General features: G+C 38.6%; 1 protein-coding gene and 1 long non-coding RNA gene across 39 annotated transcripts; one reads left to right on the top strand and one right to left on the bottom strand.

Moving 5' to 3' along the window:
- Nucleotides 1-29,272: 29,272 nt before the first annotated feature.
- Nucleotides 29,273-134,166, top strand: SATB1 (SATB homeobox 1). Of its 36 annotated transcripts, none has more exons than XM_065583431.1 (13): nt 29,548-29,681; nt 52,546-52,781; nt 56,623-56,799; nt 57,471-57,597; nt 58,339-58,462; nt 80,320-80,431; nt 83,800-84,254; nt 91,942-92,154; nt 101,875-102,030; nt 122,628-122,711; nt 128,152-128,355; nt 130,117-130,212; nt 132,475-134,166. In XM_065583431.1, exons 2-13 carry the CDS (start codon nt 52,571-52,573, stop codon nt 132,952-132,954), a joined length of 2,439 nt encoding a protein of 812 aa, XP_065439503.1. In that variant the 5' UTR covers nt 29,548-29,681; nt 52,546-52,570; the 3' UTR covers nt 132,955-134,166. The 36 variants fall into 36 exon arrangements, with proteins under 36 accessions (XP_065439506.1, XP_065439517.1, XP_065439523.1 ...); XM_065583433.1 differs by lacking the exon at nt 29,548-29,681 and adding an exon at nt 48,540-49,782 and having other exon boundaries at nt 132,481-134,166; XM_008170525.4 differs by lacking the exon at nt 29,548-29,681 and adding an exon at nt 48,540-49,782.
- On the bottom strand, nt 30,982-48,328 carry LOC101944203 (uncharacterized). Of its 3 annotated transcripts, XR_509056.4 has the most exons (8): nt 48,098-48,284; nt 45,615-47,253; nt 41,939-42,059; nt 39,601-39,687; nt 36,416-36,506; nt 34,514-34,594; nt 33,693-33,723; nt 30,982-31,866 (listed from the first exon to the last, which is right to left on the bottom strand). It is a non-coding gene; the product is annotated as an uncharacterized LOC101944203 (long non-coding RNA). The 3 variants fall into 3 exon arrangements; XR_010598334.1 differs by lacking the exons at nt 30,982-31,866; nt 33,693-33,723; nt 34,514-34,594; ... (1 more) ...; nt 39,601-39,687; nt 41,939-42,059 and having other exon boundaries at nt 45,075-47,253; nt 48,189-48,328; XR_010598333.1 differs by lacking the exons at nt 30,982-31,866; nt 33,693-33,723; nt 34,514-34,594; ... (1 more) ...; nt 39,601-39,687; nt 41,939-42,059 and having other exon boundaries at nt 45,075-47,253.
- Nucleotides 134,167-144,179: the final 10,013 nt, after the last annotated feature.

Raw genomic sequence — 144,179 nt, 5'->3', positions numbered from 1 at the left:
TTCAAAGTAAGCCATTATTTCCGGTGTAAGTCCCCATACTATCATTCAAAATTACTGTAAAAAAAAAAGTGTGTGGTTGTTATTACAACACGAGGTGAGAAGTCACTGAGGTGCTTCTGAAAGTTCTGCCTTGGAATATTTGTCCAAACTGGCCCTGCAGCAGCGGGTTATATCTAAATGTCTGTGTTTCTGCATTGCAGTGGCCATGGTGCAGTGGTTGTTGGCTTTAGCTATGGTTAGGGCCCTGCCAAATTCACATAATGAAAAATGCATCACGGACTGTGAAATCTGGTCTCCCCTCATGAAATCTGGATAGTATAGAGTAAAAGCACACAAAAGACCAGATTTCACAGGGGGGAGACCAGCATTTCTCAAATTGGGGGTCCTGAGCCAAAAGGGAATTGTAGGTGGGGCACAAAGTTGTTTTTTGGGGGTGGTCATGGTATTACCACCCTTACTTCTGTGCTGCCTTCTGAGCTGGACAGCCAAAGAGCAGCGGCTGTTGGCTGTGTTCCCAGCTCTGAAGGCAGTGCCCCACCAGCAGCAGCACAGAAGTAAGGGTGGCAATGCCATACCATGCCATCCTTACTTCTGAACTACTGCCTGCAGAGCTGGGCGGACGGAGAGTGGCAGCTGCTGACTGAGGGCCCAGCTCTGCAGGCAGCAGCGCAGAAGTAAGGGTGGCAATACCATATCATGTTGTCCTTACTTCTGCACTGCTGCTGGCAACAGTTCTGCCTTCAGAGCTGGTCTCACGACCAGCAGCAGCCATTCTGCAGCTGCCCAGTTCTGAAGGCAGCACCACCACCAGCAGCAGCACAGAAGTAAGGGTAGCAGTACCACAACCCCCTCTACACAACTTTTTGGGTCAGGACCCCTACAATTACAACACCATGGCATTTCAGATTTAAATAGCTGAAATCACAAAATTAACAATTTTAAAAATCCTATAACTGTGAAATTGACCAAAATGGACGGCGAATTTGGTAGGGCTATAGCTATGGTGAACCCCAATCCTGCAAAAAAATTATACAAATTCTTAACTTTACATGTGTGCAATGTAACTACTCATGTGTGTAAAGTTCAGCACATGAGGAAATGTTTGCAGGACTGGGTCCATTTCTTGTATATTATCTGTAGCATTTGGACATCAACTTCACCAAATGCTATGGGTGAAAAAAACTAGTAGCTAAACTCAAGGAGCTCCAGAAACCACCATGCCCACAACCAAAAAAATAAGCTAAAATCCTATACAAATATTGCCTCACTAAGATCAGATGGAGGAATTATTTGAAGTTCTCTACCCCCTCCTCCCCCAAATCATTTGACTCAGAAAAGAATGACCTACAAAAGTACCAACCCCTACATTATTAGAATCCTACAAGGTGTTAGGCATGTGATTTCACATCAAGTCAGTAGGCATTGTTTGGGTTAACATGTTTCAAAACAGGGTGGAAATGTTTAAAAGAACCCATTTCTAATGCAATTACACTTATGAGGATGTGCCTTTTCTTTAAGTATTTCCAAGATCATTCTTTTGAGAAGTTAGAGTCAATTATAAATATCATGCATTTTCCCCCAAGAATAGAGGAGTATTTCTTTCTTTAAGTTGTTGTAAATATGATTTTAAATCTGCTTTGACAAATCATCAATATATAACCATTTGGAATCAGGCCATTTCCTCCTCACAAATCTATTTTGACCCAAACTTGTTTTTGATTTGTCTGGTCACAGAACAGTATCCAAAAGTGATGTCGTTTATTTCTTCATTTATAGGGTTCAGTCCTACAGACTTTATGCAAGGGAACTTTCCATTATATCAGTTCAGACAATTTTAAGATGGTAAAACTCTTCTTGTATTCTTTTACTACAATTTAGTTTATAAAAGAAAAAAAGCCTCACTTCTTGGCTGAGATCTTTTGTACCAAGATACAGCCACAACACATTTGTATTGCTAGATTACAAACCCCTTAATATTGGGAGCCCTGTTGAAGCAATGTTACTAATAATAACGTGCTCATCAGTTTCAGGTACTGACTTTGTTACTATAGTACAACCTCAGAGTTATGAACACCAGAGTTATAAACTGACCAGTCAACTACACACCTCATTTGGAACTGGAAGTACACAATCAGGCAGCAGCAGAGACAAAAAAGAGACCAAAAAAAAAAAAAGGCAAATACAGTACAGTACTGTGTTAAACGTAAACTAAAAAATTAAGGGAAGCAGCATTTTTCTTCTGCATAGTAAACTTTCAAAGCTGTATTAAGTCAATGTTCAGTTGTAAACTTTTGAAAGAACACCCATAACGTTTTGTTCAGAGTGACAAACATTTCAGAGTTATGAACAACCTCTATACCCAAGGTGTTCATAACTCTAAGATTCTACTGTAGTACTTTTATGGGAAAACCAAATGCTTTCATTATTACATTTGATTTCTCTACCACCTTTCTAACTATTTGTAAACTCCACTTATTGCGGTTTATGTACATGTGTAAACAGAAACTATTTCTTATGAATCATACGAGGATGACAGCACCTTGAGTCTTGCATAAAGTTCACAGACTTTAGAGAAAACTAAACCTTAAGGGACTTTTTGTTGGGGCTGTAAGAACAAAGTGACATTTAAATAGATTCTGTTTATATCTTATGCACAAAGGTGGCTTATTTTTATTCTCTGACACACCTCAGTATCAGAGGTGAAACATCAGGAGTAATTAGGAATAAAAGGAGTTGTGTACATTCCATCACGCGAGATACACTTTTTTGTAAACCACCACCACCAGGCACTATACCACTTTCAGTTCCATGGCTGCTAATCCACAGCAGCTTTATTGACTTACTCCAGATTCAAAACCTGTATAACTGAGTGTAGACTTTGGGCCAGTAGATTTACATAAACATTTTGGATGGGGAAAAAATTCAAAACTAATCAGGCTTTATTAAAACAAAGGGGGTTAGTGGCTCTGAAGAACAGAGATGGCTGTTTCTGTGTGGTCCAGTACAAGATGATATATCACACTTGCCCATTCACATTCCAATGGTTCAGTCTGAAATCCTACCTTAAAAAAATGATATGTCTGGGCTGTCCAAGTAACCTCAATCAATACAGGCAATTAGTTTGGACATGGAAACAGGATTACTACTTTTGATTCTTGATAGCTTCTGTGACCGAAAATCAGAACTCTTCATAGCAGTATACCTCACTTGTGATCCCCTCAAGAGACTATGATCACTCCAGGTGTAAAATCCATAATCAATGCAATGGGAAACCCAGAGATATCAGAGACTGACTTTGCAGCCTACATCTCTGAAAATGTGTTAGAAAAGTGACCGTACTCTGAATAGTGATGCAAAATTGCATCCAGAAACTGAGCCAGACATAGAATTGAAGGGGAGACACCCATGCCAGTTGACACCACATCAGGTTTCTGAGGACTTGAGTTGTGAAACTGTCCAGTCATCTAGGGGATCAAAATGGCTGGCATCCCTTGGCCCATAGCAGAATATAAGTAACAAGCAACAACATAAAAATGATATGCATCCGAAGAAGTGGGTATTCACCCACGAAAGCTCGTGCTCCTATATGTCTGTTAGTCTATAAGGTGCTACAGGACACTTTGCTGCTTTAACATAAAAAAAAGCTCACAGGACATATAGATTTGCAAAGACCCGAGGAGAGAGCATAAAGGGGAAAAAAGTCAAGAAAGACAATAATTTGGACAAGTTTTCACTTGTTCATTTTAAATTCCTCTTTTCATAATCACAATACCAGGTGAGCACAGCTACAGCATAATAAAGTGTGATAATGCAGGTATTACACTGGAGGGAGTGATCCAGTGGATAGAATATGGGACTGGAAGTCTGGAGATCTGAGTTCTGTGCTCATCAATGATTGACGTAAGAACATAAGAACGGCCATACTGGGTCAGACCAAAGGTCCATCTAGCTCAGTATCCTGTCTTCCGACAGTGGCCAATGCCAGGTGCTTCAGAAGGAATGAACAGAACAGGTAATCATCAAGTGATCCATCCCCTGTCGCCCATTCCCAGCTTCTGGCAAACAGAGGCTAGGGACATCATCCCTGCCCATCTGGGCTAATAGCCATTCATGGACAGTGCTGGATTAAGGTATAAGCTAACTAAGCTACAGTTTACAGCCTCGCAATATGAGGGGCCTCTAAAAAAGAAAAAAATGACTCAATTTCAAATTTTATCAAAATCAGTTGATAAATAAAGGAGACATGGGAAAAAGAAGATTCTCCCTAAATATAGACATTTTTGTTCAAATATGACAAAAAAATACACATCTGGCCACACAAATGCCCTTACCCTACCCTTGCCCTTCACTAATTGTTAGGGCTGTCAAGAGATTAAAACAGGTAATCGTGATTAATCTCACAATAAAAAAAATTAATTGCAATTAATCACGTGATAAAAAAATTAATTGTGATTAATTGTACTGTTAAAGAATAATAGAATACCATTTGTTTAAATTTTTTGGGGTGTTTTCTGCATTTTCAAATATATGTATTTCAATTACCACACAGAATACAAGGTGTACAGTGCTCACTTTATATTATTATTTTTATTACAAATATTAGCACAGTAAAAAACAGAATTTTAAAGAAATAGTATTTTTCAATTCACCTCATACAAGTACTGTAGTGCAATCTCTTTCTCATGAAAGTTGAACTTACAAATGTAGAATTATGTACAAAAAAATAACTGCACTCAAAAATAAAACAATGTAAAACTTTAGAGCATACAAGTCCACTTAGTCCTACTTCTTGTTCAGTGAATCGCTCAGACAAACAAGTTTACATTTGCAGGAGATAATGCTGCCCGCTTCTTGTTTATAATGTCACCTGAAAGTGATAACAGGGGTTTGCATGGCACTGCTGTAGCTGGCATTGCAAGATATTTACATGCCAGATGTTCTAAAGAGTCATATGTCCTTTCGTTCTTCAACCACCCTTCCAGAGGACATGTGTCCATGCTGATGATGGGTTCTGCTCAACAACGATTCAAAGCAGTGCAGACCGACGCATATTCATTTTATGAGTCAGATGCCACCAGCAGAAGGTTGATTTTCTTTTTTGGCGGTTCAGTTCTTTAGTTTCCACATTGGAGTGTTGCTCTTTTAAGGCTTCTGAAAGCATGCTCCACACCTCATCCCTCTCAGATTTTGGATGGCTCTTCAGATTCTTATACCTTGGGTCGAGTGCTGTAGCTATCTTTAGAAATCTCACATTGGTACCTTCTTTGCATTTTCTCAAATCTGCAGTGAAAGTGGTCTTAAAACAAACAACGTGCTGGGTCATCATCCGAGACTGCTATAACATGAAATATTTGGCAGAATGCAGGTAAAACAGAGCAGGGGACATACAATTCTTCCCCAAGGAGTTCAGGCACAAATTTAATGAATGCATTTGTTTTTTAATGAGCATCATCAGCATGGAAGCATGTCCTCTGGAATGGTGGCCAAAGCATAAAGGGGCATATGAACATTTAGCATATTTGGCATGTAAATACCTTGCAATGCTGGCTACAAAAGCGCCATGCAAATGCCTGTTCTCAGTTTCAGGGGACATTGTAAATAAGAAATGGGCAGCATTATGTCCTGTAAATGTAAACAAACTTTTTTCTTAGTGATTGGCTGGACAAGAAGTAGGACTGAGTAGACTTGTGGGTGCTAAAGTTTTGTTTAAAGTTTTGTTTTTTGAGTGCAGTTATGTAACACAATAAATCTATATTTGTAGGTTGAACTTTCACGATAAAAAGGTTGCACTACAGTACTTGTATTAGGTGAATTGAAAAATATTGTTTCTTTATTTATCATTTTTACAGTGAAAATATTTGTAATAAAAATAATAATATAAAGTGAGCACTGTACACTTTGTATTCTGTGTTGTAATTGAAATCAACATATTTGAAAATGTAGAAAAAATCCAAAATATTTAATACATTTCAATTGGTATTCTATTGTCTAACAGAATTATTAAAACTGCGATTAATCGCAAATAATTTTTTTAAATCGCGTAAGTTAACTGCAATTAATCAATAGTCCTACTTATTGCTCATTATTGACAGGTGGGAGGCCAGGGCTGAGGAAAAAACAATAATTGCACTTGTAAAATTAGTATTTCTATGAGTAAGTCTACTATCAGCCTCCTAAAACATTGTTTTGTTGGCCAGATGCTACTGGTAAAATTTTGACCATAACTTCATAACGTATTTAAATAAATAAATAATCTCTCTGCCGATAAAATCGGGAAAAATGTGAGGTCGGAGACAGCAGTGTCGTGAAGCAATCCTGCCCAGCTCATATTCGTATGTTAGTGTGTTCTTTCTTCTTTTGATCTGTGCATATGTACAACTGTGTATTTTAGTGTGCATGCCGCTTTCTACTTCATGCACTATCCATGCTTCACATGACTGAGTTTGCAGGTGATTGTCTTATGGACTTGGGTCAAGTGGATGTGGAGGAGGACAAATTTGTGTTGGCTTCCCTCCATCCGTTTCGGGAACATTCTCAGTAAATATCAGAGAGTGTTGATGAAAGGATAAATAGAGGGTTTTGAGAGAAGTGAAGGAAGATATAGCATATTTATCAAAATATTCTGAGTATATGGTGAGCAAGTTATTTCACAGTATGTGCATGTATAATTTATAGGCTATTAAAGCCTATAATATTCATTATATAGGCTAATTTTTCTCACTCTCTCAATGCCTGTCTAGAGATTACCAGTCATTTTTCTGGTAAGTTCTTTCTTTCTCTTTTGCACATATAGCTGGTTGTCACTCTGGGTGTCCGAGGTGTTTACTCAAGATTAATTAGTGGTCCTGGGGGAAAGAGAGGATAGAGATGCGAAAGCAAAGAGAGATGCCTGCCTAGAAAAAAGACTGGGATTTTCTGCTCGGTGGGTTTGGAGCATGCAAGATAATATTTTATTATAGGTAGTATGCTGTGTAAAAATTCTTATATAAACTTCTAAATCATACATCATATGCATAATACATTGTATTTTATAGTATGGCAAAAGAAAAATCCCAACAATTCATTACTTTGTAATGAACATTAAATTGGAATAAACATTTGTAAATATATTTTATATATATAGTCTGGATAAACTTTGTATTTCCCTAACAAAATTAATCAAATGTTTTTTCCTTTAGTCCTATGAAAAGAAGGATAATTTTCCTTATTCATGGTGTAAAAATAATTATATATCCTCTCTTGTTTTCCTGTGAGAACATAGACAAAATAGCACTAACTTTCACAGAAATAGCGTAGTGAAAGAACACAGGTTTTCATCATATATATATTAATAAAAATATTATTTGTTGTTGTATAGATATATAAATCTCAATATTTATAATATAAAATTTAATTTTTTACTGGTTTCAATAAAAACTTTCTGCTACTAATTTTAGTACCAATATTAGATAATTCAGCATAACCTTCTATAAAAACAAAACAAAGCAATTTATTGGAAAAATACAACCCGCATACAATTTTCTGATGATTTTCTTATTACCTGTGTGTAATTCATATCAATATAACTAATAGTTGAGCTTTAAGCTTGTGGGTTACCCGCATCTGATATCCTCCATTGCCATCTTATATCCTCTAAGAGTCTCATTACGTATTCAGACAAGGAATTCCACAATTTAGGTGCCACAACAGAGAAGAAAAATGTCCTGAGAACTCTTCTAGTAAATTGTATTATTTACTGTATTTTTTTATTTTGTATTAGTTATATTCTTGTATTATTTACTTCTACTTTACTTACATATGGAATTAGTTCAAAGAATTTGTCTAAAATGTATTTCTGTCATGATGTCATCATTACAGAGAGGGCTGCTGAAAATAAAATTATTCTATTTTTACAACTTTGCCTTTGTATATATGAATATATAAACACAAAAGCTTTATATTTGCAATGTCCTTTCTGTGAAAATAATAAATTCGTTTTTTTATGGTATGGGGCCTTCTTACACTTGACATAGCTTAGGGCCTCAGAATGTCATAATCTGGCCCTGTTCATGGACCTATCCTTCATGAATTTATCTAGTTCTTATTGGAACCCTGTTATAGTCTTGGCCTTCACAACATCCTCTGTTATGTTGAGGTTGACTGTGTGTTGTGTGAAGAAATACTTCTTTTTGTTTGTTTTAAACTTGCTGCCTATTAATTTCATTGGGTGACTCCTAGTTCTTGTGTTATGAGAAGGAGTAAATAACACTTCCTTATTTACTTTCTCCACACCAGTCACGATTTTATAGACCTATATCATATGCCCCTTAGTCGTCCCTTTTTCAAGCTGAAAAGTCCCAGTCTTATTAATCTCTCCTCATACGAAAGCTGTTTCATACTCCTAATCATGACCAGCTGGTGAAACCAGTTAAAGCAAATACTAGATAAAGGTATAACTGTTTAAAAATATAGGTCTTTTAGAAGTATACATTTACTGTGCCATAGGTTATGCGTTACAAGGTTTCTTCTGTAGTTATGAAATTAGTGTATAATTGTCATATAATTGCTCATTGCCCACCCCAGAAAGGATCAGGTCAGCAGAGGGGATATTACGGGTCTGTTCCTGCACCTCATATATAACTGTTTTGCCATACATATACGTTATTTCTCCTGACTAAAAGTAATTGAGAGCAATAGGAATACCAAGGGAAAGGGTACTGTAGTGCTTCTGAGCTAGCTGAAACCAGCAAGAACCAAAAACAATCCCCAAACCCTGTTTTTGTGAGCTTTCCCAAAGCAAAGCAGATACACTCTGACTTCTAGGGCAAGTACCAGACTCCCACTGTGCTGTCAACCCTGGATTTCTGGCCAGGCAGAAGAGGAGAGGTGACCCCATGCCACTGCTTCTGCCGGGAGTTCCCCTGCCACTGCTTTGCCAACTGAGGGTGTGGGCTGTGCCCCCCGTCCCCAGGTTGTGCTGTGCCTAGGGACCTGGTTGCCTTACTCTAGCCTTGCTCCTGCTCGGTTTCCACAGCAGACTCAACACTGGCACAAAGAGGATACCTTTTACAGGGATGCAGTGTATGCTCTCACCCATGCACTGGCCAGTGCAGTGAGGAACCTGGCCCCTTGTTGCTGTTTAAAGGAGGTTAACTCAACTTGGGTACTAACCTCATGCAGTCCTCATGTTCTCTCCCCATTTAACAATCTGGACCTTCATTCCCCCGACTCCGCTGCCCTTTAACACTTTTAAGAGAAACCTGATTGCAAATATTGTTTCAGACACACATTGTGACTTTTGTACAGATAGTGGTTAATTTGCAGTGGAGACACTTGTGCATTATGAGAACCTTAACTTGTTTAATTTAGCTGACTCCATTAGGAATCAGGTTTATGCGAAGATAAATGGCAAGGTAGAAACTGCGAATGCTACTATTGAATCTGTAAACCAGCATTTTGGGGGATTTTATATTCTATATTATCTTTTATATATTTATCAACTCCATCTGTTGTTTAAACCACACCCCATAAAATGCCAAATAGCAACAGCATTTACCAGGGAAACAGTACAAGGCATAATACTTCAATGAATACGTAAAGCTGAGCATGAAAAAACATTCAAATTGCAAAAGATAAGGCTCTAAATAGTTCTTTTCATTTCTTTTTAAATGCAGCCTCAACATTTTAATTAGTATCATTTACTGTGAATACAGTTTAGATTTGTTTTAACTTGTTCAAAACTTTCAAAAAAAAAAAAAGATAAACCCAGATTCTTATTTCTTTGGTATTATTCTATTCCACTGCAAATTGAGATATGCAACACCAAAATAGCTATTGAAGAAATGAGATTTGCTTTTAATCTGTTAAAATTAAAAAAATGCCATATGAAGACTTCTCTAAGCTTCTCATATTCATTACCAAAAAAAAAAAAAAAGTAAAGTTAATTTGGCAACAGGAAGTCAATGATCAGCAAATAATGAACACAGTCTTGAATGGGTAACAAGCAACAAAACTCTGGAAGGGCCAATCCTAACTCAGAAAAATTCTTCTACTTTGACTTCAGTAGCAGTTTTCAGCCTACATATGCACTAAACACTCATGCCCAGTATAGGGATCTTTATTCTATGGATATTTCAAAGTATCAGTTGAATGAACTAGATGGGTAACAGACTCGTTTTCCTGTCATAGCAGCACACTTCAATCAAACTAATGTTGCTGCCTGGATGTGAGTCTGTGAGAGTGATTATGGTACTTTTCCACCACTGTATGCAGACACAAGAAAATGTCTGAAAAATAAATAAATAATGTAGCCACACCTAGCACTGCTCAGGTTATTCAGCTCTCCCTCTGCGCTTACACTGGCCCCGGCCAGCTATCTTACAGAACTATTTCGAGAGGAGAATCACAGTTTCCATGCCTTGGGCCAGAGGCTCAGATCTTTTCCTTCTCTTCTGATTCTACCTTCTTTATGGTCACAAGGCAGTCAGTTTCCATCTCTGTGGAGCACCCAACGAAAATCACACTCCTGCAGTTTATCTAAAAGTAAACAAAAGTAACATTTAGTTGGTACAAGGGAGAACACACTAATAGGGTTACCATATCTATTAAATAAAAAAAGAGGACCCTCCACGGGCCCTGGCCCTGCCCATTTCCTCACCCCCAGCCCCGCCCCAACTCCGCCCATTCCCTGCCCTAACTCCGCCCCCTCCTCCCTCCCACTCCCAGCCACGCGGAAAGGGCTGCCCCAGCGCTACCGGCTTCACGGTTTGCCGGGCAGCCCCCAGACCCTGCGCCCCCGGCCGGCGCTTCCCCAGCGCAGCTGGAGCCCGGGAGGGGAAGCGCCCAGCCGGGGGCGCAGGGTCTGGAGGCTGCCCGGCAAACCATGAAGCCGGTAGCGCTTGGGCTTTGGGCAGCCCCCTTGCCTCCGGACCCTGCGCCCCCAGCCGAGCACTTCCCCTCCCGGGCTCCAGCAGCGCAGGGTCCGGAGGCATGGGGGCTGCCTGAAGCCCATAGCGCTCGGGCAGCCCGGCTCTTAAACAGAGCCTAAGAGTCGGGGAGGAGCAGAGCCGCCGCAGCTGGAGGCTCTGCTCCTCCCCTGACTCTTCGGCTCTGTTTAAGAGCCGAGCTGCCTCAGCGCTACCGGCTTCGGGCAGCCCCCATGCCTCCGGACCCTGCGCCGCCGGAGCCTGGGAGGGGAAGTGCCCGGCCGGCGGCTGGGGTCCGGAGGCATGGGGGCTGTCTGAAGCCTATAGCGCTCGGGCAGCCCGGCTCTTAAACAGAGCCGAAGAGTCGGGGAGGAGCAGAGCCGCCATTTTCCCGGACATGTTCGGCTTTTTGGCAATTCCCCCGGACGGGGGTTTGAGTGCTGAAAAGCCAGACATGTCCGGGAAAAAGAGGACATATGGTAACCCTACACACTAAGCATGGGATAAAATCCAAACAGAACTAGACTAAAGCATAACGAAGTGTGTAGCAAGGTGGGCTCAAAGCTTACTTAGTCAGAGGCTGCTCTAGCTATAGGCAAACTAAGCAGCTGCCTGAGGTGGCAGTTTGGCCAGGCCAAACTTGAGTGGTGGTGCAACCTGGAGCTTGTGCCCTCCTCACTTCTGTCCACGAACCCTCAGAAGGCTCTCCACACCCCTCCTCCCCCAGAAAGTCCGATATATTCCCCCTACTTGAGAACCTCTGATGTAGTGGGTAGGAGGAGGGCACTGCTCTGAAGTTTTGCTTAGGGCAGCAAATTGTGTTGAGCACCTTCTGAGCTTAGTTATAGAGACTACTGATTAAGCAGAATGGCAGGCCTGTCTCAGCCAGCTGCTGCCAGGTCTGTCTCTTAAAATGTTCCAGCAGCTTCATACCCCCACCCTTCTTTCATGCTCCCCTGTGACTTTTGTTTTAAAGTCTTCAGAACTAGTCCTGTAAATTCAACTTGCCTGAGGGCTGGTCCCCACTTAGTCCGGACTTCGGACTAAGGTACGCAAATTCAGCTACGTTAATAACGTAGCTGAATTCGAAGTACCTTAGTCCGGACTTACCGGGGTCCAGACGCGGCCGGAAGTCTCCCCCCGTCGACGCCGTGTACTCCTCTCGGAGAGCTGGAGTACCGGCGCCGATTGTGGGCACTTCCGGGATCGATCCGGGATCGATTTATCGCGTCTTAACCAGACGCGATAAACCGATCCCAGAACATCGATTGCGTGCCTCCGGACCAGCCGGTAAGTGAAGACTAGCCCTGAGTCAGGCAACGGAGCCTGGTGTAACGGAGAGCAGAATCTGACTCTTGTTGTGTCTGAGCACACATTCTCCTTGGTGCGGTTTCTGGAAGCATGTTCCAGTGACAAAACCAATTCTAATCTCTTTGTGCTGCTCCAGCGGCTGCCCCAAAGGCCTGGCCCAAAACTCACTCACTAACTCAGCAAGCATTCTTCCACTGATCTCAATGGGATTTAGATCAGGCCTCAACTGAGCAATTTAGGACTCTCTGCTACTATGTCCCCTTTCCCAGTTCCCCCAGCATAGGTGAGCCCTACACATCAGGAAAGGGAGGCAACATGGCACTTCAGCAAACCCAGCTGTGGAGGAGTGGGTACTGAAGCTCGGTGAATTACTCCCCAGAGAATTACTCCCCTAAGGATCTGAAAGGAGTGGCAGCGTGGGAAGCTTGCACTGCTGCTGCCAGGACTGTACCCATTTTTGTGGACAGAGGACTTTAGCATCCAGGACTCTCAAGCCAACACCTTCAATGAGAACACATGCAAACCAGACAAGCTGCAAGAACTAAGATGTATGTATAGTCCCATCTCAATGGAATTCCTATCAACTTTACTATTAGTTAGTGTACAGATTCACTGAGGGAAAATTATATCCCTAAGTATTTATGATGTCTTGGTAAAATTACTTATAAAACCTAATTCATAGTGAAAATCTGTTATAACACTCTTGCTCCCAAATTCATTGTAGCTATTTATACTGTTATTGTAAATCTTTCTGATGCCCGGAATGCTTGGCTCCCAAGAACGTTTTTATAATGAGGGTGCGGCAGGCAAAACTTTTCTCCTTCCTAATTCATTACTAAATTGTATTTGCAAGTTCAAATGCCAAGGCGATGAAATCATAATAGTATTCATGGATTTTGTTTGATTATTTTGGTAGTGTTGCAGAGAAGGTATCTATAAAATGGCATGAAAAGCAAAGCAACAGAACTGTTTTAGGGGTTTTCCTAAAATTATCTGCTTCAGCATCACTTTTACTGTATGGCTATCCTGAAAGATTTATGCTCTGTGTGTGGAGGGCCAGGTTTCAAACGTCTTCACAGAATTAAAAAATATATATATTTAAATATAACTTTACAAATGTGTGTTGGACCTTTGTGCCTTTCAAAGAGGTCAAGTTCAAGACATTTATAAAAAGACTATTCCCAGAGAGACTGCATGGGAAAGCCTATTAATATTGCTGCTTTCCCTTTACCTCCTCTTTGATTATAAAACAAGGTTGTGGGTGGTGGAAGCTGCAATGGAAGGAAGATCCTGATTGGGCTAGCATACCTTAGCCTAGCAAAAAACAAAACAAAAAACCATAGGGTGGGGTCAAAAGCAAGATCCAATTTAAGTTTTAATTACGAGGAGCCTTGCAAAAAAAATTAAAAAAAAAAAAATACAAACTGAGGAGGGGACTAAAACGTAAAAAGAAATAGTGTTTTTATTCCGCTATTTCTAATATTTTCATCTAGATTTATTCATAATATAACAGAGTTAGTAGAATCATAAATGTTTATTGAACAGGATCAATATTTAGCATAAGAGATCATTTGAACCAAGTTTTGACTTCAGTCATAACCTATGCAATATGCCAGGGCCTTGTTTCAAAATCTTAGTTTCATAAGGAGTAAATCCAGCCTTCTTTTTCCCTGCTGTGAAGGACACTCTTCAGCAGAGCCAGTGGAGTTTGCTTCTCTGCAGGTGGAGGTGACAAATGCAGGAGTGGCAGCAGGGGGAGGGAGGACATACATTGGGTGCACATTCACTTCTTTACCACACATTATGGAATATGTGGCCTAAAATGCATAATGCTACTTTCAATACAGACTAAGCACCAATTTCTTCTCAGTTACACTAGTGTAAAACAGAACAAGTTCTATGGCCTGATTTTCATTCACACTCAGGCCCCTTTACATCACTCTGGCCATGTAAAGGAGCCTTTGTATACATAAGAATCACAGCCAACGACTTCAGTAGAATTATCCCATATTTACATCAGCATGAATGAGAGCAGAATTTGGGTTCTGAGTGTCTTCATCAGAAATCTGTCTTACGGATGTCTTCTGTAGTTTTTTTTTTAAATTATATTCAAGAGAGGAATGTGGAAATTCAGATAAAACTATAATTTATCTCCTGTGAGCCAGTTGCAGTTAACATAGTCCACATTTGGATTTAGGGCTGAGTAACTTTAGTTGGCTAAATATTTAATTAAAATTGGCATTACTTGAAGATGTCTGAAGCCGCTTTCTGGCTTGCAAGCAAAAGGTCATTAAAGTAAGGTCATTCACTTGCCCTAGACTCTGCCCCCACCTCTCAGCGTTGCTTTCCCAGTGTCATAACTAACACATTGTCACAAGGATATGTGAAACTACGTGGACATGCAAATGCTGATGAGTCATTAATTCTATTTAAATAATTAAGACATTTATATCTTGGGCCTATGCAGAAGTTTGCCTACCAGCCCCTTATCATGTGGCACCTTTCTGTGTCCTCTTTTCAAGAGACATTTCTCTGTGGTTATTAACGAATTGTTGCAAGATACGTACATACAAATCTGGAATCTTCTGTGTAACATCAAGATCAAGATGCCAGGCCATTCATTCATGTCAAATTACATCTCCCAGGCTGTAACACCTTATTGGCCTGTGAAGATATCGAGGTGACCCCTGAGACAGAGTAAGGGCACACTGATCCCTGCAAAAATATCCTAACCATGCAGAAGGAAGTGGGGGGGGGCTCTCTTGCATCAATAATGACACCCAAAGTTGTATCCTGTTCTCTTCCCTGGACTCGCCAGCCAAAGAAGGAGAGGTGAAAGACTAACCACTGGCTAAGCCAAGCCTGAAGTCTACAACTGAGAAAGAAGAGACCAGACCCCCTCCTGCATTTGAGAAGCTTTAAGTCCATCCTATCATTGATAGAAATACCGGTAAATATCAACTTAATTCTAAACTAAGACCAATTATATAACTTAAAGACTTAAAGTGAAAAAGTGAAGATCCTTCTGTAGAGTAATTTGAGGATGCTTAAATTGCTCCAACACCCATTTGTATGTGTCTAACAGTTCCCCAAAGTAGACACTAAATCCCTGAATCTATTATCTAAAAAGTAAGGGTGAGTGTCATCCTAAAGCTGTGCAAGACTGCCAGAAAGATGCAGCCATTGTGTTAAAAAAGGGGGAAACAGATTACATAAGCGAAAGGTAGGCGGCTTCTGTGAACAGTGAAGTGTAATGGGAGAGAGCAGCCAAAGGCGAAAATTACCAAAAAATCATTTTAAGAGCAGTACTTCCTTAAAACCAAGACAAGAACTAGCCTCTATCTTAAACAGACTCTTAGGCTAGGTCTACACTACCCGCCTGAATCGGCGGGTAGAAATCGACCTCTCGGGGATCCCCGAATCGACGCTCTTACTCCACCAGCGGAGGTGGGAGTAAGCGCCGTCGACAGGAAGCCGCAGAGGTCGATTTTGCCGCCGTCCTCACAGCGGGGTAAGTCGGCTGCGATACGTCGAATTCAGCTACGCTATTCACGTAGCTGAATTTGCGTATGTTAAATCGACTCCCCCCTGTAGTGTAGATGTAGCCTGAGTTAAACGGCTTAAATCAAAGGGAACGGCTTCTTCTCTTAACCTTCCTGTAAGACTTAAGAGAATTGTTTTCCTTAACTCATTCATTACCATTTGATTTAATTACTTATTGTAGTAATTGGTGAACTAGATAAACTGAACTGTTGATTTATTGATTATATTTCAATTATAACCTTGATTTGACTATTGCACTGTATTATTGTAAATTAGGTTAGGAAAACTATACATTAAATTAGCTAGTGACATTTTGCTTAAACTCATATTTGTTCTATAAGTGCTTGCTTAATCTTTAAATAAATGTGTAAAGGATGGACCAATGCAGTGTCTCCCTCAAAACTAAGACCAAGTAATCTACATAGAGAAAAAAAGGTGAAATAATTAAAAATCATTCCTGAGCCCATCCTATATTTTAATTACTTCAAAAAACACCCTATTTTCCCTACACAGCCAAGAAGCGAAGATTAGCAGATGCAATCAGAATGGATGTTGCAAGATTTCAGGGAAATCACTGAGCTATTTAGGTTCAACCAGGATGAATCATTTGCATATGCAATCCAACTGGTTTATATTGTTCTCAACTTCAGTATTGTCCTGCCTCATGACATAAAATCTTTTCAGGCAATAAAGAACCAGTGTTTTTTTCATGTATGTAACAATATCACTCATACACATGTGGTTTAGCAAAGATAAATAAAATTAATAACTGTTACAAAGTGTTGTGATATCTTTCTGCATAAAAAGAGAGGGATCTGTAGATTTTCCATTATGATTTAGTTCCATACTCTGTGAGACCCTTGTACAATGGACCAAGTTTATAAATACCACCAGCAGATACTATCATTTTCCTACTATGTTTCTGACAAGATTGATGATATTGAAGATGGTAAACGATGGGGCTGGTGAAACAAAGGCTCCTCGGAGCCCAAGGGAGTTAGCCAGCTTCATAGGCGCTGACTCCATGGGTGCTCCAGGGCTGTGGAGAACCCACAGAAAAAAAAATAGAGAGTGCTCAACAGCCACCTGCCGATCACCTGTTTGACAGGCCCCACCGTTCAGCTCCTCCCCCTCTCCCCCAGCGCCTCCCATCTGCCTCCGATCAGCTGTTTGGTGGCAGGCGGGAGGTGCTGGGAGGGAGGGGGTGGGAAGAGGCAAAGTGAGGGCGGGACGTGCTCAGAGGAGGGAAGGAGCAGGGTTGGGAAAAGGTGGGGTGGGGGCAGAGCCTTGGGGGAGGGGGCGGAGTGGGAGCAGGAAGTGGCAGGGTGGGGGTGGGACCTTGGGAGGAAGGGGCAGAGTAGGGGGCAGAGAGTGGGTGGAGCACCCTCAGGGAAAGCAGAAAGTCAGTGCCTGTGGCCAGCAGAGTTTGCTAGTAGAGGGAGGCAGGGAGGTACGGTTATGTGTTGTTTTTTGTTTCCTTAACTTGCAGATTCTCTACGAGGAAGAACCCACCATGGGAGGAAAATGGCATGTCACTAAAACCACTGCTAGCTCTTCCTCTGCCTGCACGTGTGGGAGCCTCCACCAGATAGGCATCATGATCAGGAGCACCAGCAGTTTCTCAAGGAGACAATAATAAAGGCACAACTGCAAACTCTCCTGATGTGAAGGAAAGATAGGAAGAATAGTAGGAGGCTAATATGGCTCCATCAAGAGCTGTTTAATGACTTGAAAATCAAAAAGGAATCCTACAAAAAGTAGAAACATGGCCAGATTGCAAAGGAGGAGTACAAAAAAACAGCATAATCATATAGGAACAAAATCAGAAAGGCTAAGCACAAAATCAGTTACACTAACAAGGAACATAAAAGGCAATAAGAAGACATTCTTTAAATATATTAGGAGCAAGGGAAAGACAAAGGAATATGTGGGTCCACTACTTAGCAGGGAAGGAGAGCTAACAATGGAGATGACATCAAGAAGGTTGAGGTGCTTAATGCCTCTTTTGCTACAGTCTTCACTAAAAACGTTAATGATGACCAGATACTCAATACAATTAATATTAATAGCAAGTGGGAAGGAATGCAAGCCAAAGCAGGGAAAGAACAGGTTAAAGAATATTTAGATAAGTTAGTCATATTCAAGTCAGCAGGACCTGATGAAATTCATCCTAGGGTATTGAAGGAGCTAGCTGAAGCAATCTTAGAATCCTTAGTGATTATCTCCGAGAATTCCTGTAGGATGGATGAAGTCCCAGAAGACTGGAGAAGGGAAAACATAGTAACTATCTTTAAAAAGGAGAACAAAGAGGACCCAGAGAATTATAAACCAGTCAGCCCAACTTTTCATACCTGGAAAGATATGGGGACAAATTATTAAACAATCAATTTCTAAGCACCTAGAAGATAATAGGATTTTAAGGAATAGCCAGCATGGATTTGTGAAGAACAAATCATGCCAAATCAAGCTAATGTCTTTCGTTGACAGGGTTACCAGCTTAGTGGATGGGGGGGGGAGAGGGGAGGGAAGCAGTAGAAGGGATATATCTTGATTTTAGTAAGTCCCACATGACATTCTCATAAGCGAACTAGGGAAATGTGGTCTAGATTAAATTACTATAAGGTGGGTGCACAACTGGCTGAAAGACTGTACTCAAACAGTAGCCAATGGTTTGATGTAAATCTGGGAGGGCATATCTGGTGGGCTCATGTAGGAATCAGTCCTGAGATCAGTAATATTTTCATTAATGACTTTAATAAGGAAGTGGAGAGCATGCTTATAAAATCTGCAGATGACACTAAGATGGAAGGGTTGCAAACACTTTGGAGGACAGGATTAGAATTCAAAATGACCTTGACAAATTGGAGAATTGGTCTGCATTAAACAAAATAAAATTAAATAAAGATAAGAGCAAAGTAGTTAATTTAGGAAGGAAAAATCAAATGCACAACTACAAAATGAGAAATAACTGGCTAGGTGGTAGTACTGCTGAAAGGGATCTGGGGGTTATAGTGGATCACAAATTGAATATAAGTTAATTTGATGCAGTTGCAGAACAGACTAATATCTTTCTGCACTGTATTAACAGGAATGTTGTTTGTAAGACATGGGAGATATTTGCCCCACTCTACTCAGCACTGATGAGGCCGGAACACCTTGTCCAGTTTTGGACTCCACACTTTAGAAAGATGTGGACAAGTTGGAGAGTCCAGAAGAAAGCAACAAAAATGATACAAGGTTTAGAAAACCTGACCTATGAGGAAAGTTTAATAAAAAACAAAACTGGGCATGTTTAGTCTTGAGAAAAGAAGACTGAGATCAGACCTGATAACAGTCTTCAAATACATTAAGGCCTGTTATAAAGAGGACAGTGATCAATTGTTCTCCATGTCCACTGAAGGTAGGACAGGAACTACTGGCTTAATCTGGACCAAGGGAGATTTAGGTCAGAGATTAAGAAAAAATGTTCTAACTATAAGGACAATTAAACTGGAATAAGCTTCCAAGGGAGGTTGTGGAATCCCCATCACTGGAGTTTTTTAAGAACCCATTGGACAAATATCTGTCAGGGATGGTCTAGGTATACTTGGTCCTGCCTCAGTACAGAGGGCTGGACTTGATGACTTTTCGAGGTCCCTTCTAGGCCTACATTTCTGATTATATGATTACCAGTGCAATGGTTTGATTACCTAGTTTTTAACATTTCTCCCATTGAAAATATTCACATTTGCTACTTCATTTTTTGTTATCAGATACATTGTTGGTATTGGGTTAGTTTAGTCAGCAGTTAGGCTGCCTTCTTTTGGTAACCTAGTACTTTGGAAAGCTAAAGGATCTAAATATGTCAACTCTATAAATCATTCAACTTCTGTTGCCTTTTGATACTCTTGGCTGATAGTCCAAACTAAAGCTAAGGCATTCTGTGGGACTCACAGGGGTAGATAATGGAGTATGGAATATTTCACACTTAAATCACCAGTTCAAATAAGGCAGAAATCATTGGTGATTCGTAGTTATTATTACCATCTGATGACTGTTCACAGGCAGACAAGAAGTGAGTTGATGGTCAGAGTCCAGTTACTACTGGACGAATATTCATATATAAATCCAATACCACTTTTAGAAGCAACTGGGACTCTTGTTCAAGGTCTAGCCAAAGAAGCCAAGGCTTGAATGGGCATAGAGACTGAAAAGTCTAACCACCCAGAGTTGGTTCCTCTATAGTAGGGCTTAAAGGCAAGTCAGTACAGGGAAGTTTGCACTGCTGTTGTCTGTGCAGTACTTTTCCTGGGGATAAATTGAAGACACCAGTCTTCTGTGATAACAACCTGACATTTTCAAAAAAACCTAGATTTAAAAGAAAAAATATTTTTTTAAAAAAATGAAACTCTGTAGAAGATTTTAATTATTTTAGAAATTTATCTGACTGTCTACTGTGTTGAATTGTGAAAGCCCTAGATGCCACTGCAGAACAGTACAAATCAACTATATGCTTTGAGGAGCAGGGACTGCTGAATTCTGGTTCTGAAGTATGAAATAAACCTAGCTATTTAGATCTACAGAACCAGTGAGTATCTGATCAAACTAAAAGATAAATTTGTAGATTTCAGGTTTCAATTACATCATGGTTCACTGTATGGTTTGCTCCTAATTATCTGATGACTTTGATGCAACTCTTACAACAGCCAGTCTCTTTCTAGAGAACTAGGTCAACAATCTAGAATATATAGAAATACTGACAACTGTGTTTACCTCACCAGAGGTGAGATTATATTAAAAATAAGTTCATATCCAGTCAGCTTGCTTCTGCTGAACTTCCAATGACTCTACCCATAAATAACAATGGCCAAAGCTGTGCACCTCATGGCTGGAGAAACAATTATTGAACACCGTTTTTCTTAACATTACTCTTCTAAAGCCTCATTGTTACGTAGTTTAACATATAACATGATCATTGCAAATGCACCTAAGAAAATATATTTTATTTTTTTGTAATAGTACTTTCCTGAGTCAGAGAATTTACTGCAACAAAACAAATATTGCTTAACCTTACTTTTTTAAAGCAAATGAAACCCAGCGTTGTAATTGTACCATTTTTAATGAACATAAAAGTCTGAATGGTACTGACACTGAAACACACAGATGAAGCCTCTGATTACTATAATCATGGCAGTGATTGTAAGACAGAAACTTGAGTTCAAAGTAAGCATTGCAAGAAATGCATCTACTGGAACTTTGTACTCTTGTGCTACTATATTTTTCATCAGAAAAGATTATAGTCTGTGAAGTAGAACAAAGAGCCCAAAAGTTTACATAGATCGCCATTGTTTTAAAACTCATTACATTAAAAAATCTTAAGATCCTGAGAAATCTGAGCTGCAGGTCTTCCCACTTTGCCGGCAAAAATGAGGGATGTCACAGCTGCCACGAACAAGGCTTAGAAAGAGTCTGTTCTAAACCCTTATTTTCATTCCCTTTGTTTAGAGTAGTCGTCTTTAGAGAAACCAGAAAATCTGCAGTTCAGATTTCCCAGAATCATATGGAGTTGTTTGATTAAACTACAGCTGATAATTAGGGACAAAATCTATATTCCAATGCCTGGCCAGAATAATCAGCTAGTTTGCTGGTGAGAGTCCATGGGATTTAGAATGTTCCCTACTGCAGGATGTAGAGCAAAGGGGAATGGCTACACTAATCTCTCCTGTGCTATCACTTGGGGTTGGGGATGGAAGTAAGAGGAGTCCATAATAAACCAGCCCTACCCTTCCCCCAGCTTGCTCTTTTCCTCCCTGATATGGTAGAGAGCTGCTGCAAAGCACTGTAGTCACGCTCCACAGGATCTATGTATTCTGCAGTCCTGCCCCTGTGCAGCAGAACTGACCAGGTGCACTGTGGACAGGACAAATCTGTACCCATAGCATGGGGTAGTTGCATTTTGAAAGAACTGCTGTATTTGGAATCTTACAAATTTTAAATTTCAAGAAAACCTTATGAACTTTGCAGTTTATAGGCTAATATAACTTTATATTTAACTTTATTTTTTATTGAACCATAATTCTAGGCATGCCATCCACCTGAACCCAAATCAAGATGAGGGTCTTGCCTTGCTACCTCATCACAATATAGAATGTCAGCCAATCAAGAATTTCCATTTTAAACATTTCACAGTTTGACCCACTCTCTAGTGCTGTTCTCGGGATACCCCAAATAAAATTAAACAATTAATGGCATAACACAGATAGTCAAAATCAAGTCAATTGTTTTGATTTTCATATATGAAAGGAACACAAAAATCACATGGCATACTTGGGCAGTATACGCTGCTGCCTTTTGACTCTGCAGCCTTATATAAAGTCACATTTAACTTTGTAAAGAACAGTTTGACAATTTTTTAAACAAATATTTATTTTATTCATTTTTTAGCAGGAAAATATGGGAGGTTCTTTGAAGAACTAATATATAAAAAGCCTACAGATAAGTCTCGTTAGTTAAAAAAGTCAAGTTGTTCCACCAGTTCAAACTGCGATAAAGTAAAAAAATAAAATAAAATAAAATAAACACATGACACCCAAAACAGTTACATTGGCCAGGTAAAATATGTTTGTTCTTAACCTAGAGCAGACAGCTTTTTACACACACACACACACACACACACACACACACACACACACACACACTCTCTCTCTCTCTCTCTCTCTCTCTCTCTCTCCATTTTACAGGAAATCTGGAGTGATACCTCCCCCCCCCTTAAGTGATACCTACTGTATTAATGGTCAGTTCAGATACTTCAGGACTCATGGAGCAAGTATTAAATAAACTAGTATGTAACTGTTATATGAATAAACAGATGTTGACTTTCAAGATCTATTGACAGATGTAAATATTGTATAGTAAATATTGACTGAGGCATCTTTGTATTCATCAAAGTTTCCCCTTATTTTATTAATTTAGGAATGTACCCATCATGTAGTCTTTGCATGCTGAACATTTAAAATGTATATACATAACTTGATGTCGAGATTGATGTATTTTATCATTACATTACATACTATACTATAAATATATGCCCAGCTCATTTTATGGGTCAATAAACTCAAGATGTGGTAGACCAATGGCTGGGAAGCAAGTTGTGAAGCTAAGGGCCCCCACACTAAAAATGCTCTGACAATTAATGTATGCCATTATATGAAAAATGGTGTTAAATCCCCTATTATCACTTCACAATATTGCTGAGTAAAATGTTTATGACATTGTGATTAATTTCTTCCCACTGCCTGACTGAAAATCTACAGAAAGGTCTTGCTGACTACATTTTCTAGGCTCAGACATGTTTGCTTAAAAACTTCTAATGGGGAACATATACTTTGCACCGGTTTCTTATGTCTTCTAATGCTCTATCTACTAGAATCCAGGAATGAAGGAAAGTAAATCTTTGTTGATTGAATTTCTGTTTCCAGCTCAAGCTGTCTGTTTTTATTCTCTTCAATAAAGTGTCTTGTATTTCTATATGCAGAGGTTTTATACTTTAAAAAACACCTAAATAATGTAGGTTTATATCCTTTTATTAACCACCATTTTTTTAAATTCATATGAATATTTAAGCTGCCATAATACAGTTAAGATAATGCCATCAATCAGTGATTTATGACTCAATCAGAGGCAGTATGGTCCCCTGGGCAGTTGAGTCTTGGGTTTTAGTCGAGCTCTGCCAGTGATCAGGTGTGTGACCTCATGCAACCCCTAATGAGGGTGCTCTAACCAACTCCCAGCACTATTATAGTGTTTAAGATGTCACCACTTATAGGGTGGAGAGCCATTCATGTGCTCAGGACTTGGCATGTAAGTGAGAGAGAAGCTGATTTTCCAGTATTTCTTCTCCTCTTCCAAACCCAGTTATGAAATTCTAGTGGCACACCTTGTGCCTTCTAGTTACATATTCAGACTAGCCTTATCTATATGAGTTAAGTATCAGGGATCTGGGGCAAAAATCAGTACTTGGTCCTGCTATTGAAGGCAAGGGGCTGGACTCGATGACCTTTCGAGGTCCCTTCCAGTTCTATGAGATAGGTATATCTCCATATATTATTATTATTATAAGGGGAGGATTGTCCCTAGGAAAGTGCCCTCTTATACTGCTTATGATCCTTAATTACTTCTTAATCCATAGCCTTCAAAAAAGATTCAAACTGAGAGCAGACTGAGGAGGCAGTCAGGAAAAATGAATAGGAGTTCAATGCTCTTTGTTTATGCATCTGTAGCAGGTGGATCTATCCTCTTTTCGAAGATTTAGGAGGCAGTCTATAGGATGTGACTGTCTTTCTAAGAGAATCAAAAGCATCTTCTGTAGTGGAGCTGTTGACCAGAAGGAGGTTACTGTTTAGGGCTGTTGAATGGACAAAGGTGATGTAGAGAACAAGGAAAGGAAATGTGGTTTTCTCAGAAAAGAATGATTAGTGGAAACTGAGTCCATTTGGAAGGAGGATAATTGACCTTCTTACTGGAAAATGTTAGAAATCTCACTGAATGTCTTCCAAAAAGACATAATTCCAGCTGATGTTAGCGTCCATCATCCCCACTTCAGAAGATAACAGGTCTAGTGTGATCATTCCAGGAAACTGCAGTATAGTAAAAAGACAACAGTGAAAGCCGTAATCTCATTCAGGAGGAGTCACCTGAAATCCCTTCTACCGATGCACTAGTAGGAAGAAAGAATGCAGAAACTCTAATATTTATTAGATCAGGTAGACCTGTCAAAGAAGATTTGCTAAAATACATAATGGTCCTTTGAACTGTACCTGTAGGGTCAATTCCAGTGTGCTGTGTATTTGTTCAATAGTTTGAGCTACTGGGAATGGTTATGGTCTTACCACTTCATTAAGCTACTAAAACAGCTATGGGGGAGCCTTGGTATTGAATAATACTTTTGCATTATTTCAGCAGCCGTAAAACATGGCCAAAACAACAGGAGCAGCCATTTGTTTTTAGATACCAGGGAAAAAGCTCAAATACATTATTTTCAGTTTTTCGTGTGCTGAGTTTAGATCAAATCACAGTGAAAGCAAGGAATCAAAAAAAGTTAGATATTTTGAGCAAGTATTTCATTGCTATGGCCTTACTCATATGCTAGGAGCTGGGAAAAGAACCATATTTATATTAGGATCAAATTGCCTGGGAATGATTCAAAGAATTCAGCAGATTCAGGATCAGCTTGTACGTTACTGAGAGGTTTTGTCAATGAGAGATATTTGTTTAGCAATACTGTAAGGCAGCACTTGGACCTGAGTTACACTTCGTTGAACAGCTGTATTGCTGGGCACAATTTGGCCTTCTTTATCATCCAGCATTCAGCATGTATCTCGAGTATACTTACAAATTAGTGAAATATTTCTTCTGCTTTTGATTGTCTCATTTCAGTTTCCTGACAGTGAAAAAAATATTTTACTGCTCCTAATGTGGATGTTTATGACCAGATATAACTGTCAGATCAACACTAGTTTTATTTATATGTGCCTTTATGCACCTACCAACAGACTCCTCACTGAGGACCTGGTGGTTTCTCTTACGCAAAAAGACATCTCTGGATTAGTATGTACTCCAGATTTGTCATAGCAGCACCCAAGAAGGGGCATGGTTTGACCAAAAATGGGTGGAGTTGGCAAAAACGGTGCTTTGCATTACACTGTCTGACACAGTAAGATCTAAACACCAGTATTTTTTGTTAAGTTAATGCCAACATTAGCTTTAATAATTTATATCCACAATTCTCTTCAGATGAATGGTCAATAGGAAGCTCTCTGAATATATATATTTTTACACATCTTTCAGACCTATATGAAAAAAATCTAACACTCAGGGGTATCATATGGATTTGTGACACTCCCTGGAAGACTCTGAATCCATAAACTAATGAATGGATTACTATATGATTCATATGCCATTTTAATCTGTGACAGATAATCTTATTCCAGTACCATTCATGTTACTTAAAACAGAACTGCTCCCATTTCCCTCAAATCATCACTCTGACATTTCAAAAGATAAAATGTAGCTCTCAACATTAATAAACTGATAAATATATATGAACACTCATTTGCAGTGTCTTTTGAAACTCCAGATTTCAGGGATGAGCAAGATGAGTAGAACTTCCTATTAGTTCTTGTATCGTAAGACCATGCAAACACAGACTGGACACTGTTCATACATACTGTGAGAGGAAATTCCAGTTTGTCAGTGAAAAGAAAGTTAGTAGATAATGTTTTCACCCCTCAGCTTATTGTATATCTGCTTTTCAGGCATGCCATCTGTGCTCTGTCATACCGTAAGATAGCAGTGTGATGGCACAGTCTCGGCAACATGGCACAGCCAAAAAGCATGCGATATGTTGGTTTCATTGATGTGAATGAAAGCTCTGTGAAACTCACTGCATAATGTTACAAAGCATAACATTCAAATATGTTATAGTGCTGACTTGTATGTTTTTCAGTGTTCTGAAACATCCTAATCATTTGGTGTTGAAAACATTGAAGGAGTACTAACCTATTATATAGTTTAAGTCAGTACATGCCTCTTATGGCCTACAGGTTAGCAACATCATGCTAGCCATAATATTGTACTGCAATCAACAGCCATTATATTGTTTAAAATAATCCAACATGGAGAATCTTTCATTGCATTTCAACCCTTTCTTTCAGAACCAAATCAAGTGTACTTCAGATTTTGTTTTCCACACTTGGGTTTTCTCTTTTCAGGTAACAGTATCACTAGGGAGCCCTTTCTGTATTTTGAACCCATGTTGAATAACCTGTCCAAAAAATATACAGTCTCACACAAACAGCAGCCTGTTTGTTAACCACTGACTACGAACTTCTGAAGTACTAATCTGCAAGCCCTTTTCACATCCACACATGGCCAAACTGAACTTTGAGATCCATGTTCACAAAAGTGGAGGCTCTGGCAGCAATTCTGTTCCCTTTATAGCTCCCATTTCTGTAATTTTGTTGTCAAGCATTTTCTTGTTTCCAGAGAGAATTATCTCGTTATGGATTTTGGGGCCTGTTGCAAAAATCAGATATCACCATGTTTATTGAAAAGCTAGGTAATTATCATATGTGGAATAAAATCCTTTTGTTTTTATGCAAATACCTCTATTTCTAAAACAACAAAAAAGATTATATACGTATAATTCCAGAACTCTCTCTTAGAGCAATGTTTTCCATGAGGCATCTTTGGGTCTTTAGGAGGCAGTGTTGTCTATATACAGGATTAGGAACGACTAACTTCTGTCTCTACATCTGACTCAATGTGTGGCCTCAGGCAAATCACTTAATCTTTCTCTTTTTTTGGTTTTCCCAACAGTAAGCGATATTATCCCCAATTTACAGAAATACTTCACTGGGGAGTTGAGAATTAATTATTTAATCACTACTTTGAAGAAGTGAAACATTGTATTATTATTATTAACCACTGACCACTGAGTCAAAAGTGGTTGATGTACGCAAAGAAGATATTTATTTGACAAGAGGAAATATGCCACACACTGAATGCTAGGAGCTCATCCGGTAGGCAGCTCCAAGAAGTGTTTGAATGGGCATGTGTGAAGTGCTCTTCACTTTGACACTCATTATACTTCCCTGTAATTCCCAAAGATCAGAAAATCAACTGCCACTCCAAGAAATTGTTAGCAGGTCTAAAACTGTTCAGGTAGCATAGTTTCAGGTAGAGAAGTTTGAATTTTTCTAACAAAGCTAGATATTAATCTCAGATGGAAAGGTCAGAACTGGTCAGTGACTTCAGCAGTCTTAGGGAAGGGAAGGACATTACTTCAAGGTTGAAATAATAGGGCAAATTCATCCCTGTGGCAACTCCACTGAAGTCAAATGAAGTTACACCAGGATGAATTTGCCGCACTATGTCTTGTATGAATGGGAGTGTCTGGTAATAACTACATAAAAGAGTTCTCCCTGCTGGCAAGATCAATATTATTAATTATTATATTATTACTATAATGTAACCTTTGGGCTTAATGGATTCTCTGTGGATTAATGATTATTCAAAAATGGTGTTACAAAGTGGCAGCTTTTTATGCCAATAAATACAACAGTATAGCACTGGCTTATTAAAGAAAGGTGTATCATCTTAACAATGTCAAGATCCCTTATTTCAAAAATATATAAAGTTGTCTAGATGATTTTTGTTTATTTGTTCCAGGAGCTGAGACATCACCTCTGCCACAGACTGAAAATACAGAATGTGACTGGACTGACATTCAGAATCCCCAGTGTTCTCTCTTCACAAGCTTCTAGAGGAAAAGAAAATCTCAGCTTTCAGGAAAAACTGAATTCACTGCCAGGTTCACTTTCCAGGAACTTTACTTACAAACTGTGCATCAGCTAAGGAAGGACTGAAGGTCTAAAAAGTCTCTCCAAGCGGCAGTAACACTAATGAAGAAAAATCAGAAATATAATTATTTAAAAGCACTTTGTGCGACATAAAACATCGTATGAAAGGACCACAGAATTAAGGGCAGCTTCTAAAAAACACACACAGAGTAGCTCCAGCGTGCCTAGTTGCAAACTGACACCGTGCAGTTCACGGTATGAGCCTGACAAGTGGAATGCTTGCAAAAAACCAAACACAAACAAAAAAATCCAACACATCCCTGCCCCCCTTATCTAAAGCAAATACGGGCTGCCTGCTGTCATACTCGATCCAGATTTCAGAGCCACTTCCCCATGCACACACTTTCCATTAACTTCATCTGCGCCAGCTTGTTCTCTCCCCACCCCCGGGTCTCAGCGACCGGGCCACAGGCGCGCACACGCGGCCCATCTGGAAAGAGAGACGGAGCCCTGTGTCTGTCCCTCTTCTCCGGTCCCACTTGACGATCTGACCCTTAAAATATTGATCACCTTTGTTAGATCCCTTTCGGAAACCGGCCTGCTCGCTCATCCTTTCACTCGCTGGAAGCGAGCAGCAGCTGACAGCCAAGCATGTGGAGTATAAATATTGAAATAAACGAGCCGGAGGGAGGGAGAAAGTGGAGGTGGGAGGGAGGAAAGAGTGGGGGAGGTTCAAGAGTTGTGTGTGTGTGGGGGGGGTGATCAGCCCGGTGCTCCTGCGAGGGGCGCTGCTCTCCGGGAATGGGTGGGAGGGAGGGAAGAGGGTGGGAGGAAGGCAAGATAATAGCATTAAAAACAACCACCACCACCGCCACCACCAGCCCAACAACAACAGTGATTAGCTCCTACCCATCGCACCGGGGCTGGGAGGGGATTGTGTGTCTCTCACCTGACTTCCTCCTCCACCGCGAGCCGGGGGGGCAGAGACACGCGCGCACACAAACCACTCTCACCAACTCAGCCCCAAAAACAGGGGCAAGCAGAAGGGGGGAAAGAGCGAGTGCCAGACGCACACCCGGCTCCCGCGGCGGCGGCGGCTCCCGGCTCCGCTCTACGCCGGCGCTCAGCCTCCCCCTCCCTAGCCCGGCTCTGCTGCTGCTGCTGCTGCCGCCGCGCACCCGGGGAGGGCAGCAGCCGCGGCGGCTCGGCTCCGGCACAGGCGCGAGCAGCGTCCGCCAGGGGGAGAGAGGCAGCGAGACACGGCGCACGGGTGCAGCTGAGCCAGCCCCGGCCGAGGCTCGCCCGCTGAAGCCTGCGCCCGGCGTCCTTCCCCGCCCAAGGGCTCCGCCACAGAGAAGGAGCCGAGTACACGCCGGCCCCGCGTTGGTACCTTGCTGCCCTGCTGTCAGCCTGGGCTCCCCCTGAGCAGCCTGCTCGGCAGCGGGCGTGCGTGGCTCCCCCCTCCGCGTCTCCTTCCTCTAGACGCCCACTCCCGATGGGTGAACAGACAACTTGAACTTCAGCGCGATTAACTTCGCCGCCGCCGCCTGGGAAACTGAAGGTGTCGCCCGCTGCGCTCTCATGAGTGAGTCGGTCTCTTTTCCTCCTTCGCTACCCCCCCCCCCCGATCTCTAGCGCGCCCCGGTTCTTGTATTAATAGTCACATTGTGGGGTCGGGAAAGCAGGGGGAGGCAAGGAGGGAAACCCCCTTCCCGAGCAGCGCCGGCGCGCCACACACCTGCCGCCTTGGCAGGGCTGCATGCCATGAACCCCGGGGGGTTGTCCCGTCTGGGCTGCGGCTGCTGCTGAACCCCTGCTGAGGGGCAGAGCCGGAGCCACCGGCCTTGCGGCCACCTTCCCTTGCAGCAGCCACTTGAAAAGGGCAAGTTCCCGAAAAGTTTGGGAAACTTCTCCCCCACCGCGTGCTCAGCACGGGAGGGTGCCGGTGTTATACCGGCCAGCCGCCTTGGCGACAGGTTGCCTGGATTGGGAGCGCTGTAAACGATGCGTTTGTTAAACGTGTGTGGGCTGTGGGGGGGATACTTAGCCGCCGTGTTTAACCTGAAACGCAAAGTTGCTGAGGATCGTCTTGCGAGGCTGCATAGGGGGGGAAAGGAAGAGAAACACGAAGGAGATCAACTTTGGCAGTGATCTCTGAGAGGGAAACGTTTCTCGCAGCACGCATCGTGGCAGCTGGCGTGCCTGTGACCTTAGGGGTGAGGAGGCACTGTAAGCACAGGTATGCTATCTCCTCTCCGCTGGAGGTCCCTCCCCTGGCGTCTTCCACTTTAGAACTGGTTGGGTCCTTGAAGCAGCAGCGAAGGCTCCAAAAGGAAACAGAGTATTTATTTCCAACCAGCGATCCAAAGATGCACTTGGAAAATCCTCATAAGTTGATAGTTTTAAGTACATTAACCAAAGCGTCCCACCAAGATAGTGCCACTGTTCAAAAGACACCTGAGCCGCCTTTCAAATGTCATTTTACTATATATACAAGCGCATTTAGTTCAAAGGAAAGTAATTCAAATACAAATGTATGCCTTGAATTTTTTTTTTAGAGACCAACAGAAAATTTCCTCTAATTCTCATAGTTTTGTCGAAATATTTGATTAGTTCCAGTGAGAAGAACTAATGACAGACACCTGCAAGTTTCCAAGTTTTGCTCTGCCAGTCCCAGAAATTTAAAGTGCTTCTGTTACTGACAGAGAAACCCTTATCCCATTGAAAACTTTGCTAAAATATTTTACACCAGCTTTTTACCCAAAATGGGTAAAAAAATTGGCAAACACCAACAATCAGTTTTATTCAGTCAAACCTAGTGTAATTTTCCTATGAAAATAATTCATAATTTCAGATTCAAGAACTCTTAAGGTTAAGGCATGTGATCTAGTAACAGACCTTTATTGGGGATATGATTTAGCAGCAGTCCTTTATTTCTACTTTATATCATTTTGGTATAGTACATTGGGATATCATTTGGTATATATCTGTCAGCTCCAGTCTGCTGGCAAACATTAGCATTCAAGCTTACATTTTTGACAAATGTGCAGACAGGAATAGCATGAATAAGCATCTTAAATATTAACAACCTAAGCATCTGTTGTGAAACAAATTTAATATATTTACTATGTTTTTCTCACATTGTTAGAAAAGGTTACAATAAGTGTAAAATTGCAATGTTAGTTAATACAAGGATTGGATTGGATATTTCCCTATCTCTTCAAGTGTTTAAAGCAGTCACCAGATATAAAGACATTAACTCTGGTGCATTATTTAAAAAAGAAAGTTGAAACTCTGTAAAGGCTGGAATATAGTATAGTATCTGTAATTTGTATCATATTTACTTGCAGTGTTAATATTATTTATACACTTTATACATACACTCATTTCCTGTTTCAGATTTTATTAATATCTCACTGATCAAGTGGAAATAATATTTTATACGCAAAAATGTGTAATCATGTATAGTAAAAAGTGAACATAAAAAGACAGCATATGTATGCATACATGTTTGTGTATATACGTATAAATGGATAGCCCACATACATTATAAAGCTCTATAACAAAAATAAAATCATTGTCTACAGTTGTACCCACTCCTGCATACAAACAACTAATGAAAAAAAAACAACTGACTCCAAGGAATTCCTCTTTCCCCTGGAAAAACAGTAATCTAAGTAAAACAAGAACATAGAGGGAAGTGTCCAAAAAGCCTGTGTCGTTGTTGTTGTTGTTTTTTTCTTCTGGAAGCAGTGCATTCCTCCTTTTCCCTACAAGTGCAAATGTGTAATTAAATAATAGTTCTTTGTATGCAAAATGACTTTACTGGGACAAAAATATTTAAGTGGAATGCTTTTTGTTCATGCATTTTTTAAAAGTTAGTTTCTTTTTAATATTCTTTGTTCTTGAATCATTAAATAGCAAAGTAACTACCAAAACAGTTCCTCCTTCTCTTCTCCTGTTCTTTCAACAAGACTTATCTAAGGATAAGTACTTAAATACTGCTTATTTCTGAGAAAGAAATATAAAGCAGGTAAAGTCAGCCTGAGATTCATTAATGGTACATGTTGATTTGCAGAATAGGAAGAAAGAGAGAAGCTCCCAATTTAGCCAAAGCTTGCAGTAATCATTTTGATCTTAACAAGTTATGGTTTGCAATGTAGGCCCAGAAGGTCAGCTGATAAGCACCTGTCCCTTATTATTATAGAGATCCTTTGGTTATAAATAGTACTAAACTAAATACAATGTACTGTCTTCAAAGTACCATAGTAATTCAGTAATATAAAATCCCAAAGGGATGTAGGCAGGTGTGCCCTTTCAAACCACAGAAGTGTCTCTCTTTCATGTAGTCAAGTCATGGATAACTACAACTTATATTACATTAATATTTTTGTTGGAGAAGGGGTTAAATGCATAGGACTTCAATTTTTGCAATTTTCAACATAGTTCAGCATTATTTAAAAAAAATTAATTTGATATTTTAAATTAGAGGAAAATTTTATTTCAGTCAAGGAATACATTTGTTGAAATACAGCTGTTTGCCAGATTTTTTTTTAACTGAATACCATAAGATTAAATTGAAATCCTTGTTATGCTTTCTAGTTGTATTGGGGGAGGGAGACAAACAGATTAGTAAATTTTATTAATTTAATAGATTGATAAATATATTAACATTTTGCATTTGGATTACAGAGAAATTGTTGTTCAAGATAACACAACATTCCAGGCTACTTAAATATCTCTATTAATAATGGGGGAAATGTTTTTTGTGTTTTTTTTTTTTAATATTTCAGTCATGTTTCTAAGGAATATTCTATTTTAGCATATATACTACTGCAGAGTTTTATAACCCTCTTATGCATACCTGCCATGGCTTTCTCTAGATATATTTATTAAATATCTAATAACACCACAAACTTTCCTTCTAGAACAGTTTTAAACATAAGTGGAACATTTTAGTTTTTTAATTTATGTTAATAGATGTAGGGTGTATATACAATCTCCTTAGAAATCATTGCTTTTTCCAAAGAGGAAACTTTGATTTTCAGTCAGGGAATACAAGGAGAAAAAAACTGAAAGTATAGGCAGTTCCATATATCATTTTATTTTATTTTATTTTGTTTTTGCTATACTGGGATGATGATATGAAGTGGTCATTTAGAGCGGGATGATAAAATTATAGAAGAGCGTTTTTTACTTTTTTAATTATTCAAATTTAGGGCTGCTAAAATAAATGTTTTTGCTAAAGTTGTTTGATTGTATAGCATTTTTCATAGAATTTTGACAAACTGATTTAATAGAAAAGCTACTAATCACTTAGTATGAGAAAACATATTTTTCTGGTAAAATGGAAGTTCTGTTTTTGCCATTATGGGCATCAGGCTTTAGTAATCTGTTCCTCTTGTGGAGTGAACACTTTCTACTTAAAGCTATCATGCACCTACTGTTTATTTACGCTGCATTAAACTGACAGCACAGCAATCAGAGGGAAAATATTACTTATTTTCCTGAAGTAAATACCAGTTTATAGGTTAGTGCATGTATTTATATTCTTGTTGCCACTAAATAATGGTTCTGTCTCCATTTTAATATCTACCTGCGGTGTTATCCATGGCAGCTGACTCTTCCTTGTTTGAAAAAGAAAAGTTTTGTTATCATTCCAGATATGCTTTCTGTGGCATGCAGAAGCCAGTTTTAAAGAAACAGTATTCAGTTTTGCCTAGCATTCTTGAGTTGTGTTTCAAACAGTGAAAACATCATTCCTTAAGAATATATGCCTACCGAGCCACTTAAATTGTATATTCAGACAACTGCAAATAAGGGGAGAAGCATTTTATTAATAACTGAGAACACAGATGTGTGTATGATGAAAAATGTTCTGCAACTCTTTCACTATGCAATCTAATGCATTTTTAAACTTTAGTTGTTACAAAGTTGCTGTACATTATTTAAAAAATCAAAACAACCTATATTCCAGTTTGATTGTTAAATAAGAACTTGTAGTACTTCTACTTAAATTTTGCAACTTCTTAAAAAGTCTGTTTCCTACCTCAGAAAATTCCATTGTTATTTTTAAATTTTGTTTCATTACCTGACTGCTAACCTGTAGATAACATTAGTAAAAACAGCTTACACTTTGAAGAGAATACCATTACATTCACTATCACGGTGTTCTGCATCTAATCTTTGCCGCTGAGGTCCCCTTTGTTCAAAACAAGTTATAAACTTACTACATTTAATATTAAATTAAAGGTATACGTCCTCTTCCATATGTATGGTACTAACAACTCTAATTCTAACCAACAATGTACCACAGTTTGTAATTGTTACAACAAAAAGGATATGCAATGGCCATTTTTAAAAAGTAGGTGTTTACCAACAGTTACTGTGTATCGGATATAAGTAATATCTGTTTACCAGTTGGCAAATGTTGACTTTTTAATGGTTCTACAAGCCCTCCATCAGGGTGTACAGATCTCCGTAACAGTAGATGAAGTTCTGAACAAAGATTAAGGGTAGGTTATGGCCCATATATAGCATACGAATCAGATCAGTTATACAAGTGATTCCCCTTAAAATTAGTCTGGTATGATAACATACCTCTCAAGTGCTGTTCTGAATAGTAAATATATCTTCTTAAACTTGGTGGGTTTAATTCTCCTCTCGTTCATGTTGATGAAAATCAAGAGTAACTCCGTTGAAGGTAATGGTGCTACATTTGTATATAACTGGTGGGAGGTCACTATCAGGTCTAATGTATAGGGTGTGAACAAAGTATTAACACACACTGTTTACCAACTGTATGGCAACTGTATCTTTTACTGTTTATTTTAAAAATACTTCTTCTGAGATCAGTTATTCTGATACAGATTGTGTCTGTCTACATATAAATATTCAGGGTGAGATCTGATAGTGTAACATTTCTTTTTTATATTGGCCTATTTATTCCCTTTCAGTTGTTTAGCAGGAGCTCTGCTTTGATAACACTAGTTCATGAAATAAGCCCTCTTCATCTGTGTCAATGATTCTTTCATGAAAGAATAGGTTGATTAAAATTATGTGGACCACAAAAATTGTTCCTCTCAGACAGACAGCAGTATGTACCATACACCAGCTGAGTTGGACTTTCCCCTTTGCTCATATTTTGACATGACCTGAGGTGTTCAGGGAGGGCCTTTAAACCCAGTGTACATCTGCTTCACTCAGGCGCTTGCTTTGGCAACAAGTAGCTGACCATCAGCAATCATTTGTGTATTGTGTCACTGCAGCAGTGGGGATATATCTGACTATGGAGACCATATATTAAGGATTACCCCTTAATCCTTTCCTGGTAGACAGAGTGGCAGAATGGATATCAAGATTCCTGGGTTCTATTTGCATCTCTGCTACTGACTCAGTGTCTCCTTGGACAAGTCACTTACAGTGCCTAGACAATGGAAGGAGTTAGGTACTTAGGTGCTTTTGAAAATGCCACTATTAGGGCCCGATTTTCACATGAACTAAGCGCTCACAACTTCAGCTGAAATCACTGCAAACTGCAGGTGCTCAGCATCTTTGCAAATAAGGTTCTTACTGTGTATCTGCCTTATTTTCCCTATCTGTCTGTCGAGTGTTGTAAGGCTTAATTAATTACTTTTTTTCTGTTTGCATAGCACTCTGATATATTTGGATGAAAAACACTATACTGTATATGTGCAAAGCAGTGATGTTGTTCTGGGACCCAAACGGAAAGATTTTACTTGCAACGTAGAGTATCTTTCATATGCCCATCAGTACGTAGTGTATGCTAAATTTGTCTGTTCTTGATGGCCAGATAAATGAAACCACTTGCAATGAAAAATAAGTTTTGAACAGAATACATTTCAATGTTTCAAATTCTATATATATAGTATTACATGTAGTAGCAGTGTGTGTATGTGTGTGTATACACATATATATATACACACATACACACACGGATACAGCAAATAGCAACAGCAAACAAAACCAAGTGAAAATTCAACCTGGGTTTAAAAGGTTTGTAATTTAAAGTTTAAACCAATAGATTTTTATATGGGGAACAATAGTGGAAAGTTTATTTTAACTATGAATGTTTTTGTTCATAGGTGAGTTTTCTTGATTGGTATTAAAGGTCCCAAGAACAATAAAAAATATCTTAAAAGTTTTAAAATGACAGTTTTAGTTTCTAAGGATTCATTGTAATATAAATACTGTATGCTTATTAGCATTACTAGTGCACTAGACATTTAATTACAGTCTTTGTGAGACATGTTATCTGTATATTAAGTATCACTTAAAGAGAATGATATATACTCTTACATGCAGGCTCTTGCTTGCCAACCTTCTTTTTAAGATTATAGATTCAGATCTTCAATCCAGAATTTTCATGACTTCAGTCAAAACAACTCAACTTCATTAAAAAAAAATTGAAAAATTTGTGAACACTTTCGTGTATTTAAGTAATACTTAAAAATTGTTTGTTTACCACTTTTATTTTCTTTCCCAGTCTTGTACATGGAAACAATTCACATATGTCTTTGCCCATTCAAATCAAATATCCTTACAGGCATTTTTTAAAACTTTTTAAAAAAAATATTTTCATTGCATATTGAGTAGACAGACTCAATAATAATAATCTAATTGTAGTGTGGTGGGTGGTTTTTTGTTTTGTTTTTATTTTTTTAACGTATCTGACATGACATTTAGAATCTTCTTTTCCAGCATTAGCTCTTAAATACTATTATTGCCTGAAATACATTCTATATAATAAATATTTGTGACCAGTGATTTGGACTACCAGAAGCTATAGAAAATGACCATCATCATAAGCAAAATAATATATTTACCTAGTGCCAGTTTCCCCCCTCCAATGTGTGTCCAGGTTACACTGATTACTGTGATCCCAATAATGTAAGTGTTCCATATGCAGAACTCAGCATAGTTGCCAATGGTTGTTTTGCACTGAGATTACTAGCAGGATCAGGCATAATGGGAACTGCACATGTGTAACTGAGGGCAAAAGTGGGTGCTTAGATCATAGGTATGTTTTCTATGATTAAAAACAAGAACAACGCTACAGCATTTTTCATGAATAGACCCAACCACGGCAGTATTGCTACTGAACCTAATTCAGTACTCTCTGTAAGGAAAATCTCCTATTTAAGTCCCACTGCCGATGTAATATTTAATTTGGCTTACTGAAGACTATAATCCTCACTATAATTACTGCAGAATACTGTAGTACTTTTTTAAAATAAAGGATGTGTTCATTTTATAACAACATTTTCATTTATTGGACTTGTGATTCCATTAAATGCTGTATTTGGGTGATTTATCCTGTGAGAAACAAGATTATTGTTGACTATTCTGAAAAATGCTTTCAGATACCATCTCATAAAGTTATACCTGCAGAGTCGATATTTTTAATATTTGTTGCATAGTTAAACAGCTATTTGTGTGACACAAAGATAGAGATTCCTCAAGCAGCATTTTACTGTTTGACATACTGTATTTCCAAGCAGTATTTTATAGGTTCTGTCTCTTTAAAAATGCAGTCTCCTCTATTTGCCCTATTAATTGTTGATATGTTGCCATCCACGAGACAAAAATTAGAGCTGTAATTAAATAATCATGTGATGCTCCTTAGTGCCAGTGAGAGCAAACTCATTTTTCCAGGCCCTGATGGTCACTGATTATTGTATTACTACTGGCTTGCTTTATTTATTTATTTATTTATTTAATGATTCTGTATTACTAGGTTACTTAACCACTGCCCTTCTTTTCAAAATTAAAGAAAGTGGGGAACATTAAGTCAGTTAATTGGCTAGCCATCCACAGGGACACAAGGTAGACATACCTTTTCTGCTTTTGGTCACCCGATTGGTTCTTTTGGGAAAGCTACATAAGTAGTGTGGTTGTGTGCCATTTAATTTACACTGGTGTTTTGGCTGGGATGGATGCATATGGGGAATGCCAGGAGAATTACAAAAGGAGCAGGGTATTAAAATTCAGAAATGATTAAAATTGAAATAAAAGGATGCTGCTGCTTTGCCAGTACTCTGGCAGTCATAATGACACACAGAGATTAGTTTCCACCTTCATCTTTTCCTTCTTTCTCATTTCCTCTTGTTTATTGTTGACACATTTTCCTTATGTCTCTGCTTCTCATCTTTCTGTATCTTCCCCCCCCCACACACACACACTGTTACATATTCCTACTTTTTCCTCTTTCCTTAAGCATGGAGAAGCTTTTAACCATACTATAACAATAACAGAATAAGTTATTACTATTTAAGATTCACATGATTAAAATTCTCAAACACAGGTCAGCTATATTATTAACTGATACGTAATTTTTCATTTAAAAATTTTTTTATTCTGTCCTTACTGTTTTTCAAAAACTGTTTAGTGGAATGTTAGGCTAGGAAAAGAAGAACTTACCAGTCATGGATAATCAATTATGCATAGATTCAGATTTAACAGATGGAAACTGGTGAGTTAAAGTTTCTCTTTGACTTCATGATTTTTGTTTGTTTGTTTTTGTGACACCTGTCTCTTATGTATAGTTAAACATCTAACATAGCATACTGCATCTTTGTATTTTTTTCTTAGCATAAACTCATTTTTTCCTGTTCTTAACTTATTGTTCTTAATTTGTTTGACTGCAGGGGTTTCTGCACTGACTCTGGGGTTAAATTATCCTGTCATGAAACTAGCATTTTAACTAGTAATGAATTACACAATGCCATTTAATCTTAAAATTGTGTGTCAACATGATCATTAAATTGAATGAGCCAAATTCTGCCTTCAGCTATACCCATGGCCTTCAGCAAGGTGACATAGGTTCAACAGTACAGAATCTGGCCATGTTTGTGTATTTATTTATATATATATACATACAAACACACGCATATTGTTATGATACTTAAATAGGCATACACTTCAGAGGTGTTAATTAAATTTCTTTCACTCATTTGATAGTACAGCAGATTCTTCTTATTCCTTATTTTCAAAAGTCCAATATGGACTGGAGATAACATTCCTTTTGTGCATGGAAAGATTTACACACATCTAAATAAAACAGAAAGGACATAACCCTTTGCTGCATTCTGACAATGGCAACAAAATGGTAGCAATTGAAAGAATGGATAAATATTGTGTGCTTTTCCCCTAAAAGCTATTTTTAACAAAAAATGATATAAAAGGAAACTTAAACTTTGGTGTTGAGTGATGATTGTTTTAAAGCACAATTTACTGATGGTAGTACATTGGTGTGTGCTTGTATATGAAGATGATCTGTATTTCAGAAACAAATATTCTATATTCTACACTGTGTGATGTACTGGGCGACACAGAAGTCGTATTCCTCCCAAATATCCTAATAAATAGCTAGGTAAAACAGGGGTAACTTGGTACTGAAGTTATTTCTCTGTGACTGCAGTAGTTTACACCAATCTTAAATTGTTTGAAAGGTTATGTCCAAATGAAAAAGCATCTTTCCTTACCTGGTTCTACCCAGATTTGAAACTGCACATCCCTCAGGTATGGCACAGGGAAATTCCACATCTATATACCTACAAAATTATAATGAACTGGAAGAGAACACAAAAAGTACCCTCTGTATTTTTCTTGAGTAACATATTTCACAATTTCTCACGAAGGTGCTATCTTTATAAGTGGGGAAAATCATAAAGGAAGATTTAAAAAAACTGAACAGAAAACAAATGCTTGATATCACTCTGTACTACAGAAGGAATTGAACACTGACACTCTGAAAAGAAATAATTAATAAAATGAATATTAATTTTATAACAATGATGGTGAAAGTTCATGCACACACAGCAGTTTGCCCCACATATTTCTTCAAAGAACTGTAAAGATATCAACTAATATATAAAGTCATTTTCCCCAAAATATTATATTACTGTATTGTGTTGTACAGCACTTAGGGGGATATGTTTTATTCATTTCTTTTCTTGTGTTGAGGCCTTAAGTACATATAAACTGTCCCATCTACTACCTGACTTCTAACCAAGGATCCTAAAAATTACCCATTTTTTTGGTGGGATCCCATCTCTAATTACTCACGCAGATGAATTTCCGTTCAGATCAGGTATTCATTACCTGAATTAATTACTCAACAAAGGCTATGCTATAACTGTTACCAGGAACTAGGTAGCACTATATTGGTGAGGTAAAACATTAAAAGTGTTCTAATACCTTGTTTCTTTGATTATTGACCTAGTACACCTCTACCCCGATATAACACGGCCCAATATAACACGAATTCGGATATAACGTGGTAAAGTAGTGCTCCGGGGGGCGGGGGGGGCTGCGCACTCCTGCAGATCAAAGCAAGTTCAATATAACGCTGTTTCGCCTATAACGCGGTAAGATTTTTTGACTCCCGAGGACAGCGTTATATCGGGGTGGAGGTGATTCCATTATTATAGTTATTCTTTCTGGTTTTTAGTCATCTAAGTCAAATATTCCAGTGTGTTCTGGAAGTTTACAGGGACAGAAAGTAACATTTTGAGGTTGTTTGCTTTAGTATTAAGTTGCTTGATTGCTTTTGTATTATGTTCCTGTGTGCTTCTACAAATGACATGTATTATAGTGGCACTGGATATGCCAGAATACGCTTTATTTTAGCACCTCCGTATTGCTAGGTATGGTGTGTGGTCATAGTTTTACAAAGCTCCATTGGCTAACAATTTCATTTTCTGTTAAAAAAAAAAAATTTAAATTTTGTTTTTGTGGGATCTTCTGAGCTCTGGATTGGAGCAAACTCCAAAATTCAAAGCAAATTCAGCACAACCAAGTTTCACTTTGTTTGCATCAAAACCACATATTTTGCATGTTTTTTAGATCCAGCCCAATACTGACTCCTGTCCACATTTGGGTCAAAATTAGGTGCACCATTTCACTTAAGTTTTTTGAACCTTAGAAAAAGTGTGGCAGAACCTGGGCAGAGTTTTGAGTTAATGAAACTTGAAACCAGGACCTGCATGTGGTTTTGGGTTTCATAATGAAAGTTTGACAGTTCAAGTCATCAATCAGTTCTAACCATTTTCTTAGACCTAAACTCTTCCCTGTTTCCAGCCCACAAGAATTATCAGTAGATTTTTGAGGAAGTGAATTATTAGTACTATAAGAGCTGAAAAAAGAATGATTGTTTTGTCCTGTTGATGAAACAGGCTACTGCATAACAAATTTCTGCTGTCGGAACTCATCAGAGCAAGTATCAAAAGTCTTGCTAATAGTACTTGAATGGTCCTTGTGTAGTGATAACTGTAGAGGCAGGGGCTGTTTTGCATTGTAATATGCAGCTTTGCTTGGACTGTGTGAAAATCTTATTCTTACTCAAAAGTGTTGGATTAAACTTCTGTGTTGCTTGGAAGCCTCTTTCTTTATTAGCTCAATGTTTACTTAAGATCAAGAAGAAAATTCAGTAGTTTGTCTGAAAAAACAACACTGGACTGTGTTGCAAAATAGTTTAGAAATATCAATTTAACTCTGACTTTAGTAAATAAAAAGATCTGAGAATTTTTTTGTTTGGTGTTAGTCGTTTACATCTGTGATATTAAGCTCTTCTATAATATTCAGTACAATGTTTTCAGCATCCCAGCAAGCTCCAAAAATGAATACAGGTGCCGCTTGAACTTGTCCCTAAAATAACACTACTTATTAGCCAAGTCCTTTGACATAATTGTTTGCAATTCCAACCCTCCACCCCCATCCCTTGCCTACTAATTATCTAGTGTCTGGGAAAATCAGAGTTTTAACAGAGAGCACCCCTCAACATTAAGTATCTTTCCCACGGATGTATTTTGAAAATGCTACCTTAAACCAGAGCCTTTCAAACTGTGACCTGAGGGCTACTGGTGACCTGTGGAACACTTGCTTGCGAGGTAGAAGATCTGGCAGATCATATGATGCTGGCTTTCCTCTTTGGTTCCAGCTTCTAAATTGCATTAAAAGAATATATTAAATAATGTCTTATTACAAATTTCCATGTAAGCAATTACTGTAGTTGCCACAGGGAAGTTATAAGTGTGAATTGGTGGGAAGGTGGTCTGTACAATCATGAATGAGAGAAGAGATAATCTATGGGGCTGTCTTTTAAAATGTGGTCCACCCTTTGCAAACTCAATGCCATAAAAACATTCTTATATATATTAGTGTTTGTGAAAGTAGCTATACTGACTTACGGAATGAACTCTATTTGTCTACACCACGGGTATGGATTAGGCAGCAGCAAGGTAAGCTTTCCCACACTGCTCCAACAAAGAGCCTCATCTCCTCCTAGTGGCACCACTTTTAAGGTGTTTAGTTTCCATGCCCATTCAGTCCAAGATTTCTCTGCTTGAGATTGCCAACAAGACTGTCAATTAGTATTAATTGTTGTGATGGTTTTTGTGATGTGGACACCTGTCCATTAACATTGCAACTAACTTGGATTTGCATTGGCAACCTAAAGGCGAAAGACTCTATATTATCATTATCAATCTCTTTAGCCATTCAATCCCCACGCTTATTATCATCAAAATGTAGTATTTTTGTTGTACTTATACCATAATTTTCTCCTAGTAATTTGCCTCAATGCGATTTGTAGCAGCTAGAGGCAAACCTAAATGACCAGCCAGGTCACATCAACTAAAGTATATGTTTTCCCCAATCATACAATTATCACAATCAAAACAGAAAAATACCTATATAATGCATATATGGAAAGGGATGTGGTGGTATGACTAAAAGTAGCCTGTTTTAGCCCTACACTGTATTTGGATAATCTTATCCATTTTATCAAAAGAACATTTCTTGATTGAAATATATTACAGAAAACATTTGCAGGAATAAACACCAGCCTCCTTAGATATGTAGTCAATAGTAAGATGTCTGCCTGTATGTGATTTTCTACACTGTAAGCTAACTGAGACATCCAAATGTAAAATACAGCACTGTGGGACATCATGTAGATACCTGATATTTTCTAGGGGATTCTGAGTCCATAAACTAATGAGTGCATCATATGTAGATTTTTCACCTCCGACAGATATGGTAAGGATAATTTACTTCAATTAATAAGCAATTAACTACAGTTTGATACAGACTAAAGTAAGTTAAATATTCATTTTATGTAACTTTCAGACCATCATATTTGAAAGAACACAGATAAAACTGAGACGGGACAGCAGCATTTTGTGATATACTTCTCAATGAAACGAAACCCATAGCACTCTTACTTTTTGACAGACACACTGCCCAGACTGGGACAGATTTTGATCAAAATGCAAGCTTAGTATGCACTTTTCACTTCATTGAGAGAGATGTTACTAAATGCTGCAACTCTAACTCCAAAATGTTGCAATATGTATTGCCCTAGGGTGACCAGATGTCCCGATTTTTATAGGGACAGTCCTGATATTTGGGGCTTTTTCTTATATAGGCTCCTATTACTCCCCCACCCCATTCCGATTTTTCACACTTGCTATCTGGTCATCCTATATTGGCCATACATATGATATGTAATTTCTGCTTGTGGCAGTCAGGTTAGGTAAACTGTTTGGACTGTAGTTTCAGACAATGATTGTTCATTTCTAATATGCAATTCAGGGTTACATCCAGTGGAGAAGTAACTAGAAAGTCAATACTGCATTAAACTGACGGATTTGGGCACATGTTAAATAAAGGTATAAATATGCACGGTCGTAGGTATGAGTTAAACGCCATAGACTTGACTGTTGCCCAGCTCTGCACAGGGGCACAAGAGGCAGTGTGACGGGAAGTGCAAGGACCTTCCCACCCCATGCTCCCTTTACCTCTTAGCAGCATTAAGTACAAGCTCTTGCAAGAGGGGAGCCACTGCTCCCTTCTAGTGACCATGGATGCTAGCTTCCTGAAAGCCAGGACTTAGTATTCTCTCTTACCACACTGAGCAGCAGAACTGGCCAGGCATGGAAGAGTGCACACTTCACCTCTTGAAACAGAGGAGTTGCCATTCTGATATAACACTCTGGGAACCAGCCAGAATTTCCCTATAGGTGTCTGCTGCAGTGCACCACCTCCAGCACAGGCCATTACTTGAGTCACACTAGTAGCCTCATAGTTGTCAGAAATGCAAATGTGGAAAATCCAACTGCAGCCAGATCTGGACAAAAATCTGATGAAACTAAAAGTGCAGCCTCTCGTGCCAGTTTTGTGATGCTTCCAGGTCATGTCCTGTTTGCTTTATACACAAATCATCCTACCAACTTCATGATTTTGACCCACAATGTCCAGAGATATACTAACTTACTTTGAACAAGAGAAGATCAGAATAGAGTCCTTAGAAAGCACTGTGGTAACACTCCACCCTAAAGGCATTCATTCTGTAACCCAGGTACTGACTGATCTGTTGAGTCACCTCATCCCAGAGTTCAAAAACTGGATACAAACTTTTTGTGTCCATATACAGTTTTGGGAAGACACATTCTAATTCAAAATATTTATTTCTGATTACTATAATGAGGCAGCTTTAATATAAGTATTTGGCTTCACTTGACATGCAACTAATTTGAAAAGTGCAGTTATCAGATATTTAAACTACTGACTGTATACATTCCAGGATATTTATCTGTTTCTTCTGTTTCTTTATCTTTGTATCTCTTTCCTTTTTAATAAATAAAAATAACATCTTCCAGTGGGACATTATAATATTAAAAAGTTGATATACTTGAGCATATATTGGCAAAATGGTCAGTCTACAATTACACATTTTTACAAAATGTTAGCATTTTTTGCCTTTCACTACAAAAATCTGATATCAGTATCATAAACCAGTGAAATAAAATTTCAACTGAGTTTGCTATTATTAAGAGAAGTTTAATTATTCATATATGCAAATATAGCAATAACTGTCTCAATTTTTGCTTTCCAGTCTAAGCAAAGTTTTACACTAGTCAATGTTCAGAGCCTGCAATGAGTGTGTTAACAGGGGTAGGTGATATACAGTAATCAAGTTTATTAGTGTGGTATGGAGTTTAAAGGGTATTATGTACATATATTCAATTTCACAGCAGTTATTTTTCATAACCATTTATCTCAAGTCTAAGACACATATGCATGATCATATAATTAACAGAGTATTTGTCAGTGTTTGGTTAGTGTCCATAACAATATCGTTTAGGCCTCTGTGCTCAAATATTATCAGATTTTTATCTCCCCAATCTTTTAGTTTACTCTTGCTGCTTTAAGATTAATCATTTTCTGTTTTTTTAACTTGTGTATTTTAAGTTCTTTTTCACATATGTATTGTAATACTGAGGCAAATGCATTTTTAAAACACAGATTTTGTCTTAATTTTTTTTTTAAATCTTATCTGGTGATCAATTTACAAGGTGTTTATAGCCATAATCCTTGTTCCAAGGATTTTTAATAGCTATTTATTAAACTGCACCTTTCTTTCCCTAAGTTCTGCACTTTCCTTATTCTTGATCATATTGCAAGCAAAGATACATGTGCTGTCACTTGAAGTTACCTCATTTTTCAGCATCTTCCTCTTTTCTTTAGTGTACTCCAGTGGTCAGTCTTTTTTCATCTTCTAAACTTTAGTGCTACAAAGGCCATTCTGAAAAGGTGAGAACTGATCCAGTGTAGTCGTTCTCCACTATTTCCACAAAGTTTAGGTTCAACTATTTAAATCAGATTTTTCAATGTTGGAATGTTTTGGGTAAAGATTCCATCTTTCAATGACTAAATAAAATTCAAACTATCTGGTGGAAAAAGATCAGTTTCTAAATAAACAACCTGCAAGATAGTTATCCCTTGATCATCTGTTATAGAAAGTGTCATCCACATTTTCTTTTTTCTTTGTAAAGAATGATTCTTATTTCCTTTTTTTTTTCCAGTATGCACTTTCAGTAATAATTTTAATAACCTTATGAAACACAATGTGTACAACTGTGTTTCACAAGTATTCCACTTTCACATCTTTGAATATTATATAATATATTCATTTTCAAGCATTGCATTTCTTTGCTTTTGTGATTATAATCTATTTTGTGCATTGCTGAATATGATAAATATTTTATGTATTTCACCCTATTACCATTTTCTTTTCCTGTGTGCCCTGTATGTTGCTTGTGCTTATTTCAGTAGATGTCAGCTTGTGTTTCTTTGCCTACTTTTGATGCTTTGCTTTTGTTATAGTAATGTATATGTGGTGATACCTTTACTCTTCACAGCATTTATTGATTTGTATTTTCTTTGTTCAGAAATTATATTGTTGTAGTTTGCATTTTGTATGTTATGATTAATATTAGCTCCCTGTTGCCTACATTAAAAAAATAACTCTTCTAAGTTTTACAGCTTCTCTGCCTCTTTTAATACAATTTTTTTTTCAAGTTGTTACCCTGAAGTACTGTTTCTCCAATTCGGTACATATTTTCATGCATCAATTAAAACTTTCTTCTGCTTCTAATATAGCTTTTCTTTCATATACAGTATGTCTACGCTTGTGCACTTTATCAGTAAATGAGTTTAATTTTCCTGTTCTCTCATAGCTTGTGCAAACTTGTTGCTTTCAAGTCTATCTAGTTAGTATGGTCTTTCCCCCAATGCATCATGGGGAAAAATATCTATTTATCTTTACATATACCCATTTATTTTGTGAATACTTTACCAGTTTCAGTAGTTTGCTATTCTTTGCATTTCACTGGGTGGGCTTTGGACCCTATTTTATAAACTGTAGATTGCTCCAACTGTATCGCATTGCTTTTTGATCAGGGTTATACTATTTCCAATATATTGTGATTTTATAATATCTGTGATAGGGGGTTGTTTAATTATGTCTGTTTCTTATTTTGTTACACATGTCCATCATCATCATCCTTGCTGTAAAACTTTACAGTAGATCATGCAAGTGACTATGGTTCCATGTACAACTTGAATAGGTACTCTATTTAGTCCCACCTCCTGCCTCTGTATTGTGGTCTTTTAAAGTGTGCCTTGTCCATCTCTTTCATCTAGCATAATATAAAAGAGAGAATCTTTCTTTCCATTTGCATTGTTAGGTCTCTTGGTTAGGTGAGTTCCATTTCTTCTGTGGTATGCTTCCAACTGCAACTACTTCTTGGAGGAGCATATTTCTTGTTCACTTTTCCAGGGGCTGGGAAAACCTTGAGTAAAGTGAAGCAATATTATAAGTCAGAGACAGAGCATTCCCATTTACTCTCCTGGTAACTTGAGTGCACTCATAACTATATAGCCAGTAACTTTAGTTATTATTTACAATTTGTTCCATGGCTCTTTTTAGGAACAAAAGCTCTTTCACTCGAGGTAGCAGGGAAATAAGATTTTTTTCCCTTCTGCCTCTAAGGGTTCACCCACTCTGGATTCCGTGTTGTCCATCCTGATTTGTAATCTGCCTGCTCCTTATGTGCACCGTGCACCTGCTTTCCAGGCTGCAACTCTCCACGCTGCCGCTTTACCGCCCCTTGGTCTGCTCATCGCTCCAGCCCCTACGCACTTTCCTTTGCGAAGCCTCTGCTCACTGGCGGGTGCCCCTGTGGCTGTCAGGCTTGGCAGCCGGAGCAGCGTCACCTGCAATACCCCGTCCCCTCTCCCTGTGGTTCCAGTGCGCAATCCCCTCGGGTCCCGTCCCTCGCCGTGTGTTGGCTACTTGGCACCAGGGCAGCAGAGGGGGAGGGGGTGTTGATTATTACGCACATCTTGGCAGGTTGCCTGGATATTGTTCACCCTCCCCCCCATTCCCCATCTGGTTGGGCCCCCCGCGCCGCGTCCTTCCTGCTGCGTAACGAAGGGGGCTCGCAGGCAGGCGCACCCGCTCCGCTCTGCCTGCGCCGCGCGCGGCCCCCTCTTATTCTGGCTATTGTGTGTAATCAATGCAGAGCCGCCTCACTCTAATCAAGCTGATTACAAATTCCTGCGCGCCCTGTGCCGGAAATCGCAGCCCTCCCCCCCACCCCCATCTTCCCCTCCCCAACCCTCTCCCCCACTCACCTCTTTGGGTCTCTGGTTTCCAACCCCCCTCCATCCCGCTTCTCGCTCCGGTTCCCATTTCCACCCCTGCTCACTGCCCTCCTCCGCTCACCCCCTCCTCTCCTCCTCCTCTACCGCCGCCTCCTCCTCCTCTGCCACTTTCTCTCTCTCTCTCTCCCAGGACGCGTCGGATGATCCGGGGCCGCCGGGGAAAGGCTCCGGGCAGCAGCAGGGAGGCTGCGTCCCTCCTAGTCTCGGGCTGCAAAAAGCCGGCTGGCCTCGGTTGTTGTTGTATTAAAATGAGGAGGAGGAAGAAGAAGCCGCCGCCGCCACCGCGGCGGCAGCAGCAGCAGAAAGCGCTGGAGGAGAGGAGGCTCTGATCAGGGGACGGCGGCGGCAGCAGCAGGAGGAGGAGGAGGAGTGATGAGTCAACTAATAATTTAATGGGGACAGAAGCACAGAGAGGGTGGGGGGAGAGCAAAGCGAAGCAGCTCCGTCCGGGGAGACAGACACACACACACACACACACACACACAAACATATCCATGTAACATCCAGCCACAGCCACCAAACCGGCCTAAATAAATAGCCAGCCAGCCAGGGGGAAACAAGCATCAAAGCCAGGATTTTTTTTTATTATTATTCTTTGCAACCTTTTGTTTTTCCAATTTTTCCTTTGCCATCTGCAGTAACTCTCCGTGGAGTTGTCTGGGGTTGTTTTTGTTTTTTATCACTCTTTTGTTCATTTTTTTAAATTTTGAAATAATCATACACACCTCTTGGTGTGGAGTGAAATCTCTCTACTTTGGTGGTGGTGGTGTCTTGTGTGTGCGTTTCCTTCCTCCTCCTTCTCCTCTCTCTCTCTCTCTCTCTCTCTCTCACAGCCCCGGGTAAATGAGAAGAGACAGGTCCTCTCTCTCTATTTTGTTGTGTGTTTTCTTTTAACGGACCGGGAAGGCGAAATTAAAAGTGGCATTTTGGTGCCTTTTCCTGCTGTTTTCTTTACACTCACCCCACCCCCCTCCCCACCCCTACTACAGATTCATGCAGAAAGTTTGGGGGCTGTTAGTGGTTTTGGGGGAGAGGAGCAGATTGATTTTTTTGTGTGCGCGCTGTTCTTCTGTATGCTTGTTGGAGAATAATAGTGTAAGTGACAGCCTAGAAGTAGACTTTCTGCTCTTCACCCTGGATAGAAAAGCTTCCTCTCCCCCTTCCCGCCCCCCACTTGCTCTTGTCCGCATTGGTGTTATTTTTGAAAGAATAGCTAGACTCAAGTCACCCCCTCCATTTAAATCTACTACTTTCATTTTTTAAATTTATTTTTAGCATTACACTTATCTGTTCAATTTTGAGCTTCACTTCCTTCTTCCCTTTCCAAACCTTGAAAACTGCTTTCCTAAAAGATATTTAATATTTTTGCCCATTGCCGTTTTGCTCATGGCTACTGTGTTTCTCGCCATTTATTTTTGCCCCTCCCCCGCATAGAGGAAAATAACAACAACAACAAAAAGGAAAATAATAGAATTTCAGGGGAAGTAGCCTTCAGGGCTGGTGGCTTTTTGGGGGGGAGGCGGGTGTATAGTGTGTATTTTTTTTTTAAAGGACCTAGCCAACATCAGTCTTGAACTTCTTCCTCTTCAAGAGCTCTGGCTGCAAAGGAAACCTCCTTTGTTTTTGTTATTTATATGCTGTCAAGTTTTGAAGTGGTGAGTTTCGGGTCGGTTTTGCTAATTTCACTCAGAAAACTGCAGTGTTTCTGTTTCTAGATAGTACTTTGCTTCTTTGTCTCTTTAAAAGGTCACAGTGAAAGCTTGGCCTGGATTGTGACAGCCATATGGAATGGATAAGAGCAGAGCCTGTTTTAAATGTGATTATGGGGTTTTATTGGGGAGAGAAAAAGGAGGGCAGATGAAAAGGGGAGGGGGCTAATTCATGAGGAGTTAAAGAAATAAAATGTTACTGATTCCCCTTATTTCAGGACTAGGGACTATTACAATGAATTCATTCAGAAATTAGTTGATGTGTGTCCATGTGTGTGATCTTTTTGAAACTGTATGTTGAAATTGTGACCTTATATAATGTCTAGGATGGAAACTTGTAGCTAGTGTAAAGGAGGTCTAAATATGAAACCTGAATAAACTCTCTGCCTGCCATCTGTAGAGATAATAGTTACTCCATAGTGCCGTCATTCTGGGCAGGCCATGCTGATTGTTGCTCATCACTATTCCAAACTGAGGTTTCGGTGAACTTTAGCCTTGGGCATGGAGTTGAAATGAGTAAATTAGGTGTTTTATGTGCATGTAATTTTGCTTTGTAATGTAAAGCTTTTTACAAGATGACTAAGTGGTTAAAGGATGCCTATGGGTGGGTATTCTGAGGCCAAATTAGAATGACCTATTTGGTGTTTTGGTAGCAGTCAATACACTAACTAAATTATGATCTGTCATTTTTATTCATTGTATATGATGTATTATTCTATTCATGATGGCTGGATACTCTTTGTAGCAAGAAACTTGGAGTTGTAGTGTACTTTTTAAGTTGCCAGAAGTGACAAGGATTTTCTTGTGTAAAGCTTTTTTTTTTTTTTAAGTGAATCCTCTTATTCTCAAGAAAGACTAGTTTCAGAATACTGCTTTATTATAAAGCTGCTATTGTAAGGAAACATTGGTAGATGTCAATGATTTGAGTCTGCAGTTTTTGGTTAGACTGCAGTTAATGTAATGATAGAGTAATCTTGATTTTTTTTTAAAGGTGGTTGAAATAGGCACATTTATTGTTTAATGAGACTCATAACCAAAACCAGATGGGACCATGATCAATGGTAAACCTTCGGTTCTCAGCATGTCACTCTACAGCTTAAGGATAAATAACCATTATTTTCTAAACTTTACAGTAATTCAGTCAGCATTCTTAAGGTTGCTAGTAAACATCCAGATTAACACAGATTCTTTTCTTGGCTATGTAGGACAAAGCAGCCTGTGTTCAAACAGGATAGAATTGTTTACAGAATTATCATTGGAATATATGGTGTCTCCCAAGAAATCCAGACCTAAATAGCTTTGCAATGAAAAATGTACAAAATGCGTTGAATTACTAGGCAACTGAAAGAAAGTAGCAATTATCAGATTCATGCAAGTCTTTCTAAATATGACTCCCCTAGTATTAGTGTTTGTACTCAGTAATGTAAATACTAGTTCATAAAATGAATGTCTAGTCACCTGTTCTTTGTGATTATATTATATACATAATGTAATTGACAGTGTGACTATACCTTTCTCAGTCAGAAAAAGGTAGAAGACCCTTAATATAACTAGGATAGTAATCCAGAATAAAATTACTACCAGATAAGTATCTATTTTCAGTAACTGATTGTTTTATAGTTGATTAAAATAGGTTTCGGGGCGTGTGTGTGTATCTATATAACTAAAGTCACAAACTTACTCTGTGTTTTAGTCTAGGGATTTTAATGATCCAGTCATTTAGCTGGAATGTTTGTTTTTAAAAAACAAGTTTTTAGAAAGGAAATGCAACATGCTAAAATACCCATTTTCTTAATTTGATATTGTTGAAATTACTTCCATTTTTTGACTTCAGGTACCTGTATCAACACACAATTTTACACTAGCAGGGGTGTCTCTGTGTTGGAGGGTTTCTGAAGTTCCACAGGAATTGTAGTTTTTCAACATGAGACCCTTGTGATATTTGAGAGATGTTTCCACCTTCTTTCAGTTTATTTTGGCTTTTAAAAGATCCCATATTTGACCTAACATTTAAAACTTGATTACATCTTAAAATATTCATCTACATATTTGAAGTTTTCAAAAGTTGATAATTCGTAATGTAAAACAGCTTGGAAGAATGCAAAAACAAACACAACCCCATCTGATCAAAAATTACAAGGCAACTGAGGTTGTTCATATTTCTAGGAAAAAGATGTAAATGCACAATATTTCATGTTGCTAATAAATCTGTTGCATGGTTACCTAAAGTTTCAATCTTCTCTTCATTGTTGTACTTGCATTTATTTACTAGCAGAGAGAAAGCACTTTTATAGTGTTGATTTTTATTTTTTATTTATTTATTTATTTATTTAAATAAAAGCATTCATGATTTACAACAAACACTTGTGAGACTTGTAGCAATGGATAGATTGGAGTATGTAATTTAGTAATCCCCTTCACCTATTTAATTCTCATTCTTAAGAATTCAATATAGAATATGACTACCTAGGCTGCACATAGTTGTTTTAGTGTTCTGTAGATGGCATTAAATATTTTTTTTACCAAATCATTCAATCTTTGGAGAATGGGAACATTTTCTGAGGATAAATGTATTATCTTATTTTAAAATATTCATTTACTTCTTAATTGCGAGCTTACAATACATATGTATCTCTGTACATGTGTTAACTGTCTACATACACATACGCACACGTGTACAACATATATATATTTTTTAAATCATGGCAGGTGATCTTTAGAGGCGGGACTGAGTATGGATCATTTGAACGAGGCAACTCAGGGGAAAGAACATTCAGAAATGTCTAACAATGTAAGCGATCCGAAGGGTCCACCAGCCAAAATTGCGCGCTTGGAACAGAATGGGAGCCCATTAGGAAGAGGAAGACTTGGAAGTACAGGAACTAAAATGCAAGGAGTGCCTTTAAAACACTCTGGACACCTGATGAAAACAAATATTAGAAAAGGTAACACTTTTAATCTGCATTGGAGAAATATTAATTATATTAATAGATGCATTGCCATTTAGGTGGGGAAACATACTTTTCACAGACTTCATTTATATTTCAGTACTGAATCACCATTCTAAAAATATTTTATTCCCAGTTCTGATATAAATCACATTTGGGAAATATAAGCTTCATGTTTGGGTGGAGCATCTTGCTTTCCAGGGTGGAGTCTTATTTTTGTTAAGGTAAAGACTGTCTTAAGTTTAGTTGTCCTCATTAGACCAGATTCTTCCACTGAAAGACAGTTAATGTAACAAACTCACTCTCTGGTGAGTTTATTTTGGTAAGCAGCACTGAAATATATAAAAGATACACCAAATCCTAAAAACCTAATTCTTGCCTTTGCTCTTAGTGATAGTCCATGCTTGGAAAAGTCAACAGTATTTCATTAACAGTTGCAAGTTGTTTAAAGAAGAGAGTTTAAATCTTTAGGTAACACACTGGAAAAGTCATTTATGATGTCAATCTTTACAGTTTATTTTCTTAAGTACAATTCATTATTGAACAATGAACATCTTGGGCATCATATTTTTCAGTGTTTGGTTTGCTGTAATTAGACATTCTCACAAGGAAAAGGCACATTTAGAATCATTGATTGGTGTGTGTGTGGCTTTTGTTTGTATTAAAATATTTCAGAATTCACCATAATATATTAATCTTGTATATCAAAATATGTCTTTTTGACTGTATACTATAGACTTGCTAATTTAAATCAAAACATGCTGTATGTGTTTTGGCATTTGTTTTAAAATGACTTCTACTTTTTCTCAGTATAATAGCTATATGTTTATAATTCAGATTTTTCTTGCATTTGCTAAGCAAAGTGTAAAATGCAGCCAAGACCATTAAACACGTAAAGTTAGAAGGCAGTGGGATTTCATTGTGTCTGATGCATAACATTTATCATACAATCATTTATTTTTTCCTTGGTTTGGCGAAAACAAAGAATATATTGATCCTGAAATGAACAGACACAGCAGTCCGTATTGTTAGATCTTTATCTATTAAAAATGGAAAAACAGCACTTCAGCAAATTCTTTGGCCTCTGCTCATGATTACCCTATTTATTGATTGTTTGCCAAGAATGTATGCATCTTAAGAAAGCCAGGGTAAGAGCATTAAAAATATAATTTATTATGGCTTTTCAAACAGAGTGCATTAATATTGTACTGTGAAGCACTGGGGCTATATAAAAAGGACTTTCTGACGCCTGCAAACATATAAGTTCCATAAATTCCTAAATAGGAGATTTCAGCTGTCTCTGGTATTATGTGATATTTGCACAGCAAACTTTAATGCCAGGACAGTTTTAGACAAGGATTCTACAGACTTCACTGCTCCTTATGGCAGACGTGCTGTTTACACAGGCTCATAAACCTTCAGCAAAAGCTCTAACACTGCCTTCAGGTTTAAATCATGTTGTATTTTTAGCACCGAGCACTGACCAGTGCTCTCCCCTTTAATACTAGAAGGTTATGAAGTTGCTGCACTTGAATTTCTTGCCAAATACTAGCAAGAGTGATCAGCCAGCTAAGATTGTGCTCTTCTGCATAATGTTTTTCACATTAGCAGAAGGACACAAGTGACAGTTGCTAGACGGTTTAGCAGCTTGATTTGTAGTCAGATGGTACCTGTGTCACTCTACCAGGATACACCTTTGATATCTACAACTTGCATCAAAATCTGGTCAAGGGGTCCTACTGTTTTGTTTCAAGTAGTACGTTTTTAGGAGTGCTGTAACTTATGGGACATTTGTACATAAAATGAAATATCTGTGTGCGTGTGTTGTAATAGTTTAATTTTTGTAGCCTACTGGAGGCAGGGGAAGAGGAGAAATTAAGAAACCGAATGCAGTATTTCACTCCCTGCCTTTGTAATTTTTGAAAGAGTTATATATTTCACATGAAAATAAAGCTTGATGTAGATTTTTGCCTTCAGATATTTAACAGTGAAACTTTCTGTCAAGTCAAACTTGAACTGTGAGAGCTGGGAAAAACCCACTCCCAAGTGAAGTTTGTGTGGGGTGTTTGTTTTTGGAAATCTAACCATAGCTCAATTAAATCCAGTGAAGAAATTGCCAGTTTACATATGCTGTTTTTGCTCTGGTCTTCCTGTCTTGTCTTATTCTGTGATTTTTAAAAACAAGAACAGAATCCCTTCCCCAACTCTGTGTCCTCTCCCCCAACTACATAAATATTGGCAAGCATTTAGTCTTGTCTTTCATGCTGAGCCTATTGGGCAAACCAGACTGAGTTTGTGAGCTTTTCCAAATGAGCCTGAAGGGATTTGTTTCCCAGAGACTGACTCTCTGGTGTACAGCTTATTGCAGATGGGGTGTGTGTGTGTGTGTGTGTGTGTGTGTATATATATAATATAAAATATGCTTAAAAGGTACCTCTTTATTATAATCTCTTGTTACAGGCAGGAGTACAAATGAACAAAGGGGTTTTAAAGCATATATCAGCAATACATTTATTTTTTTCAACTATAGTATCTTTTCTGCACCTTGCAGGTTAGAAAGCCAGCTGACATGGGCCAGCCGTGGATGTTTAATTGCAGTGTAGACATACCCTATAAGTCTAGAGGGCAGTGCTCACAGAGGCATTAACATTGCAGGACTAATTGGAGATCCTGGGTGCCCTGTTAAAGTAACCCTGGTCATCATTTATACTAAAAATGATACCCCTCTGGCAATCTGCCATAAGCCAGTTCTTGTGCATCTGCTTTTTAACCCTTTTGCTTCCTGTCATTAAGGAGCCTGATTCTGCACGTCTCAAGCCAATGGGAGTTTTGCTATTGACTTCACTAAGAACAGGATTGGGGCTGCAGTTCCAAGGTCTTTTTGTAGTACCCTGCTATTTTGTATAAAATAAATACAGTTTTAAAGAAATCCACAATTCTGACTTCCAGAAGAATGCTTCTTCCCAGCAGTAAGTGTTGCTGGGCTCTCTGTTAATCTTCTGGTCATGGTCTAGTAGATTGCACTGAATTAAGCAAAAGGTGTGGGGAAACATTTTGTCTTCAAATACAAAAATCTATATATGTAACAAAACCAAGAAATTGACTTGGGCATACAAGTAATATCTACAGTAAGACTAGAAATATATGGTGTGAAGTAGCAAAATACATATGCCAAAAATGTGTCAATGGCAGGTAAATTTAAAACTGGATTAAAATTATTACTGTTTCTTAAAGATACAAGTCTTGGAATTGCAGTTTAGTAGTGATCTGGTTACATCCAGACAATGAATGCAGCATCAGTTAGCAGTAAGTTTTGCTTTGTTTCCTTGTACAGTTTGTTAGTATGGAGATTTAACAAAAGACAAAGGTGAAATTTTTAAATCAAAGGTAAATAAATATTTTGGGCACAATTAGGAAAGTTTTAACGTTAATGAACAAAATTATGTAGATGCCATTAAAATGGCTTACTCTGAAGACATCTGCAGTATGTATTTAGGTTCTCACGCTGCATGCTACTCACAACAAATCAGACAGGACAGAGACAACCAACTTATTTCTCTCCTGTCAGCCTTATTATTTATTTCTGCAGGCAGGTAATTCTCTCTTCTGTAGCAGATGTAGTAGTAGTAGGGATATATTTGCATTCATACCTTTTAGGGAAATATTTATTTTAAATAACTCTTTTTGGGGGGGGAGGGAGTGATGTTTTTCACAAACAGGATACCCCTAGATATTCATCTGCAAGTTTATAGGGCTTTTAGCCATGTAATGCTGTAGATTTCTTCCTTATTCCTACAATAACACCAGTTAATACTATATATTTTACTTTTTTTAATAGGAACTATGCTTCCAGTTTTTTGTGTAGTGGAACATTATGAAAATTCCATTGAGTATGACTGTAAGGAGGAGCATGCAGAATTTGTGTTGGTAAGGAAGGACATGCTATTCAACCAACTGATTGAAATGGCATTGCTATCACTTGGATATTCTCATAGCTCTGCTGCCCAAGCAAAAGGTAAATATGATTGCTAAACTGTACTATTTATTTTATGGGGGGAAATGTAGAATTTTTTTCTGGACTGCAGTGCAATTATTATGTTTTACTCCTTGTAGATTTTTCTTTTACATTTTTGCTTAATGTATTTTTATTTAGTTAACATATGCTTTGCTCGTGGAATGTTGAGGTAGATTATAATTTAAAAAAAATGACTTCAACTGAATCATTAGTATGCTTATTGACCTTAATAATCTGCTCCACTGAGGATCCACAAGGAAGTGTAAAGCATATTTGAGCAGATGGACTGTTGAGAGTCAACTTGCGTTTATGACTAAATATCTAGCTCTGTTTCTTTTATTCTGTTACTGATGGGTTTTGTGGATTGTGAAGTATTTTTTCAGTACTGAGATCTTGCATTATAAAATCCCATATAATGTGTATGAATGATTGTCTTATTGAACTCTCAGAAACTTAAGAAAAAGTATATTCGGATGGTATTTTTGATCCTTTACTGTAATGCATTTATATAATTTCATAGCATGGACAGCTAACTTGCAGTTTTTTTGTGCTTGTCTTCAAATAAATGAGCATGGAATCAAGGACAGTGGCACTGCTTAAAATCACAGGTATTTTTCAAAGCCTTGTAAGATACATTTATTAAATAATATAATTTTCTCTGTCTGGCACAGGGCTAATCCAGGTTGGGAAGTGGAATCCAGTTCCACTCTCCTATGTGACAGATGCCCCTGATGCTACAGTAGCAGACATGCTGCAAGATGTGTATCATGTGGTCACACTGAAAATCCAGTTACACAGGTGAGTCACACATACCAGTCCTAGGACATGGACTGCTATTTGTCCACTGTTTAAGATTAGTAATATAGCCTGTATTTGTTTCCCACTGTGCTGTGTGCTTAAAGTTCAGAAGCTTATCTACATTCCTTTTTGGTTATTATAATTTTAAGTTACAACATGCTGTTGCAGAAAACTTTCATGCGTATAGCTCTGATACATAGATTTTTCTCTGTATATCTCATTAAAAATATATTGCATTTTAGTCAATTAAATGATGCATTACAAGAAGGCATTTTACATAAAGTTTACTTAAGAGAAAAATATTTTTGCATATCGTGAACAGTACCATCTGTGTGCATTTTGTAAAAGAATGACTTGCTCACACTTATTGTTGCTGTCTAGGTTCTTAAATTTCACAGTAACAAAAAAAAGAAAAAAATGGTTGGTTAATATATTAATGCTTTTCATGATCAGTGGTGAGAAAGCATTACACCTTAAATTGTTTTACCAAGCGCATCAGAGCAGGAAGGTAGAAGTAACATGAAAAAATAGTCGCCACATGCAGCTGATGTATAATTCATGCATCAATACAGCAGATGTGTTGTATAAAGTAATTAACTAATCGGAACAATCAGGAGACCGAGAGCAATCTCCAGATGCATCTGCTTGATGCGCAAAATGAAATCTGTCTGTCTTAAAGGAATGTTCTGCAGCAGGATGCAATCTTGTAATAATCCCTTTTCTAATCTATGTCTCAAATAGTTGCCCTAAACTAGAAGACTTGCCTCCTGAACAGTGGTCTCACACAACAGTAAGAAATGCTCTCAAGGACTTACTGAAGGATATGAACCAGAGTTCATTGGCCAAGGAATGTCCCCTTTCACAGGTACTTATCATAACATGTAATAAATATTGAAGCACTATAGGCAACACTGATGTGAGATTAGAGATTTCTATAGACTGTAGCAAGTAGTATCTGAAGTGAATCTGCCAAAAATACACTTACATTTGACCAATTTGTAATCTTTTTAAATATGCTTGATTCATTTCAGATATAGTCTTTCAGTATTTTCCCTTGGGGAAAATGTGAAAGGCTGTTTACACTGCACTAGGTGCACTAGAATTGTCTCATACCAAACTGGATTTTTCCTGGCTTTTGTCTTCAGTCTTTGAACTGTTTTGATGTAACTACTTTTTTCAAGCATGTGTTGAAGTTATTAAAAGGCTCTTTACTTACTGCTGTCAAAAATACTACTGAATTTGAATGCTTGTTGCATAACTTACACTAGTTTTAAATGCTAATTCATAAAACTAGACAGTCTATTTACCGTACTGTATGAGTGTAGGGGAAAAAAAGAATAAAGCTCCTTAGATGATGTGTTGTCATTATAAACAACCAAAAGAAAATCAGTCATTTATTAGAACTAATCAAAATACATCTAACAAGGATGAAATCTTATATTACCCATTGCTAAACACTGAACTGCTGCTTACCTTGAGGCTGCTTTACATTGTTCTTTTGTCATTGATTTAAATTGTCTTGAAGGAGAATTTATTTTTCTTTACTGTATCGTGCCCAGTGACGTTGAGGTGGGAACAACAGATGTATTGCTCCCTTTAAATTTTTCAAATGTATTTTGTTGTGCTGCAGTTGAGACTTCAGACAGAAATTCTATTTATAAATCAGTGATACTGGGCATGGTGGGGGGAAAGGAAGTCAGATTATTTTTTTTAAAGTATTTACTTCCCTTCCTCCGAATACTGGAGTCTTTCAGAAGCAGGGCCCTTAGTTCATTTAGACAAGAGATGTATATCTAGTCGATATATAATATTAGCGAAGACTGTTTTCCCATCACTATTTTTCCTATGGTTAGATTGTCTTCAATGATGTGGCTCTGATATAGGAATTTTTGGAGTGGAAATAATCAAAATTATCTTCACTGGTTGCAAACCATTCTAGTAATATGTTTGCAAAGCTATCTTGTACATACCTACTGTACAAACATGCGAGCTCTTGCACTGCTGGCTCATGGAGACTGCAGATAATTTAGGATTCGCTCCACTTTGGTTCACCAGCTTTATTTTTTTTTATTTGATATTGGTAGAAAGCAAGTAAATTGTCTGGAGACAAAATATTTAATTTACATTTTGGCATATTGTCTTGTTGCAACTTGTCCACATATGTGCGTATGATGCAACAATATAATGTAAAGTAAAGCAGACTTAAACAGGAATCTATCTTTATATTCAACATTAACATGTTGGTGGAAAACTGTATATAAATACTTCCTTCAACTAAATAATGTAGCAAATTCAGTGTCCCTGAGTAAAAGGGATAATGTCATGTAAAACAAATCATATTTAAAATAAAAATCCTCAGCAATAACAGTTGGAATTATTAAAACAAAGAATTGCAAAACCCTGAATTGCCTTATGATCTTTGTTTAGTGTTTGCATTTCTTTCAGCTTGGGAAAAGAGATGTCTGCTTTTAGTTTTGTTTTATAGCAGATTTTACTTTTATTACCTCTTGCTCTAGCCCAGTGCTGCAACGTTTGGGTTGCAAAGATTGAAAACAATCAGGTTTTGGTTTTAGGAAATTGATTCCATTATAAAGTTTAAAAAATATGAATATATAGTCTTGAAAAAAATCAGGTTTAATGGACTTTGGATCAGGCTTTTTAAAATTCAGCGTGAATCGTTCCATTCCTTTGAGTAAGCTTTGGATCATGGTACCTAAAAACTTTGACCTGCCCATCTCCCCTTAAATTATCAAAAAATGGTTAAACGTTCAGACAGATATAATTAATTGTATATTACTCTCTTATGTGGGAGACACTGGTTTATGAGCAATACTGGGACATTAACTGTGTTTCTTAAATCAATTGGGAGTGCTCCGAAACGGATGCATTTGCAGTCTGGAGATCAGAAATAAGAGTGCGTAAAAAAGCTTAGAGACATCCTCTCCCCTGGGATCAGCTAAATATAAACATTGGAGAGGTGTCTTCTCACTATATGCTTGTGCTGGCATAGTGGAGATATGCATGGAGCATTCCATCACCAAAGCAAACCATCATAAAGACACCTAACTATTAAAAACTGAAAAGTAACTCAAAGATTGACAGACAAAATCTGACTAACTATCCTTACCAATACCTCATTGCGTTGGTATGGAAGTGTTTTTCAGACAGTATGTAAAATGGTTTTGCGTATGTGCAGCATTGCCAATATACCGTTTGAGAGTGGAAAGCTACAAAGAGTGCTGTCCCTAATTAAAAGTTGTTTACTTCGGTCAGTTGATCTTGAGTGTTTGCGTATAATTTCATTCAGAATACTAACAGTTCTGTGCTTCAAAAACAAACCAACTATATTTTGTAGAAAATGCTGATGTAGTTATGGACTGTTGATGATCTGTAGGCAAATATAAACTGTATTTGTGACACAGTTTGACCCTAAGTTATTAGGATCTATTTCTTGACTCTTTTCCTCCTCCTTTTACTATCTTTTTTTTCTATTTTGCCATTGATTTTTTTTTTTTGATCATTTGCTATAATTGGTATCTCAGGGCATCTAGGTATAAAGTGTTGCCCTCTTGTTTCTTCATATCTTCTTCCTGCATTTCCTCTAGCAAAATGCCATTGTGACATTGCTGTTTTGGTGAAAAGGGTGGAATGCATATCTCTTCCAAGGTTACTGTAACTGTCTTGTTTTTGAGAATGTTGTGACTTACTCCTGTTTTTCCCCACTTCCCCTAAGGCCAAGTTTCACTTACTATACTGGCCTTGATTGTAAGGAATTTTCATTGACATAAATCACATTCTGTGGGTGGATTGGAGCTAGTATGTGAGCCTAAATTACCATTCTATTAAAAACTTAAGAGTTCAGAGATTGTTCTCAAATTCTGGCCTCAAGCAGGCAAGCGAAAAGAACAGCTACTAATTTCAGATGGTGAATTGCAAGCCACTGGATATTTGCATGCTGTTCCCTAGGTTTGTGAATGTCATTACCATAGACTATACAGAGTTGTTGTAGCTGTGTTCATCCCAAAATATTAGAAAGACAAGGTGGGTGAGGTAACTTTTTTTTTTTTATTGAACCAGCTTTTGTTGGTGAGACAGACAAGCTTGAAGAAGAGCTCTGTGTAAGCTCGAAAGATAGTCTTTCACCAACAGAGGCTGGTCCAATTAAAGAGGTGAATTCAGCCATCTCATCTCTCTAATTATCATAGACTAGCAGAATATGTAGATGCCATGCAAGAAACTTTTCATGTTTGATTTACCAGGCTTTCATAATTTTTCACTCGCCACCCCCCATTTTCCTTCTCATATAAGCTGACATATTAGAGTGGCGGCATGGGCTAGTGGCCTGAGTCTAGGGTTGGGAAACAGGAACTCCTCATTGCGTGTTGTTGGGCATGTCACTTTCATTTAGTTTAGCTTTCCCCTTTGTGTGATGGGAAAAATTAATTCATTTCCTACCCAATAGAGATGTTCATAGTGATTAGTATTCGAACATGACTTTGAAAGTGTTTCTGTACAAACGCACCCACCCATAGCAGCAATGGCTATGTGACAAAGGACATTTGTCATGCACCCTGACCACCTCACCTGAGCCCTACCAACTAATCAGTTTCCTCTAGGGCCTGGTCCCCACTAAGTCCCCACTTCGGACTAAGGTACGCAAATTCAGCTACGTTAATAACATAGCTGAATTCGAAGTACCTTAGTCCGAACTTACCGCGGGTCCAGACGCGGCACGGAGGCTCCCCCGTCGATGCCGCGTACTCCTCTCGCCGAGCTGGAGTACCGGCGTCGACGGCGAGCACTTCCGGGATCGATTTATCGCGTCTTAACCAGACGCGATAAATCGATCCCAGAACATCGATTGCCTGCCGCCGGACCCTCCGGTAAGTGAAGATGTACCCTAGGACTACTACTAGCATTTTAAACCTCTGAAACTATTCAAACAGCCACAAACTGTTGCCCTTTTGAATTATGTTATATCAACCTGCTATAAAAATAGTTGAGGAAAAGAGAGAGCGCTTCTCTTTTCTCCAAACATGGAATTGTCTTCTTTGTTTCCCAGACCTTCAGATTACACTGGCCTACAGATCAGGCTAGGCAATATCCAGTCCTGGTATCAATGTTAGATTTAGGGCCTGATATCTCATAGCCTTTCAGGGTTTTAGTAAAGGAGCTTTATATCATTAGAAAAGGGTGATTCCGTATTTTGCAGTGAACAAGCTGCACTTGCTTCTATCTCTAGAAGCATCTGGGATCTATTCATGTGTCATGATGTTTTTATGCATAGTAATATTATTTAGGACATGTATTGTTTACGTATCAGTGGGGGTTTGTTTTTTCTCAGAAACCTTTCTAGTTTCTCTCCTGGAACTGAGAGAGACTGACTTTTTAGGTGAGAAGAAACAAAAACAAACAAAAGTAAAAACAAACAAACAAATTCAGAAGCATTTCAAAGCTGTATTTTTGTAAAATATGTGGCATATGCAGAATGGTACAAAGGGTTTTAATAGCTTCACGTCTGGGATTAATGCAGTTGTCCCAAATGCATTTTGATCAAACCTTTCTATTGTATCACTGTCATGTATTGTGCGTACACATACTGTATATACTTTACACAAACACACTGTATATATTAAAAACAGATTTCCCTTTCGTTCAAATATCAGGCCCCAAACCTGCGAACTGTTCCACGTGGGCAGACCCGTGTGCCCCTGCAGGTGCCAAGCTCTGCTTACACAGATCATTTTGCAGGATCTGGGACTGCAATGACTAGGAGATGTTTCTTTCGCCAGCATTAAATAGTCTTTGCTTAGATTAGCAAATGCCTCAAGTCTTGCCCACTTCAGAATGCTGATTTTCCACAAAATATCAGTGTATTATAATGCTGCCTCCTTCATGTTATTCTCAACCCAAATATATATAGTATGGCAAAATGTTTACAGTTCATTACTTTTGGGGAGAAATGATTGCGCTGAGTTGTAATCAGAACTTAAGTTGTCCAGAGAACTTCTAACTTTCTTCTCTTTTGGTTTCCTGGATTACTTCACCCTCAATCTCAGCGCCTGACAATTTCAGGTTGTGGCTAGCTGATCCTCTCCCTTTTATCTCCAACCTTCAGAGGGACATCCAATAGGCCTGCCTCCAGATTCACCCAGGGATCTTCTCTCTCTCACTCCCTGCAGCAGACTAGGCGAGAGGGGGGTCAGAGCTGCAGGTTCCTATCCCCCTCTCAATTGAAGGGGCCGGAGCAGTGGAATCCAGCTGCTGCCGAGGCTGGGGTGTGGAGGAAGAAAGGAAGTGGCTTCTTTTCTTCCTTCTCCTATGAAGACCAAGAGAGCTAAGAAGCTCTTCCTTAAGAGTTCCTTTACTCAAATACCTGGCAGCAGAATGTTGCCCAACAATATTCAGCTACCTAAATGCCAAATTATTGTATAGCTACAAAGATATTGCATTCAATAGGGACAAGAATTGAGTATCTTAAACTAGTAGATGTTCTGGCCATCTTGGTAAACAATAGTCATATTTAAAAGGTCCCTTTTGTATTAAACTAAAAGTGAACAGATTAAAAAAAAAAAGTTGAAAAACTTTGTAAATAATTAACCACTATATTCTGGGCCACTGAACAATTGGAAAGTTCTGCTTTTGACTTCAATGGGACCAGGATTTGGGTTTACCATAATGCGTGTTTGTGTAGAATAAAATTATTTTTAATAATGAACTAAAAGGTGGGTTCCCCCTCTTTTTTAATTTTACCTGCCTAGACCTGAGCTCAGATCTTCAGATTTCTGTTTGTTTTGCAACAGTTAATGGTATCACTGACATCTAAAGCAGAACAGGGAGCCACATTCTTTACATTGCTCTAGATGTTTTAAAGATGCCCTCAATTATTGCAGGGGAAACACAGAACCTTGAGGGCCTGGACACAGGTTTTGGCAGGTTAGTGAAGGAAAAACTGACTTTTAGAACAGTTTAAGTGTATTTATACTTCTTAAATTTATACACATTGACTTGGTATCTGTTTTTTGTTTGTTTAATTTTTTTTAAGTGTTAACTTTCAAGGTAAAATGAAATAAACATTGCTAAATGTTTTATTTTTATGGATATAACCTTTTCTGTCATCTATATCAGTGGTTTTCAAACTTTTTTTCTGGGGACCCAGTTAAAGAAAATTATTGATGCCCCTGACCCAACAGAGCTGGGGATGAGGGGTTTGGGGTGCAGGAGGGGATCAGGGCTCTGGACTGGCGGTGCAGGCTCTAGGGTGGGGCTGGGGATGAGGGGTACAGGAAGGGGTTCCAGGTTTGGGGGAGCTCAGGGCTGGGGCAAGCAATTGGGGCACAGACATACCTCCGGCGGCTCCTGGTCCGCACTGCAGGCACCACCCCCTCCAGCTCCCATTGGCCAGTTTCCAGCCAATGGGAGTGCAGAGCCGGTGCTTGGGGCAGAGGCAGCTGGCCGCTTCCAGGGTGCAGTGCGGTGTTGGAAAAGGTAGTCACTAGCCTGCCTTAGCTGGGCAGCACCGCCGACAGGACTTTTAATATCCAGGTCGGCAGTGCTGACCAGAGCAAGGTGACCCAGTGCCTTACATGCCGCGACCCAGTACTGGATCGCGACCCACAGTTTGAAAAAGACTGATCTATATGGCCCAGGTATTTTAATGGAATACAGAGCCTTTTGCTTCAAGGACAGTAGTGCCTGAAAGTTAGAAGAGCAGCTCTGTGTAGCTCAAAAGCTTGCCTCTTTCACCAACAGAAGTTGGTCCAATAAAAGTTATTACCTCACCTGCCTTGTCTCTAATATCCTGCGACCAACACAGCTACAACAACACTGCAAATACCAGGAGATATATATAAAATACACAGTAGCTTAGGTGAAATGAGTGCTGCTCTTAGTCTAGTTCTTAGTGGACAGGTGTCAGAGTGACAGAAACCATCATCACGAATGGCACTCCTGGGACAACCTTCGCAGAGAGGCGAGGGCCTGGCAGAGATGCTGACCATCCCTAATTTTTCATAATCCCACTTATTTTTACAGAATCTAGGCTTAAATCTATTAATTTTCCAAGCGCGCGCACACACACAGTGTGTGGATCACTCACAACCACTCGGGTCCAACAAACACAGCAAATAATGCCACGGGGTGGGTGAGTGAGAGAGACAGTGTGTTCTTCGCCATCCCTGTGGCACGTGCACAGACAGTATGGTGACGGTCTGAGAGGAGGTAAGCGGTGACAAATTTGAATGGGTTGGGGCACTGCTGAATTAACCGCCCAAACCACAGGCTGCGTGTTGCGCTCTAGCTGCCCTGTGTATATGCTGGTGGACTACAATAATGTGCTGGAGGTACCTAGAGCTCGCCAGGAGGGTCCGCATGGGGCAGTTAGAACACAACATGCAACCTCTGGTTTTGGCAATGAATCCAGCATCCTAAGCCCTACTGCCAATCACCTCAGCTTGCCTCCTATCAGACCCTCACTTTGAAGTCTGTGGGGGAGACCGTGTCAGTTGAGTGGATGCAACAGAGAAGGATCATCCTGGGAAGGAGGTCCAGACCTGGGACTGACCAAGGTAATTAAGGATCATAAGCAGTATAAGAGGGCACTTTCCTAGGGACAATCCTTCCCTTATATTATTATTATTATTATATGGAGATATACCTATCTCATAGAACTGGAAGGGACTTCAAAAGGTCATCGAGTCCAGCCCCCTGCCTTCACTAGCAGGACCAAGTACTGATTTTTGCCCCAGATCCCAAAGTGGCCCTCTCAAGGATTGAACTTACAACCCCGGGTTTAGCAGGCCAATGCTCAAACCACTGAGCTATCCCTCCCCCCCCCCTTGTCTCCCTGTTTGGGGGTGGAGGTCAGTGGCGCAATGAGGGATGGGGGCCTACAGACCCAGGCTTCCCTCTCCCTTGGCTATAGATGGGGAAAGAAGGGGAGTGGGGAAGAGATACTGTTCCCTCGAGGGGAGAGCGAGATCCGAGTTTCTGGGTTCAGGGGGAGAAGTCCAAGCAACCTCCCTAATGTTTTTCATAAACATCATAAAAAGCCTCCGAACAAGGTTGGCATCTCTGGACTGGACGGGGATGGAGACTGAACTTTCCTCAAGGTGACTCTTACAAGTAATTAGTTAAGAATATCCATGATCTGGCTTGAGGCTTTTCCTGCTATTCCCTATGCTGCTATACCTTTTCTGTGGGTACACTTAAATAATCTTCAGTCTCTGGTACTTTCATTCTGGCACCTTCTATGAGCATTGGCACAAAGGGAAAAAAGGCGGGGGAGGGATGGCCACAACCATTCACTAGCAAATGCCAGAAGATTCTGGTGCTCAGGCGAACTTTTCATCCTTAACTTTTGTTGCTGTGGTGTCTCTTTCAAAACTTAAGTAGAGGACAAAGAGTCTCCTCTCTAATTAGAATTTCTAAGGTTGTTTCCCCCCCCCCCCAGCTTAAATCAGACTCTCAACATCGTTTAGATATTATTTTTGAAGATTTAAAACATGTATAGATGTTTCTGTACATAATATAAAACAATTTCCTCTGACCTGAAAATTTAATAGAAGGAAAATAGAATTACTGTGAAGAGGTAGCAACCTATTCATACCTGAAAAGTTATAAGTAAGGGTCAAATCATCCTCTCCAGGAGGGAAATTCATGAACTGGGCTAGAAGAATCAGTTTCTTTTCCTGGTTTTACTCAGTGAGTGACTGGGGATAGCATGTGTCCCTTACCAAATCAATATAGGCTGTGACCTCAAAGGGCCCTGCTAGTACAGCAATGAAGGGACCAACTGTCATGAGGTCCCTACATGCATCTGCTTCCAGCTGTCTGGGAAAGGTGTTTTTGTGCAAGATAATGCATGATACTTCACGTAACCAACTCTCAGAAGATAAATGCTGAGATATTATAGGCAGCAGCCTTTTATTCACTTCTGGCCCCGACATTGCAGAGCCCTAAACTCGGAGGAAGAGGTTCTGTGGATTGCAGGCAGATGATGATGTTTCTGTGCTTCTCCTTCCCATTCTCCATGTACTGGCCAATTCTGGTCTGTACTTGTGTGGTTTTCAGTCTACTCACGTGAAGGATGTCTGCATAATATGGCCTTGAAGTTTTAGGGAAGTGGCAGGAGTAAAACAAGAACACAGTGCTAATATCAGAAAAAAGATGCCTTGTATACATTATAAAACTGAACTCTGTTTTATTTCACTTTCACTGCAATGATGATCTTGACAGAAGCCATATACAATAACTAGTGTTTAAAGTGCCCTTTATATATATATATATTTGCAGCATATTTAGTGCCAGTAAATAATACACTGCTCAAGAATTGCATGTTTATTATAAATGCTTTCTTATATCATTTCTTAATGCAACACTTAAGACATTTTATGTCTATAGATGTGTTTGAGTGTGAACCCTGATTTTCTCTAGCTTTCACAAGAGGGTTATTCCCCAGCTACTCCCCAGCTTTCTTTTAAAACAAGATTTGCAAATAACACATACAATTTTTCTTTTATTGGAAACTGGTTGATTGTAGAGTACTATAAGAGTATAAACAACATAAGAGATCCTTTAACATAACATAAGAGAGCCTTTAGTCGCTTTGCTCTCTAGCTTTGGAACTCATTGCCAATTGAAGTAAGGAACGCTCTGACAGTTGGGACTTTTAAATCTAGACTTAAAAGTTATTTGTTCTGTTTAGCATTCTTAAAATGATTCTATTAGGAATTGTATGTGCTTCAGTTTTAATTTTAACTCATAATGATTGTAAAGCACCCTGGGATGCTTGCATGAAGGGTGCAACAGAAATCCAAGATTGTATTGTATTGTGTTGTAATGTATTGTATTATTACATGGCACTGGAGTTGGACCACGAACAATTCATATAGAAAACATTTGACTACTTAGCTAAAGATAAGGAGTGGGGGTTGGGACTCTCTTCTTGCTTGTTTTCCCCCCTTTTCTATGTCAGTTATTTTATTAAACTAAATTAACATGGCAGTTATTCCCTAAGAAATGCCAGCATAATTTACTGTCTGCGAAAGCGCTCAAAATGTAAACCAGATGATAAACTAAAAATAAAAAATGTCCACATTAAGATTTAATTGCACTTCCCTTTCTATATTGTGTTCCTATGTAAAACACATTACTAACATTATTTTCTTTATCACTTCCTCCACTTTTAACTGAATTTCATTAACAATGAAGAAATATATGGTCTCTGATTCATTTATGTCACTCGACAGTTACTCCCTTAACTTAATGTGTATGTCTCTTAGAATTTTTTTTTTGTAAAAACATTCTATCACTGATTACAGCCAAGCCGTGTGACTTGCTCATTCTCTTTGCCAATGCAGGTCAGTTACACCTGCCACACTAATGCCATTCTGGTCCTCATGTTGCTTTTCCTCGGGAAGTTGCCAATGGCAAAGTATTTTTCCAAATTATGTGGTAAACTTGTGTATTGTGAAGTGTCTGTTTAGGAAGTAAAATTAAGTTCATTTCTGTCCATTAAAGAGCTCTTATCTGGACAGCCAACTTAAGTCCTCTTTAAAAGGCAAGTGGACAGATGAATCTGACTCATGAGATGTTTTTCTTGTCTCGCAACACTAACCATGTCCATTCTGCCCTGACTACAAGTAGACATGGCTGTTGTTTCTCAGTTTATGACACATTTTTCTGATAAAAATTTTTCCCCTACAAAATACCACCAGCATATAAAAGAAAGGTGCCCAGGTAACCCAAGCGCATTAATTGCATATTCTGCTCTTTATGCAGAGTGCTGTGGTGGTGGTCTAAATTTGTGACAGTCTTGCTTGAAGAAAAGGAATTGGACTCATAATAATCCTTTACACCTGACAGGAATGAAAGCACAGTGAGACCCACTTCTTGAGTGGCTACACAGAGAGATAAGCACTTCTGGCTTTGACAGACCAAATACTTCCTTCCTTGTCAGATTGATCTCAACTCTAACTTGAATGCTCACTGAGGATTATTTGAGAGGATGAGAGAGGATTTTTTGTAAAGGTTCTGAAACCTACAAGCAAACTCTCATAAAGCTTAATTTAAAAAAAAGTGATGTATAGTTTCCTCTTCACTTCCCACCTTGTCTCCTCAAAATACATGCTAGGGGAAGGGTGAGGTCTCTGTCTACTTCCTTGGATGACTCCTCAATGGAAAAATAAGTATCAAATTCCTTCGATGCCTTGCAGCATTTATCGGAGGACAGGTTTTTCAGTCCTGAGCACAGTAAGTAAACCTCAAACACCTGGCAGCAGCCTGAGACCTGTCTCCCTCCAAACCTTGGAATAAACAAGCTAAAGAAATCTGTCTTCCCCAAGGGTGAGAAGACATAAAAGGCTCTCCTCATATATGTAAGTCTAGAGAATGCTTAATTCTGACAAGTTCCCTAACTCTAAACATAATATACCCAGAGTCTCAAAACATTACAAGCTTGAGAAGAATTATTTCTCAGAGTGGGGTGATATGCTTCTGTGTGATCTTGACGTGGCCTAGTTTGCTAAAATGGATCCATCTCTCTCAAAGATTTTGTGGCTCTGAAGGAGATTATCAATAGAAAAAATGGACTGATTGATGAGACAGGACGTGAAACTTTTGCTAAGACCCTCACTACTAACATCTGTTCTGGGGCAAGGAGGAATAAAACTCTTTCTTTCAACCTGGCTAGTGCTTACCATGGAAAAGTATGTCTTGTTGGATATAGCGTTTTGAAAAAAGTATATCCTCTCTCTTAAAACTGTGTTTTACCATGTGTCAAAATATCCTCTAAAAGTAGATGGGCCAAACACAGTTCTGTTCTCAGGTATGTTTTCTGAATGTCCCTTACAATAAATTCAAAATCTTTTCCAGTACCAGGAACTCCAGAAGTTTTCAGGGGTATATTCCCCATTCTTTGTTCAACAAAAACAAAAGGAGCCACATGTGTGATGAAACCCACACCATCAGTTAATGATATACAAGGAATTAAAAATGTAGATTTTCTCCAGGAAGTAATTGTTGCAGCAGAGCCATGGGACTTCTTTGAATCACCAGATCATCAATATGCATATCACTATGACAAGCAATTATCAAAAATCAGTGAGATTTGTCTTAATGTTTCCAATGTCCTGTCTGGTTTTGAATCTTCCCAGTGTAGCTGGACTTCTTTTGAAAACTCTTATGGCTAAAGCCAGCATCACTGAGGGGAGAGACCATCTGTAACTTGTTCTACTAGAGAACTGCTTAATGAAATTTTCATTTATCCATCAAAATAAGTTAGCACTTGATAATGAGCTTTAAACATTTTAGTCTCGGATTCATTGCAAACTTCAAAAAGGGCTTGATTCCTCCTGTTCAGACCCTAGTGCACTTTCTGTCCTTTCTGTCAAAGTGGACTCTAGTCATTCATCCCATGCTTTCTTAATAGAGCTAAATATACTCGCTGAATAGCCTAACATGATTATTGTATGCAGTGCTGATGTAGCCGCGTTAGAAACAAGGTGAGTGACATAGTCTCTTTTATTGGACCTACGTCTGTTGGTCAGAGCAACAAACTTTCAAGCTTGCCCAAAGAAGAGACTTGAAGAGCTCTGGGTAAGGTTGGAAGCTTGTCCTTCTCACCAGCCAAAGATATTGCCTCACATACCTTATCTCTCTAACATGATTAATAATAATCAGGTTTATTGTGGGTAGTGCCCAATAAAAATTCAGCCACGAGTGGGGTCCCTGTTGTGGTAGGTGCTGTACCAACACAGAATAGCAGATGATTCCTGCCCTCCCAGAGCTTACACTCGAAATAGACAAGACAGACATGCAGGGTGGAGAAAGGAAGGAGGGTTTAGTTAGGAGGGGCTAAGCTAAATGGAAAGAAAGTTGAAAGGAGAGGGGACATGGAAGGGAAGGATGGGCAGGGGACGGGGCAGTGGGGAAGAGAGTATGAGGGGAAGATGGGGAATGAAGTGGAGATGAAGAGACTGTGAGCGAGGGAGAGTTGGGGAAAATAGCCAATCAGGACAGGGCAGAGAAAGTTCTGTAGAAACTTCTCTGGATGTCCAAAGGTCCCTGCTTCTGCAGTTGCTTCTATGGGCACGCCACTTCCCACAGCTCCCATTGGCTGGCAACGGCGAACCGCGGCCACAGGGAGCTGACGGGCTCCATGCCTGCAGACGCTCCACGTAAACCAAACTACAATGTATTAGATCAGGGATCGGCAACCTTTGGCAGGCCAGGCCGCTTTGTTTACCTGCTGTGTCCGCAGGTTCGGCCGATCGCCAATGGGGGCGGCAGGAAGCGGTGCGGACCAAGGGATGTGCTGGCGCATGCCAAAGGTTGCCAATCCTTGTATTAGATATTCAACTCAATGATTTTAAAATCATCACATTTTGGGAAATAAGACAGATTTTTAACATTAAGGGTAGTTAACCAGTGGATCAGATTATCAAGAGCGGTTATAAATCTTCCATCTCTTGAAGTCTTAAAATTAAAATTGGATGTCTTTCTGAAAGTTAGAAAGAAATATGCTGTAGTTTAACCACAAGTTGTTGGGGTAGATTCAGAAATCGCTGGGTGAAAATCTGTGGACAGCTTTATGTTGGAAGCCAGATTAGATGATCATAATGGCCCCTTCTGGCTTTAAAAATGTATTATATTTATGTCAGAGAGTAGATCAAAGAAAGATTTGATCCTGAACACCGAAAGAAATTTGGCAAGACAAGCATTAATGATACTGAGTCTGATGACTTCTTGTCTGGACATTGTGCCTTAGGGCTCAGCTTCATGCCAGACAACTGATGCTTTACCTAGCAGAACAGTGGAACCAGAGAAGGGACTTGCTGAAAAGGCGTGTCATAATCCCTAGCAAGGAAATCTTCCTTAACTTGGTGGACGATATTGTGCAACTTTCAGGAGCTCTTTTACTGGAACCAAACTGTAGAATTACCACAGGAGATGGTCAAGGCTCGTGTGTTCTCAAAATCTGTAGAATGAAAAGTAAGTCTTTCTGCAGAAAGGAATATACAATTTTTGGATGCTCAAAGCAGTCTTTAATTCACTAATAGCTTTAAGGACTCTCCTGTCTGACAAATCATTTGTACCAATAAAACCTCAGTCATGTCATACCTGAAAAAAGATGATGGAACCAGAAATCTGAAAGTCAATAAGGAACTCGGAGGTATCCTATCCTCCTAAGAACAGAACTGTCACAGGTAAATGCAGTTCATCTAGCAAGAAGATTGAATGGAAAAGAGAATTGGATAAGGCAAAGATAAAGATAAGGAATGCTCAGTTTTCAATGTCAAGGTCTGGAGTGTCCACAGACTGTTCTGTGAAGACATCAGGTGCCCCATGTCTTCTGCTTGTACAAGTGTCTGCTAGCTCTAGCAATAGATGTGTTCTCATTACCCTTCACCTGCAGTGTCCTGTTTTATGTTCGCTTTTTTCCTTCTCATTCCTGAAGACCTGAGAGCACCATGCAAGCAAACAGCAAATTTGATCTTATTGCTTAATAGAGTTGCCTTTGAGAGCCAGGGTTGCTGATCTGAAATGGATATTAGCTCAAGCACCTTTCCCTATCCATATCCTCCTTTTTGTGGGTTGCCCTGCTGGAAGCCAGCCCAGAGACTCAAAAGTTTGTTAGTTACTGGTAGGTGAACACTGAAGTCAAGTATTCTCAGATGAAGTAATGTAGATTCTACTTCTAAAAACACAAGGCCATTTTCATTCAGTGAGATAAAGCTAGCAACATGTCTTCTATTGCCACTATTTTAGTTATTTTCAGATTTTATCCAAGTTGATTTCAGGAAGGGTCTAGTCAGCAGCACACTTAAATCTCAAGCCTTTGCTGCTGGAAGCCCTTATACAGACTTTAGGTAGTGGACAATAATTTCAAGATTGACTTTTGATCTTTTGGTGTCTCAATCGGTGTCCAACTTGAGACATTTTAAAAGGGAAGGGGTGACTTTCAAAGGGTGGGTGCTCACCACTTTCTGAAAATCAACTCTTTTTAAGGGGACTCAAGTGAGGCACCCAAAAACGAAGACAACAAAAATCATCAGTGCTTTTTGAGAACAGCTGTGAGTGTCCTTTGGATTTCTGCCATTTTCAGTTTCCCCATTTCTTGTGAATTGGTATGTGTGAATTAGCATTTCCCACCTACCCTTTTATTTTTTATTATTTATTTTATTTTTGAGCCTTTAGACTCTTTGGATATGAGACTGGTATCTTGGAAAGCAGACTTTTTTTCTCGGCTTTATTTATATCCATCAGGAGAGTGGGAGATTGGAAATTTACATGACAGAGAAGCAATCTTCACATTACAAGATGACAGAGCAGTGCAAGAATCTGTAGTTCATTCTTATTTTTCATTCTACACTTCAGATTCTTTTTTTTTTTTAAACCAAAATAAGAGGTTGTGGCAGTCCTCATTATAATGGAGGCAATTTTCAGTTCTCTCTGTACCGAGACAAAGCCTTTAGAAGCAGTGGAAAAGGGGGAGGAGCTAGTCTAAATTAAATTACTTTGATGATGTAGAAGGGGTGCGGAGGGCAAGGGTGGTATTTCATTTTTTGGAAAGCCTCATTTTAATCATTTTTAGGACAGCCTTTATGCAATTTTAATTTATATGACCAGTACTTGCTATACAGATCACCATAGTTCTCATGACCTTGGCAATGTACAGGGTCAAATCTTCATCTAGATGTACTGACAAAGGCACAGACAGTCTTCTCGCCATCAGGAATGTATCTCTGTCCATCTAATTTTTTCTACCATATATTTATAGTGGGCATGACAAAGCAAATTCCTATGTCACTCATATTTCAAGGTAATAAAGGGTCTTAAAGGTGTGTATGTGTGTGTTAACCAGCCCATTTTAACATTCCATATCCTAAAAACAACTCATGGTATCTAGATATTTTGCAGTTGTAATTCTGGTTTTAGTTTAAGTGTCAGAGAATTATCATTTGTATGTCAGTGCATCAGGCACCAGGTTGCATCTTCCAAGTGTGTGGAATGGCATAATCTCAAATTATGTGTGAACTCTTGGGGCCATGGACTGTCTCTGACGATGTATTTAACTGATTGGCGCCTATATGCACAACTGTAGTTTTAATTAAATAATATTTAAACAGGAGCTTAAAATAACTTCTGAGATCTCAGTCTGTACTCAGACTATGTTGTTTGAGATTTCTACCACTATTATTTCATTGATCCAAGCAGCTTCCTTACCATCATCCACTGTTGGTGATAAAGTTCCTTTGGGTAAAGCATATATTCTACATTGAGATATGCACAGTTCCTTCTCTTCTAATAACACCCCACTCCCACCCCCCCTCTATCCAGAGCTGTACTCTGTTCTTAAATTCAGCACCATTTAAACTTTATCTGGGGACTGAAACAGATTCACAGTTTGGATATTTGTTAGGCAGATTATAGTGGTGGTAGCAAAGTATCCTGCCTTGCCAAATACCTAGGGATCTAAAGTGATGAATTTATGGAAGTGAAAATAGATAGAACTCTAAAAGTTTGGTTTAAAAAAAATTGGAGCCAGTCCTTTGACAGATTGTTCAGTAAATGTTAATTTTATTGAGAATTATAAAAAAAGGTGCTTAACGTTTCTGTGCCATTAATATAATACATTAAAAGGTTACTGTCAAGATTAGTGTTTCAGTTCTGAAAATTGACTGTAGGGGTTTATGGGCAGCTCTCTTCATATTCTGCTTGGAAGATAAGACATCTTACTTTCCACTTGACAAAATCATTACATTGTTATAAGGCTTTATATTGAAGAGCTTGATAAATGGCAAAACATAAATAAAACTCCATTGAAAAGGGAGAGAATTATATGTGCTCCGTTTATGGTAAACCAAATTTAACAGATGCAAGACAAGGTTGTGAAAATAGCCAGTGTCAAAACAGTGCAGAATTGAACTAGTTTAGTGTTCAGTTTGCAATGTCTGCTATCAGTACAGTACTCCATTTCAAAAGCATACATTCCTTCCTACAGAAAAAATGCAGATTCCTTAGTTGAAATTAATTGGCATTCAGAAACCAGATAGCATGTTTTTGGGTATTCATGAGATCTCTGTTTGAAAAAATGTTTTTAACTTGTAGAAATGTGTTGCAACACACAGATGGGAAGAAAAAAGAAAAAAAATCTCTTTAGCAAGCACTGTGTGTAAAAGGAATATTACATTTTGCACGCTCCTGATTACCCTATATAAACAGTTTTTGACATCTGTCTTTATAGTTTGCGAGGAGAGGAAGACTTTGCTAAAAGAACCATTTTTATACAGCAGTCACCATTTCAGTCTTGCTTTACCTGTATTATGAAAGCAGATGGTCTGCATGTCTTTTGAATATTTATAACTATCAAAAACAATCTCTTGCTATTCACCCTTAGGCTTATGAGATGTCAGGACTGTTCTGGTTGAAAAAAAAATCATCTTGGGTGTTTACAGAAAGAGGATTACATTAAGCTGAAATGACTATACATTTTCCAGTTTAATATTTGTCCATCAGCTGTTTAATCGTATTTAGATAATTGTGTAAATAAGTTGTTGCAGCCCTTGCCCCCTCCACTGATAGAGCTTGAAAGCTTTAAACACCGATGAGCCAGTTTCATAAATGCTTCTCTCTCTCTCTCTCTCTCTCTCTCTCTCTCTCTCTCTCTCTCTCTCCTCCCTCTCCTTCAGTTAAACAATTAGAAAGGCCTAAATAAGTTTTGGTTATGATACCACTTTGAGGAGGAAATTTCATACCAAAAAATCCTTAATATCTAGCTCAGAGTCCTGTAAGGGAGCTGTTGTCTCTGGTACCCTCTGCTAAGTGTGTTAGCATGTATTTGTTCTGTGCAAATACTGCATCCCAAATAACCTTTGATGAGGTTGTTTTCTGTGCTTCAGTCTTGTTATGTAAGAGTAATTTTAAGGTTATTATTGGGGAAGTTTGGGGATTGTGGGGCTTAAGTGTTTTTGACTGGAAGCTGAGCAATCACTGATAACAGATTTTGCTGTGGTTGGTTGATTTGGCAGGAAAGCATGAGCAGTTTTGGTTTGGATGATTGAATTAACCTGATTAACATTGTTTTTGTTGTTTTGCAAAAAGGACAACAATACATTTTTAGTCATAACTGACCAGTTTTTTACCTGGTTGGTAAGCAGTCTTACAGGAAACAGTGAAGGAATACTTCCCGGAAAGTACCTACAGTGGCAGCTGAAATGACCAGACAGAATCAAACATAAAATTCTTTCTGTTGCCTAGTGAAACACATCATATATTGGCATCTAACATAATAATGTAAAAGGTGACTGACACTGGCATCTTTTTAAGCAATGGACATATAAACAACTTACTTTCTAAAGAGTGCTTGAAACTTCTTGAAGAACACCTCGTGCCTATTTATCATATCTATGATATTTAACCTTTTGCGGTGATGAGATTCAGGTTTTAAAACTACATTCTAAGGAAACCTAAGCTGAACTTGAGAACCAATTCTAGCCCTATTCCACCACAATTATGGAAGACCTAATTGTAAACAATGTATCAGGCTGAAAAAGAAAGCTCAGGCTGCGACAGATGGTATCCTGCCAGAATACGGGGGTTTCTGTCAAGGTGGCACCATTTCAGATCAGATCTTCATCAGACTCTCAAAACAGAACTGCAAGTACTGTACATGTAGGGCGTGTGTGTGGTGTATTTGTGTGTGTGAGAGACTTTGGATCCTAAAGCAACTTGATCCGAAGGATAAGGTTGTGGGAGGTTCTCTAAGATTTTGAGATCTATGGCCAACTTATACAGTTTATCAATTTTCTTTCACAGAAAGTGTGAAAGCTGTGGCCAGATCATGGGTGAGTACTGTGATGCATTTGAATATGTCTGAGATTTATTCAGGCTGCACGTTGTGCTAGCTCATCTTCCCTGTTCTTGGGCAGCATCTACAGCTGTAGCCTGTACATAGAGGGTATATCTGGATAAGGAATTTAAATGGTACAGTCATGGACCATGAGACAATCAAGTTTAACACTTGTGGACTGTTTGATCACGGAGGAATAAAAGGCACCAAGAAAGAGTTTGAGGGCTTTTTGCATGTAGTGTAGCCTGTGGTTGAGAGAGAGTAACCTCAGTATGCCTAAGATCAAGATTCTGGTTTCCTCAAGAATGTTGGGAATATCTTCCAAGACCGAGAGAGATACCATGAGCTTCTGAAAACAATGGTACAGGCAGATCAAGAATAGAAACGGTGAAGAAAAGATCTGGTGAAGGTACTTGGTGGATTACCAAGATATGAACATTTTACTAGACTTGTAAAACTGTTGCCTTAAGTGAATTAGCAAATGAACCACAGTAGTTTGCATGTTTGTGTGAAATATTCTTGAAGAGTCCACTGTTAAAGAGGGACTTTCAGACTGGGAATACTTCCGGTACAACTACATTGTTTGTGTCTTTCACGATTTCCCATGCCAAACTTGCTAATTCTTAGATATGTGGGGTGAAATTGTGGTCCCACTGAAGTCAGTGGGAGTTTTACCGTTAACCTCAAAGGGACCAATGTTGTTTACACAGGAGTTTTGACTCAGCCTATCAGTTCCTTCTGTTTGGTCCTACAGTGAAGTCACAGTGCTGAACTGATGATATCCTATTTCTTTGGTAACAGACTGTGATGTCATTAAACACAGGATTATAACTTGAAGTTGAATGACATTTAAGTGGAGATGAGGATAGCAAATTTTAGGCAGACATTTTAAATAATAGCAGGAGGCAACAAAGTATTATTAAATTTATTGTATCATAGCAAAAAAGAGATGATCAGAGATGAGCCAGATTTTCAAAAATTAAAAGCTAAATTTCACCTGCAAAATATGCAGGTGTACACACAAATGGTTAATTGTGTGGACAAAGTGGGCTGTGCAGTTGCCGATGTTTGCATGTACAGAGGCAGGTTTTACATGCACAATAACCTGTTCATTTATTCAAATGTATTGCGGATGCTACTCATGTTTTTTTTTTGTTTTTGTTTTTTATGTTGTCATGTGCACCAGCTGTCCCCATGGGGAGTAGCTAGATCTGTAAGGGAACCTAAAGCCACAATTTTATTAGTATCAGACATCAACGATCTTGTCATTGTACTGGAAATAGAAATTGGATTCAGTTAAGCTTAGTTTAAGATGATTCAGGCTGTAGATAGTGATCTGTCAAGATTTCCTTATACTGTTCAATAGATTTCTAGTTCATCTGAAAAATACTGGGTTAATGTAACGGAATAGTTAGCACTTAAAGGTTATATATCTTACTGGTTTATGAAAAAAATGCGAAGATGACTATAAGGTAGTAATTGTCTGATATGTTCATTACAGGACTTCTATAGTAGGGTTTCCATATTTTGCCTTATTAACATGTCAGCATAACTGTTTTGGGATCTAAGAAATTCACATATTACTGAACAGCATGTTATAAAATGAATGCTTATAATGGACTCCAGTAGAATCAATAATCAAGATAACACTGTGTTAGATCAGGAATAGTTTGTAATAGACAGACTTAGAGGAATATTTACTGCCTTTGTCCCCAAACTGGCTTTGCTAGTGATTATTACAATTCATATAACAAAGGCCCCATGCTGTACATTGATTTCACCATAGCACAAATATAATGAAATGTTATATGCAGGCTAGCAAAGGAAACTTAATAATCAGGGCTTTGTCTTCTAGAGAGTCATTGTGTTCTAAATATGCTGGACAATTCCTTTAGTTATGCTAATAGTAGTTATTTTCCGCATTAAATACTATTGAAATTCATCAGTCTATTGGAATTGCATTCAGTGATTTTTTTTGTTGTTGTTGTTGTTGATCACACATCCTATCACAAAAATATATTGCCTATATTGAGTGTAATTTTTAACTTGCAACATTGCATTAGTGTGCAAAACAATCTTTATTGATTTGTGAGACAGCACTTTATTGAAAGGTTTTATAAATGGTTAATTTGGTTAAAAATTGGCACCTCTTTCTATCTAACCAACTTGTTTCTAAAGATATCCTTAAATTTAATAATTTTAAAATGTCTTATTCTTTAGTATATTTTATGATTAATCTGCAGTCCTAGAATTAAGCACTTAATAGCACAGTACCTAGAGTTGAAGCTGACAATGAGAGAGTTTCTCAAAGTTGTTCCCTAGGAACAGTTTAAGTTTGGTTAAGAAGAGTGCATCCACTCTTGTGCGGCATTGTTTAAATCACTCTTCTGCAGCCCAGAAGACCTCATTCTAAATTAAATTTTCCCCCGTGATTCTCTGGGTTCTGGGCTGCATACAGGTGACATGAAGGGAATGGACATATCCTTAGCAGTGTTGTGTGACCTAGGATGGGTCAATTTCAGTTGAAAGCAGAAGTAGTACTAATAAATGACACTTTCTGAATTTAGGATTTTAATTCTTTATCTGGTGAAACAACACCTCATCTCTAGTGGTCTAAGATTCTTAGAGTTGATTACTTTATTCTTTTCTCAGTGGATTTGGTTTTTGTTCTCATTTACAATGTATTTAGTATTTGATTTTAAGCTTGATTAATGGATTTAAAGAAATTGAAGCTCTGGGCAAAAGGATTAAAAATGCAGTATGATGCTCAGACCCTAAAAATATTATGGTTTCAACAATTGAAATAATTTCTGTTTCTCAATTTGTGCTGCTATGTGTTACAGATGATTTTTCCCCCCCTTTTCATGCAGAGTATGATTTCTTCCATTGTGAACAGCACTTACTATGCAAATGTCTCAGCAGCAAAATGTCAGGAATTTGGAAGGTGGTATAAACATTTCAAGAAGGCAAAAGATATGATGGGTAAGCAAAGAAGTTGCAGTGGTGGTGGCTATATACCATTACACGTGTCAAGGTCTGTCACAGTCCTATAAGAAGGTAGAGCTCTTCAAGATAAATGTAGTATGCGTTTTTTTATGAGGGCGCAGGGAGTATGCATATAATGAGAGAATTAATTTCAATAAATATTTGTTATTAAACCAGCCAAACTGACTTGGCTTGTCTGACATGCGGGAAATTGGAATAAGATATAAAGTTGTCATTTTGTAAATCTGAGGCCTACCACGGCCTAAAATAATTTTTTTTTTTTAAAGCTTTATTTGGAACCGTGAAAGATTGTGAATTTGTGGATTTTTTTTCTAAAATAGTACATTTTATATTTTTAAAGAAACAAGTCTGTAGTTACTGTAACAAATTCTAGTCTGGTCTCCATCACTCTCCTCCTAAAGAAGCTTATGAATTAACAAATTAACTGTAACTTCTGGGGACTTCTGTAACTTCAGTCCATTATGACAAGGGCCTTGTTATAGCTATTGGGACAAATTTTTGCTGATTACAGTAAGGCTATAGTGTGCATGTATATTATAGGATTATAATAAATTAGTTGGTGAGGTATATTAATTCTTTAATGTGTTTTATAAATGTCTTTCACGGTTTGTTTTTTAAATCAATTAATATAAATGTGGGCATTTTACATCCACTTCTACATAATAATTTTCAAACTGTTTTTGGAATGAAGAAAATGGAGTCTAATTTGGTTTGAATTTTGAGCATGTTCTAGCTTTTAGTATTTAAAGCAAAACCATTCATCTACCAAAACGGGTTCCTTGCCTTTTATAGCTTAAGGCAGTAATGAAGACAATGCATCACTTTTGTGGTAATTGCTTGAATTACTGTTCCAAGTGAATGGCACACTTGGGTTGATCTCTGCTTTCAGTTAGTGAAAACAGAAGGCTGCTTTCCTTAAACTTGTTTGCAACTTCTGTGTAATGTTAACTTCAGCAATGTCAGATTTTTCTGTAAGTTTAAAATCTAAAGCTGTTTGCTCCTCTGAGATCTGTGTTAAGGCTTGAGCCAAAGCCCACTGAGATCCGTGGAAATACTTATACTGATGTTAGTGGGCCTGATCCTTGTGCCAATCTCCCCACTGCACAGAAGGGAGTTTGGCCATCTCCACAGAGTATGCAAGCCAGGGGTAATGGGTATCCCATTACCTGAAATGGTAATACAGCCACAAAGTCCACACTACATCTCCTCAAAAATCCTAGTAGCTGATGAAACTAGAGAGGGGCTCCATGATGACAGGAAGCTGTGAGTCCTCACCAGAGTTTGGAGGCATGGGGCCTCTTTGTAGAAGAACCCGTCTTTCCTCCGCCCTTGACAGGACAGTGTGAGGGGATTCTGTGTGAGGGAATCCATGGACAGATTTCTTCCTACAGACTCCCCTCTGGCAGGAGGATGATCTGCTGAATAATTGTTAATGAGGAACATTGTAGATATGTTTTTCTCCCTTCTCATAAACTGGGATTTGTTTCTTACACTGATATTTTTATATTGCCAGTAAATGAAACACATTTGAACAAAGAGCTATTCCAAATAAATCTGGTTTAAAGGAGCCCTGTCCGATCAAAGTTGGCCAAAAGTTTGATGGGGGAAGGGGGCCTCTTAATAAAACCTAAAGGAGTATTAATCTAACCTGGACTGTTCCAGCACTAAATATGTGCTCTGCTCAACTTTAAGGGAGTCTAAATTGTCCACAGAGGCGCTAGAAGTTAAAATAAAAGGTGTGATTAGTCAGAGGGAGTGTCTGGGGAAGGTGCCAGTAAAAAAAAAAGTTTAGCTGTGCTACAAGCCACTGAAACAATGATGCATGGGAGGCTATAAGATAAAGCAGCCTGTCCTCCTTCCCTACCCCAGTCTCTCTCACATCCAGATCCTTGAGCTTGGCTGAAGAGTAGCTCAAGAGTGAGCAAGGTAAAGGTTGCCTTTGTCCATTCCTGGTCCTGCACGCCAATACGGTCCAACAGCAAAATGTAACATAAATTATTCTAGTTTCTAACAGGTGATAGGATTGATACAGCAACGAGGAATTAGCAGGGTACAGGGATGTCTAGAGTGCCCTTCTCCATCCCATCTGGGAACTGTAGATATAGTAGGGAAGGTTCTGCAGGAGTTAAAGTTCATGGGTGCAACACAAGCAGCCAGTGGGTCTATATGCCAGAGTGAGGTTGCTCCCCAGTAACAGCCACTACTAGGCTTTGCATGTCTGCACCCAGAGTTGTGCACACTCATGCTTACTGAGGGGCCTCCCTGAATCCCTGTAGAGCTGGGTAGCACTGCTCACCATTCCCTCTTCTGTGCTCCAGCTCTTTGTTTTGTCTAGTTTTTGCTTCCTGATTCTGGGCCCTTGGTTATTGACAGTGCATAGACCAGGGGTGGGGAACCTTTTTTTCCTATCATGGGCCATTGAGCCCCAGAAAAAATCAATTGCAGGCCACACACAAGTAAAAAGCAACTTAATTTACAGGTTTTTTTTAGAGTGAGAAATATAAAATGTTCAACTCAACCGCCCCGGGGGGCACTAGGGTGACCAGATGTCCCGATTTTTGTGTCTTTTTCTTATATAGGCTCCTGTCCTGTCCTGATTTTTCACACTTGCTGTCTGGTCACCCTAGGGGCACAGAGGCTCAGGGCTTCCCCCTGTGGCGGGATGAGCCGGATGAAATGAAGCAACTGGCCGCATCCAGCCCGCAGGCCATAGGTTCCCCCACCCCCTCCTGCTTTAGACCCATATGACTGTGCATACTCACTGCAAACATGGCTTTTGTTGTTGTTTTTTAATTTAAATAAATAAATGGAGATATCCTATCTCCTAGAGCTGGAAGGGACCCTGAAAGGTCATCAAAAGTCCAGTCCCCTGCCTTTACTAGGCAGGACCAAGTACTGATTTTGCCCCAGATCCCTAAGTGGCCCCCTCAAGGATTGAACTCACAACCCTGGGTTTAGCAGGCCAATACTCAAACCACTGAGCTATCCCATTTGGTGTCTGCTGCATTCCCCTTGTCCTTACCTTCAGGAAAGACTCCTCCCTTGCCATACTTAGACCAGATGAGACAGGATTTTACTGAATCCCCACTAGCCCATCCTAGGTCCTACTGTCTGTATGTGCCGTGTGTGTGTGTTCGTTCTTCTTTTTAATGCACTGTACCATCCTTGGAAGGCCAGAAATGTAAGATTACACAGGAATGGTGTTGCTATGAAACTTCTTATGGGATTTACAATACAGTAAGCCAGAATCTAAATTAAGCGGCCTTCTTCTAAAGAGTGTTTTACTATTTTCAGTTCATCTATACTGGTATTTTGTCTAACTAAATGTTTCTTTTCCATTCTAGTTGAAATGGATAGTCTTTCTGAACTATCCCAACAAGGTGCCAACCATGTCAACTTTGGTCAGCAACCAGTCCCAGGGAACACAGCTGAACAGCCTCCATCCCCTGTTCAGCTTTCTCATAGCAGTCAGCCATCCGTTCGGACCCCACTCCCAAACCTGCACCCTGGACTTGTATCAACTCCTATTAGCCCTCAGTTGGTAAATCAGCAGCTGGTAATGGCCCAGTTGCTGAACCAGCAGTATGCAGTGAACAGACTTCTAGCCCAGCAGTCCTTAAACCAACAGTACTTGAACCACCCTCCTCCTGTCAGTAGATCCATGAACAAGCCGTTGGAGCCGCAGGTCTCAACCAACACAGAGGTGTCTTCCGAAATCTACCAGTGGGTGCGTGATGAATTGAAACGAGCAGGAATTTCACAGGCAGTATTTGCACGGGTGGCTTTTAACAGAACTCAGGTCAGACTTTTTTTTTTTGTTTTTAATGCAAGATTCTGTTCTTTTCAGTATTTGCCACAATTTCCATCTCTCACCTTATTCATTTCCTCCCCACTTTTCTCCTATGAAGGAGCCATCAGTACTGGCTTGTGCAAGTACATCTGTGTCTAAGTTGACATGGTAGATAAACCTTAAGTTATCCACAGTCAGGGCCGGCTCTAGCTTTTTTGCCGCCCCAAGCAGCGAAGCGGAAGGGGAAAAAAAAAGGTAAAGCCGCGATCGGCAGCACTTCGGCAGCAGCTCTTGCGGGTCCTTCACTCCAAGAGGGACGAGGGACTCGTCGCCAAAGACCAGGACGTGCCGCCCCTTTCCATTGGCCACCCCAAGCACCTGCTTCATTCGCTGGTGCCTGGAGCCGGCCCTGTCCACGGTGTGTGGAAATTCTCACCGTTCTTAAACAGCTTTAATTGTTCCTCTCTCGTTCTAGTTGCTATTCTTGGATGTGTAGTAATTTCCAAAAGGAGAGAAACCTAGCAGCTCTACCCAGAGCCAAGTTCAAAGCCACTCACCGAATCCCTTTCTATGTTGTAAAGATGCAGCTGTGCAATTAACGCTGTCTCTGTCTCGCATCATGTGTATGCTGAACAAACTAACCGCAACACAGCGCAGACTGTGCTGCTCCATATCCCGAATGTATTCTCACTCTGTTTTATCATTAGCTATACTTAGCCTCCAAAGCACCCAACTGGCTGTTACTATTTTCTTTTCCTGCTAAGATTTGTTCTGTGACTACTACCAAAATTTTAAACACACCTCGACTAAAAGATATATATAATTTTTTTTTATTATATATCAATTTGGCTTTTTGATCTCCCACTCTTTCCAGATGTCTACTTTTTAAAATTAAATTTCATATTAAAACATTATTTTTTCTGAGTACCAGTGTACAGACCAAAGTGTATACTGCAGCTGTCAAATGCAGTAAAACCTTTAGCTCTAGCAAAGCTGATACAACACTAATGTGTTAGCTTTTGACACTTGATTTAGAAGCTAATGCTGCTATAACTTATTCTTCTATAGGATTTTAACTTAATGGCATGCCACATGAAATGTAATGAAGACACACTATGAAAGAAATGCCAATATATCTAATAAGCATAAGAAAAAATAAAAAAGTATAATTTTTTAACTTAAGGTAAAATGATTCTTAATATTAAGTATGAAAAAAATGGCTTGGAATTATGAAAATTTAAAACTTAGTGGGAAGGTATCTGACCAGTGTGTAATTTAACAATTATGCTCTGAGTAAAGTACATTTCTTAAAACTTTTTTTTGAATTAACTTTCCTTCTTGTATAATTTAAGAAGGAAAAAGACATTACACTTTAAATTCACTAATACTAGGTTTATATCAATGCACTATTTCCCTTCGTTATGAATTAGGAAAATGAACTCCTTTAGCTGAGATAAAATATAGCTTCTGTGTTGTATGTTGTGATTTCTGTATAAAGTTGTAGTTTTTCTTAAACGTGAATCCTTAGATCCTTACCAGTGGTTGAGGTTTTTAGGATTGGGTTTTACACTTTATTTCAGTGGTACTAGTGTATCTGAGTAGGATCAGGCTATGTCAGTTGAGATGTGTGAATAAATATACATGTGTGGGTTTTGGTTGTGCTTTTACTTAACACACTTGCAGTATTTAACATTTCTGATTATTGGCACTATTTCCTATTGAAATAAATAATAGCTTCCAGTTATGATGGCCTAGGGCTGCCATCTTGCCTACAAGTAAAGCTGAGCAAATAATTCAGAGAATAATTTATTTAGTAGATTTTGCCTCTGTTTGAATCGTGCATGAGCAGCTTGAGACCTCCACCCCTCAAAAATAGTTTTTGTTTCCAAAATTTGCTAATTAATTTTTTCACACAGTTTTTAGTCTGTAGATTGTATACGAATGCATTCTTAGTATTTGATATTTGAAATTCAAGTTGGAATTGGTTAATCTTGATTGAACACCTATCTCATATAGTACCGTATATTTCTATTTTGTGATTGGATTTGTGTAATCTTAGAATTAGATTCCAGTGCAAATACTCTCTCAAATTAGGAATTTGTTTGTTTAAAATTTACTGTTTCCAGGAATATTGTTACCAATAAACTCATTAGGATATACTCAAAAATGGTCCAAAATGGGAGATAACACCATCAAGGTGAACTTGTTTTAAAAAGTCAAATGAAGAGATGGAATCTCTTCCCCCTCCCCCCCTCCTCAAACAAACAGTGAACAAACAGTAGTTGCCCTTGGAATCTTACAAATTGCCTTCGCTAATTAATTAAATACTTGCCTTTACATTACCTGTGTATTTACAATATTCATGGTATTGGATATGGAAAAGGTAGAGAACAAGATAGAAATAATGCAGATGCTGAGAGAACCTTAGACCCCAATCTTGCAGAGAGATATGCAAGCCTTACTTTGTGCCCCTGCAAAGCCCAATTGAAGTCAATGGTGCTTCACACATACACACTGTTTGCAAGATTGGGGCCTTAGCTAGTTATCTTGGGTAAAACAGACAAGTTTAAGGGTCGCTGCTGCATTTAATGTCTACATTGTATATATAAACCCATATTTTATAGATAAGCATATTTATTTTTAATCAGTGTATTCAGAATATATCTCCTTTAACCAGATTTAGGGGAAGAACTTTGATGCATTACATCTTTCACCGGTTATTTCTGAATACAATGTATGTACAATACAATATAGTACAATGTACATGTAATATTTATTTTTATTTTTCAATAGTGCAAAGTGAAAATGTTTATTTAAATCCAACTACTAAATTGAGTTAAAAACTAACCCGGGCTTAACTGTGACATGTTTAAAAACTGTCATAGGTATATTTGAGCCTCTCTCTGAAACAGTCCAGGCACCATATTATGCCATCAGTTTTTTAAGCAGAAGACTTCACCGGAATCGGTTAAACTGTGTAAAAACTAATGGTCTGATATGGCCCCAGATGAGAGAAGAGACTTGATTTTCAGTATAGAAGTTAAAGAAGGAAATGACTTCTACACTGAGAGCAATGCAGCATAAGTCTGGCGTTCAAGATGGGCGTCAGTTTTGGTTAAACGTGCTGGTGTAAATGTCAGCACTTCTTATCTTACAGACTTTAACTCTGTCAGTATTACATTGTGATACTGATATAAATATGCTTTAGGAAAAAAGAAATTCTTAATTACTTCAATGGTTGGTCAACATTTTTCTGGGGATTTTTTTTTTTTCAGGAAAAAATTCTTCTTAGATTAGAACTGCTTGTGCTAGGTCCTAGTCCATAGGAGAGAGGAATTTGGTAAAATTACATCTGCTAAGGTGGTGGGGTTTTTTTGTGTTTTTTTTTTTTTTAACTATCTGAATGTTATTTTATGACAGTGTTGGGGGTTTTTTACATACAGAAATTGACAAGATGCTTTTAATTTTCTCTTGGATAATCAAATACAACTTCTTTTTCAAACTTCAAAGTTGGTACATATGTAGTTCTCAGTTAGGAATACATGTCTGGCCAAGTGTAAAAAGAAAATAGTTGAGAAATCTATAACTGAGTGAAAATTAGCATACTTTGCATATGCAGTACATCATTTGCCTTCCTGATTTAAAGTACCTTAGGCAAGTGGAACAACCCGCCCCTCCACCCCGGTCTGTTGCTGAACATTCCCAGTTGTCCTGTAAGGTGGGCTTCAGTGCACAGTAAGTCTAAGGTTCTAGTGACTGCGTTGCTAGGAACCCCTGTGAAGGGAATGTGAAAAAGAAGCAGTTGCCATTCCAACCCAGTGGCTGAGAGAGAGGTAGATTACATCGCTTTAGCCCCTCTTTGTAGTGCCCCATGCTAAGTTCATTTAGCCAAGATTTGTGTGAATTTCACCCCAAGTGTGGCTATCCAGATATATGCACATGGATAGCTGCACTAAAATAAACCAAGCTATGTTTCAGTTACCAGCTGTAAATGAATGAATAGATTGTAGTTAGACTTTTTTTTTATCTAAATTCAGTGCATCATGCAGATAACACATATGTATAGTGAGAACACCCCATTGAAATACATAGGCTGAGTCCATACCCTTTATGTTAAGGAGAAGGAATGGCATAGGGTAGCTGCACAGGCGTTACACCATGTCTGCTTTTTCCTTTTCAAAAGTGTGTCCACCCAGAGCCACTCACAAGTAGTAAATGTGAAGAGTAGTGCACAATCATTTCAATAGTCTTATTTAAAAAACATTGCAAAAAATGCAGTACGTTTGCAATGCCACACACACACAAGTTGGTCAAGTCAAAGGTTAGGTTCCCATAAACAAGCCTGACACATTTCGCTTTAAGGCATACGTTGAACCATGTATATAGTACAGCAATCAGTACTATGTATGTTTCAAGCAAGGAGCTATTAGTCATGGTTATGGTTCAAACCATAACTTTGGATTTCCTTTTTGTTTACACTTTATCATAACATATGTTGCATAAACTCTGGTTTTGTTGTACCAAGGTGACTGCAAAACACATTGTTCTCCCCTACCAAAGCTCTTTGCCTAAAGATTTGCTGCTTTTGCTGTGTCTGAATGTAGATTTTTTCCTGAACAGAAAGTGACACTTTTTTGATTTCTGAACCTATCTGAATGTTTTTGATGGATACCCTCTCTTCCTCCCCACCATTCAACCCATGTATATTTTGTTTAAAATATCGGCTTTTATTGTGCCATTCATTCGTTCGTCTTTTAGTTTTTAAATGGTAGAGTACAACCAAAAATATGTGAAAGCTTCTGGATATTTAAGACGATGCACATGCTAATTCTGGGCAATTACTGTTTTAAAGGAAGAACATTTGGGTGCAGTAAAGTGCAGACTATCATTTTAAAACAAAATCTGAAGTTTACACCCATCACCTTGCTAGGCTTTTTTTTCTTTTTTCATTTTGTCTTTGGCACACTTTATTTTCCAGTAAAATGAAGAATGAAGATGGATTATTCAAAATTGATAACAGTAATGGACCATCATGTAATGTTTTATTGAATTTGAGTTCTGTAAATTATGTGGTGGAGGGAAATTTGCCTGCTTAAGTATAACCGAAATTGCCACTGTGTTCATATAATTCTTCATAGTGTAATTTAAGAAAAAGCACACTATCCATATCACTATTGAATAAAAGGTAAAAAGGTGCTATTACACTATCATGACAGCTCTCCTCTTGCTACTAAGCGACATAGATAAATGTGTCTGCTTATAACTTACTTGGCAGGAATCCAAACTTGTGGGTGGAGCTTGCAAATAATCTTCCACCTGGACATGTGATTTAAACACAATGTAATGGAGACAGATAGCACTCAAGGATATTCTACATATTTTGGGGAGGTTTCAGCAAATCACATTTTTCTTCTGGGAGCTTTGAAGTTCCATAAGGCTGATAAAATCTATTTGAATCAGTGATTACGTTCAAAGAGGAGACAAACTGGGGGCCAGACAGGCAATGTTTTTGTTCATATTGGCAGACACTTTCATTTATCTCCCATTTTAAAGAATTCATAATTAGCTTTTGAAAGCACTGATAATATTTATTGAACATTTTTGTGCAATTACTAATGAATTATACTTGCGATGACTTGTAAACTTTTCTTTAAAATGAGGCTTGGTGGGGTCTTAAAATTCATCTCCACTAAAGGAGGGGAAATGGGACTTTCAGGCTGACAGATTGAAGCTGCACATGCAAAACTGCATTTAGTCTTCATGCAGCCTGAAGTATAATATCAGGAGAGCACACACTACAAATTGTATCTTGGCAAATCACTTTAAATCTGGTTATAAGTGGATGGTAAATCTGTCAGTGTCAGTATTAGACAGGGTGCTAGGTTTGATGTACGGAATGCTCATTGGGATTTACCTGTTTATATTTTGTCATACAATTTTTAGCTGAATTTTAGTGCTCAGAAAAGTGAAGGACTAGCAGTACCAGCTAAAGCAACGTATTGCAGGCAGATATTGCTATAGTACTTCCCAATTCTGTTAATGCACCTTGTGCAGTCACCTGTATTCATGTGTGTACTGGAACTTTCGCTCTCAATTCATTAGAACTCCTACTCATGTCAACTCAGTGTTTTCACAGCTTATGGTGAAGGCCAGGTATACATTTACAACTTTTGTGAATATAATAATGTTGATTTGGGGGTGTGGTTTTTTAATTACATTTCTAACCAACAAAAGCCCTAGAGTTTATACCAGCTTATAGTTTATTTCGTTCAAGGAACTGGTGTAAGTTATACCAGCAAAAGCATTCTTTTTTTGCCATTTTAAGTTGACTGCATTGGGAGAGTGCGCTGATTATAGCTAGACCGAGAAACCTTTCCTAAATCTAAAACTTGCTGTTTTGTCATCCATATCTCTTCATTAGTTCATCTTCTCCAGTCAAATGACCCCTTGTTGATAGTGGTTGTCAGCAGTGGGCTCTCTTCCTGCCCCCCGGCTAATTAACTGGTGTTATAAATGCATTGCTTTTTATCCTGTGTATACTCCTTTCAGCACTGCTACAAAAAGCACATATGAGATCATATTCCAGCACATCTCAAATACACTTTCTATAACTGTGCTGAAAATGGCTTTGTCTTCCCTACAAATAGCAGTTAAACCTTTCTGAACAATTATTGGAAAATTAGAGGGACCCATTGCTAACTAGCATTCTTAGCACTGGGTCATATTTCTAGCATCCAGAGATCTAGTAAATAGGTAGACAAGTATGATTATTGAAAATTATTGCCAAAAGTAAGTGTGTTTTGACTCCGAACATTTTTTTTAAAAAGACTAGTTTCCAACCCTCCCCATAACACCTCTGCCTGTAACTCAACTATTCTATACTGGTTCACTTCTTGAGTAGAAACTACCAAATTGTGCACCGGATCATCACTACTTGCAAGAAAGCCCACAGGAGAGGTGGGGTAGGGATGAAGAAAATTCCATGAGATTTGTCCTCCAAATTATTCCTTGGGGTTTGGGCTTTAGGTGTGGGTTTGCATTTGCTTCTCCCCCCCCCCCCACCAGATAATTAAGGGTTTGGCTAATCCTTCTTGTGAATAATGGAGGATGCAAGCAAGGGTCAGGCAAATATAAAGACGCACAGACATTCTCTGCACCAACCTCTGTTTCTACACACCCTCTTTTCCCACCCCATCCCAAACCACGCATTTTGTCAGTGTAATTTTTCAAATATCACTTATTTTCAAAGTGCTGCTTGAGTTTCTAGAAATTTCTGTTTTCCATTACTACCGATTGAACTGATGCTTCTCTGCAGTCTTTGTCTACCCGGCATGAGAACTACACAATCTAGTGCTGCTGTTCTATGTGGATTTCATTTATTCTTAACTTCTTGCAATTGTCTGACTGTGAAAGATTTCATGGCAAGTTAAGCCAGTAAAAGGAAGTAGACCAATTAGGCAGATTCAGTTTATGTTGTATGTAAAGCAGATGCTTAATAAAATTAAGAATACAATTGAGGCTCTCTTCTCCACTACCTACATTGTCATTAATATATTCCTATGCGGTGTGAATGCCTTTGACTGTTCATGTTCTAAACATAGTGGAAAAGAAAAAGGAATGATTAGCAAAGGATTTGCAGAGCACATTTTACAAAAGATTGCACAGCCTAACTCTTCAGCATTCTTTTTTGCTACAGGGCTTGCTCTCAGAAATCCTCCGAAAGGAAGAGGACCCCAAAACCGCCTCACAGTCTTTACTGGTAAACCTTCGGGCTATGCAGAACTTCTTGCAGCTGCCAGAAGCCGAACGAGATCGAATTTACCAGGACGAAAGAGAAAGGAGCTTGAATGCAGCCTCTGCTATGGGCCCTGCACCTCTAATAAGCACACCGCCTAGCCGTCCTCCACAAGTAAACTACTTTCTCAGTCTTTCAGATCTGCTCCTTGTGCCTTCTTAAGGTCCCACTGACAACCTCTATTTTAAAAAAAGAAAAAAGCTTTTCAATACAATTATGTTAAAATCCTAGTCAAATCATTAACTTCAGTGCACACCAAAAATTAAGTTTAGGAAAAATATAATAAACTCTATTATTTTGTTAAAAATCTTTACTTCACATCACAGCAGAAATAGTATATTTTCCTCTAACTTTAAAGTAATTTAATGTTAGTAATATATTCATAGCTAAAGAGTAACTTTTGTGGTACCAGTTATGAATCATGGATTTGATTTGGTCCATTTCTTTTGTAACTATTGGTGCATTAAATGTAACAGCTTAAATAGGTACTATGAAGATTTAGGGCCCAGTTCTGGTCCTACTGACTTCAGTGGGAGTTGGAGCAGGCGCAGACCCATGGTTCCTGTTCTACCACTGAGCAGGTAGTATTGCCTCATTAAGAACCTGATCAGAGGTCCTTAATACAGAGATGGGTTCAAGTAGCTGAAAAATGGGGAGGAATTTCCTCAAAACATTCCTGAAATTTTCTCTTCACATCAACATTTTTACATTTTCCAATTATTTTTACCACTGTGAACCTTTATGTCCACATGGAGTCCCTTCAGTGACTCCCAGGTAGGCATAAGTGTCTTCCCCCATGAATCTTTTTGAAAGATTGGGGCCCTAGGGCAACATCCTTAAGTCTTTACTCAATGAAACAGCTGCTCACTTCTCTGAAATCCAGTGGGACCACTTGCTCAAATAAGTATTCCTCATGTGAGGATCTGTCAGACTGGACAACGGAGACCTAATTTTGAATTTTCAGCAACTGTCAAACGGAATCAATGGTAGTTTTGGGGAGTACAGGAGTGGGCCATAGGAATGCGCTGGTTTCTCTGCAAAAGAAAAACTGTCTTTGTGTTGAAATATTATTAAGAAATATTGCATGTATGCTGAAATGTTCTATTTTGCTCTAGCTCAAAGTTGTACCACTGCTAGAATAGCCACACACACACAAATGTGCGCTACTATACAAATACCTCTGGGAAACATACGATGCATACACCAAAATAATTGTATTGAATAGGGCTTTGGGTCCTGGGAATTCTGTTTGAGTAGATGACTATTGAAGGGTAATAATACTGATCAGGATCATACACACACTGATTGCTATGTGCTGTACACATTTTGAATATAGTACACTTAATGAAGACTATTTTTGTAAAAACTTTAGTTAATGAATACTAAAAATCCTGATTAATAACAAATTATTTGTAGAAAAGGATGGAGCGGAGGTAGCTTCTGATCTGCTGTAATACATTGCATGAGAAAGGGAAATTTCTGTACCAGAACGGAACAGACTGTGCTAATGGTCTATTTTTGTTGTCATTAATGAAGTTTAGTCTGTGAAGGTCCCTATAGATACCATTAAAGATAAAGGATGAGGGTCACTATTTACGTAGTAATGTTTTAGTGGAAGAATAGTTAAATACAGATAACTGTTAAAATAACATCTGAGTTTGGTTTAATATCCCTGCCTGCCCCCCAGAAGCCAAGTAATTCAGAGTTAAGGCAGGCTCTCCATTCTTAACTTATCCCCTTAAACCAAGGTCATGCGACACTATGTCTCCAGTGGTCTTGGACCATTTGGTGATCTAAGAAATCAGGTTAACTGCAATACTGACAGACAGAATGTTAAGTCAAAGAAAGGGTCAGCCTTAACTCTGAATTTGCTTTCCGATTTAAACTCACATAAGCAACCTAATGCATTCTAAAGAAGTTTTTTTTACATTTGTTTTTATCTTTCAAAAAGTTTAATATATAATTCTGTGAAGACAACACGTACTATTAATCACCAAGTTATTCTTATAACTATATTCAGTATCTATCTATGCTGAGTAAGTTACTGAGTATACTAACATGTTATGTGTATCATTGATTCCCATTGAAAAAGTTGTTTTAAATCAGCCAGTTCAAAGTAGAAGTAGCACACTTTTTTTTTTCTTTTTTTAAACTAAGTAAGACTGCTCCCCTAGATGAATATTTGTGTCCTGTAAAACTAATCAGAAGACAGTTTCCTAAATGCAGTATTTTTCTTTGTTGTACTACAAAATATGCTAGGATTTTACCTGAGAGAGAGACGTGGTCTAGTGATCAAGATAGAAATGTCTGAGTTGTGATTCTGGGTGCTACTAACTCCCTCTTGGGTAACTTTCATTCTCTGCCTCAGTTTGCCATATGGGGATGTCCTGAATCCTAACTTCAAAAAATGAAAAGTCCTAAATAATCAGTACGTATTTTTCCTGTTTGTTAGTTACACTGGAAAACAGTAAAAATCCTATACATTGTAGGGGAAATAATTCATAGTAGTATAAATGCTGGAATTATGATGCCTCTATTAGATGGATCATAGCAGTGATCTCAATATTTATCATAAGAATTTTTGTCCAGTTTTTATTTGTCACTAAATAAAACCCAATAAAATTAATAATATCCTACCTATTACATATTTATAGGAAGTTATAGTCTAGCAAAACGAAGTTCACTATATAATGACAAAGTTAATATTTTGCTCATTCACCAATGTACATCTTGGATTATTATTTAAAGACAAAATGGACCGTTTAGCCTGACAACATACTTACACAACAGCAAACATATTTTGATACTAAATTTTAAGACCAGTAAGTTTTGAAACAATTAAGATATGAAACCATGAAAGGGGGAGCTAATATGCCACACAGGAAGGTTTATTTTGCAATTGAAAGTTTATCTGTTTGGGACGGATGTGAAAATAAACATCCTGAAAAGGATCTCCTGTGTTGCCAACTGGCAGCCAGACAGTAGAGCAGACTTAACCATTAGTGGCCAGGTTCATTGGGTGTGTGAGTCGTTCACAAAATTGCATGCAAAAATCTAGTCAGGACCCTGGTGTTCTAATGGTAACGCAGCAGGTCACCAAGTGCAAACCCTGATCCCTGAGCTAGGAAGAGCTGTGCTGAGTTTCTCACTCATACAGCATGCTCACGAGTTACTACTGAGCTAATGTATCTGGATTGTTTCTACCTCTTCCTTGAAAACCTGTAAGGAGCTCTTCTGCCCCTTACCCCTGCTCTTCCTCCTCCAATAAATAACCTCCCCCAATTCTCAACATCAGACTCTTGCAGATTACCTAGGGCTTAAGTTGGGTCAAAAGCTACAGATGCTATCTGCCATGTAGGCTGACTGAACCAAAAGAGGCAAAGCACGTGTAAGAGCTTGCACTGGGGTTGTTCAACTTGCCACATCCTGGGATGGAAGCTTATGCAGGTGGTGATATTAATTAATATTCTCCTACAACAGTGGGGCTTACTAGGGGCCACTGAGAGTGCGACCCCCCTTGGACAAAGTGCTGTACATACACATAAGAGGGTCTTTGTCCAAGGGAGATGACCTGCTCAAGTTCACAGAAGAGATCGCTGGCAGAGCAGGGAATAGAACCTAGGTCTCCTGAGTCCTAGTCCAGTGGCCTGTCCACAGCACCATATTGATTCACAAAAAATAAAATGCTCCTCAAATAAATGAGCTCCCTTGCTCTACTACTCATTTTCAGACCTGTCCATCACACATTCCCTGGTCCTAAGGGCATGTCTTCACTAGCAACATTAAAGTGCTACTGCGGCAGCTTTTTAACATGGCTGTGTAGGCACGGCACAGCTCTGCGAGAGCGCTTTCCCAGCGCTATAAAAAAAAAAAAAAAAAACACCACCTTCATGAGGGGAGTAGCTACCAGTGCTGTAGCATTGTCTATACTGCCACGTTACAGCGCTGAAACTTGCAGCGCTCAGGGGAGTGTTTTTTCACGCCCCTGAGTGAGAAAGTTGCAGCACTGTAAAGTGGCAGTGGGAGAAACAACCATGCACCATCTCAGATGTGGGGGATGGGCAATTCTAACCCAAGCCTAAGGGATAAGCATCTAATAAGAAATAAGTTGCCTGGAAATGGGGGCATGGAGGGGTGGCAACAAACACACCCATTGTTAATTATTTTCAGTGGATATATTTCATTCACTGCTGATCAGCTAGGGAGGAACTCCCCATCCTGATCAGTGTCATGTTGTGTAGGGGCATGTTCCTTCCTTGGACTGGAGCTTCTTGAGTGGCTACCTCATTCTTGTTCCCTAAAAGAACGATCTCTAGGATTCAGGACCTTTTTGCTACCTCTTACAGGCTGTTTTCCAAACCAGAGCTGAGAAAGTGGGAGCATGATAATTTCAGGCCAGAGTCCCTATACATTTCTACCCCAGCTGACTGTCATGTGTCTATATGCCTGGCTGTTCTGAGCTGCAGGTTTTCCTTCGCAGAATGTTTGTTTGAGCCACCCTGCAGTCATTAGGCAGTAGGTACTTCCCTCTCAAAACAGAATAATCTCTGTCACTGCAGGGAGCCCAGAAAGCCCAAAAAACCTCCAGTCAGTCAGGTGGGATCCTTTTTGGCCAGACACTGCCCTCCCATCAACATATGTGAAACCGAGCATGTGCAGATGAAGTGCAAAGTATAATCTACAAGGCCAGCATTTTCAAAAGTGCCCTCAATGTTTTGGGTGCTTAGCTTGAGAAACCTTTGTATTTAATTTTTTTTCCCCCAAACATGATGAACACTCCCAGCTCCTATGGATTTCAGCTGAAGTTATGATTCTTTCATACTTGTGAAAATCAGGCCAAAAGCTCTCAACTTGAGCACCAAAAATTGAAGGCCACTCTTGTTTGTAGTATTGGTGTAGCTGTTTTGGTCTCAGGAAAAGAGAGGTGGGGAGCTAATTTTTTTGTTTTGTTTTATTGGAACAATTTCTTTTGTTGAAAGAGACAAGCTTTCCAGATTCACAGAGCTCTTCACGTCTGGAGAAGGAAAACTGTGTTCAAGCTAAATACAAGGTGGGATAGATTAAGCATAAGGGGTTCACATGTTGTAGGAGACAATTTAAAAAAGGGGGCAGTTAACACCTCTGCAGTGGTAAGACAATGAAGAGTTAGTAGGCAGCAGGGTGTGTTACAAGTTGTTGCAATGGGCCATAAAACCAGTGTCTCTATTAAATCCATGGTGTTTAGTGTCAGCAGAGTTGTGAATTTAATTTCCCAGGCTTGCATCAAATGGCCCAATAACAACTATGGGGTGAAACCAGACAATCACTATGCTCTTTAATGAACTCACCAAAAAAAAAAAAAAGACTAAGACACTCTGTGACCGGTTAAGGAACACTTTTCACAAAGTGATCACTCAATATCTGACCTCTCCCAGTCCTTGTCCTCAAAGAAAACCTGCATGACACCTTCAAAAGACCAGCCTAAGAACTTAAATTCACAACTCTACTGCACATTATAAACCATGGACTTAACAGGGACACTGGGTTTATGGCCTGCTACAGCAACTTGTGACACACTCTGCTGCCTACTAGCCATCTATTGTTTTACACTTAACAATCTGTCCCACCTCGTATTTACCTTGAACACTCTGGTTTCCTTCTCCAGACTGAAGAAGAGCTCTGTGAGGCGCGAAAGCTTGTCTCTTCCACCAGCAGAAGTTGGTCCAATAAAAGATATTATTTTACCCTCTTTGTCTATCTGAGCCCACTCTTCAAACTTGAAAGGCTGAACAGGACACAGTTTTTCTGGTTGTAAGAGAAAGGTGGACCTGAATTTCAGATCCACTTCCATTAACTTCAGTGCATCCTGTGGGCGCTAAGCATGCCAGAAAAAATCAGGCCACATTTAACGATCGGTGAAACTTACACTTTTTGGCCCATCTTTAAATAAAAAATGATCTATCTGGTTTACATTGATAATCTTTGTGCCAAGTTTCATTTTTATTAAAATCAAAATGGACAAAATATTAAATGAAACCCTCTACCCCTACGAAAACTACCATGGAGGAGAATTAATGGAAACACTGACACTTAACTATAACTCTGCTTCCAGGCGCCACTATAATAATGATGTAGTAAACCTTGTCCTGATAAAAGCAGTTCTGAAAGCAACTGCATTTATTATACCTCCTGTGCTATTTCCAGAGCAGATCTGAAAAGTAGTTTGTTTTGCCTGGAATGAACTACTTCATGAATTTTAATGTACGATGTAATATTAAAAGCTAAACCAGGATTAAAGAAGTTTTTTTTTTCCCTCTAAGCGAAAACAGTACTTATGAGAATGTGTTATAAAAGATTTTTGTTTTGATTTTTTTTCCGGGCGGGAGGGGAGATTCCATATTTGTGAAAACCTGTTCAGATTGGTTACTCCATCACCACCTTGTGCTTTGTTTAGGAAAAGTAAATGATTCCAGAACTTCTCATGACTGTAATCAATCTCATGTGATGAGATATGTATCTGGGAAAACTAGCTGGGAAGGATGACGTTTTTTTCCAAATATTTTTGAAATGACTAATGTGGGGGGAGAAGGAGGCTAGTCTTGTGATATTAAACATTATGGTAAAATATTTTTCACCCTCATCAAGTGTAAGCATAATTTGGTTACCATTTAAAAATGATTAGCTGATATTTAGTGACATTAAATTGATCTTGATCTTTTTTTTTTTTTAAGTGGAAGTTGTGGATAGTTTATAGAGGCTTATTCCAAACTCTTCCCCTTCCCCAACATATCACATATTCCCCCCAGAATGAAAATGGTTGTGCCTTGAGTTCAGGTCCAACTCCAGCACAAAGCTTATCTCAAAAAAAGAGCTGAATCTAATGAAACCTTTCTTTTCTGAATAGATTTATAGAATGTCACACTTTAAGATTAGACTAGAAGGTTGCTATATAAATTATGAAATAATTTTTCTATATGAATATCCTCCAGAAGGTTAATTGACAGTGTTACTTAGTATTCATCAGACCAGAGCAGACCAATGGTCCATCTAATCCAGTCATAGTCTGCACCTGATGTTTCCAGAGAAGTTTTTAGGGAGGCAGGAGAACATTTGCACTTGACCAATTATGCAAGTTTGGAGGGGTGAGGGTTGTTGGGGGGATAAAATTTCTCTCAAGCCCCAAAGATCGATCATTTTATACCCAGAAGTGTAGGGTTTGCTTTCTCCTGACATTAATTTGGGCTAATATAATATTTTAGTTGTCTGTCAATGAATCAAGTGCTGAATAATAGAGAATAAAGTCCACTGAAGTCAATGGAAGTCTTTCCATTGACTTCAGTGGGCTTTGGAGCAGGTCCATAGTCAGTATTGTACTGCACCAACATAAAGATAGGCACAGTCTATCTGTTAGCATTAGGGTTTTCAATAACTCCTATCACTGTAGTATTAAGCATTAATTCATGTATCCATCTACATGCTATATTTCCCTCAGGTTTTGATGGGGGTTCTTTTGTGGCAGTACACTCCACTGATTGAGCAGTGTCTGCAGTAGTATCCTAAAGCACCAATGCACTATGTAGCCACCGTTAGAGGTGGGGGTGGCGGCCATCCAGCACGCTGCAGAACAGCAGAAATTGTGACCAAGGCCACAGGGACAAACTGGTCCTCATACAAAACATGCCATGGAAGCTTTAATGTCCATGCAGAGTAGGCAGGACATCTTTATTTTATTCCACTACCACTCCCATGAATTTTTGCATGCCTCAGAAGTATGAAGACCACTCTGACAAGATTTGAACTGACGGTCCCAGGAAATCCCAGTATTTCAGTGTAGATGCTTAGACTACAAAGCCATCCACTTTTAGCTTTCTGGTCTCAAAGTTCAATCTGATTTTTGCATGAGTTGTGAGAGCTGCTTACAATAATGCATTTAATATGATCACAGTTGTAGATAGCCTTTCAGTACATTTCAAAATTATAAAGGTTAGAGAGTCCATAGTGTGCACATAACTACTGCATGCTACTCCAAACATACCTGTGCTCTTTCCACCCAGTCCAAGTTCAGTGGGAATGTCTTCCAGGGAGAACAAGGCATGAGTTTTCTCATGATGCAGTGTGAAGCATAAAACGTTCATGCTATTGCTTACGCTGCCCTTTGCCAGGCATCTCAGATGTTTCTTAGCAGTTATTAGCACAGCCTGATCAGCAGTTGCTTTAAAGTCAATAGGTGAAAATCATCACTGTATGTGAGGTCAACACAAGCTTGGTGTCCCACTTAACATCTCAGTCTGTCATCCTTTAGTTGCAAGTTAAATTCTAATTATAAAAATGTGCACAATATACTGTAAAGGGATGGCTGGGATCGGGGGGTTGTTGCATTTTTAGCATATTTTCTTTTTTTCAGGTGTGCATCCATATTAATATCAGACATTGTTCATACTGGGAGGCACTCATGCTTCACACTAGAAGGCAAATACAACCACATGCCTGCTTTTCTGTTGTGGAGACTAATGATGTTTAGCAATGGTGTCTCTAGTTGCATATAATGTGCACATATTGCACTGCTGCTGAGAAGCCTCGTAGGCACATCCACAGTAGAGCTGATATGCACTCCTAATTTATGGACCATATTTGAACATTCTCAGACTATTCTGGAGGGTGTATAGTATGGATTACCCATAAAAATTGGTCCTTTTTTTGTTCAGTTGGCAAGGGGGCTACCTAAATTGCATTCCCCCTTTTATCCCAACCCTTTGACTCATCCTTTTGGGGCTCTGCAGTTGTTAAGAGCTCATGCAAAGTGGGATTAGAGGTATAGTTATTCGTCATGCCATCATCATCTCCCTTCACATCCTTGGGGAATTTAAAGCCCAAGATAATGTTGACTCTGGTCCTGACCCTGCAAGTTGATTCATCTGAGCAGACCCCTTGTTGCTACGTGGACCCTCGATGGGATTTTGTGGAGTCTAAAGGTCTGCCTTGCCTGCAGTTGGACGCTCCTGACCCCATAACACTATGGCCACCAACTGGGAGAAGAGCATTACCATCATAGCTCCTAAAGGAACTATGCTGTCCTGAGGTAGCGAGGCCAGATTTCCCCCACATTTCTCTGAACATCTGCAGGTTAGAAGTGTCATCCCACCATCGCCTGTTCTGCAGAAGGATGGTGCACACTGTGCCGTAGCCTTGATGGGGTATGGTGTGGTGTGAAAAACAGCTTAGGTATACACAAGTAAAGTACAACTAATTAGCCATTATGGTAGTTGGAGAAGGCCCCCCCATCCCCATTTCATAGATGAGTAGAGAATTTCAATGTGCAGTGTTGTAAACTGATTTTTCATAGAAGATACAAAAATAAACAGATAAGAAAAAACATAAGATTAAATCTAAAGTGACAACTGTATTACACTTGTATGATGCAACTGACTGTAGTGGTCACCAATCAAGATAAATCTGTCTGCAGTTTGATTTCATTGGTGATCCTTTTACACTGCAGTTACAATTTTTACTTTAATTGTTGGGGGAGGGGAGACTCATTTCAGGATTTGAAAATCTCTGTGAGGCTGTTTCCAACTAACTTGTTTGATGACATTGTAATTTGTAGTGGTCAGCTGACAGACCATTTTATTTCAGGTACATTCACCTGTGACAGTATGCAGGATTTTCTTAACACCCATTTTCCTGAACCGTGGATAATGCATAATATTAAAATACTGAAAGGTTGAAAAGAAAGAGAATCATGAAAAGAAATATGAGTAGGACTGAGTAAAAGCATCCAAGGGAGAGAAACTCTACTTGAGGAAAAAAGTCACTCATTCATAATGAAAAATGACAATCTCATAAAATATTTTCTAGGTAAAAACAGCTACTGTTGCAACGGAGAGGAATGGAAAACCAGAAAATAATACCATGAACATTAATGCTTCCATATACGATGAGATTCAGCAGGAAATGAAGAGAGCTAAAGTGTCTCAAGCACTATTTGCAAAGGTTGCAGCAACCAAAAGCCAGGTAGGGACTCACCAGTTATCAACAACGTACATTTTATATATGATTTTTGCGGTCTTTGTGATTGGTTTTCTATATGAATTCAATTATTTGTTGGGTTAGCAACATGTAGTATTACAGCTACTTAAATTTGTTGCTGAGTCCTAAGGTAACTAAAAGATACCTTTTGTGTGCCAGAATTGGAAGAAAGCAGCTACCAATTGCCCCCAGTAGCAAGATAGGTTTGTTGTCTGCCCAAAGGTTAGATCCTGGGGGGCCAACACTGTCAACTTCTTAAATTCATAGTGGCTGTGAATGCGTAAATGCTCTATACTCTATACTGTTGCAGTGTTGATCAGGTGACTGTAGTTTTGGCAATAACAGGTGTTATAACTAGAGAGTTCAAGGTTTTGATTTTGTGGGTGTGGCTAGTGCAGCTATTGGATCAGCTAGAGAAGTGTCAGAAGTGAGCTTTGAGGAAATAGGGACACAATGGAGCTGTATAGGCGTAGATACATTTGTTTTGTTTGTTAAGCAAAAATAGCAAAACAATAGGTGACCATATTTCCCAAAGAGAAAATGGGGCACCGAATGTGGCTGGCCCTAGCTGCTTGCCTGAGCCCCTGTCTCTGTGCAGGGCTGACCCGCACCACTGACCTAAGCATTGCCTCCCTTCCCCACGCAGGGCTGGCGTCGCTGCTCCCCTGAGCCCTGCCCGCCCCCTGCACGGGATTGGCATCTCCACTCACCCCCCACATGTTCTTCCGCACCCCACTTTTTTTGACAAAAGTGGGCATTTGTCCCATTTGCTCTTGCCAACTGATCAAAAAAAGACTGTCCCTACCAAAATGGGACATATGGCCACCCTAGAGTTTCAGAAGTCCACAATTCCAAACCAAAAGGCAAATTGTTTTATGAAATGTTATTTACGAATTTTAAAGAAATAAGGGTAACATATCTAGCCTTCATGAAACACCGTACTTACACAAAAAAAGATGTGTATTCAATTTTAACCCTCTGCTATTATGTGTTTTTATAAAAAGTTCTTAAAAATTAAACAAAACATCAAGTTTAGTGCAGGGAACTATGTTAATTTTATGCAAGGGAAGGAAGACCAGCGAACAAGATACTCTTGTCAGTATGATTGTCACAAACAAGTGCTGCATGATGATCCTAAGTAACATGTTTTAAGAAAGCTCATCAGTGTGCTCAAAAGTGAGAATGTGCCCAAGTCTCAAGTAGAGTGCAGGGCAGTCAAATGTAAAATGGGAAAGAAGAAGACCACATTAACACCAACACTGGAAAAAACATTGACAGAAGAAATAGAGGCACCGCTGGTTACCAATTTATTTAAGTCTGCTAAATTATTAATTATTCTCTTAACTCCCCAAAACTGCTTCTGAGAGAAAGTTTCCGTCTTTCAGTGCCCATTAAGCTGGTGATAAAATGTGATCAGGTTTATGAATGTTTATGTGGACCTTCAGTGTTGTAGTGTGCGTTTTTTGTTGTTTTTTTTTTTCCTTTTAGAATTTTTAAACTTTGACTTTGGAAATATTTGCCTTTTGGACTTGTTCCATTTCATTGTAGAGAATGGATGTTCTTTTTTAAGTTATATGCTGTAAAGAATTACTTCAAGGATATCAAAATGATTAAACTCAAGCTGTGGACTGTAAATAAAAAAAAAATAGCTTTATAGGCCACATGCCTGCCTACCCTTCAAATCACTGTCAAAGTGATAATTTCTACAATAATATGTTTCTTTTATTGTGGGATTCTAAACACCAAGTGCTGTTTAAACATTAAATTGAATTGTTTATGTTAGCACTGTACTCAGTATGTCTTACATCAGGCCACTATAATCTCCCATGGAATGTAAAATTCTGTCATGAATCATGGCTGGTATATCGGAAATAACTGTAATTTTGATTGGAAATTACAGGGCTCTTGAAATGTTTCTAATTATGATAGAATGTTACAGCAGCTTCAAACATTTGTGCTTCTTCAGATGTCTTTATTTACATGTCAAAACTCTGTGGTAAAGAGAAATGTCCATTTTGTTCACCTCTCTACCTTCTTTGGCATTATGAGCAGAATTATGGTGCAATTCTTGTATACAGGCTCATGTGATTTTTTTATTTTATTTATTTATTTATTTGTTACCTTTTCACATTTACATGTATTTTTGCTTTAATCTATATATTCCAAACTATTCAGGAAGGATAGCCCTTCCAATGTTTGCTTTAAAAAATGCATATATGGCAAGGGGAAATAACAGTAGATACAAAAAAAGTCAGCATTATTTTTATTAGCATTAGTGTAAAATAGAGATTTGTGCAAAATATACCAGAGATGATAGCCCTGAACCTCTTCCCACTGTGGAGGTTGCATCTTTTTCTCAGGGGTTACTTCCCACCTGTTTCAGACTGCAGAAGGGTAATTTAGATATAAAACAATCTCTCAAGACCATTCCCTTCCGGTGACAGAGTCGCAGGCTCTATCTAGCTGGACTGCCACATATGGCAAAATACTGGGTCATGGCAATAATATCCAGAGATGCACTGAGCATGCTTTGAAAGGTGGGTTTTCCCTAGTTGGTTGACTGTTAGTCATCCTGTTACACATAGCTCCATTAAAATGTGTTATCAAGCCATACCGCTTCTAGGCTTATAGCTGTATTCTGAAGCTTGCCTGACCACTATGCAAAGGAGAAAGATTTATTGAGACTGAAATCCTCCCTCATCTCTAAACAAGTGATTGGTGGTGTTGGTGTGGAGCTCCATTGCTCAAGTCTCACCAAGGATATTGGGTTCCATTCTTCTCTTTAGAGCTAGGACAGGATACCACTTAAAGTCCAGTGGACTGGTCTGGGCAGGAACACTCTTCCCTTCTCCCATTCTACTTGCAAGTTACATATTTATTTAGTGGGGGGGGGGGGGTGTTAAATGGCCAAAGGTCAGAACTTGTTCTCACCTCCTGACGCTGTACATAAGCTGGAGTAACTTCACTGTGTGAGATAGGCACTCTCAGTACAGGTGGTGAGGATATCCTTTACATGACCTCTCCTTCTCCAAGCAGTTCCACAAAAAGGCAAGGACAATTCTTTAGTGGAGGGCCCTTTGCAACAAGCTAATTTTTCTCCTCATGAGGTTAGGTTGTTGAGTAGCAGGTATCCACAAGGCTGTGGGGCTTGTATGGCCTAGAAGACCGCGGATATATTTCTGCTGAATAGAGCACTTGAGAACAAAGTGCCTCTTAAAGGAGAAACTAAGGAAGTCTATATTTACGCAGGGTTAAAGTAAAAACTAAATATCTATTGTACTGTATTAGGGCCTCTGGAAATATAGGACCATACATGGGCCTGCCAGTTTACAAAACAGATGAAGATTGAATCCCAGTTCAGCAGAATTTACAATATAAACTAAGGCAAGAAAGTAAGGAAGCGGGGGAGAGATTAGGGTGGTAATAGTAATATCATTGCTGTTGCTTAGAGGAGTGATATTCATTTCTTAACAGTGATTTTTGTTGATGATTTTTTTTTTTAACTGTCCATAAGCCTCCTGAAAGAAATGGGTCTATCTGGCTTATAAGACTAAATGATCATAGAAATTTGGGAGGGAGGTAGAGGGGGTGTATTTTTTTTCTTGTTTTTGAGATTTTACTTCAATATCTTCTATTTATTTTTGATTTTTTTCTAGCACCCATCAATGCATTATCTAAACAGTGAATATTAGATTCAGAATGTGCCTTATTATTTTTTTTAAATATTCAGTGCATTTATACTGAGGGTCTAAATGGTTTAGAATTGTGGATCTCTGTCATAGCAACTTTCCTGTATTTCTTTGAATTGTAACCAACTGAAAAAAGCATATCATTTCAAAGTCAAAAACTGTTACCTTTTTATATTGTTTGGACTGGCTAATAAACTTTAAGTAGACTATCCAATAATAAAATCTGATCTAAAAGCAGAGCTTTAGAAAACACTATGCAAATATAAGAAACATTTTGAACACACAATATATGCCTATTTGTGTTCTTTTTGTGAGGTTAACCCACATTGTTTGCTAAAATTTAAACAAAACAGCCCCAAAATAGGTCAGAACAAAACACAAAAGAAACCCCTGAATATATTTGCACTCTACATAGTACTTTTCCGATTTAATCATCTTGAGATTTTTATTAAACTTGTAATACGATAATCTGATTCAAATAATTATGAAAGCACAATTTTCAATTTCATTGTTTCAAAAAAATGTTGATTTGTGTAATAATCATTAAGGTAACATGGTTCAGTAACTGTTCATTGGTTACAATGTTTTCATGTGGGAGCCAGAGATGAAATCTTTTCTTATGGTGGCAGATGTTGAAATCTAATTTTATTCCACATAAAACCCCTTGAGAGCTCTGAGACTTAAGGTGTATGTCCAGCAAAGAGACATTAGTAGCCCTCCATGGTGTTTGTTTTATTTTGAGGTGTTACATGGGCTTGCCTGAAAAGGTGTAGCCTGCACATGTTGAAGTGAAATGGGGAAGAAAACAGTCTGGTGAAAGTCAGCTCATGTTCAGAGGGGGGTTTTCGCATTCAGGAAACACACTATGAAAAACCTGAGTAACATGAGTACTGTATTTTGAGTATTGCTTTCAGTTACTGTAAATGCCTAATATATCATAATTCAATGCTGTTAGTCTGTCTAGTTCTTCCTAAATATGATGCCTTACTACTGGAAGAATAAATATAAATGGGGAGATAATGTTCTGTGGGCATTCCTTTTGAGGAGCTCCCACTGAATAATAATACCTTGCTCTTGAAATTGGTGGGAGTTGAGCACTGATTTCAGTGATTTAATTGTGGAATGGAAGTAAGAGTACTGTGTGTACTTCTAAAATCAGATATAGTCAGAGATCATTTTGACCCATTTCTTTTGCAGTATGTTATACTATGTTGCCTAATTTCCTGTCCGTCTATGTTTGTCATTCCAGTTGGTTAGGCAGTTAGCCCCTTTGAAATTGATAGGTTTGCATGCATAAGCGTTGAGGTGAATCTGTGGTTAAGGACATACTATAAATTCTATTCTTGCCTGCTAACGTGATTATTTTGTGCTGTGGCATTTCATCAGAAGTGTCCAGCTTCTTCCCTTTGACAACTCAGAGCTCCCTCCTTTTTTAACCTATGCATATCAAAGAACATGGTATAGGGTAAAAATAGAAATAGACATAGAAATTTAGGTTTTGACACATGGGAAGGGAATGCTAAACAATGGCACTAAAATTGCTTTTGGCATGCAAATGCAATGCTTTTCCTGACATAAATATTTTCTGAATAGGCCATTAGAGTTCAGGTATATATAAAACCTTGCTTTTACTGGAAATTTTAGTGTTGTTGTAAACTTAGTGATTTATAGTGAAACATTGATGTTTGTTAGCTCACTTTTATCTTTTTAACCAGCAGTTTTATAAATGCTATATCTTTGATCTGTTTTTCCCCCCCACAAAATATAAGCTATATTCTCTAATAAGAAAGTCCTTTTTAAACAGTTTCCCTCACTGAACAAGTATTATATATATTGTAGATCTGGCAAGAGAATGCCATTACCACATATGTAATGATCTATTTGAATACTTTCTAATAGGAAGATAACCTTTTATCATCAGGAGACATCCCTGTTACGATATGGGAGTAAGGGGAGGAAGGGGCTCTGAGCATATATTAAGAGACACCACCCCTTCACCATTCACATTCTGCCTAGCTAAACCTTGGTCTCTGATTTGGGCAGACAATGAGTCTCCAGAGTGGGATTTGATCTTTTAATTATCATATCCCATCTATCTGGAATTTATTCTCTTCTTTGTCTCCTTTAGAGTGACTGTCATTTCCTGTTTTTAAACCTTGTCTTAAGAACTTTTTTTCTTCTTAAGCTTACTGTGGATTTTCTGTGATGTATGTAGGGATACTGCATATAAAAGACACTAGATAAAAATAAAATGTACTGTTACATCTTTCTTCATTTTGAGATTCCATTCAAATCTTTGCTCCTATAGGTAGAAAATGTTAGCGGTATAAACACCTCATATAATGTGTCTCCTTTTTTTGGACTGCCCTACTGTGGTTTCTCTGACAGTTGTAGTCATGCCATGAGCAGCAGGAGTCAGGACAGGATCAGGTGTCAACAGGAATGGAGGGGGGGGAAAGTGATTGGCTTCTGTCTGGGATCAAGAATTGCTCTAAAAAACCGTGTGTCGTTCAGTGAAACTGTGAAACTTGGCAGATAATGCCAATTTGTTTTTCACAAAATATCACATTGCAAGTCATAGGGTTCTTTCTAAAAGAGGTCATGGAGAGTGAAATTTCCATGTTTGACAGCAGAAGCAAAAGATAGTACTAAAAGTCCTCAAGACTTTTCCTCTGCCCATATTCTCTAACTTTCACTATCTTTTCTCTCGGAAGTAAGAGTAAAGCACTTCATGAAATGACTGGTCTTTTAAAAAAGCATTTCTGGAGAGACTGCAGGCAGTAGCAAAATGGGGCAGTAACTTGACTGTCTTTTAAACTGGGTTTTTGGTTCTGTTCCTGGCTGTAGCACAGGGTGTTTCTGTGATCTTGGGCAAGTCATTTGATGTAACAGTGCTTCAATTCCCATCTGTAAAATGGGGATAATAATATTCCTCACATCACAGAGATATTGTGAGGATAAACTCCTTAATGTTTGAGGTGCTCTGATACTGTGGTGCTGATTGCCCTAGAAAAGCTTTATAAATAAAATGAACCAAACAACACTGGACATTTTTTATGTAAAAGAAAATGTATAAAGTGAGAATGGAAAGCATTTCAGTATGATATACAAGGACTAGATTAACCACTCCACAGATCTTTATGGATCACTCAATACCTCCAACAAATAAAGAAGATGAAAAGACTCTGCCCTTATCTATGCACAGGCTAAAACTGTTTTCTGAACTTGTACATGTGGCTTACAGCTGATTCAGGTTAACGACACAAACCTGTCCAGTGTGGATGAGGCAATAAGCATTTTAAATAGTGTTATAAAATAGCTATCCCACTGTATATCCGAATACATTAGCCTGAACCAATTTTAAGTATCTGCACCAGTTTCAAAAAAAAATTGTGTACAAGATCTAAGGAGAGCTTCTCTAGGGGAATGGGTTGCACACCTGTTATACATTATTCCTAAATTAATCTTTAACTCCTTCATAGCCAGGTCATGCAAGAGATCCATAGAGATCCGTGGGAGTTGAGGGCACTCAGTAGCTGACTGGAGGTGCTCTCCAGTGGCGGTGCACCCAGCAGGATAAAGCTCTCCATTAGCCTTTTGCAGACTGGCATGAAAATAACAAAAGCAAAGCACAATGGCTAATTGAATGACTCTGTCCTGGGCGGGGGAAATCCTTGTCTGAAAATTAGAATTTAGTGAATATATACAGAGAAATTGTCATGTGTGAACAACATTTTGCAAAATCTAAAGTCATATCCAAAAATTGAGCAGTGTTGCTGACACTGAAATGTTCATCATATTTATTGCAATTGAAGAAACCAAAGTATCAGATGAAATATAGCTTAGCATAGTCCATAATTTTACAGTTCTCATTTTTAGTAATTGATTTTATTTGACTACAGATAATCAGGTCAATTGACAGTATTTTAACTATCTCAGTAGGGTTCCATGATAAAGGAAAAAAGTCTTAATTATTATGACTTCATAATTTTGGAATCTTTATGTATAATAATTCTGTGTAATTCCTTTTTTATAAGCATGTTTTAGACATGCATTGTGTACACGCTGTTTCACAACCCATCAGGCTTCACTGTTGCCTCAGTACCTCTGATTCAGTAAATCAGATCATAGGCAGCATGCTGTCATATAATAAGGTGTCTGATCCTTATTACCAGTTTGTTGATGCACAGACTCCTTCAAATTGACCATTGCAACACATGGTTTCCCCTGAAACTAGCTGTGATAATTAGCGTGGCTCTAATGAGACAGAATGTCACTGATCTTGTGCTGAACTGTCGAGTATCGACGCTACGGATGGGAACTGTCAAAGCCTGCCATCTGTGACAGAGCTTGGCATATTCCATTTGCAAGATAGAGCATGCTCAATAGAGTGTTTTTAAACAAATGGTCCATTTCTTGATCAGGGCTCTATGTTCTGTTAAAAAAATAGGTCTTCCATTTTAAACTTTTTTTGCTATGCTAAGCCTATTATGACATGAAAATGTTACAAATTTTGAAACCAATGTAATTTATTTTTTATCAAGCTTTGTTTTTGTTTGTTGTTTATCGTGGTCCCCCTCCACTCCCAATTATTGAATCTAGTCATTTTAAAACTGTCAGTGAAGATGCCCTTTATCCAGTTTTCAACAGTGAAGATGTTTGTGGAAATTAGCCCATATGAAGCAGGAGCATGTGCAAGTTGTATGGAAGAATTGAAATGGTCAAGACAGTAGGATTTCTAGACTCCAGAGATCAGTATAGCATTTTGCAGGACTGAAAGTCCAGCACTGCTTATCATTCTAAAATATGCTTTGTTGCTTTTTATTTCCTCCTCCTTTGGCAGACCACACAGGGCTTGTTCTGAAGAACATTTTCACTAATCTGATCAGGCAGCCAAATACGCCGGGAAAACTGCTTTAATGATCCCACTAATTACCTCAAGTCAATATGAACTGTATTATTAGACTGAGGGAAAATATTCCATTAGGTCTCCCCCTTGGGAGTTTCTCCGCTTTGTGATGTCACTGAAGCCTTCGCCCTCTCGCTTGTAATTAATTTTATTTACACACGCAGGCACGCACAAGGTCACACCTGCACAACCGGAGCTGGCCAGGGAGCTAGTGGCACTCAGGCTTAATCAGATCTGTCATAATTACCATTCTGCATGTTTCTGACACACGCTGTGAAATATTTCAATTTAACTGCCGCTACCAGCACAACCAGATGTAGTGTGAGTGTGGCTGCATTGGAAATATTATTCCTCAGGATAAACTCTCTCCTCCTCCTTTTTCCTCCCACCCCTCTCCCTTTTACAGCTAATGTGGCACAGAAGCTGATGTATCCTGTAAATCTTGAATGCAGCGCTAGATTGATAACAGCAGATTAGACAGTTTAACCACAAACAGCTTGTTCATTTTTCACAAATGAAAACCACATGTGGTGTAACTAAAATTTCAGGCCTTTTTTTTGTTGTTGTTTCCTTCCCTCCCCCTTTTCTTTTAAGGTGTGGTTTTCACTGTAAAGAAGATGAAATCAAAGTCTGTATAGGAAAACAGAGACATTGTCTAATTTTTCAAGATTGTTTTACTGAAGGTCATTTGCTCAGGACTTTTATTGGAAATCCTCCTTGCTTACACACAAAATGAAACAAGAATATGCTTGCACTGCTTTTCATCTCTCGTTCTTTTTCTTACTCTTTATCTCTGCTCACTTTAAAAAAAAAAAAAAAGTCATACTAACGTGCTGTTTTTCAAATGGTGTGCTAGGAAATTTGGAGTTTTGATTTTGAGGTGGGTTAAAAATAGAGCTGGTCAGAAAGCAATTCCCACCAACACAATTTTGATAAAAATAAAATTCTAATTTTTATCCAAAAATGCAAAAAAAAAAAATGTTGTTCATTGGCAACTGGGAACGTAATATTTTTTTTGCCAAAAACTGCCAAAAGGAAAAAAAAATCAAGTATCAGATGGAAAAAACTCAAATATTGTCAAGGAAATCAAAGACTGTGCAGATTTATTTATTTTGGGGGGGGGGGGGGGGTCAAACAAATTTTCCAGTCAATGTTTTCAACCTGACATAAAGTTTTCCTCATTGTTAGATTAGTTTTAAACTGTCTACTTACAACTAGATCACTTTGTTGGCTATTTTTTTCCAATCAGGGGCCCTGTTAAGTAATTTTGAGAAGATTTTATTTATAAGGGTTGAAACAATTCTTATAACAAGAAAAATATGTAATGGACAGGAGTGGAATTGAGTAGGCTCGTTGGGTAGTTGTCGGTCATTTAGTGGTAGAGTGGTTATTTTGGTAGTGTGGGAGCTGTGTACGAATAGTAAAATATTCAAAATGAGCCGAATAAGTGGGTGTAGGAGGAGAACTTCTTGGAGGCACAATGAGCCAGAATCTTAGGGCCAGCCAAGCTGCACATAACACTGGGCACTGTATGCATGGCAAGTCCTTCTGTGCTGAGATAGAACAACTGGAGGGCTGCTCTAATTTATATAGGCTGTTCATGGCAGCAGGAGGGCTGAAACTACAGCTAGGAATCAGTGGGTGTCTCAGCGATGTCCTCTTTCTTCAGCCATGCTCCCCATCTTGATAGCAAGAAAGGGCAGTGACAAAGGAGCTTGTATGCTGGCTGTATGTCACTGGAGGATCCCTTAGCTTTGGGATGATCCTCATAGGGCTGGATCTGCCAGCTCTCTCACTAGAATCCCCCAAGGAAGGTGGTGTAGAATGGCTGTACCAATGAAGAATCTGGCCCAGTGGATCCATAAGAAGAGCCCCGGCGAAGAACTATTGGAGGTTCTGGCCATATAGCTAATTCAGAATTCAGTTGGTGGTGGGGCAAAGGGAAGGGTAAGGAAGGATTCAGCTGAGAAGAGATAACCAGGAAAGAAATGGAATTGTTTAAGGTTTCTACAAAAGGTCCAGAGATCCTCCTCTCATTCTCAGAAAATATATGAAAAATATAATGCTATCTGGAAGTCTCTTAATGCCAAAAAATGAGGGTGACACCCTTTCCCCCTCTTTTTTTCAGTTGCTTTATTTTTAAGTTTTTCTTATTTGGGGAAAGTGTTTTGGCTCCTACACTTCCAGATGCGTAAATCAGCTCTTCCCGAGGCAGCACCTGCTGTCTGACAAGAGGTGCTGTTTCTGCTAGGATGGATTTTCTTAATCTCTTCCTGTTTTCTGCATCCTCACCTTCTGTTTTGTTTCCCTGTTGTCATCCTTGACTAATTCCCCTGGTTATGTCTGTCCTTTTATCCCTCCCTTGCCTCTTCACATTACTATGTTCCCCTGTTTCTCTTCCACACACACCCTTACCACCAACTCTCTTTCCATCTCTCTCTCTCTCTGATCCCCTGTTGCCACGTCTATGCACAAACCTGCCTGTAAAATAGTCACCCCACCCGAGGTGCATACACACACTCCTTTTGTACAAGCATCGTCTACTCTAGCAGGCACTCACACAATCTTCCCCCATTTCAGCAGGGTAGAAGCTCTCCTCCTAAAATGCCTCCGATTGGCATTCTGCTTACTATTCTGCTAGATACACATGCATAGGGCAGTAGAGAGAGAACAGCCCTAGTCAGAGGCACTGTCGATTTTTATAATGGTGCTGCATCCATAACAGAGGTGAGAAGGAAGACAGAGCAGAGCAATCTGCCACTTCACGTCAGAAAGAGGATCTGTGTTCTGGATCACTCCGTTTCATTACCTCCTTTTTGACCATGCATTGATGATTTTTGGCCTTCATGTAGTAGACGTGGAAAAAAAAGAGGTTAATAAGTGGAGAGTATATTATTGTAACAGGAAGAGGTAAAAAACAGAAAAAGCCTTAGTGAGCTAGTATTAATCGTACACTGAGGTCAGATGCAGATACAGTTAAAGATTCTGCAAAGAAGTTAAGGAGTTAGTGATCCTAATCAATCATGCCTGGAAATGGGCTAGACTAAGTACTAGATTAACTGAGCATTTGTCCAACTCTTGTTGTTTTCTATACCGTTTGAGGGGAAAATAGTGATCAGGGAGAAATTTATTTCTGAGACTGAGAAATTTGATTGTACAAGTATATTAATACAAAGAAGGAATTTCTGTGAAAATGATCATATGTTTGCTGGGCCTTTTTTATGGCAGTTTGAGTAGCAATTTAATAGAGGATTGACAGATCCAAATTAAAGTGAACAGAGGTTGGAGAGTATAGATCTGTATTACCTGTCTTTTATAAGCTGTATAGCTAAAAACTGTTAGCACTGAAAAGAATATTGTAGGATTCTTAGTCATAATGAGAAAGGAGACAAAATTTTGTTTTTCTGAATTCAATTGAATTAAATTAAATAGATTTTCATATTGCATATTTGCTATCATCCAAATTTAACTTGCCCATATTTCAGAATTTGGATATAGCATATCCAAACTGTTCCAATGGATAGACTAATATGAGTGACACAGCAGGTGTGGGGGGAATCCCAGTTCACAAATATTTATCCAAATTGATATTCAGTGATCAACTCATCTTTATTCTATATAGTATAATGTTCTCTCACTTCTCAATTACATCAGGGTGGTATTTGAGAGGCAAATAAAAATCGATGGGACCTTAAATGATCCTCAGTAGAATTCTCTAAAGCTTTAGGCTCCAATTCAGCAAGGTATCTAAACATCAGTAACTTCAGTGTCATTATTCACATGCTTAGAGTTAGGCACATGCTTGAGTATCTTATTGAATCAGGATATTAATGTCTCTGGTGTGTAATGGGGAGTTTTGTAGATACAGGAACTTTCTCCAACTATACAAAAACAAGCAGGCTGTGAAAGGCTCAAATGTAACTTAATTTTTGGTTCACCTTTAATTAATGATTTGCTACCCTGCTTAAATATGAGAGGGGAATTAACCTAAGAAAAAAGATTCACCTTGTTAGGCTTCAAGTGGCACCTAGCTGCTCATGATTTTAAGATTTATTACCAGACATCACTGGAGTTATTCACTTTTGCATGAAACTCCAAATAAATGCCATTGGGTGGAAATAAATATAAGGAACAAAACTTACCTGGTTTATTACCACCAGATGAGTGACTCAGTGCAGGAAATCTTAGAGAAAATGCATTTGTGAAGACGTCCAGAAGTGATGGTGTGAGCTGGTAGGCAGTTTCATTAGCTAGGGAAGGGAAATAAAGATCCAAGCATTAGTCTTTTTAAGGGCCTTTCCTCCAGGCTTGTATTAGAGTTCACAAAACAGAAGCAAAGTTCTTGAAAACATTTGGGGACAGTTCCCATAGGCTTTCCCTGCATTGGCCAGTCAGGAGGAAGGAGAACAGACTGTTCCCCTTATTTCACTTTTGACCCAACTTACCACTCTCCCAAGCATCATGTGATAAGCAGGGGCCTTTTCCTTATCGTATGTGGGATATGTTCTCATCACTGTCGCCTTCTCATCTGTTTGGAGCTTCACTATCCCCATAAGATGTGCATTTTAAAGAGGTTTTAAGGGGACTTGAGACAATTGGCATTGCTAAGTTATCTGACCTTGGCTGTAGTAAAATTTCTGTATCAGCAGAACCTGGAGGAGAAGTTGGAGAAACGTTTTCTTTCTTCCAACTTTTACCCTCATCATCTTAACTGTGGTGTTGTCATATTTTAATCGCATTACGTGCCATTTATTCAGAAACTGAAAACCACTGAATATACCTTGTTCCAAAGGAGACTATGGAAGGAATTTGTTCAGGAATATTTAAATGTCTTAATTTAAGTATGCATATATGGAGCTTTTAAAAAATTGAGACTTGAGTCAAAAATATGGCAAGTGAGGAATGGAAATACGTTTTGGGATATGCACTTTTTGTGGGTGATGTAACTTACTGATTCCAGTCAAACTGAATGTTGTGGTTAAAAATGTTTTTGAAAATTGTAGGGAGCTAGACTCATTTTTTAATTTTGTAGTTCATTTTTCTATGAGAAAAGAATGAATTTCTAAAAAGAAGGATTGTGAACCATTTTTTGTTTTAGGGCTTTTTTTTTTTTTAAGAACATGTGAGTTATTTTGAAAGTGGCTTTTCTGTCCCCAAGGTCTGTTTACCAAAGGCCTTTCCAAAGAAGCAAATGTTCAACCTCTATAAGTAACTTAATAATAAACATTTGCTGTTAGCTTGTAAGTTGTTAGTGGTAAAAAGGTTTGAAAAAATTGCCAGACCCCTTCTGTTAAAGACTCCTGCTTAACTCAACCGTACGTATAGCAGCCAAAGAAAAAATTCATTGCACATTTAAAAAATAAATATAGGGGCTACTAAGCATATTGGTAGTTTTTTCAGTTGTATGGAGGGAAGCCATGCTATTGCAGTGAAATCAGGCCTATTTACATGTAACGTCCCTTCAGTATGTGTAAGGGATGGGGGGTTGTATTTTCCAGTCACCCTCTGTGAAACCCAGTGACCCATTTTATAGCCCTACACTGTAAAGGGTAATGTACCAGATTAAAACTGACTTTATTAACTAATTGGCAGTTGTTTTTTCTTGTTTTGATTTTTAAGCACATTTTTGTCTAGTGCCATTTTTATTGTATGTGTGCAAGAAAGAATGATGGAAAAGAAAGGAGAATAAAGCATCACCTATTTTTTTTTCCAATCCATTATTATTTTTTCTTTTTTTCTTTGTCTTTTTACATATGAATATAGTTGCATTTTATATAAGATTTGCAAAAGAATGCTTATTATATTTTTGATTAGGGCTTGTGCCTATCATTGCTATTTGTATTGAAGGGAAGAAAAATATAGTTGGAAGATGGAAAAGAAAAGTGGAGGAGGCTGAGAGATAGGGAACTAAGTTTGGGGGCAGCTCTTAATTTAGATTACTTTTTTTAGCTGAGTACAAAACGAGTTGAATAATTACATTTTTAGTTAGGCACAGAATTTTTTCTCCCATAAGTCCATGTGTACATGGAGTGTACATATCTGGTACAGTTTTAGGCCTTGATCCTGCTCCAGGAGGCTGGATCCTTGCCCCTGGTGGAGCCCCCCCCAATTTCATCATGGATCCAAGTAAGTACAGGGGTCTGCCAGCACAAAGCAGCTTGCAGGATCAGGACAATAGCCAGCTAGCTAATTATATGCAGTTTGTTTCGTTTCTTCCTCACCTGCTGGCTGTAAATGAATTTTCTACTTTTTTAAATATTCCATATCCTTATTTTGTTAAAATATATATATTTTTTTATTTAAAAAACATACAAATATGAATTGAAGTTGGTGGCATTTTTGTAAGTTTCTGATGGACCAGTGTTAAATATACACACGTGGGATTGGAGAGGAAATTTTTGTTTTGAAGTATACCAGGAAAAAGTGTACACAGAATACCATTATGTACCACGATTAGCTGTTGGGTTTTTTTTTCACATCAAAGGGAGGGTGCAGTAACAGATTAGAACTGCAAGATGATGTGACTGGTTAATGGATTAAATATGATACCTCAGGAAACAGGAACATCAATTTCTTCATCCTTCCCTATCTGAAAAAAATGAATCCCTTATCTTTGAAGTTTACCTCTCTTTCGACAAGCCCTATAAGTTCTTTTATACTAATTCCCATCTGTTGTACTGACAGCTACAGATTTATTTATTTATTTATTTAATCACAGCTGATCACATCCAAGCTCACCCTTTTTGCTGATCCTCTGGCAACAAAAGCCAATATAGTAAATAAAGAAACCAGCCTTTTTGACAGAACTATCCAGCGTAATCATTTAAAAAAAAATCCTAAAACATGAAAACTGTGGATTGGTGCAACTGAGGAGTTAATAATGAATAAGTAACCAATCAGTGTTCTAGCGATTCAGTTAAACTGTAAAATATGTGCATAGCTACCATTAACACTTTCATACGAGCAATTTCAAATTTCCTGATTTAGGGTTGGGGAAATCCCAATAGCTGATGCAAAGGAATCAGTCAGCTTATGCAATAAAGAAACAGCTTTAGTCCTCTTTTGGACTGAAGAAAGTCTAAAGAGCAGAGAAGAAACCCTCAGGTTATCTCTATTAAAATTGTATTTGTAAGTTGGTCTTTGTTGTGACACCTCTCATCCCTGCTATATTGAAGGCCTACCCTCAAGAGGAAGCATGAAGTTCTTGTTCAGCTAGATCAATCGAGGTCATATAATATACTGAAGAGCAATCTCTATTTACTGAATGACAGAACAGTAGTGCTGTTGGGTCAGAAATGAATAAATGGTGAATTTTGCCGACACAAAAACCTATTTAATAAACTCTTTGAAAAGACAATGATAAACTCATTAAAAAGGCTCTAACTGGTAAAACCATGCTAGTGCAGTATTAGGAAACTTTGGTCATGAAAGCTTTTTGCCTATTTCCCTTTTCCAAAAATCAAGTAGCCCATTGCCCTTCATGTAATAGACCTTAGTTTCTCTGGAAAGCATTTTATGCCTATTCATCTATTCTTATAAGAGCTAAAAAAAAATCCAATTCAAATTCACACAGAACTTTGACAGCCTTTACAATGCATCCCCCTGTAAAAGGAACCAGGACAATATGATATGCTCCCTAAGAGGATTCTCATCTCCTATCCACATGTACTATTAAAACTGGCCCAGAAGTGTAGTACAGTGTAGGGAGGATGTGGCTGTAGTGGGTTCATAATGCAAATAAACAGACGGTCAGCAAGATCATATATATGCTTTTTTACATTAAACAAACTTTGTAAACCATGCTGAACAACATGTGAAATGTATTTGTTTCCACAAAGGCCTAAAACATGAGGTATAACCTATCATTTTCCAACAGGCTTGCATTGCAACAAAAAAAAAAATGGGGGTACAGTTCTAATTGGAAAATTCAGTGCTGGAACAAGTGCTGCAAATGTATGAAGAAGGGAGAGACTGTACAGACAGAGTAATATATAGTATGAGCGAATAGATAACTAAAATATAGTACACCTCTACCCCGATATAACGCTGTCCTTGGGAGCCAAAAAATCTCACTGCATTATAGGTGAAACCATGTTATATTGAACTTGCTTTGATCCGCCGGAGCACGCAGCCCCCCGCCCCACCTGAGCGCTGCTTTACCTCGTTATATCCAAATTCATATTATATCGGGTCGTGTTATATTGGGGTAGAGGTGTAGTTCAAACTTGGATAACTCATATACTGAAGATCCTAGAAACATCAAACTTGGTTTGTTTTTTATATCTCATTGAGACATTTAAACAAAAAGCCAAGTTGGAAGAAAACTGGTTTTAATCCGTTTTTTAAAACTATGAGCCCTTTGTGTTACTAGTTCTGTACTTGTGCAGCCACATTTTCCTATTTTCATATAGAGGATTTCTGGATACTGACCACACTTCCCAACTGAGGTACTTTGGTTACATTAAACTTCCTTAAGTGCTATACTAGTTTAAGCTTGTCCATGAGTTTCCAGGACTTGGTCCCGTCCCTTTTGCCCTCACTGCAGATTTTTCTGCCTCTTGCACCTTGTCTATCTTCTAAAGCTGAATGGGGGTAACAGCAAGCAAAATCATCTTTGCTATGCTTTTTTCCTAGGAGCCAAAGTTTCAGGGGCTTTATTTTTCAAACAAGGACTACTGGCCAGGCTCCTCTTCTAGGTCCCCAATTATCAGAGCAGGCCAAATGGAGCAAACCGAAGTCAAGATGTGCAGTGTCTATGAGGAGACCTTCTAAGGAGACACAGGAGGGGAGCTCTGTAATGATGGCTTGCAGCTCATGGACTTCCATTTGCCAAGGGAAGAGGTTTGCAGTGCTTACAGTTTATTGTGGGTTCTCTATCCCTCTACCCTAGCTAGGACTGCTCCAGAGATACCTCCACAAGGGAAGGTCTGTTTTCTTCTGCTCTCAAGACTGCAAACATTAACATCTTCACCAAGTAGGAGTCTCCAAGGCTAGGTCCAAAAGTCCCCCTTTCCTTTAGTACAAATCATCTCTAAAGATAGAAATTCCAGTGTGCCATCCCAGTTTCTTGAATTTAATCTGCACTTTCTCTCAGTTTAGTTTGGAGAATAAAAAGTAGACAGATGCACCTCCGTCTGCCCCCAGCTCCTGGTCTAATCCCCCCAAAATGCAAGAAAAGTGACCTGTCCTCTGATGGGGACACCTACCGTCCCCCAAAGGACAAAAGTAAAAATCCCTCCAAATTCTCCTTCCATGAGCTCTAGCTCAATCCTTCAAAGAAGAGAAACTATAAGCTTTGGATAATGATAACCCTTTCTGAGACCCCCTCAAAAACATGTCTGAAACTAGAGAGAAGGTGATGGCCAGAAACATGATGCACCCATAAAGAGAGGATGAGCAGGATAAATACAAAATATCTCCCATCCAGAACTAAAACTATTTCCCAATCCTCTGTCAAAGAAACAATAGGGAGGAGTGGAAAACAGGGTGAATTCAAATCAGTAGTAAAGAAAACATCCTTACTGTGTTAGTGGTGGGTAGATCCATGTATTCCAAGAGACTGGCAATGGGGGGGAGGGATAGCTCAGTGGTTTGAGCATTGGCCTGCTAAACCCAGGGTTGTGAGTTCAATCCTTGAGGGAGCCACTTACTTGGGGATCTGGGGCAAAATCAGTACCTGCTAGTGAAGGCAGGGGGCTGGACTCGATGACCCTTCAAGGTCCCTTCCAGTTCTAGGAGATGGGATATCTCCATTAATTTAATTTAAAGCTAGGGCAGCTAACTCAATGGTCAGGCTTTAAACCTTGGTCAGCAGATAATTATTCAAATGAAATCCTCTGAGCCTTAAATTCTTAGATGGAATCTTGTGTGGGAGGAAGCTCGATAAAGTGATATCTGACAGCACAGACAAGACAAGCATGTGTTCCTTACTCCAGCATAGCCAACTAGCCATCTCAGGGGAAGGAGCTTTTTTCCCATTCATGCTCACTACAAAGTTGCCAGAGAAAGGTAACTCTTATTCGAGGAGTAAAACTAGATACTGAACACCAGAGAAAAGCCTAGGTATGGGACGACTGGGTCTGACTGCTCCTTCCAATCAAACCATCAATAGGACTACAGCCAGGCCTGCTTCTATCTGGAAATAGGCTTTCAGATGTCAGGAAATTCCAAAAGTAGATTCATACATTTTAAGGCCATAAGGGAACATGTGTGATCATCTAATGTGACCTCCTGCATAAACCCATAGGATTTCACCCAGTAACAAGTAAAATTTAAGTGGTCTCAGCCCAAAAATGAATTTGTGATGAACCTTACATTTTGACTACTACTTGTTCTTTAGTAAAATAGAATATAATATTTCTCAAATACAAAATTAATGCAAACTGAAATGTTTTTAGATAACTTTACCTACAGTTTATAATTCCATTTTACTATGTGTATTAACATTGGAGCAATATATTTAATAGTTGGCATATTTTTGCTTCAAAATACTGTATGTACAAATTTGGCTATTCAGAACTCTGAATTTCTAGGTTCTGTTGAACACGGAGAAATCACAGTTGAAGGGTTTAATGCATTTTCTAATCAATGTACAGAGGAAATTTATCCTTATCAATTTAAATGTTGGGGATTCTCTCATTACATTATGGAAGAATCTTCTCTAGCAAAGATTATTCTTAAGAACTTCATAACATTTAAAGGTTAATATGTTAGGTAAAGAACAATATCTTAAGACAAACATTTTTATTACAGGACATGAAGGGATAGTTCTGATTAAATTACATGATTATTTGAATGGGAAAGAAGACAAAGTGCATCATTTCTTGCCCTCAACTTTAATGTCTTTAATCAAATAATGACCTTCTGGAAATAGTTAATTTTAAGCATTTGGAAAGATCAATACCACTTTGCCACCAAAAAATGGCCCAGATGATGAAATTTGATGTATTTAAAGTACCATTTCACCCTTTTAACCTAGTAAATAATTTAAAATGCTTTCAGTACTCCTTTGCCACCATTATGTATCTCGTTGTTCAAAGTATTATGACTTCTTTTTCCAAAAGCAACCTTCTTGCACAATGAAGAGCTCACAAGTTAAAGCCTGAGGAAAACATACATTCACTGTAATAGTGCTTTTCACCCTGTATTCCTTCCTTCCTATACATGGGTTCTGCCTTCATAGCTCCCAAAGTAATGGAAGTATCAGTGGCAATGAACAAAGTCATTTTAGCAAAGATGAGATTTGTACAGCAAGTTGAATGATTTTGAAGGGAGAAAGTCAGTCTTAGAAGTTTAGTTCATCAGTTTGCATCTATTGTTCTGTCTTTAAGCCTTTGTGTTAAAGGTGAAGGATTTTGGTGGCTCAGACGATTAAGAGCCCATTTTACCCAGTTTATAGAACATTGATATGAAATTACACTTGAGTGCCTTCAGCTTTGTAAATAAAAAAAATTGCCCTCTATTAGCATGTTTGTGGGCAGATTAAAAACGGTCTTCATTAGCATAAGTAACACTTACAGATTCTTTTAAAAGTAGAAAATTATTTGCTGAATGATAAATTGCTAGCTTTATAGTTATTGCTGAAAATGTGCTCATTCAAAATGCCTACTGTAGTTTATTCTACAATACTGAATTTTTTGAGTTTAGAAGTACTGTTTAATGGATTATGTACTTAATCCTTGTTCATACTGGATGCAGAAATGTAATTCATGCTTTCCACTAAAATGTTTTGTATCAAATACCTCCCTATTTAGGCTGATTTCTTCTAATACCATATATTTTATACTATATACCCCGGAGATTGCAACAAAATACTCCTGCGTGTAATATATGAAAGAACCTTCTTCATATCTTAGCATACATGATATAAAATGTTTTGCCATTTAGAATTCAAATTAGAGCTAATATTTTTAATACATATTTGATTCCTTGCTAGTTAATACAGTAAGAAGTATTTGTCATTTTATTCCTTTTACCATTAACAGATTTACCAAACAAAGAAGTTTAGTTGCTCTTTACTGAATTCCTTTCTTTCTAGACTGGTTATGTTTGGCACAGTCAAATATAAGGTGAGCCTCCTAGCACTGCCATAGATCTGGAGGGATTTGCAAAGCAAATGTTGATTGGTTGCAGAAAGGCAATCCTTCTTGATTTTAATAAGAATTGGTGCTTACCTATTCCATGTTGAATTGACTTGTATCAGCTTCTTCAAAAAAGAAAGTGCTATGGAAACCAGAAATTGTCTTGCTAGAAAGTAGGAGATGAGAGTAAGGGTAAGGGTCAGGATTTGTATTTAAATTTGGTACAATTAAAATTTTCAGAAAAATAAATCACTGGGCTATTGAGATTAGAACTGCTGAATTTTTCCTTAAAATAAGCATACAGTGGTGTGTGTTGTGGACTATAACATTTGTCATTGTTATCTTTGCATTTGTTTTCCTTTTTTCCTGCAGTAGTTTGGCAGTTTCTCTGCTTTCTAATGTCTTGTGTTTCTTTAATAAAATCCTAACAGCAAGCCAGACAGAAGACTTATTTTTTAAATAATATTTAGGTTTAGCATCTTTTTTTTTCTTTTCTTTTTTTTTTTTTTTTTAACAATTTTTTTGCTTACTGTAGCAAGACCTTTGCAGATGGTTCTTGGTTACTCTAAAGTGCATAACAGTATTTCCTTTGTGGCAGATGGATTTAAGACTTTTAGTTCTCAATAAATGTAGGTTTACAATACATAACTTTACAGGATTTGTGTTGTATATAACAGGTTTGAACATATTATCTCAGAATTCATCTGCATGGCATTTTCAGCTTATCCAGGGCCCATGCTAGTATTTTAAGTAATAGGGAGAGCATAGTGATTGATAGCAGCTAAAGGCGTGATTTTGAATAGAAACAAAGGTTTTGGAACAGAAGGTGTCACATTAAACTTTATCAGTTTGAAAAGTAGTAACATCCTGAAAGTTCTACAAATGTATTTACATGTGGCTAAATGTTTATATTTTGTCTTATACCTTCTTTATATTCAGTGTAATATTGCCTGGCAAACATGTTTAAAGTTTAGGTTGTTCCCAAGGATGTTTTAGTTTTTTAAGCTTGCTGTTTTTGAATTGGCCTAATTTTTTAAAGGCTGCTTCTTCACTGTGCTTTGCATGCACTAAAAAACAGTTGTGATCTGATTTGAATAGTGAGTCTTTTGCCTATTATCTTATAGTCCTATAATTTTGAGATGCCATAAAACATGAAAAAACTATGAATTAAATTCTGCCCTCAGTTATACTGGTGTAAATAAGAAATAACCTGATTAAAGTCAATAGAATTACTCCAGATTTATACTATCATAGAAGGGCAGAATTTGGCCTTGTTGGTTCATTTCTAAATTTAAAAGCTACATTAGCTACATCTGTTCATGTTTTGCTCCAAGTAAAAACAGATTCAAAACAAAAGATGTCATGGTTTTGAAAGTCCATCCAATTGTTTTTCTAAATATTATAAAAATCATAGAATCATAGAATATCAGGGTTGGAAGGGACCTCAGGAGGTCATCTAGTCCAATCCCCTGCTCAAAGCAGGACCAATCCCCAACTAAATCAAAAAATCATTTCACATATGCTTTCTCAGTGTGTTGAATTTTGTGATTTGAGGCATTTATCTGGTACAGAACACTGAACCTGGAAATGTGTAAAATATTAATGACATTTTAGTCTAAAAGAAGTGATGTTGGTACAGTGATTTTGGTCCCCTGTGGAAGCTAGATCATACAACTTCTGTTAGTGCCCATTCACCCCTCGCATCAGTTAAACCTTAATAAAATCAGGCTTTATAAAAGTATTCAGAAATACATAGTAGAGATTAGTCCAGTAAATTTTTTTTAACCTTGTAATTTTAGAAGAAACAAATTGGTTATTTCCATATTGCCACACAGATGTTGCAACAAAATGTCTATCTGCTCCTTTTAAAATACATGAAGAATAACATGGAAAAATAGACACTTTTGTTAGAAGAGCAGTCTATGACTGCACGTTTAAATAGTTTGTGAGAAGCATCTGAGTTCAGTCTCTTAAAATCACTGCATTTCCTTGGAAAGCTAAGGGGACGCTTCAACTTACAATTCATCAAATTATTTTTAGATAAGGAATTAGAAGTATTATTTCAGGGCAAAGGTTAATAGCAAACTACTGGAAATGTTATGTTCGTCATGGGCAATTAATAAAAATAAGGATCAATCTAGTATGTATAGAAACACTGAAGTGACAATATGAGAAAAAATATTTTGTTAAGTGAATCAAAGCGCTCTTTCTGAAATATTTGTTAAACCAGCATAATTGTGATGAATCTTTTCTAAAGAACATCTGTGGTCCACATGTTCACCACATATGCCCAAGTTCTAATGGACAGTGTCAGGCTAAAAAACAAATGTCCTTGCTTGTGTTACTTATACCCTATAACTGCAGGTTGTTTAGTTTTCTTTTTCACTTCCTATGATATAAATAGACTTGTCAGTTTCATTTTCTGCTTCAGGAGCACTAGCACAATGCCACACATTTCGAGTGGGGAGCACAGCAGACTGCAAACATTTGAAAGACAATTTTCTTTGTTTTTAATTAAAAATTTCACAACCGTATTTTTTATTAATATTGGGTTTTAACATTTTTTAAACAAAAACCTACATTACCCATCAATTTAACTGGTGCTGTACAATTTAAAAAAAAAGGCAGAATGCTGTCCCTCTGCCTATGGAATACACAGAAAACTGGAAGGAGCAGCATGATGCTGAAGTGCATGTGGTCCATGCACTAACCTACCCACATACAGCACAATGCCTTAAGGCAGGCAGGAGAAATCCACAGCTAGGTGCACTTTGCTGCTGCTTTAAAAAGGAAATGCGTTCAACCTCATCTAGCATGTGCTAGACATCATGGCATATGTGCTACGGAGCTGGCTACATTTCCTAATCAGATTCCTAGACTAGACCTCTTAGCCTATGTTGCACTGGAGACCACAGTAGCCATTCTCTCTCACTAGCACTCTTTTGAGCAATAGGTTGGCTTTCTAGCCTATTTTTTCCACAAAGGACAGTTTTCTAATACATTATGTTCTTTACCCAGTGTACCCATTCAGCACAAATCTGGGTTTGGCCCTATTTAAGTTTTTGGTTTCTCAACTGTGCTACCCCAATATTCATTTAAAGCATTTATCTTTCATTATTTCCATACGCTTTCCTCCATATCCATTGTTTAATCTGCCACCTGTGAACATGACCATATATTTTAAATTTTCAGCTCTCCAAATAACAGAGGATTAAATAAATTACTTACTTCTACTGTTTTCTCTTCTGTAATGGTTTTTTAAAACTACACTTTGAAATTAACTTCTGGACAAAGTATGTATGGCACCAAGAACACCTAAATCTCCATTGTTAGTGTATCTGCAGAAAATATAGTAAACTGGTCTGGATAAACCATTAGTACATGAAGAAGGGGTCTAAAGGCTTCTGAATGTATTATTTGTTGGGCCAATAAAATATCACTTTATCTTACTTACGGCATTAAGAAATAAAATTGTATAGAGCTAGTTTTAAAAAAAATCCTTGAGCTAAAAAAGAATTGTAAATGTTATGTACTTGTAATGTTTTATGTCTTTGTAATTGTTTTCACGTTTTGCAAAGAAATGCAGAGTTGCTGCACATTATAGTAGCCCGTTTGTGTCTGCACTATTCCTTTCAAACATCAAATACAAAGGCAGAAAGTACCCCAGATTTAATTTTAAGGTAACATAAGAAACCAGTTGCTAAATCTTCAAGATAAAACTCTATTTTTGAAGCAAATTAGCAATTGCTACATTTCTCATGGGACAGTCTTTTGACATAAATTTTGTCTGTTTGCCTAGAACAGTGGTTCCCAAACTGGGGTTCGCAAAATGTTCCAGGGGGTTCTCGGGGAAAAAAATCACTAATGGCGGACAGAGCTGTCCCTAAGGACCCCGGGCAGCACGGGGCCAGCAGCCCGGAGCCCCTGGACTTCCAAGAGCTAAGCAGATCAAAGCAAGCATATCTATCACACTGAGGAGATTTAAACTTCAAGACTCCTTATAAGAAATGGAAAGGGAGGTGGATATTTTTTGCTGTTTTTAAAATGAAATAGGCAGCTAGTGTTGTTTTTAAAATTATTATGAAGAACAAGTTTAAGCTTTGTTGTAATGTGCATTGTTTGCCTGGACTGCTCAAGACCTGAATGCTTGTGTAAGAGGAACTCTTTGAGTTGACTTCTTAAATACCTTCCTGCTGTTTCACATTTGATACTCCTTGATGAAACATAGGAACCTTGTCTTATAACAGGCTTATTCAAAGTGATACAAGCTACGATAGTGAGATCTTGGAAGAGTGTTGCCGTTTTCATAATGTAATAATAATTAATAATAAATAGTGTGTAATAAGCATGTCATAAAAACAAACTGTGTATTTCCAAGATCACTGCTTTTATAATTTATACTCAGGTAAAGGAGAAAATCCCTGGAAGTATTCATTTTTAGGAGGGGGTTCGCGAGACTTGACATTTTCATGAAAGGGGTTCACAGGTTGTTAAAGTTTGGGAACCACTGGCCTAGAACATGTCTGAGTTGGAGTGGGTGCATTCTTAGCTAATTTGCTATAATCTGGAAATGGTGTAAATGGCATGTTCCTGTGCATACCTATGAACATATCCCCTTTTAAATCCACAATATCAAACATAAACTTGTGTGTCTGATTTTAAAGTCTGTTTTAAAGGGAAAGGGTCTGAAATAGATAAAGTTATCACGTGGGGTAAGTTCACCTGCAAAGCCACCTCGGTACATAGCAATGAGGAAGAAGATATAACTTCACAATGTCTACTCAAAGGATTCCTTTCTTTTAAAAGGACATTATGGAACTCCTTTATCAAGACGTATTTTTGAAGTATTTTTACTCTGAATAAGAAAAATCAGCATTCTAGAATTCGGAAAGGAAAAGGGGGGGTGGGGAGAAGAAGCTGCAGCAGCAGCCAGAAGACATCATCTACCAGCTACTGAAGTACATTCTTAATACCCTAAGATGGATATTGGCTTACATAAAAGAAAATAAACAGAAGAAAGAACATGCTGGAGTTAGATGAAACAGAACACTAACTATATATTTGGAGTATGTGAGGGATGCTGCCTTGATCAATTTGTTTGTTTGTTGATATATAGCAACTATGTGAAACTACTGAAAACATGCTATGCAAAAAGTTTCCATTTTGTGATGGGTTTGTAAAATAACACAACAGATTCTTGACACATTTAGTATTTACTTTAGATTTCAGGAGAGGCCTCCGGAATTTAAAATGAAAGTAATTTCTGACAGAAGTAGTAAGGGGGAGAGAAATGAGGCAACATTAAAGTACAAATTCAGCCCTTGTTTGTCCCTGTAGAACCCCCAATCACTCCAAAGGAAGTGTAAATGAGAGTAGAATCTATCCCTTATTAAACGAGGAATACTAATACTTTGATGTTATCTTCAAGGGGTGGCTCTGTGAACTGTTACGTTGGAAGGAAGATCCCTCACCAGAAAACAGGACCCTATGGGAGAATCTTTCAATGATCCGAAGGTTCCTCAGTCTTCCTCAGCCTGAACGAGATGCCATTTATGAACAAGAAAGCAATGCAGTTCATCACCATGGTGACAGACCTTCCCACATTATCCATGTTCCAGCAGAGCAGATTCAGGTTAGTTTACCTTGGCCAATCCAATATAGCACTAAGTAAATAAAGCTTTAAATGCAGCAAAGGAAATTAGTGTTTCTTTTCTTCCTGCCAGATTAAACAGAGGCTTCTTAGAAAGAGATAACAGTGAACTGCTATCTTCTTTCACAATTAAAAGGAGAGTGTGAACACATATACACTTCATTGTTTTAAACTTACATAGACCAGATGGGTTAAATGTATCTGATTGGAGAAGGAATAATTGATTACTTACCTTAGATGTCCATAGGTAGGGTCAAGTAGTTTGTTAGAGGTCAGAATTAGAAAGATGGCATTACTCTCTGTTCAGTTCTGATACTTGCATAACCTATAAAATGGAAGGAACGGATATTTTTAAGTGGTGTCTTTTAAAATCCAAGTACCGTAGACTCAAATCCTCAACAGCAATGCTTTACTTCAAGCAGAAATGGAGGGAGGGGTGTAGCCCATAGGGTTATTTTGCTAGCTATTATATCCTACTAATCCAGCCAGCAGTATTAATTAATATGTTTCTTTTTCTGAAATTAATCCATTTTATTCTTATATTTTATTAGTATTAATTCCTTGGGATTTAGGATGTGTTGAGGCATATGTTTCCCAATAAGAAGTTTTTCTGAAATGCAAGAAGCCTACTGGCCTGTAAGATCCAGTAAGATCTTGTTATATAGCAAAAAGTAGAATTAGTTATAAATATGTCAACATAAAAGCTGGCAACCTTTGGCACAGATAAGAATGGTCCCTGAACTTTGGGGAACTAAAGGGGGGAACTATCCACATCACATCACAGGTTTATCCGGCTTCTACAACTGGTTGGTAACCGCAGGCTACACCACAACTCGAAGTCATCAAAAGAGCCTAGGTTGGCAGTTTTGGAGTGAGATCCTTTATTAATATATTTAGCAAGTGTCATAATCCACTAACCTATAGGAGAAGGGTACCCATACATTTCTTAGGGTACAGAAACAAGATTTGAGTAGAGTAGGTTGGGCCTGAATTACATAGGTCAGGATCCTCTAAAATACCTTGTAAGAGTTGTTAGTTAGTTGGTGAGTTCTTTTCTTAAACCTTCTTCTTGTAGCTGCTTTGGAGTTAGTTCTTTTCTTCTTCTTAACTTCTTCTTAGACTTCTTGGGGTCTTAGGCTCTTAGAGCTCTTAAACTAAGTTCTACTTCTTAGATCTTTTCATCTATCTATCTATTCTATCTTCTATCATGCTATCAGCTCAGCTTGTGAAGTATAGTATAACTACTCAACATTCCTAACCATTGGGGAAGGCAGCACCATCGCGTAATCGGGCATGCCAGGAGTGAGGCTGGTCCTTCACCTCCTATTACCAGGTTCTCAAGGAAGGGTGTGAGTATGTTAGGTTAAGGTACTTATAATAGAAATGTTACTACCAGGAGTTTTGGAATTCTTTTACTGTTTTGCAGTTATAAGTTTCATTGCATTTCTTATTTTTATGTTAATGTCAATAAAGATTTTATCAATTTGGTATTGTCCTCAGTGTACGCATTCTTGCCGAGCACCCCGAGAGTCCTCTCCCGATATAGAACTCTCTGAGTTCTTGAACTCTGTAGTCTGAATTGGACAAGAACCTATAAATCTTCTGGTCGGATGTGATCAGTGGCGAGCCATAAAAACTAACCCATCAAATTCAGGTCAACAGGGGGACCAGACCTAATTCCTCATCCCATTTACTCCCAGTTGAAAGTTGGGATGAGTCAATGTTTGTTTGTTTTTCCTTTAGAGCCCCTCTCCCACCACCCTTGTGAAAGGAGAGCATAGAGGCGCTTTCTTACCAGGCCTGCTGACCACTGGACCTTGGCTGGGTGCTGCTCCTCAGGTGAGCTGGCACAAGTTAAATGTGTCAGGGAGGGGGTTTCAGGACCCACTCCCAGATGACAGAGAAACAGCATATTTATATACTTAGAAAAGATACGCTCACTGAGCTAGCCATGGTAGGCCTCAATATTCACCCCGGGAGGTAGTTTTCCCTCTGCTTCACTGCATCCTTACACATGAACCAGATAGCACATAAACTCCTGAGCAAGATAGTCTATCATGCAAAATGTAGTAGAATAGTTCCATTATGTGTCCGTTTGAACTGATGAAGCTATTTAATTCCTTTTCGTTAAAGCTCTGGGGTCAGCCTTTAACTGCTGCCCCAAAGGGCAGAAAATACCCATAGCTTTCAGAGTCTCCAACCTCCACTGAGGCTTCGTGGATCATTCATATTACCATTATAGAAAAATATTTACAAATCTACAAAGAATAGAGTTATCCAGCAGCCAGAAACAACATGAGTGTGTATTAAAGATAAAACAAACTGAACAAGACAATCCCTTAGGATATTGAGTACTAAAATAATTGTGAAAGCCTGGAAACTTACTGTTTGATTTAGCAAAAAAAAAAAAAGAGAGAAATATCTATATTAAGTAGTAAAGCAGCATTGGTTTGAAAATGTACATTGTTTTTAATAACATTACTTCTTAGGGGGATAAAAGGAAAAGCTTATGCATGGTACACTTATTCTAATATTACGCTGCTTTCTCAGATTGACTTGATTTGTTGATAAAAATTATGTCCTTCATCCTCCAAACGTTACTCACACGAGTAGTTGCATTATACTATGTCAATCTGTCTACTTGTGTGAATAAGGGTTGCAAGATTGGATATTTTGTATTTGTATTTACAGTATGGTAGGTGATATTTTATATACTGTAATTGTTCGTAGATCCATAAATTGTGTAATTAATGTATGTGCTAACTCTGAAAAGCATACACACAGGCCCTGATCCTGCAAAGATTTAAGCACATGCATAAAGTTAAGCCCTTTAAGTAGGGACATACATCTGTTTGGGACTTAAGTCTAGAATGGGACTACTTGCAGTGCATCAAGAGAAGGATGTGCATAAATATTAGCAGGGCTGGGGCTTAATTATAGTACCTGTATCTAAATTTACCATTATATAAAAACAATGAAAATATTCTATTAGACAAAATCTAGATATATCTACTGTTCAATTTTTAAAACAATAACTATTACTTGTTACTTTATTTAAATAGCACCATATGACAAGACATTTGTTGATCCAAAAAATCTTACTAAACAATTCTTTTTGTGCTGTAAAGGAACATAATTCTCAACAAAACCAGTAGCTGACAAATTCACTTTTGATTTAAACATAATCTTATAATGTGCTGTGCTCCAGCCGGTGATGAGAAAAACATTTCTGTCCCTAGGGCTCAGTGCATCACCTTTTTAAAATGTCTTTGAATTCCTTGCTTCCAAACGTTCATTTTAAACTCTTGTTAATTATTTACATCATGATTTGCTTTATCTTATTCCTCTGTGATGAGCATCCTGGGTCATTTTATTGCTTGACATTTTAGAATGCTGGATGTTCACTCATAGTAATAATAATGCAACTTATTTAGCATTTTGTATCTTAGTACTATATAAATATTAACTCAATGGAGGTAAGTATGTATGTTTATTCCCAGTTTGCATATTGGGATATTGGAACACAGGCAGGTTAACTGACCTTCCCAAGGTCACAGAAAAAGGTAACGTCAGGGTGATGATTAGAAGTAAGGAGTTCCTAGCTCCTGATTTTTTTTGTCCTTGTCTAGACTAGGATTTTAAAATGCCATGTCAGAATGTTAGAATATATTAGCTAACACATTTTCAAGTCTAGTGTAGACTCTAACATGTTAAATCCTAGACCCACCTCTAGGCTTTAACTCAGCCAGTTTAACACACGTTCAAGTTAGCATACCTGGTCTGCACTTGACTCTTAAAATATGTTAGTTAGAAAGTGTTCCCTAACACATGCTACCACCATATCTTCAAATCTTAATCTAGACAAGACCTGAGTATTTTACCAATATTCCTCCCCTTCTCCCAACACCGATTCGCAGAGAGAGGAACTAATTTGTATTTTAATTCTGACTCATTTGGATGTGGGCAGTAGTGAGTCTTTTTTCAAATCTCCAGGGCCTTTCTTTTTAGCTTGGCAAATTATACTTAAATATCTGGATTTTTAGGGTAGGATAAAAAAATCAGCAAAAATACATTTACCAAATGATTTACTTTGTCTTCCAGCAGCAGCAGCAGCAACAACAACAGCAACAGCAGCAGCAACAGCAACCAGGTCCCAGACTACCGCCAAGGCAACCAACAGTGGCATCACCAGCTGAATCTGAGGATGAAAATCGTCAGAAACCCCGACCACGAACAAAGATTTCTGTTGAAGCCCTGGGAATCCTACAGAGTTTCATACAAGATGTAGGCCTATATCCAGATGAAGAAGCAATCCAGACTCTCTCGGCTCAGCTTGACCTACCCAAGTACACCATTATCAAGTTCTTTCAGAACCAGCGATATTATCTCAAGCACCATGGGAAGCTGAAGGACAATTCCGGGTTGGAAGTGGATGTTGCAGAATACAAGGAGGAAGAGTTGCTTAAGGATTTAGAAGATAGCATCCAAGACAAAAATGCAAACACACTTTTTTCAGTGAAACTAGAAGAAGAATTATCAGTAGAAGGGAACACAGAGATTAATGCTGAATTGAAAGACTGATCTAAAAAGTATTATTTTCATTCAACAGTGCCACTGGTATTTAATAATGAAACGAAAATTCCATCTTGCATTGTGTCAGAAACCTCTCTCATTCATTGTTTGGTCAATGAATCTTCCAAAACTTGCACAAAAGTTGAAAAAAAGGATAATGCAGACTGCACTAGATGTTTTACTCTGTTTTACAAACTGCTTTGCAGCTACAGATGAAGCGTTGAGGATTGTTTGATATTAATTTGTGTTCACTGGCTACACTGTGGTGTACCCAATAAGCATGATACCAGTGATTTTGATTCTGGAGCCTTCAGACAAGCATTACAACTTTTGTGATTTGTTTCTCAATTATTTTTTTTTAATTATTACTGTAACACTCCACACTTGGTCTTTGGAAACTCACGTTTATTTAAAAAAAGAAAAGAGTTTGTTACTCTTGCTCTATTGTATGTTACAAAAGAACTATAGACTGTGGAATGCAGTTTAAAGATAACATATGCCAACAAATGCCTTGTATTATATGGCACTGCCGTAATTCAGATTTGTTTTTGTTTTGGAAATAAAGGTCACTGTATTTTTTTTTTCCATTCTCATTGTTACATGATTTTAAAAAAATGAAAAGAAAATGTGAAACACAATTTAGTCCTCATTATTTATTTGTAGATCCTGCAGCGTCATGTTGTAATTAATTTTTTTGGAAGTTTCCGTTAAATGTAATATTGCTTCTCTTGTTATCATACTGATTTTTTTTCTATTTATAAATGTATTTTGATGGGCAGTAAAACAAAGTGTCTTAAAAGTTTTAAATAGAGAAAATGTGCTTTACACAGTTGCCTATAAAAAGTGCTCTATGTTATCCAAGCAATTCATACTATAAGCTTCACTCTTATTGTTGTATGCAATTTTTACTATCATGCAAATAAGCTTAGGTAAATAAAACTAATAGATCACCTTAGAAACTTATGCAATTAATGTGAAAATAATTGATGTTTGCAATGTGTCTTCCTTTGGTTTACAATCAATTTTAAAGCTACAGCTGTATAAATTTTCTGTATAAAGGTGTATTTCTTTTTTATGAGTTTATTGCTATGAAAACACCAGTTATTTTGTTACAGCTGGCTGTTTTTATAAGTGTATCACAATTTTCTTTATGCAGAAATGTTCTGACTAGGAGTGGTTATTGACTGTAACTACACAATTAAAATTGTTTGTATGGTATGATATGGCAGGGTTTGTCTGCTTACGTGTATATCCTAAAGAAATATCTCTGCTTTGAGTGCATGTTGTACCTTCTTGCCACCACTTTGAAGATGACTTTTCAATTGTTAAAATCACAAACACTTTTTAAAAACGACCTTCTTAAAATTTGAATTTGGATAACATACTTTAAAAAGAAACACAGTCTGACTATGAAAATCATAACCTGTCTTTTTTGGTTTAAACTTGCCTGCCCAGCAGAGATAGCAGGATATTATTGAGTCAAGAGGCTATCAGGCAAAAACATATTTACAATTCCTGGCAGTAATGCACGTATAATGGATGCAGCTGGTTTTATTTTACAGTACTTGAATTATGTGAACACTGTTCCTTACACTAGGTATAAACATTAAAAAAGACCATTAATAGTCACAAAATAAATAGGAAAAATGGCCTCTGTGTACAACAATCCCTTACTAAGCAAAAGCATTTTTAATGATCATTAATAACGTGGTTGTTAGAGCCATAATAACTAATAGGCATTGAATTCATGCCTAGGCTTATACGATATGTACTGGGGAGATGAGATCAAATTCCACAGTTGAAAGTTGAAGAATAATACTACATAGTTCATTAGGTTAACAAAACAACAAGTCCAAAAACTCCAGTAAGTTCCATTTATAACATGCGTTTGCAAATTCAATGTAACCATTCTAAAATGACTAAAACTTTGGACATCTCCCCCATTGTAATTTGCCAAGGTACAACTGGCAGTCAGCCATTTGTGCCAGTGAAAATTTCCCCCTATAACTATATTAGATTCTAAGCTTAGGAGAGACCGGGTAGATAGCAAAACAGGTTTTTTGCTCAACATGCTTAAAATGAGTCAGACACAAGAATGTGTGCATGCCTGGTCTCCTGGTGCTCCCCTTAGGGTCCTGATTCCACTGTCACTGAGGGGAGTGACCACAATGATAGCAACTGGCAGCCAGCAATCCGTCTCGCTGCATTCGTGCAGACCAATGAAGCCACTGTTTGCACCAGTGGAGCACCCCCTGGTTTCAAGCAGGGGCAAGCTTTACTGTTTCAAATTGCTACACAGCTGGCTGGCATAAGGACAAATCCCTAGTGTGGATAGGGCCTTTCACTGGTGTAAATCAGGAATAACTAGCTAAATCAATGACTTAGAGTTGACTTAGAGGAGAATCAGGCCCTGAGCATATTAGTGTGAAGGGTGACTTCAGCTACCTGTGAAGTGTACCAGTGGTGGCTGAATATGGCTGCATAATTTAAAATTAAGTGGTGTGGTTGGGATGGGAGGGGCAGTTGTTTATATATCCTGGCACTCTATAAATTACTATGTACGTATTTCTAATGCCCTGGTTTAGGCAGCAGATTCCACACCTCACAATAGCAGGATAAGAGCAAATACCATCAACAAGTTTATAAACTGCTTTTCCCCCTATTGTGAATAAATTATCATTTGGGGTTTTCTGTATGCTGCTCTTCTAAGTGGTAGTTTACAACTGCACTGCCTTTTCCCCATTACCTCTGTCCTCTCCTCCCCCAAGCCCAGCTGATGTATCTTTAAGGTTAAAGTACTATTAAGAAACTGACTTGAGAGCACTGAAACGGTCCCAGTTGGGCTTTGTAACTAAAGTTTATCTTTAAAGCTCAGCAATGATACAACTATGGCTCGGATGTTGTATCATTAAAATATACTAAGAAAAATGTTTATTGTGAATAACATTTAAGCTGTAAAGAAGGCCAAATGCCTGCAAAACACAGTAGGCAGGAGAGAAGGGAGATTGATAAGACTTAACGGCTTTAACTACGAAGCAAAAGCTGAGCATTGACTTAAATAAAAGCAATAAAAAGGGCAGAAAATGGAATATTGTTATTGCCTTTTCCCCCACTTATCCCTATGCTACATGGTAGGATTTACATGTTTGTGATACAGTCCCAGGTGTGTATGCCCTTGGACTTGGTATATGGCTGTACTGTAACCAAAAAGGCTCCAAATCCAAAGAACAATATGGCTTTAGTCAATCAGTGTTCACAGTCATGTATACTGAAGGCTGATTGCCAAGTTAAGGCCTCCCATTCTTATCATAAGGGATTTCTAAAGTTGTGTTTGAAGGGCTGCTCTTTTAAGTTTTGAGAGAAGATGCAGGAAATAATTAAAAACAATAGGGTTTTTCAATAAGGTTCTCTGATGAATTTTTTGGTTGAACTAGGAGGGTATGACAAAGGGGAAGTGAAAGGAAAGCTCCCAACTCATGGAGAGCCTGATTTAGATAGTGAAATTCTGAGTTAATGCCAAGATTGTGCACTGGGCAAGTATCAAACACTGCTACCAATCTTCCTTTCTGCTATGAAATTCCCACACTTAACAGCAGTCACTGTAAATCAGGTGCCAAGAAAGTCCTACTCTAGCATCAAGTGTTGAAGGTTATGTAGCATCTACAACACACCCTAGTATGTCCAAGTATTACAGAGACTTTACGCTGCATCATTTTACTTAATGTTATGCTATGCCTCACATGCCCATAGTGGAAGGGTCATATGACTAGACACACTAAGGGCTTTTCTACACATGGATGTTACATCAGGGTAACTTCAGGTTGTTCAGCTTAAAGTAACTTGCATGCACTCAACCTTTTTTTAAAGCCAGTTTGGTGTGTTAGGTCACAGTCAGTAAACTTCCTTGGAACAGAAACTGTGCAGGGAATTTATTCACTTTAGAGTTTGTATGAACCCATTCCTAACTACTCTGCTGCTGGCAGTCCTCCTACAGCTATCCCACACTGCACTGTTTCACATCTGCATCAGCCTGTCTGTACTTGTGTGGTCTCAGCTGCTCCAGGGCTCTCTTGTCACATTTCTGATAAAGTGTTGGCAGTCAGTCAACGATAGCTGCAAGTTCACACACCTGGAATCACATAGCCATTAGAGTAGACATGCCTGCTTTTCTTCTGCATGGACCTGTGCAGAGCTCCTGGACTTGACTGCCCTCTTGGGAGAGCTGCACATCCAATCTCATCTCAAGGAGAGTCACAGCAATGCAGACATCTACAAAATCCTGTCAGAGCAAATGAAGATGAGGATCACTCGCTGAGCCATGCCTGTACAGAGTCAAAGCAAAGGAGCTCTGACAGAAATATCTAAAGACAAGGGAGAAGAACAGGGCCTCCAGTAATGATCCCACTACTGGCCCATACTATGAGGAACTGGACTGCATTTTTGCAAGTGACAGTTTTCCAGCGAGTCCCCTTGACTCCCATGGAAGGTAAACTTGGCCCATATACCATGGGGACCACACACAAGGAGGTTTTTCTGGGCAGCCAAGAACCGTATGACCCACCCAATTCAGAGATTATACAAGAACCCCATGCGGACAGCCACACTGAAACTGCAGTTTCTCTACTAGCCGCCAGCCTGAAAATACTGCAGAGGTGTACCAGTATTATGTTCTGTATTACATACAACTGTATTTGGGGGGCGGGGAGAGTTAAATCACTTTTTTCTGGGTATCCACTGTCTGCTGCCATGTTGAGTGGAGCTAGGATCCTCTCTGCCTGCTCGGCTTTTAACCCCCTTCCCCGTTCTCTAGTGTACTCAAAATGCTGTTTGTGCTAGAGATGTAAAGCTATGAAGTTTTCTTTCCCTGCAGTATCAAATCCCACAACCATCAGCCACAGTTTCTGCCTCCAAACCCTCTTTCCAGAGCTCGTTCTTCCTCTTCCCCAGGGATCTTCTCCCCATTTGCTCAAGATGTCAGCACCAGAGAGTTTAAAATGCAAACACATTCTATGGCAGGCATGTTTCCTGTAGTGGCAGATATAGAAAAAGTAATTTGGACTACACAATGCGTAACGAGGAAAGTATTTTAATCCAACGTAACAAAGTGGTGTAGACATACTTCAGTTCGATACAGTTAATTCACTGCACTTAGAGCAAACAAACTAATCTGATGTAGCATCCGCATGTAGACAAGCACACAGGCTGGTGTCACATTCCTGGAGCTCTGCTGCAGAGTGCAACCACTGCTACAGCCTACTCTAGGACCTGGGGCTCAGAAATGGGGCCTAAGCCTGCTTGCTTGCCCTGCTCCTTCCGCACTTCTTTTGGATAGGCTGGTACCAGCTTTACACTGTCTTTGATTGCATGAATGCAGATTGTTCCAGTCCCTTTCAGGAGTGTAAGCAGGGGAGGAAACTGTCTCTCCCACCATCTCCCATGCTGTATATCTGTGCCTAGACTTGGTCAATCTTGCCCTTCATGAGTTACATTACATCACATTACATTATAACAGGGCAGAATGGTTTGAGCTCTAACTCCGTGTTTTCTTGCTCTTGTGAATGTGTCTATCACTGACCCCTACTTAACACTAACCCAATTTTGTTTCACTGCCATTACTAGGGGACAAACTTGCACATACTGAATGGGAGGGCCACTTGTTACCCTCAATGCTCCATATTGTGGCCTTCAAGAGTGACTGTGTTAAGAAGAACATGTTTATTTTTTTTAGATTGAAAATATATTTCCGTAGCTGTGCCCTGTGATGTTTACACTGAAGTCTGAATCTGCCCCATTACTATAGGCAGGTCACTGGGGGTATTGTTTCTCCTACAACCCTGGAGGGCCTTGAGGTGAACTGGGAGGGCTGTCAGTAGCAGCAGGCCTTTTCCCACTGCAGCTGCTCAGCAATTCCCCCTTTGGCCACCTGCTGCATTGCAGGAGAGGGAGGAGAGCGCTGGTCTCTTTCCAGGAGAGCAGGATAGGAGCTTGACTGGCTCTTCCTGAGCCTACGTGAGGTCCAGCAAAGGCTGGCTCTCCCTCGCAAACTCCCAGGACAGCCCCAGAAAGATAAAAGAGGCAAGGTTGAAAACCAATAACCAGTTACAGCTCCCTGATTCTTTGCCTAACCCTGGCATGAGTTTGTGTAACCTGGGGCCTGCTGTAAGTTGCACCAGCTGGCAGTTGTGAAAATGGAGCAAAAGAGGGTACAAAAAATCTCTCCCTAAGTATTGATTGCAGGACCTTGACCTGTTAAAATAATATGTTTGGCCCTCAGGCTAAAGGTTGGATACTACTGGTGTACAGCGTCTCGTAGGCTAGTGCAATCCCGTGAGATGCTGTACAACATCACGGAGAAGAATTTGACCAATCATGGCTCCTGACATGTTCTATATACAGTAGTTATTTGGTTACAAAGCATATAGAGACAGTATCTATAGCTAGATGGTACATCTGTGAGGAGAAAGGACATTTTTAGAACACAAAAGTAACTCAGTATGGTACAAAAGAAGATTAGGACAACTCCAGCACCAAATAAGGCCTCTTTCCATGCACAGAGAGAATCCTGCATTCCTACAGGCAGGTTCAGCAGCCTCAGAACTTCAGTTCCTACAACTCTTCACTGCAAATGCTCCTAGTCAAACCAAAATGTAGCAATACCTTTCAAAACTGCCCTCCTAACCATGGTAGAGAGACTGCTCCCACCTACAACTGGCTGACATTTTTTCATCAAAGAATAGCTTTTGGGCCTAAATGAAAACTTTTGTTTTTGTTTAAATTTCCCGCTTTTTTGGCCCACAAAACCCAAACAAACTAAATTGCGGGGGGGGTGGTGGAAGGGGTAGCCCCTTCCCTTTCCTGTTGACAAAAGGGGGGGGAAGGAAGGATAATAAATTTTTTTCATCTTAATTTAGTTAATGAAAAAAAGATTCAAACAATGATTTTTCTTTCTTGAAAATTGTCAGAGAGAAAAAATGGACCAGTTCTAGAGCAGCCACATTTTTCTCTCTCCCTCTTAAAATGGGCCCTGGATTGTCACTGTGTCATAACTTTAACATTAGTTGAATGTAATCTTTTAAATGATTGCATAAGGAAATATAAATGATTGCATACAGATTATTGGATAAGAAATAATATGGTAATATTATAGTTTATGTGATAGGCTACTGCAGTTTATTGTAGATATTTCTAGGGTGCCCTGCACTGCAGAAGCTAGTGCCATTCCATAGCTATCCTTTGGAAGAATTGCAATCTATCTACAATTTAATAAACATGTCCCTTGTATTAACTGTAAATCCATGTGTGGTTTAGCTGAAAGAGGGAGCTGTTATTGTTCTATGAGTAAATAAGTATTTTTTTACATTCTGTTTTGGAAACTATTTTAATTACATACCTGCATTTTTTTTTCTGAAAGCAACAAAAAATATTGACAAAATGATTCATTTCTAAGAATGGCAACAAAAATGTGCACCTGCTCTGAGTCCTGGCATGCCATATTTCAACTCAAAGCAAACTTTCATCTGTTATAAACCCTTTAAAGAGGTTTATGCAGAAAACACTAGTGCAAATGTGCTGCTGTAATCCAAATAATTAGTACTTATGCTGTCAAGAATTAAGATTCAGCTACATTTCTCCACCTTTTCCAGGATGGATACACGTTCCATATGCATGGTGCCACCACCTCTAATCTCCCAACACAGGAGTTGTGTCTACGGAAAAGGGGAGCAGCCAGGATCCTTAGCAGGTGGAATAGCCCCGCTACGGGTCATGGGCAGCCAATGAATAATTGGAGCAACCTTCACACTGTTCTAACTCGGGCCAGGAACTGGCCTAGTCCTTGACTGGCCCTGGGATTAGGGCTGTGCAAAAATGGCTTGAGGCCACTTTGCCCCAGTCCCTCTGGTTCTGCACCAAGCACAGCCCACTGCACCAGCAAATCTGGTCCGTTATATTGTATGGCTCTGAAGTCATAGCCATGACATTTGATTTGTTTCATTACTGGTAACAGGTTGTTTGCAATATGCGGTACACATACATGTATATCTACTACACACATAAAGCCCTGAATTGGCTGGCTGTTTCAGGCACCTGCTCTTCCCCCTACAGACCACAGTTAGTTGCTGTTTATCTGCATACTCTCTGCCACTGCCATTGAACTCCTAGCAATGGACAGCAGGGCATTCCCAATGGTAAGGTCCCTCAGTCTGGAATTTGCCCCTCCTTGTGATCTGCCAGAGCCTCACTTGGGTGATTTGTTAGGCTGAAATGCAAGGAATAAATGGGCTCATCTGTTTTCCCCCCCAGGCAGCTGAAAGTGTGGGAAATTGTAACTGTAGAGTGAGAAATTGTTTGAGGAAGGGGGGGACTGTGGTAGGTTATCTTAAATTGCTGCCCTCACTATGTACACTTAAAATTACATCAAGGACACTACCGTACATGGATGAGCACCCTTAGCAAGTGTGTGGCATGTGTGTTTTCCTTGTGTTATATGTATCCTTTATGTCTTTGTACCACTGCATGTGTATACATGCACAAAAAATTGAAATATACAATAATAAAACAGCAAAAACACAATAGAAATAACACATACAGATGGAAAGGAACTCCTTGGAACTGGAAGGATGGCAGAAAGAGATTGAGGAGGAAAAAAAAGCAAAGGAAAATATAAATAAATAAGAACAGCAACACTTGGTCAGACCAATGATCCATCTCACTCAGTATCCTGCCTACTGACAGTGTGGCCGGTGCCAGATGCTTCAAAGGGAATGAACAAAAAGCAATTATTGCGTGAGCCATCCCCTGTCATCCAGTCCCAGTTTCTGGCAGTTGGAGGTGTAGGGTCACCCAGAGCATGGGGTTGCATCCCTGACCATCTTGGCTAATAACCATTGATGGCCCATATCCTCCATGAACTTACCTAATTCTTTTTTGAACCCAGTTACACTTTTGGCCTTTACAACATTCCTTGGCAACAAATTCCACAGGTTGACTGTGCGTTGTGTGAAGAAGTACTTCCTTTTGTTTTAAACCTGCTGCCTGCTAATTTCATTGGATGACCCCCCGGTTTTTATGTTAGGGGAAGGGGTAAACAATGCTTCCTTATTCATTTTCTCCACACTATTCATGATTTTATAGACCTCTCTCGTATCCCCTTCATAGTCATCTCTTTTCTAAGATGAACAGTCTTTTTAATTTCTCCTAGTATGGAAGCTGTTCCATACCCCTAATCATTTTTGTTGCTCTTCTCTGTACTTTTCCCAATTCTAATATTACTGTTTCCAATTCTAATATATTATTTTTGAGATGGGGTGACCATAACTGTGTGCAATATTCAAGGTTTGAGTGTACCATGGATTTATATAGTGGCATTATGATACAAAATAAATGGATGTCTGGAATCTATAATACTCCTATATAACTATGGGCCCTAATATATCTCGCTTCCTTGTGTAATTTCTTTTTTTTATTCCAAAATTCCACCCATGTCGCATTAAGATTTGCCAGTTGGTATATCAACTGGTATATCAATTGGTATATCAGCTTCTAAGTAGAAGCAATTTGCTCCCTATAAGGAACTGTAAGCAGTATTTTATCCTTTGTGGCCTTTTAAAAATTTGGGCCCATAGCTATGATACTTATCTCATCAATAATAATAATAATGGAGCTATCCTATCTCCTAGAACTGGAAGGGACCTTGAAAGGTCATTGTCCAGCCCCCTGCCTTCAGTAGCAGGACCAAGTACTGATTTTGCCCCACATCCCTAAGTGGCCTCCTTAAGGACTAAACTTACAACGCTGGGTTTAGCAGGCCAATGCTCAAACCACTGAGCTATCCCTCTCCCACCCAATGCATGTGAGTGGGAGAAAACTGGGTGAATCTGACTGGTTGGCAACAGTTTGTTTTAAGTTTTGTAATATACATCCAAATAGCATGCAGAGAAGCCCAATGTAAATACACACTCTACCAGTACTGCATTATTTTATGGCTTAAGACACCTTGAATTCAAGAAAAATGCATACTTTTTTTAAGCCTTTGGGTTGCAACTCTCGGTCTCATTGCTGTAAACACAGTCAGAAAGCCAAAAATAGTTTTTTCTATTTCCCACAAACTAGTCAACAAGTAATAATGTTTTTGCAATAATGAGAAAATTATTGACCAGTGGCAACACCCTCTTTCTGATAAACTGGAGAAATTTTAATAGTCTTGGCAAAATTGTTTTTGCTCTAATTACTACATCCATCTGCTCCATAAGATTGATTATACTGTGAAAATGTTTGTTTTCTTGTCTCCAGCAAGGGTGGGCTGCTTTTTGGCATGGAACTAGTCCTGCCTTATATTTACACGGAGATGGCAATGCAGTTGAAATCAAATGAAACCCAAGCTTAGATCAAATGAAGCCAAACCTAAGTTCTTTAAAGGAGTTAATAAAACAGATAATGACTGGCATTTGGATGGACTGTACAATGGATAACTATTGTCCCAGGCCAGATGAAAACAACTTCCTATTTTATGCCCAGACTCCATCAATGGTCCCAATCCAGCACAAAATATTGAGGGCCAGAAAAGCCACTACTGCCCTAGAAGCTTACAGAGACTGACAGCTCAACTGTGTGACTGATTCAACCAGAGAGAAACCAAGCCTGCTGCAAAAGCTATGACCCCTTCCCCACCAATTCTTTGGCAATGAGTTGCAGGGATGCCCAGGAAGTGGAGAGCTTCCCATCAATTAGCTCTCTGCCCCCTAAACACCAAGAGAAGCTGCAGAGGCAAATTTTCTGTACCTTGGACTTAATATTGGATACAAACAGTAAGTATGCATATTATTTGGGCATGTGATAAAAAAGGTTTGGAATAAAGTAGTCGTTATTACAGCTGCTTAGAAAACCAAATTTTTCTAATGAGAAATTTTTAACAACAACAACAACAAAAAAACCCTTCATTTTCAATTTTGTTGTAGGCAAATTTTGGTTTTTCCCATGGGAAATTTTGCAAATGACTGAAATTTTTTTTTTTTTTAATTTCAAATCATTATTTCAAAACAAAATTAAAATGTTTATTTCATTTTGATTTAAAATGCCATTTGGAGTGGGGGAAATTGTTCTCAACTTTTTGTTTCAAAATTTCCTGCAGAAAAACTGATTTTTCTCATTGGGACTGACATTTTCCTAGCAAAAAAAAATCAATTTAAAACTTAAAACATATTTTTTCAGCCGAAATTCTTTCAACACTAAAAATT

Source organism: Chrysemys picta, chromosome 2, assembly GCF_011386835.1.
Source record: "Chrysemys picta bellii isolate R12L10 chromosome 2, ASM1138683v2, whole genome shotgun sequence".
Taxonomy (NCBI): domain Eukaryota; kingdom Metazoa; phylum Chordata; order Testudines; family Emydidae; genus Chrysemys; species Chrysemys picta.
The sequence above is the reverse complement of the archived record's forward strand: the minus strand, read 5'-3'. Positions and strand labels throughout refer to the sequence as shown.

Coding starts and splice junctions, on each gene's coding strand:
- SATB1 (XM_065583431.1), top strand. CDS start 52,571: ATGGATCATTTGAACGAGGCAACTCAGGGGAAAGAACATTCAGAAATG. Junction 56,800..57,470: donor CTCTGCTGCCCAAGCAAAAG/GTAAATATGATT, acceptor TGTCTGGCACAG/GGCTAATCCAGGTTGGGAAG. Junction 80,432..83,799: donor GAAGGCAAAAGATATGATGG/GTAAGCAAAGAA, acceptor TTTCCATTCTAG/TTGAAATGGATAGTCTTTCT.